Source organism: Myotis nattereri (assembly GCF_964212035.1).
Source record: "Myotis nattereri genome assembly, chromosome: 13".
NCBI lineage: Eukaryota > Metazoa > Chordata > Mammalia > Chiroptera > Vespertilionidae > Myotis > Myotis nattereri.
This window is the reverse complement of record NC_138088.1, coordinates 39,563,879-39,672,755: the sequence shown is the minus strand read 5'-3', so window position 1 is coordinate 39,672,755 and position 108,877 is coordinate 39,563,879. Positions and strand designations below refer to the sequence as shown.

General features: G+C 38.3%; 2 protein-coding genes across 4 annotated transcripts; both read right to left on the bottom strand.

Annotated features, from left to right (window-relative positions):
- Window positions 1–20,955: 20,955 nt before the first annotated feature.
- On the bottom strand, window positions 20,956–40,682 carry CCNJ (cyclin J; the record flags this gene model as incomplete). Of its 3 annotated transcripts, none has more annotated exons than XM_081105416.1 (5): window positions 20,956–21,367; window positions 21,990–22,149; window positions 22,237–22,536; window positions 30,236–30,446; window positions 40,614–40,682. In XM_081105416.1, the coding sequence occupies 5 exons, from the start codon at window positions 40,680–40,682 to the stop codon at window positions 20,956–20,958; spliced, it is 1,152 nt and encodes a 383-aa protein (XP_080961542.1). The 3 variants fall into 3 exon arrangements, with proteins under 3 accessions (XP_080961542.1, XP_080961543.1, XP_080961544.1); XM_081105417.1 differs by having other exon boundaries at window positions 21,990–22,116; XM_081105418.1 differs by having other exon boundaries at window positions 21,990–22,113.
- Window positions 40,683–45,050: 4,368 nt separating this feature from the next.
- Window positions 45,051–108,486, bottom strand: CC2D2B (coiled-coil and C2 domain containing 2B). The gene is made up of 34 exons (XM_081104364.1): window positions 108,230–108,486; window positions 108,040–108,097; window positions 105,983–106,043; window positions 104,495–104,574; window positions 104,083–104,148; window positions 103,175–103,258; window positions 100,701–100,899; window positions 100,020–100,156; window positions 99,790–99,918; window positions 93,522–93,619; window positions 90,871–91,011; window positions 89,369–89,477; window positions 89,058–89,176; window positions 86,595–86,772; window positions 83,754–83,904; window positions 82,802–82,949; window positions 79,189–79,327; window positions 77,520–77,723; window positions 76,459–76,551; window positions 75,644–75,735; window positions 73,930–74,100; window positions 72,340–72,438; window positions 70,513–70,641; window positions 68,210–68,306; window positions 66,548–66,646; window positions 64,245–64,427; window positions 63,874–64,071; window positions 61,397–61,483; window positions 59,597–59,710; window positions 57,440–57,574; window positions 56,935–57,057; window positions 52,012–52,070; window positions 49,152–49,329; window positions 45,051–47,331 (listed from the first exon to the last, which is right to left on the bottom strand). Exons 2-34 carry the CDS (start codon window positions 108,076–108,078, stop codon window positions 47,143–47,145), a joined length of 4,128 nt encoding a protein of 1,375 aa, XP_080960490.1. The 5' UTR covers window positions 108,079–108,097; window positions 108,230–108,486; the 3' UTR covers window positions 45,051–47,142.
- Window positions 108,487–108,877: the final 391 nt, after the last annotated feature.

The following is a 108,877-nucleotide window of genomic DNA, read 5'->3' as shown; positions in this document are numbered from 1 at the left end:
GCTGCTGGAGCGGCCGCGCAATGTAGTCTGGTCCCTGGTTGTTTCGCCTGAGAGGCTCCTCATAGGACCCCTCCCAGTCGACCAAGCTGTACTCAACCAGTAGATTTTGATCCTGAAAAAAACAAGGATTTGTATAGTGCAGTATGTCGTTGGTTTTTTAAAGTCCCAAAGCAAACTGATAATGTTAGTTTTAATTTTCAGAATTAATAGGGAAAGCTCCCATTTTGACTCATGTGGCGGGTTCTCTTTTAAGGTTTAAGTTTGGATAACGGTGAGATTTTTACCAAAAGCATTCTTTTTAAATTAACTGGTATGAGGAAATAGGCTAATATTTAAAATATCCAACTAGTTGTTGAGCTTAGCTACTGCACAGTCGTTATAATGAAACTTGAAGACGCCAGAATTGTACCTCATAAGGCTTTAACTGCCAGACGTGTCTGAAAATCCAGTAATTTTAGGTATAGGTATATTAATTTTAGTTCGTTTTCCTCACTGCAGGGTGTCCTGTAAGTTTTGTCATTGGGTGAAAGGAAAAAATGTGAGTTGATGCATTAACATATCCTGGTAGTTAAAATTACTTTTTAAGTGTGACAATATATAATACACATGTAGAATGTTACTTTTTATAGAAACAAAAATATGGAAACCAATACTTAAAGCAGGTTGACTCTACATAACATGGTGTGTTATAATTTGGATTTTTACTTAAATTCAGAATTAGAAGAGCTCACCTAGAAAGGCTAAAAAAAGAAAATAAGAAATCTAGACATTTATCCTTTCTGAGAACATTCCATTGTTTGAACAAAAAGCACCTGGGACTTGCATATACAACTACATACTATATGTAAAGCACTGAGTTGGTAAGGGCTGAAGAAGTGCTTTTTGAAATATAAAGTAATATATCAGTCACTACTCTTCTGGCCACATCATGTCTCCCTGTGGTACATTTTAACCTCCAAAACCAGTGGTTCTTGTACTAGCATTGAAATATACCAGTTATAATAATATTTTTTAAAAAGTAAAAATAAATGACCTGTTTATATATTTTAAATAGTTTTTCTTGTTGATGTGTTATCTAAGATTGTGTTTAGAAATGCATTTGTACACCTAAGAGTACTTAATAACTTGATGACCATGGATTGCCTTGATTCTATTTGTATGTTTTCTTGCAGGTAGGTCTTGGCACAATACCATATGGACCTGGACAAAACTTGTTAAGATGGAAATTTTTATTATATTAATCAGTTCAAATATTGGACCAGTCTATGTAGTTTTCCAGTATTTTAGTCAAATAACTGGATGTGGGCTTCATAGATGTGGGATAATTAATGATCACTTTAAATTATTTCCTACCAAATATAAAGTTGGATCTCAGATAGTTAATTTTTATGGAGCATTTACCATAGGCCAGTTTCTGTGTAGTCTGATACATACATTATCTCACTTAATATTTACAATAACATCAGTTAGGTTTATTAAACTCACTGTTTTACAGATGGAGAAACTGAGTCAAAGAGGGATTAAGTTCCTTTCCCATCGCCCCCAAACTACAGCCATGTTCTAGAACCTTTCCTTTCATATAACTGAAAACTTTGGTAGAAGCAGCATGAGATGTAAATGATTCAAGATAAAATATAAGCTTCGTGGTAGTGCAAAAGCAGGAGCCATGCCTTTCTTTTTCATCTCTGAGTCCCAACGCCCAGAACAATGCCTAGTATGTAGTATATGCTCAGTAAATAGTTGCTGAATAAGTTAAATCTTCACTTCAAATACAACATTTTTTAAAAATGTGTTTGACTGGAATTTGACCTGAAATATAATATTTTTTACATTCAGAAGTGCAGGAATAGTAGTTGTTTTTTCCCAACATCTTTTCGGCTCACTATTTTGATTGTCATCAAGAGTGGAGTATATGTTCTTCCTTGAAGAGGTATAGTAAAAATTTTAATGCTGGTATATAAACTTAACAAGGAATTGAACTGGCTTTATTTTTTAAACTGCCCAAAGTATAGGAACACTGTTTCATATGTAGAGATTTTTATTTTAATAAAAGTTTAAAAATGTTTGATATCTTTATTAAATTTTTGAGTATTCTTGAGGTGCTGAAGCATACCATCCTTCCAAACATATAAATAGTGTTAAATGTGTTTTGAGTTATGAGTGATGAAAATGAACTATAATTTAAAGATGTTTTAAAAGTGTGTGAATGCACAGAATAATGTTCAAATTTTGGGGTGGACAAGTGTAAGATAATGTAACTAGAGAAATCTCAGTGATATTTATAGTATGTCTGATGAGGTTTGTACTTTAAGTTAGAACCAAGAAGGGGGGCATAGGAATTATTATAGAGTTTTAGACTGTTTCTGGGATAATCATTAAGTGTTTTTCTGTGACTTGAAAAGCCAACAATGTGAGGTAATGTCAGACAACACAATGGTCTCTGCCCATTTCTAAACTAAGCACCAGAAAAGAGAATGAATTACTCTAAGACCTCTAAGTCCCATTTCTGTAGTTGAGGGTCAGCTTCAAATATTTGGTGGAGGCTGGGGGCACATAAGAAATCATGTTTCCATTAGGAGGAAGGGGAAATGGATGCTAGAATAGACAAAAACAGAATCCACTACAATGCCTCTATTGTCTTGTAACAATCCTTGGATCAGAGCAGTGGACACCAAACATAGGGGGAGATTATGGAGAAAATAATTAAAAAATTATCATGTTTTACAAATGGACCACACATTTTAAAGCTTATGATCTAATAGGTTCATTAAAAAGTTCATTTTGTCAGACGGCATTTAAACAATATTTTACTAACTTCAATTCAAATAAAGAAGATTAAAGAAACCTGGGTAAATTGGCTATTAATAGAAGAAATTTCAGCTGTTCAGAGTTGATGAAATAAATTAATTTTCCTCTGGGTAACATAGAAAAACATGAAAAATGGGAGTGAGGCTGGAGAGAATGAATAGTGGAGTTCCTGATAAATCAGGTGTAAAAACAATATAGGGGGAGACTATCACTGTAAATGAAATTATTGCATACCTCCAACCTCAAAAGAGATTAACACACTATTTAAAAACCAGTTGTCCATGAGAAGAGATTGAGATTTGGGGGTAGTTAATAAAGTCTATTTAATCTCTGTAGCAATGGTTCTCAAAATACGGACCTTCTACAACTTGAATCAAGTGTGCAGCTTACATGCAACCAGTGGCTGACACATTGCCTGATACATAAAAGGCACTAGAAAAATATTTGTTAAATGAAGTAAAATTAATGATCAAAAGACAGGTAAGTAATGAAGGCATTAATGAACCCAAATGCCATTTCTCATTAATTCCTAATATGATTTTTTTCATCATTCTCCAGGTAAATATCATCCATAATAGCACTAATATTTCTTCATGATAGTGGTACAGCATTGCTCCCTTCCCAGCCTATAAGATGCTACTTGTTATTAATGCTAATAGATACTATTTATTGAGCATTTAAGATATTAAGCACAAAGCTAAGTGCCTTTTCTGCATCAACACATTTAACCCTCGTAACAAGCTTGTATGATGGATATTGTTCCCCCTTTACAGAAAAGGAAATCAAAGCTCAAAGAGATTAAGTAATTTTTCCCCAAGTTAGATAGCTGATAAATAATGATGGGTTAGAACCCAGTTTTGATTCACTTTGTAAATTGAAGCCCGTGCTCTCAATGGGTACACTTTCTTTGCAGCATTCTGCACATTTATTTGGCATCTTACAAGCTTTACACTTTCTCCTTTGAAATTATCTTTGACACCACTTTTGAGGTTCCTGCTCTGGCACTGTTTCTTATGGCCAGGGGTCTTCATAAACTCTTCTGTTTATGAAGTAATTCTTCTTCTTTTCTTTTTTTTCTTTTTGTTGTTAATCCTCAACGAAGATATATTTTCATTGATTATTTTAGAGAGAGTGAAAGGGAGAAGAAGAGACAGAGAGAAACATCAATGTGTGTGAGAGAGAGAGATCCATTGGTTGTCTCCCGCACGTGCCCCAACCAGGGCTAGGGATTGAGCCTGCAACTGAGGCATGCACCCTTGACTGGAATCAAACCTGAGACCCTTCAGTCTGTGGGCTGGCGCTCTAACCACTGAGCAACCGGCTAGGGCTAATTCTTCATTCTTTGTTGGCTTCTTTAGAAGACGGATCCCAGGACCTGAAACCCTCATTCAGTCGAATTCTAATCTGAATTCGTTCCATTTATACCTGTATAGATCTCATTCTCTTCTGCAGTTGTGAGGATCTGCTGAGGGGCCTTACATTACGTCCCTTTTCTCTTTCTCACAACTGATCAGAGTCCCAGCCTTTATCCTGGTAATTCAAAGAACCCAGATCAGACATATATTTCTCTATTTCCCATTATCCCAAGTACCTTTCTTTGAAGGTGTTTTCCTACTTGTCTAATTGTTTTAGGACTACAGTCATCATATTCTATAGCAATTTTTCTCAGAGATTTATCTTGGATATAGTTAAAACTGGTATCTTAAAAAAAATTTAAATTCTAACTCAATGAGAGGCAAAATAAAGTGGATTTTACTCTGGAAAGGGTTGCAAATAGAGATTAGTCTGTTAACCTAAATCCTTTCTGGGCTGCCTTCACAATCCCTATCTCCAGGTGTTATTTCAGGCTTCCTGTGGGAGGAGCCTCAGAGAAGCTTTTCTGATGTTCCTCAGGCACTATCTGTTCCATCCGGCCATCCCCAAATAAGACCAGTCTGCCTCCATCTCTGCATACCTTCAGCAGCCAGGGCACAACCTTCCCCATTGTCCAAGTTTTACCCTAAAGGGGAATCAGATGCCCATTTTATTGAATTTTGTCCCTAAGTCTCGGATTGACTGAAATGTTGCTCTTTTACTTCCAAGCATCTAATGTTTTTGTTTGTTTTTATGAGAAAGGATGTCCATTTTGATTTAGTTGAGGTTACTTAATTGCCAGCAATGAGATGATTTCCAATTGATTAGGTCCAGTTACCTTAGTAAATCAAGTTTCCCACAGGAACTTATATCAAACCAACTGACTTCATTTTAGTGCTGGTAAATGTGTACTTCTGCAGTCTTGGTCATTTTATATCCCACAGAAACATTTAAAGGAAATGTTAGCTAAGCTAGGTGAAGACTCAGTGTGGGCAGCTTGCTGATTTGTGCCTTCAGAGTAATAAAAGAAGAGGACACAAGTACTTTTTATTCAATTTAAAGAAATTCCAGAGGTCCAAGTACTAAAAGCCTCACTTTAAGAGCTTGGTAACTCTGGTACAGGATACAATTTGGGGCTTCCATGGCTCAACTAGACAGGCCCCATTGCAAGGAGCCTACAAAAGGGACTTTGTCTGAGACCTCTTCCTTTTAGGCTCAGAAAAAATCTGTCGAGCAGGCAATATTTTTATCTGTTTTCCTGTCCTAGGGAGATTTCCTATGGCTGCATGAAGTCACAGCCATACTCAGCATCGTGCCCTCCCCATTATTGAGTCTTGAAGAAGTAGGTCCCTTTTTTAAAAATTCAAATTTATTGCCCAGCAGGCATGGCTCAGTGGTTGAGTGTTGACCTATGAACCGGGAGGTCACAGTTCAATTCCTGGTCAGGGCACATACCGAGGTTGCGGACTTGATCCCCAGTATGGAGCATGCAGGAGGCAGCCAATCAATGATTCTCTCTCATCATTGCTGTTTTTATCACTCTCTCCCTCTCCCTTCCTCTCTGAAATCAAAAAAATATATATTTTTAAAAAAATCAAATTTATTAAGTTATAATTTATATACAATAATATGTATACAGTCAATAAATTTAGGCAAATATATACACACCTAGTGTAACCATCATCACAGTCAAGATATAAAAACCCTATAATGTTTCCTTGTGTCCCTTCCACTCAGCCCTCCCCACACTCAAGCCCCTAGCCAGCCGTGGGCAAACTACGGCCCGTGAATTTATTATATTAGTTCACACAAACACTCCATCCATGCTTTTGTTCCAGCCCGCCGGTCCAGTTTAAGAACCCATTGTGGCCCTCGAGTCAAAAAGTTTGCCCACCCCTGCTGGGCCTAGCCCAAGAAACCATTGAGAGTAACTCCCATGATATGAGGATTTAACATCGTGGAATAAACTTGTCTTTCCTAGAATTTCAAACAAAGAATTATACAGTGTGTTCTCTTTTAGGTCTGGCTTCTTTCATTCAGCGTCATGTTTTTGAAATTCATGTTGTTTATATATCAGTGGTTTGTTCATTTTTACTGCTTAGTACTATTCCATTGTATGTATACACCATAGTTTGTCTATCCATTCACCTATGGAGGGACATTTGGGTTGTTTCCAGTTTTTTGGCTGGCCTTTGTTCAGACATATGTTTTCATTTCTCTTGGGTAAATACTTCGGAATGGAATGACTTGGGTCATACAGTAAGTGGATACTTAACTTTATAAGAAACTGCCAAACTTTTCCCAGAGTGGTTGTACTATTTTACATTTCCACCAGCAATGTTTTAGAGTTCCTACTGCTCCATATTCTCACCAACACTATGTAGCCATTCTAGGAGGCAAGTAGTGGTATCTCATTGTGGTTTTAATGTACACTTCTTTGATGGCTACTGATGCCGAGGATCTTTGTATGTGCTTATTGGTCCTGCTTTTGTGAAGTGAATAAATATTTGTAAGCAACTGATATTTGCTAAGCAAATATCCCCTGGCCCACTTGAACTTCTAGAATGCCCAGCAGAGTTACACTATCCCTACCCAGTCACACATCCTACTTGCACCATATCCCTTCCCTTTTTCTAGGTCAGGGGTCAGTAACAGTTTTCTGTTAAAAGCCAGATAATATTTTGTTCTTTGTAGGCCATAGAAACTTTGTCACAACTAACTCATCAACTCTGTCATTGTAAAAGCAGCCTTGATAAGATATAAATTAATCACTGTGGTTGTTTCAATGAAACTTTATTTATGGACTCTGAAACTGTCACAAAAATATTCTTCTTTAGATTTTTTTTCAACTGTTAAAAAAGGAAAAAAGTATTCTTAGCTGCAGGTCTAAGCTTGTCAAACTCCACTCTAGATGTTCACCAGATTTCCCCAAGCCCTTAGGGTACAGTGGAAATCTCAGCTCCACTATTTACCAGGTTGTATGGCCTTGGGCATATTTCTCTCCCTCCCTTTTAAAGGAGACTTTCGGGAAGTCTCAAACAATGCTTCCATTTACATTTTATTGTCTGAAACTTAGTCACATGATATACTTAATTGAAAGGGAGGCTGAGAAAGTCATTTATATGTGTGACCATGTGCCCAGTTGAAAACTTGGGCTCTGTTACTGAAGCAGAATGAAGGCAAGGGTGTTAGGGTAGTTAACGCAGTCTGGGCCATACACTTCCTATCCACCGCTCTATCCATATTCTCTGAGCTCTAGAATAGGCTCTGGAATTAAACGAGACACTAAGCTCATGCTGGGGTCCAACTCCAGCAGGTCCAGGGGTCCCCAAAGGTGTGGACGGAGTCGGCGAAGAAGGAATGACACGGAGACAGCGTTCAGTTGATCAGCAGCCTAGCCAGGATCTCTAGCCAAGTTCTGGTCTCGATCTCCAGAGAGGTTCTGCTTAGGATCTCCAGCCAGGTTCTGTATCCATGTTCTCTTGCTAGGTTCTCTCTCCAGCCAGGTTCAGTCACCAGGTTCTCTTGCCAATTTCTGTAGTCAGGTTCAGTCCAGGATCTTTTGCCATGTTCTCTCCCTAGGTTCTGTCTCTAGGTTCTGAGGCCAGTTTCTGTCCAGGATCTTTTGCCGTGTTCTCTCCAGCGAAGTTCTTCTGTCTCTAGAGAACGTTCTGTGTAGGTTGTGCCTAGGTTCTGTCTCTCTCTCTGTCTCCTCACATCTGTCTCTTGCTGTCTTATTATATCTGTATTTATACCAGTTGATTCAATCCTATCAATCTCTATTACAAAGGTTAGGGCGTTTCTTATCTCCATTCCAGGGAGTAAAGATTATGTAGCTTAAGCATGATTGTTCATAGTTAAAGTGATTAATTACCCGCCTGGCACTTAGTTAAGAGGTTTCATCCCCTCCCTAACTTCAGGGGAAAATCCCTACCTGGGGAAACAACCTTTCTCGGAGAGGTGACCTTGGTTAAAACACACAGCACTAAGCGGAGCAAACATATTAAGAACAGTATGCCATATACGCCAGGTCTCTTGAAACAGCAAGGATGGACCGGCTCCGGGCAAGCTCAGTCACATCTGCCTGCTTGAGATGTGAGAGTTCATCATTTGCTATTTCTGGATTAGAAGATTGGATTAGATGACTTCTAATGTTTCAACATTAAGATTCTACAACTAGGACAACATTGAAAAACATAAACAATTTTATCCTTTCTTCTCTCTTCAGATTGCAGCCAATCTAAAGATTGTCAAATTCATAGATGCACAATAGGTGACATATCTGGGCTTTACTCTCATCTCTACTGCTAAGTAGCTGTGTGACTTTAAACAATCAAAATCTTTGAGCTTCAGTTTTTATTTAAAACATGAAGTTAATACTTTCCCTTTATACTTCATGAACTTTCTCAAATGAAATTAAAACTATGAGGAGCTCTATGAACTCTAAATGCATATATTAATATAAGATCATGTCCCTTTTCATGAACTGTAGTTGGGAACATTTGGACTTCAAGGCACATCTCTCTTGTAACACCTCTTGTCTTCTGGTCATAACTTCCACTCTCCTTTATGCCTACTAGATGACCTTTAGAGAAAAAAGTACTGCAGAAATTATATGAATCTTTATGCAAGTGTTTGGTTCTTACATTATATCTTAGTTGCTTTCATGCAAGAGAAAATGTCTTGAAAAAACACTCCTGGAACAACAATCCAGATCTTTGGTTTCTGAGCAATACTGTTAGGCCTTATATCCAAATCCCCTTGCACTGATAAAGAAATGCATAGGTACTCCAGATAGGAGCAAGTCTTCTGATACTCGGCCCAAATACAGTACAGTTATCGTAGGTACCTACCAGATGCTAGGGAGTGGAGCGCTATTTGGATCCCAAAAAGCAGCAGCTCTTGCCAAGCCTCACCCTTGAAAATTCCTACCACAATTCACACAGAGACCCACCCCCCTCCACTGCTCCACAGGTGATGACCAACCACTTAATGTTCTCTTAAGAGACTCAAGTCATCAATAGGAGAAAGGCTGGATGGTGTCCAGTCCTGCAGGCTTCATCAGGATTATCTTTAGTCTTTGTTTTCATACTCAATGAGCACATCTGTAATCCCCATTAGGATTTCATCCCCACATAGTCTGCAAACAGAAAATTCCCAAATTATTAAGTATCCCTCCTGATAATAATTAGACTTATCTTCATAAAATGTGGCATCAACTTATCTTTTCTCAGTCTCCAATAAAAAAATCTTCAACAGTGTTTGCCTACAAAATAAATCTAAAGTTAAGCATTAAGGGCGTATATATACATATACATGCATCTATGTACATATATTCAATATATTATTTTTAAAAGTTTTAGTATGCTTTATATGTCATAACATATATTTTAAATACCTTCTGTACCATTATTGCTATTCCTGCACAAGATTAATATGTCAACCAGCACACCATTATGTTACTTAATTTTGGATAACATAGCCAATAAAATGAAATAGAAAATGAAATAAGAACTATATATTTTGGAAAGGAGGCAAAATTATCATTTTGCTATTAACATGATTGTATAAATGAAAACCCAAAGAAATCAACTGAATTTTATGAAAAGTAAAAAGAATTAACTAAATTCTGGATGGTTGTAAAGCTAAAAATTTTAAATGAATAGCTTTTTTTTAGTCTAAGTAATTTTAATTCATCCAAACTTTTACAAATGCAAACATGCATTCATGTATTCTTACTGTAATTAAAAACATCTGGAAAAAGTATTGTAAATATAAATCATTCAAACAATAACTAGATAAAAAAATTAGTGGAAAAAGAAATTTCATTCACAATTGTGATAATTTTTCTAAAAGATAAGATTTACATTAGTAAACATAAGAAATGTGTAGGATCTACATGAATAAAACTTTAATATTGTACTAAGGGTCATCACAGATTTCAGTGACTGGAAAAGTATTCCTTATTCTTGGATAGGAAGATGCACCCCCAGTACCATGAGCAAAGATAAAAGAAAAATTTAACTGGTATAAATATTTGCAACAGGTAAAAAAGGCTAATTCCTGACTACATTGAATGCTTTTTAAGACAGAACAACCCAGAAATTGGCAAAGAACGCAACAGGAATTTCATAGAAGAATTATTATAAGTAATATCCAAAGATGCTCAACTGCATTCAGAATTTAAGAAAATGCTAATAAACACAAAAATGAGATATTTTTACCTATTATATTTACAGAAATGAAAAAGTTTAGTAATAATACCCATTGTTGGGCAAGTGGTAAAATACATGTTTGTTAGAGTATTTTTAAATAATTTCAAAACACTGGAAAATGATTAAATTGTATTTATATAATTTAATACAAACAACTCACTAAGATATACTTTAATTTGGATATATTTAAATTTCATGTAAAAAGTTACTGATGTATTGTGACATACTAAAAGTAGAATATAAAAATACTAGGGGCCCAGTGCACAAATTCATGCACCTTGAAAGGAACTGTGTGGACCATGAGGCTGCGGTGGGCACAGAGGCAGGTCTCGGCCCATCCTCTACACCCCCCGCTTGGCCCCTCCCACTGCGGTCCCCCGGTCCCCTGTCTGCCTGCAGCCCCTGCTCCCACTGCTGCCACTCCCACGCGCTGACGGTGCTGGCCCCACTCACCCCCCCTTGACAGCGCAGAGCTATTGGGGCTGGCACTGTCAGCGGGTGCGAGCAGCGGCTGCTGCCCTGATCAACCCTCAGAGGCAGGGGGAGGTGGAGAAGCCCTCAGGGGTGATCAGGGCTGGCAGCTGCCACTCGCACCCACTGACGGCACTGAGAGATTAGGATTGGCGCCTGGCACCAGCAGCGGGTGTGAGCAGTGGCTCCAGTGCCTGCTGCAGTGTGAGCGGGCCTGGCACTGACAGTGGGTGTGAGCAGCGGCTCTGGCAGCAGGTGCGAGCGGGCCTGTGGACAACAGCAGGTGCAAGAGGCAGCTGCCGGTCCCAATCGCCCCTCAGGAGCTGGGGGAGGTGGAGAAGCCCTGAGGGGTGATTGGGACCGGCAGCTGCCACTCATGCCCACTGATAGCACCAAGCGATCAGGACCAGCGCTGGGCACTGGCAGAGGGTGCAAGCAGCGGCTCTGGCCCTGTCAGCAGGTGTGGGTGCCAGCAGCAGGTGCGAGCACCCAGTAGGACTGCAGCATGTGGGAGCAAAGAATTTTCAGTAACCACCAGAGGCTCGCCCGATGACAGCAACTGGTGCCCTGCCTTGGTCTGGCGCCTCCACTCACCATCCCACCACAGCTGATGCCCACCATGTTCCACGCTCTGCCGCCTGCTGCCGCCGCCTGATATAGTCCCTGCACGCCCCCTGGCGGTCAGCGCACATCATAGCGATCGGTTGTTCAGTTGTTCTGCTGTTCAGTCTATTTGCATATTAGGGTATTATAAATATAGATATTCAGTATGCAGACCAGGTAAATAAAGGGTGTCCCAAATTTCACGCAAGAAGTAATTTTAATAAAAAACAGGTTAATAATTAAAAATTGTAAATTTTTTATTGATTCATAAAGTATATAGTATAGGGTTATGTATGGAATAGCATATTGGGTAAATGGCCTCCACAGCTTTGCTGTCACATACGCACTCTTTTGTTGAAATTTTTCATGACCGTTTTGCATAAATGTGGCTGGATTTTGATGAGGCTCATTTTCATCTTGATGGCTTGGTTAATTGACAAAATTGTCGCATTTGGGGTTCAGAAAATCCACGAGTGATTGTTGAGAAACAAATGCATCCACAACATGTCACTGTTTGGTGCTGATTTTGGGCTGGAGGCATCATCAGACCATTCTTCTTCAAAAATGCGGCTGCTCAGGCAATAACAAAAGAGTGCGTATGTGTCAGCAAAGCCGTGGAGGCCATTTACCTGATATGCTATTCCATACATAACCCTATACTGCATACTTTATGAATCAATAAAAAAATTTACAATTTTTAATTATAAACCTGTGTTTTCTATCAAAATTACTTCTTGCGTGAATTTTGGGATATATATATATATATATATATATATATATATATACACACATATATATGAATAAAAGATACGAAAAAGAAAGTATAAGTTGTGCCATTTTGTTTTATATGTTGACCAAGAAAAAAGAAAAGCAATGAACATTAAACCAAAAAGATAATTCATGTGATCCTGTAAGCATTGGTGTAATAGCAGCATACTCTCCAGTGATGGCAAACCTTTTGAGCTCGGCATGTCAGCATTTTGAAAAACCCTAACTTAACTCTGGTGCCGTGTCACATATAGAAATTTTTTGATATTTGCAACCATAGTAAAACAAAGATTTATATTTTTGATATTTATTTTATATATTTAAATGCCATTTAACAGAGAAAAATCAACCAAAAAAAAAAAATGAGTTCGTGTGTCACCTCTGACACGCGTGTCATAGGTTCGCTATCACTGCTCTATACTCTTTGATACATCTTGAATATGGTTCATATCAGTTTGTATAAAAAAATACTTCATTCTTTTAAATGCCATTGTAATAATAAAATGAAGTCTTCTATTGATGAATATGTAAGTTGTTTATAATCTTTTGTTCTAATCAACAATGGTGAAATAATTTATGCCTACCTCATTTCATATGTATATAACTCTACCTGTAGGATACATTCCCAGAAGTGGAATTTCAGGGTCAAAATATTTTTGCATTTGTAATTTTGATACGTATTACCAAATTGTCCTTCATAGTTTTGATTAATCCAAAATGCCCATAAGTAATGTAGGATGAAGCCTCCCCACCGTAACACTCCTATCAAACTTAAAAATGAGGTTAAACATTTTGTTTTCCAAGACATTTGTTTGTTTGTTTCTGGGAACTGCCTATTTATATTATTCCCTCTTTATGTTAGGAAAATTAGCCCTTGCCTGGAGATTAGTTGCAACTACTTTACCCATGTTGTTTATTATCTTTTAACTTTGATTATGGTGATTTTTGCCATACAGGAAAAAAAATTTACATAAATGTTATTGCTTCTAGATTTCTTATACATACTTAGAAAACTTACTCCCTTTTCTAAGTTATGAATAATTATTATGAAGTCATGAAATAATTCTTCCATGATTTCTCTTTCAAAATTGAATTTTTTAAGATGGGGAGCCATTTTATTTTTCCAGGTGGCTTCCCAACTTAATTTATTGGACAATGCATATTTTCCTCCATTGATTGGAGATACCATAATTATTGCATGTTAAATTCCACATGTTTAGGTTTATTTTTGGAATCTATTCTGTATTACTGAATTATCTGTTAACTCATATGCCAGTAGCATAGTGTTTTATTTATTGCAGGTTTATAATATATCAGAGGTCAGTGTTTCCTGATCATTCTTGTTCATTTATTTTTCTTTTTTGCTCATTTATTTTTAAAAATTACCTTGATTGTAAATTTATAAATTAATTTAAGGAGAATCAATATATTTATGATGTTGATACCTCCTATCCAAGAATATGGTATGCCTGGCTTAAGTACTTTTTTGTGTAACTCAGAAGTATTTTAAAGTTTTTGGTCACATTGATCTTGTACATTTCTTATATTTATTGCTAGGCATTTTATCTTCTTTTGGTGGCCATCATACCAGTAATTGAGCATATCTCTTATTAAATCTGATAGTTGTGTGTATATATAAAAGCTATTTTAATTATGTACCCAGCCACTTTACTGAATTAACTTATTGTCTGTAATAGTTTTTCAGTTGATTATCGTGGAGTTTCCAGGTTTACAATTATATCTGCAAATAGTGGTAATTTCACCTCTTCCTTTGCAACTTTTAAACTCTATTTTCTTTTGTCTAGCTGCATTGCATACATGTATTTTTTATCTTTTATTAATTTCTGCTTTTATCTTATTCTTTTCCTTCAGTTTTTGTTTGGTTTACTTGCTCATTCTTAGACTTTTTCAATGCATGTCAATTTTCTTTTGAGCATTATTTTAGTTTTATCCCTAAGTTTCTGATGTGTAGAATTTTCATTATAGTGATTCTACAGATACTCTGAAATTTGGGGTTGGATTTCTTATTTGATTAAAGGACTGTCTGGGGTTTTTTGAGTCCTATTCTATATATTTTATTAATTGTATTTTCATGAGAGTATGTTTTCTACAGTAATTCTAGTTTTGAGGATTGGTTGCAGTTTTCTTTATGGATTAATGCAGAGTCAAGTTATATGCATGTTCACACTGGAGTTTAATATTACCAAGGCAAACTTAGGTACAGTTAGTTACTAGTATTAGTACACTACTTACTTGTGCATAACGAAAACCAGTAATGGATTACTTTCATCTAATGAAGGCAAAAATGGGAATACTTCTGCAGATTGGCAACAGATATTGTTTCCTTTGGGTGAGCTGCAGGATTAGCTGGCAGCTAGCAGTCTGTTCTGATCTTATGCATTTAGATGGGTAAATTAACGAAAGCAATTCCAGTTGTCTGAGGACTTTCAGAAGACTGTGACAGTGTTGCTATTGATATGGGTGACAGGTTCTGTCTGTCATGTCCTTTGTTATCTTGTCCATTTTAGTTATGCCAGATCTGTACCATTTCCCTTCTAAGAATTTCTCAATATATGTCTATCAGATCTCCATAATGTTAGGATTTTCTATATCTTTACTTAATTTTTAAATTTTTGATCATCATAGACTGAGATGAATTAGTTTCTTACTACCCATGTTTTTCTTTTATTTCTCCTTATATCCTCTACAGTTTTTACTTAATATTGTGGCAAGGTTATTTGATCCACAGATGTTCATAAATGTTCATCTTTATCATAAACTAGAGGCCCAGTGCACGAATTTGTGAATGGGTGGGGTCTGGCCAGCCAGGCCCCAATAGGGGCAGATCAGGGTTGGGACTCTTGGGAGGAGGAGATGGTGGGAGGTTGGCCGGCTGGCCCACCCCAATCAGGGCCTGATCAGGGCTGGGCAGGCTGTGGGGAGGGGTCGAGGGGGATTGGACAGCGGGCCCTGTCCCCAATTGGGGTGGGGGTGCTGATAGAGGCAGGGCCGGCTGTGGGGAGGGGCGATCAGGGGCAGGGCCGGCTTAGGGTAGGAGCCAAGGGAGGTTGGCCAGCCAGCCCCCGCCACCATCAGGTAGTTCGCTGACCACAGTGGGCATCATAGCGACTGGTTGTTCCAGTCATTACAGCATTCCAGTTGCTGGCTTTTTATGTATATAGATTGTAGCCTTTAACATTACAATGTGCACCCCTCCCCCTCCATTCTTCTAGTCTAGTTTAATACATTTGGGCCTGCATTCAGCCTTATCTGTTTTTAAGATGTTGCTTTTTGTTTGTTTGAGTAATATCTCTTTACTCATCCTTGTATCTTCAACTCTTGTAAATCATTTTTTTTTGTTGGTCTTTTATATAGCACAGACTTGAGTTTTGCTTTGTGATTTAGTCTAAAATTCTTCTTCTCTTAATAGCTTGATTTTAGCCCATTTACATTTTTTGATGTAATGTTTGGTCTTAGTTCTGTCACAGTATTTTGCTAAACTTTCTGTATTTATACCTTTTAAAAATATTTTACTACTACATAGACTGCTTGCTTTGTTTGCTGTATTTCTTTTGATAATTAGAAAGGTTTAATTTTTATTCCAATAGTTACCTTGGTAATGTCCTGATTGTATAATACCCTCAATTCTCTATTTAGTCAGACTTTTAGTATCTGTAATTCCCTTCTATAAGTAATGATTGATAAGCTGGGCATCATTAAAGTCAGAAACTTTGTTCTGCAAAAGACAATGTCAAGAGAATAAGACAAGCCACAAACTGGGAGAAAATATTTACAAAAGACACATTTAATAAAGGGTTGTTATCCAAAATATACAAAGAACTCTTAAAAATCAGGAATAAACAAACAACCTGATTTTTAAAATGAACTAAAGACCTTAACACACAACCCAACAAAGGTATACAGATAAAAAATAAGCATATGAAAAGTTGCTCCACATCAATTGTCATTTGGGAAATGCAAATTAAAATGACATACCACCACACATCTACTAGTATTTGGCCATAATTTGGAACACTGACAACACCAAAGGCTGGTGAGGATGTACTAGTAGAACAATAGGCACTCTCAGTGTTTGTGGGAAGGCAAAATGATACTACCACTTCGTAAGATAGTTTGGCAGTTTTTATAAAATGAAACATACTCTAACCCTGTGATTCTTGGCATTTACCCAAAGGAGCTAAAACTTATGCCCACAGTAAAACCTGCACACAAGTGTTTACAGCAGCTTTATTCATAATCACTGAAACTTGGAGGCAACCAAGATGGCTTTCAGTAGATGACTGGATAAATAAACTGTGATCCATCCAGACAATGAAAAGAGCTATCACTCCATGAAAAGACATAAAGGAACCTTACTAGTAAATGCACATTACTAAGTGGAAAAAAAATCTGGAAAGCCTATATACTATATGATCCCAACTGTATGACATTCTAGAAAAGGCAAAATCATGGAGACTAAAAGATCAGTGTTTTGCCAAGGGTTGGGGAACAGTATGGGGAAGGATGAATTGGTAGGGTATAGAGGGTTTTTAGCAGTTAAAATACTTGTATGTAACCATGATGAATACCCAAAGAATGTATACCACCAAGACTGAACCATAATGTAAACTATGGGCTTCGGGTGATTATGATGAGTGAATGTAGCTGCATCATTTGTAGCAAATGTACCACCCTGTTGGGGGATGCTGAAAATGGAGGAGGCTGTGCATGTGGTGGGGCAGGAGGTACCTGAGAAATCTCTACCTTCCTCTCAGTTTTGCTGTGAACCTAAAACTGCTCTAAACAAATAGTCTTAAAAATACACACAACAGTCGCAGTGGGGTAGGGTAGCAGCAAGTATCTTTCCCATAGGAAGGCAGTCTGGTTTTGATGGTTTCTTTCAAATAACTGTACTTGTCACATGTTTTTTTAAGATATATTTTTATTGCTTTCAGAGAAGTGAGAGACAGAAACATTAATGAGAGAATCACTGATTGGTTGCCTCATGCAAGCCCCCTATTAGGGGCTGAGCCCACAACCCAGGAATGTGCCCTGACCCTCCTGTTTACTGAACCCTCCTGGTTCATAGGTCGATGCTCAAAACAATGAGCCACGCCTGCGTGGCTACCTTTTTTTTTTTTTTTTTTAATCTAAGGGATTTTTTAAATGAGATACCACTACACATCTATTGGCCAAAATCTGGAACACTGACACCACCAAAGGCTGATGAGGATGTAAAGCAACAGGAACTCTCAATGCTTGTGGGAAGGCAAAATGACACTACCACTTTGTAAGCTAGTGATCCTGAAATCAAGATAATATTAAACTGAGTTCTAGACTATACAATTCCAATTGTTTCAAGTGTGCTAGTCATATCAAGCTAAATATAAGCTGCTTATGGCTAGGGAGGTAAATCTTTTATCATGAACTTGAGAAGGACAGTTGTTGATTAAAAATAAGTCACATGGGATTCAGAATCACCTCAAAGTAAAGCTACCTGTCCTGATTTGGAATGCTTATTGCTCTGTTTCTTAAATTCAGCCTCAAAGATCATTGTGTACTGATTCTCATAAGGGCTGTGGCTAAACCCTGCCACTGTGCCAGAGCAACTGACAATACATAAGACTAATTTAAAAAATGCTTTCTAGGAGTGTGAATTCCTAACCCACACACATAAACCTGTTAAAATTTTACTCTTCAGAACAAATTATATCTAAGTTTTAAGTTGAATTAGTAGCAAATAATACTTAAAGTTAGGTGAACAGACCATTATCACTCACTGTTGACCCTGTTCCCTCTCACACTCTTGACTATTTTCTTTGAATTAGATTTCAATTTTCTGAAGCTTGCATTGTTTAATTAGACACTGCTAACATACAACTAACTGGAAGCTCAAAAGCCCCAAAACTGCATTCAATATACTTTTGTGAGCTTTGATGCTCAGTGTGGAAAACATAATGAATGGACAAATGCTTCCCACCACTACAGTTACATTCTACATCTAGATGCCTCTTAGCAAGTATCATCGTGATTTCAAGTCTGACTTATATGATGACATGGTTCAATGAAGATGCAAGTATACATCAAATTTACATTTAAAAAACAAAACACCAAAACCATTTTATTGAAAACTAGTTTTATTTTAAAATTAAGTGCATAGCACTCATCTAACTCCACTGGTGTAGACTTTAGCACCATACTCGCCATTTGCATTTTAATGTTATAACAGATACATTTGGTTTGCAGTCTGTATTTGAGTAGTGTTTATTCAGTGGACTTTGGTAAAGCCCTTTATACACATCATTAATCTCTTCACAGTACACATTTAATGATGGTCCAGTAATATAAAAAAAAAAGACCTATTTTAAAGACTAGTCAATAAGTTAAACAAAACGAAACCCACATAACTCCCCCCACCCACACCTCCCAAAGCTAGCAGTTGTGACTTGAATTCATACTGAAATCTAATGTTTTAAAAATAGTTCTGGTTCTCCAACAACCCCATCCCACCCCACCCTGGGTATGCAGCAATAATAACCAATTATTTTATTCTACCCCCCCCCCAAAGTAATCCAGTGTTCTTTAGCTTTTTTAAATATAAACTGGGAGTGGGTTATTATAAGCTTTTTAAAAAGGCATATTCTATAACAAGAATGACATTTAAACCAATCAATAAAAGCATTTGACAATACATTAAATTACGATAGGCACCAGTTGTTGTTTCAAGTTGGGATCTCTATCCCAGTATCTTACATTCATAGTATTACTGAGGTAGTTAAAACACTGAAAATTGGACTCCAGGTTGCTGGGTTCTGAATGTGAATACTAAAGATATATTCTAATGAACCCACTTTCCCCAAAATAATTCAAGTTCTCTTAAGGTAAGAACTACCAAAATTCAATTAGCAGCCTTCTATAAAGAGGAAAAATGATGATACTTTCAGAAAACAATTTTCATGCTTGAAAACTGCCATGTAAGTGTTCTTACCTGAGTGGTTTTTAATTTTTTATTTTTATCTACCAGACTAATAAATCCACATCATGCCCTATGTACTCTAATTATAAAGGTTACCTCTGTTTTAAGGAAAGGACATTCTCTAAGAATTCACACTGGCAGAAGCCACCCACCCACACTTATCCACTGGAGCCATCTGGATCAGTTTTTGAGTCCCTTCGCTTCCTAACAGAAGCCATTTGGCTTGTTTACTGAGACTCTTGCTGCATACCCACATCTTTATGTTTGTCTTCAATGCATATTGTGGCGGTCGCCTACCTGCCATGTAGTTTCCCTTCTATTCAAGTGCTATCTTAAAAAAAAAACAAAACACAAAAAGACACACCTTACTAATTTTTAAATCAGAAAGCTTCCCTCCACCAAATCTCTTTTCTCCCACAGATAAGAGCACAATGTATATAGTTTCAGTTATTACAATGATTTTTCTTTTTATGTTTACTCCCTCCAAACTCATTACCCTCAAATTGCCCTTGCTGTAATGACTTATTATTGCTGTTTTCACTCATTACCAGTATAGTGAAAAGTCCCAGGGCAGTTTCTGGGGCCAATCTATTGAAAATGGCTACTGAAGTTTAGTAATCAACACTCTTGCCTGCTTATACTGACTAGTTGGACACAAAGGTTGCTTATAAAACCTGTCTTCCATGTAACAAAGTGCTGCTCTAGCACAACCTGAGAACTACCCTGGCCACATTCACTTAAAAAGAAACCTACAAAACTTTATTCTAGTACTGACATTTTACAGTTATGCCTTCCCTTGAAAAAACTTCTTTAGAGTAAAATCAAATCTGAGTATAAATCATTGCACTGAGAAATGCAAAATCTATATATGTATTATGAAGGATAGAAACCACCATTTCATTCATTCTAAGCTACAATTATGTTCTCATTTGAAAATACATCCTAGCAGGAGTATTTTAACCTATGTTATAAAGGTAGCTCATACTAAAACATTCCCAAAACATGTTGCATTACAGTTAAGTGTTTCGAAGTAGTACAAATTCCCTGAGATAAATGTGTTTTAATTCTAAAGATTTGAGGTTGGTCACTTAGGGAAAAAAAAACAATTTATGGCCATGATTTTAAGAGATCTACTTCATCCTTAATTTTAGTACATAAATCAGGTACCTATACTATCTTGTGATAGGAAGTTATATAGAATCATCTAAAAAATTTATTTTTACTGTACAGATCGGTATGGCAATTCATGAGTTTAAACTTAAGTCAAAAAACCACTTGTAGAACAAGAATATAACTCAAAACTGTAGAATAAAAAAAAAAGGACCTCTTCAAAAATTAATACTGTAACTTTCCTTCATAAAAAGACTGTTTGGCAAGTACACAACTATTAATCTCTGACAATATAAGCCAACATTAGGCGTAGAGCCCACCACAGGTCAATGTTCAAAACAGCAAAATGGATAGAAACTGTCCAAATTTTGTTGTATTGAATATTTTTGAAATACTTGGACCCTCAGCAGGGGCTTAAAATTTTTGTCATGTAGCTATTTAACAGAATTTGACATACATACTGTTAAAGTGTGTGCTTAGTCCTCCCGGTATTCGTGGTGCATTCAAAGGGATATTCAGTCTTCCTGGTGCTGCTATTTGAAGAGTTCTGATGCAATTTGAATCCCTTTAGAGAAGTTTACAAAAAGCTGGCCCACAGCTTCAAGTCACAAAACAGTCTGGATCAGGTGTTACCATTACCATCACACAAAATCACCTTTCAAAACATGGAGTAATGCAAGGGAAATGTTCATTTAGCTGATAACTCCGGTTATAAGAAACATTTAGACAGGGCTTAACTTCCACTGGTATTGCCAGTGACATCCCAACACCAGTCTGCACATGCCCAAGGCCCTGAACACCAGTCTGGAACCCAGCAGGACATGTCTGTAGTGTGTAAGATGAGGTGTGTGTGGTAGATACAATCTGCTGACAGCTTGGTTGCTCTGATACAGGATGGCGATACTGCAGTGAGGTCTGATGCGTCTGATGGAGATACTGAGGTTGTTGAAAGTGAACTGACCGAGAGGGCTGGGATGTTGTCTGGAACACACTTAGTTGTGCTGGCTGAGGTACTGCTTGTCCTCTTTGTTTGTTTGCTTCTTTCACATCATTATCATGAGCACTACAACATGGATTGAAAGGAAACTGCTAATGTTATTTGAGAAGAATTTGTAGAAAGTCATGCACCACCCCCAACTCCTCCACAGCTGACTCCACAGACAGCACCACTATACCTAGAAAGCTGTCACTGTAACCACAATTCCAACAACTGTGAGATCTCATTTATCCTTCTAAGAGCTCCTTCCCTTAGTACAAACCTAGGGAACCAGCTGCTGGTAGCTTTAAAGATTATGTCTAGCTTGGGAGATATATCTACAATAAGCACTTAATTGTAACCCCTACTTTGGTGACATCCTGGGGCTCAATGATTCAAAGATGTGGTAAGGAAGAGCAAGGCAAGATTTGCCTGGACTGATCTCATAACCATGGGCTTGCACCAGAGCAGCTTCTTTCCTTATCATGTACTCAGAATCATACTAGCAATGGCATCAACCTGGATAACAGCAAAAAGGGGCTCCCTTTCCTCCAAGTATCACTCTTACAACAGCTTGTTCATGGCAGCAAAAGCTATCAGAGCAAATACCCTAAAAGCTCCATGCATTTGAAAAGTTGCTTTTAAGGCCCCTTATACATGAAGAAAAATATTTATGAGAAATTGCAAACAAAAGAACAGAGAGGCTTACATCAATAGCCGTTCAATGCACTGCACTAAGAAATCCCAGGAGTAAGCAGTAAGACGATGAAGTCTTGTAGGCCACGTTGGAGAAAGACGAAGTATAATCCTTGAAGAAGCCACACATGCAGCAGCTACTAAAGAAGGTGCATAATTTAGAAAGGCATAATCTGTGGAGACATCAAAAATGAACTTAAGCAACAGAATACACAAGTCACAAGCTCACAAGTCACTTACTGGCATCCATAATCACTCACCTTGCAAAGATACTTCTAGGAAGTAATCTGCATACTTGGCCATGTAGAGTTTAGTTTTTTCCAGGCAAATCATTGGCCAGCCATCATGAAGGTCTGTTTCGTGTACTGCTTCAGAGAGATAATACTCGATGAAATGGGCAGCTGTTGGAAGGCAGAGGTTCCACTGAAAAGTTTCTAATAATAATAGTTCCATATGTAGCAAATTTTGTTTAGTCAATACTAGATTCATATTAGTCATACAACCCAGGCTGTTGAGCTGCTCTAGCTTAGGCACACTATCTTCTTTTTCTTCAAATTTACCTTATAAGAAAAAAGGGGAAAATAGAGAAAATATTAGGCAATGATCATTATGGGTCTAGTCAAGTAAATGGAATTTGCTGCCTTTTATTGCAAAGATTTAGATCCAAAGACATTCTTTCCCCTACCTTGTGCCAGAACTCTGTGGTTGTCATATTTGCATGTTTTCTCTCCCAGTGCCTCTGTCCCCCCACCTTCACCCTCCACTAAAAAAACTTGAACATGTAAACATTTTGATCTAAGTCCTATTGTGTAACGAAAAAAAGTCACATGAGTGCCAATGGAAAAAATAATTCTCTGAAATCTCACCAGCTGATTTTTTTCAGGCAATTTCTTTGGGTAGTTGATGGAAGAGAATTCTTTTATTTGAACAGAAGAAAGTTTAAAGGACTTAATGTCATAGAGTTATCTCAAGTCAAAAGTAGCTAAGTTTCAAGTGTTGTTATCTCAGCATATTTTCAACACAATCTCAATACCAGAGATAAAAGGGGGGGGGGCGGGCTGGATGAATACATAACACAAGCATTCTCAGTCCACAATTAAAAACACACACACACACACACACACAACAACAACAACAACCACCACCCTACCCCTCTTCTGAATTCAAAACAAAAACCTAGTTAAGTCTTTTACCAAAAAGAAGGGGTTGGGGGACACTTTATATACACTTTTTTATCCCTTTACTCAAAGCAGAATAGGAGTAAAAATGATCTGATGACAAAACTTCATTATTTAAAGGCATTCACTTTTTTTTTTCCCCCCCAGGAAATACTGATCCTTATGTACAAGGTAAGGAATATAGTTCCCTTTCCAGCCCCAGAATGATTTTTTTTTTTTTATAGAATACATACCCTCTTACACTTTTAATTTCCAAGCAAGTGTTTTAATATATATCATTCATTTTAGGTATTTCTAGAGCCCATGGCTGGAGAGAATTCAAACTATCGAGTACTGTTATGATTTTCCAGATGCACCAATAGATTAAAAGAGTTGTCTTCAAGTCTCTTTGTTCCATGGTGGTCCATAGGAGAAGAGAAATTACAACTAAAACCTTCTACCAACTAGTATTATGTTCTATTTTACGACAAGGTTTAAAACAGTCATATTATATTACAATTATAGATTTTTCACAATAGCTTTACACTTATACTTGTTCAAAATGATAGCTATTAGAATGTTACATATTACATAAAAATTTTTGTTCTACTATTATAACTTTTCCAATATATTTGGTTTCCTAGGAAACATTACAATTTTATTTTATCCATTTAAAAACATGTTTTTAAGAGCCAGAATGACTGCCAAAGCAGTAGAAACTAGATGAGTTTCCCTCCCACAAGAGATGGGTTTATACCACACATTGAAGTTGTTACAAAAATGGTAGTGGCCAGGGTCACTCAGTCCACATGCTTAATGTATTGGAGCCAGAAGGGTTTGTTCAAGTCAGCCTGCCTTAGGGCTAGGGAAGAAGTACTGCTGACTACCTTGCTCTTTGCTTAGGGAGGGGGAACTAGGGTAGAAGCTTTTGTCTCCTATGGCAAGAGGTTGTAAGATAACGTAAAGAAGAAAGCCTAAAGAGGCATTTAATTCCTCTTCTGCTCCAGAAAAATTGACTTTAGATCTAAACTACTCAACTAAATATTGTTGCAGGTAGGAGTTAACAAAAAAATATTTTTACATAATTCAAACTTTTCATAAATTTAGATACTCCTTCCCAATTCAAATCACATAGAGGTGAATCTCACAAGTTTTCCCAATAGCATATACTGAGTACACCTCAAAGCACTAAAAATGGTCTTTATGACATAGTCATCTAGCATCATCACTGCATAGCGATATAGGAGAGGAACCCACTGTCCTCAGAATAACAGAGTGGAATTCGTCAGAGTAGAATGACCTATGAACTTAGTTCAGTACTTCTGGATGAATCACTAAGGCTTTCAAAGTGCCCTGCCATTTGTGCAGCAGCAACAACATTGGCAGCATACCTCAAAGGAATATTGTAAAAATTAATGAGTTTACTTATATCATGCTTGAAGTTCCTTTAAAGAAATTAATATACCATAATTTAGTGTTTAAGTCAAGGATCAAAAATGTTTCACATTATCCACTTGAAACTTTCAACATTGAAAACAACATTGTGTATGACCAAATTCACAGCTTAAGAAACTAAGATAGTGAGGTTGGCCAATTCATTTAAGTAAATTGAGCCAAACTGAAAACGGAAGCCGAAAGAAAAATATATGTTTAAATTCCCAAATCTGCACTGCTAGACCAAAGGACTGCACTGGGTTATATGGGGACAACAACTACCAGAATAGACAGACTTCTATATTATTAAACATCTATGGGCTTTCTATATTTATAAAGTACTTGGCTATTACAAGTGTGAAAGCCTTTGTATCTTGATCCACAATGTTAAAAATAAACTGCATATGCATAAATAACCATACTTTGGATTTTAATTCAGGTTTAAGTGTTTTTTAACTTTTTAATTATATATAGGGATATAAATACTCAGATACAGGGGTATTAAAGGATTTCAAAGTGTGTGACAGCAACAATGAGTACCTGCATTCATAGCCACAGTTTTTGTTGTGCTGAATGTCCTTGGATATTTTAAATGTACGTATCCACAAAGCCCACAAAGCTCAGTTTCTTCAATTGAAAGGAAATACCAGAAGCCATGTGATTATATTGATAAAGGCCCCAAACAGGAAATAAGGGCACAGGAAATTCATGTCTGCTTCCCAGAAAATAAAGAATTAAAGGACAAAGAAACAAATATCAGGTTATCTTTCCTTTATAGGAATTGTTCAAGTCAGCCCTGGATACGAGCATATTTTCAAAGCCAGCAGTGAATGGCAAGTATGTGGTAGTAGGGCAAGGATCTGATGTCACTGTAAGCTCTTCCAACCTATATTGTGTTCTTTTATTATGAAGTAGGGAAAAATGTCACCAATATATACTAAGAATTTTCACAAATTTCTAAGACTACAGAACAATGAATAAATAACAGGAAGAGATAATTCATAGGAAAAAAAGAGGCTCTATTCTCATTAAAAATTAAGATATAAATCAAATCAACTGTTAGATACAATTTTTCACCTATCAGATAGTAAAGTAAAAAGCTCTGTCAACCTAGTATTGATGAGCAAGAAGCAAGCACTTGTCACAAATTTTTACTACTAAAAGCCTATACTTTCACTTTTGGCTTCATCTCGTGTCCAAGATAACTTCTTAGTTAACCAAGATCTTGAGTAAATTATCAAAAGCCTCATGGCCGAGTCAATGCTCATCACAGAAGCCAAGGAAAGCCAGGATATACATGTCAAAGAGTTAAAATTTGAGAATTTCTTAGGATAAATCGGTCTTTTCTGGAATGAGCCAAAACCATTGGGATTATAAAACAGTTTATGGAAGAGTAATCAATGAGATACTAACATTTTTGTTTTTTTAGTTATCACCATAGGATATGCTTTTCTTGCTTTTTAGAGAGAGTAAGTGAGAGAGAAACATCAATGTGAGAGAGAAACATCGATTGGCCACCTCCTGTACAGACCCTGACCAGGGAATGAACCTGCAATTTAGGTATGTGCCCCAACTGGGAATTGAACCAGCAACCCTTTGGTGTATGGGACAATGCTTCAACCAAATGAACCATCTGGCCAGGACTGTGGTGCTAACTTTTATGTTTCAATTTCCTACCTACTTAAAAAAAAAAATTCCTACCTGTTTTTAAACATATTACCCCACTTGATTATCAAGACAACTTTATAAGTAACTATTTTCATTTTACAGAGAGATAATCTGAGACTCAAGGGTTGCTGAAATTCTGATCAGTGAACCAGGAGGTTGCAATTTGATTCAAGGTCAGGGCACAAACCCAGGTTGTGGGCTCAATCCCCAGTGAGGGGTGTGTGGAAGGCAGCGAATTGATGATTCTCTTTTATCGTTCATGTTTCTATCTCTCTCTCTCCCTCTTTCTTCCTCTCTGAAATCAATAAAAATATATGTATATTTTCAAAGATTGCTGAAATTCATATTGCTGACAAGAGATTAAAACGCAGACAATCCATCACTATAATCCCTGGTCTACAACACTACACAACACAGTCTAAACAGATAATCTGTAGGACCTTTCTTCCTACCTCTAATAGTACAAACACTCCGGTACCTAGATATGCATTAGTACCTAGGATTTATAAGCTATGCTCCATCTTTGACCAAACTACTGACTGCCTCCCAACCTATTTGATAACTAGAATCCAACTGTCATCTGTAAACTGTTCTTCACTTTTATACAACAGACTGCCATCCCAAAGCAGGGGAAGGGTAACATACAGAATTCAATCATCTATATATATAAAATCCTAATATGCAAATAGACCAAACAGTGGAAGAACCGAACAACTGGTCACTATGGCATGCACTGACCACCAGGGGACATGTGCAGAACATGGTGGGCAGCAGGCGGCAGAGCGCGGAACATGGCGGACATCAGCTGTGGTGGGATGGTGGAGGTGAGTGGGGGCGCCAGTTGCTGTCAATGGGTGGTTTCTGAAATTCTTTGCTCCTGCGCGCCGTGGTCCCGCTGGGTGCTCGCACCCGCTGCCGGCGCTGGCCCCACTCACACTCACTGCCAGCACTCAACGCCGGCCCCAATGGCTCGGTGCCATCAGCGGGTGCGAGAGGGGCCGGCACCATCAGTGTGTGGGAGCAGCAGCAGCGGGAATGGGGCTGCCTGCAGACAGGGGAAGGGGGTGGTAGTGGTGGGGGTAGCTGTGGTGGGAAGGGCTAGGCGGAGCACAGAGGATGGGCTGAGACCTGCCCCTGTGCCCACTGCAGCCTCGCAGCCCACAGCTCCTTTCAAGGTGCATGAATTCATGTACTGGGCCCCTAGCTATTTGAATAAAGTTTATGATAATTAAACTGGAGAGCTGCAATTAGTATCCAAATGTAAGAAGATAGAGTGTAAGAATGTAAGAAACACTAGAATGAACTCCACAAATATAAAGCATATCAGGTACTGAAAACAGGCTACTAGTTTATAAGCATCCTAAGCACTTCTGTTGTAGTAAAGTTACAGACTGGAGTGAGAAGAGATTGCAGGTAGCTTCTAAGAGCCAGCTTCTTTGATTCCTTGTATAGAACTGACAGCTTGAACTCTTTTGAGCATTGCCTACTTGGGAGGGGATGAGACTCTGGGGGATACCTATCTCACTCTCCAGTGGAGAATAATAATATAAAACCAATTTTTCTCTCTTAGGGAAAGAAGGGTTAGGAGGTATTAATAGAATAAAGGAAGGAGGTAACCAACTCTTTCAGTAATAGGTGATAAACAATTCATATTTGAACCATAGCAAATATAAATCCTAAAGCCTAGCTCCTCGAAAATAAGCAAAAAGCAACTACATATTACCATGTAAATTGATATTAAATAAAATAAATTGATCATGACACTTTAAACTAACAGTAATAGACAATTTAAAAACAGGAACAATTTGAAAACTCCATTCCAACCAACCTAAGATGGTGCACAAATAAAGTACCCTTTTCCCAAATTGTGAAAATTGCAGGAACTTGGAACCAATCCCAAGCATTGCATGGTGGCCAGAATTCTTACTAGATTATTCAACTAGTATTCTCAGTAAACTTTGGTACTAAAATGTTGTTTATGAATATCAACTTTCATAATCCCTAATTCATTAAGTAAAGTTTAGTCACAAATATAAATTGGTCTATAAACTTACTATGCATCATACATAATTTCACAGTCCACCAAGAGGAGTCTCCCACTTGGCCCACACAGCACTTTAAGAACTACAGGCATAGAGAAGGCAGGGCTTGATAGTATTAAAGGATAGCAGGCAAAAATTTATTTTTCATTAATGATCCCAAATTTTAAAAATAACGTAACTTGCATATGTGATTTCCAGCGTGTCTCTACTATAAACTGAGCTCCTAATAATTATTACTAACATTAGTAGCATAACAAGAAACCATTCCATTTGTGGACTCTCACATATCTGATATGCCAAGTATGGGTTTTTCCAATTCTATGCAAACTATTAAACCACAAAAGGCTTCACAGCCAGTGATGAAACACATACAAAATTGTACACATGATTGCTTATGAAACCTTAAAGGTTAAATTAAAGATTAATTATAAATATACAAGCATTACTTCTCTGGCTTTCTGGTGAGGAGTAGCATGTAAATAGATTAAAGGATAAATGTAGATTTTTCAGGAAGTAGATAGTATTCTGGTAGAATTTAGCTCAAAGTACATGGGAATAGGGTTGGAAGATGGGACTTGAAAGGTGGCTGGGTTCAGATGAAAGGTTCAAAATATTACATTAACGAGTTTCTTCCTTAATCAACAGGCAGTGGGAAGTCTTCACTAGGGCTGTATTTATTTATATTCAACTTGGTCCACAAAGGATTTGAAATAACTTATAAAAAGACCTCCAAGGAGACTAAATAAGTAGTTAAGGTAATCAGCTCAAAGGAAGAATTAGGGTAGGTAAAGAAAGCATGAGAAAAAATTAGTACCAGAAATAATACCACAGAGGCCTGCATTTGCTTTTAAGTTTATTTGCAGTAAAAGCACAAAGATGTTTTAGAAAGAGCGCAGTATGGGAAATGCTCTTTAGAGAGCAGCCACAATAGACCCCAAACCCTCAAGTTGGGGTTAAAGATAAAGGCAGCAGATATTTCTAAATACTATTTTGAAGTGGGGCTTAGATTTCTAGTATAATTATGTAAGTAATATATAAACTACATAATGGATTCAACTCCCATATCTAGTACAATCTTCTCACATTACTAAAAGAAGAAAAACTCCATTTCAATTCCTTTACTCACCCTCTTTCTCTTCAGTTGGGGTACTAACAAACAATGAAATGAGTTATAGGAAGATGTTAAGAGAAAGAGGTACCAAAAAGCCCAATAGCACATTCTGCCTTGGGTAACAAGCATGGCTATATCAGATTCCACTTTGCCACCTACCTACCACACAGTTGTGCCTATGACATAAGCAAAGATGTCCACATGTGTAGCAACTGCATGTGAACCTTCAGTTCTTTAAGCTACTCATTATACAATCAGAAGAAGGTATTTTAACAATAGAAGAGTATGGTATCTTTTAGACAGTTTCTCAGTCTCAGCTCTATTGACATTTTGGGCCAGATGATTCTGTTTTGGGGTACTGCCCCACCTCTACCCACTGGATGTTAGTAGCATCTTTTCAGGTTGTGATGACAACCAAAACCATTTCCACACATTGCCAAGAATCCCCTGTGGGGCACAATTACTCTTGGATGAAAACTACTGCTTTAAGACAATGGTTCTTAAGTGGAAAGACACCAGAATCATCTTTGGAACTTTTCAAAAAGTTAAATACCTAGGCCTCATGATGTTGATTCTGGAGTGGCCTAGACATTTATTTCAGAATCTGCAGGATGTATGGCTTAGGCACATATGTTTTTAAAAGACTCCAGAGCCACATTTTAATGTCTAAGAATCATTGTCCCAAGGAGAACTTTCAACACCAAACTTTCTGATAGTCATAAACTGGAATAAATAGAATTTGGTGATATTTTACTGAGTTCTGATATTCACTGATATTTTACATAAATTTATTTCATTTTTATAAACAATAGAAATTTCCAATCATGTAGATCAGATTCATACTTACTTGCCAGAAGCAGACAGGAAAGTGCAACTAAATGAAGCTGCTGGATAGAGATGTCATACCGATCCATAAATAGGTCCAGCAAATAGACAGCAAGATGTCGGGCAGAAGGGCAGAGTGTGAAGCGATTGCTCACAATGGCAATCAAGTCAGCAAAATACCTTCTGAGACTTAGTTGAGGGGACTGGCCTTTATAGGAGGGTAACTTCAGCTCCTAAATCAAAAGGAACAACATTTAGTTAAAATAGCCAGTAGCAGAAATGTTCCCACAATGAAAAGATCACTTTTCCCCTAATATATTAGTGTTACAAGTGCCTAAAGCACACTTTTCTTGAATCAAACACAAAAATGAAAACCCCTGGCCCGCTGGGGCTGGACCCCGGCAAAAGTTGAGTGAAAGAATAAGGAATGTCATTTAAAATTTAAACCAAACTTTTCTCCTTATCCTTAATCACCCCTGACATGACCAATGATAGGTGTTTCTTGGATTACAAAATAGATGTACTTAAGCAAAATTTTTAATAAGGGAACCCTATTTTCCCTACCAGCTGTTTTCAGAAAAACATCCTTGTACTTAAGCAAAATTTTTAATAAGGGAACCCTATTTTCCCTACCAGCTGTTTTCAGAAAAACATCCTTACCCAAAACCTAACGATACCATACATACACATTCCTTCCAAGAAGCTCAAAGCTTTTGGTTAGAAGGTAACAGATAAATGGACATAATCCTAGTATGTATTATACTTGCAGGGATGTGGAAGGTAGTGACTAGTATTATTCATCCACTAGTCTCTTCTAATTATGTTTCCCTTTCAGCAGTTTTATGATCTCTCCTTTGCTATCATCCTCTCATACACCTAAAATTTTCCCCATTATCACTGTTCAATCTCAGAATTAAATGAACTTGTTTTTTAAAAATTAGAGAAATTCTATTCTATTAAAGTATTTCTAGAACACACAGAAAGATGGTAAGGTTCTAAGTTTATTTTATGAGACTAGAGGCCCGGTGCATGAAAATTCATGCACAGGGGGAGGAGGGGAAGAGGGATCCCTCAGCCATGCCTGCCCCCTCTCACAGTTTGGGAGTCCTCAGGGGATGTCCTACTGACAGCTTAGGCCCTCTCCCTATGGGAAGCGGGCCTAAGCAGCCGTCTGGCCTCCCTCTGCAGGAGAAAACCAGCCAATCAGGGAAAGGCACCACCCCCATCACCCCTTCACTGCTGCTGCCTCTGGCCTCCCTATGTGGGAGGCAAGCCAGCAATCAGGGGAAGGTAAGGCCCCCATCACACCTCTGCTGCTGCCACTGCTGGCTGCAAGGCTGCCTGAGCCTTGGCCCTCGCAGCCACTGTGGCTTGCGCAAGCCTTGGCCTGGCCCTCGTTGCCTAAGCCTCGGGCCCTCGCAGCAGCAGCCATCATCTGCAGCTTGCCTGACCCTAGGCCAGCCCTGGGCAGCGGCAGCCGCCATCCGCTCCCCCGATGCACCTCCTAGTTAAGTCCCCGCCCACCCGCGTGCACCTCACAGCTCATGCAGCCCCGCTCAACCGCACGTGCGCACACTGTGCACGCAGTCTCCTGGTGATGGGCTGTTACAGCATGAGCATCATGGTGGGACGGTGTGATGGTATGACAACCACATAGGCTTTTATTGGTATAGATGAGCATAATACCAATACTAAACCTAATAGGTATCATTATAGAAATAACATGGGTATGACCCCGAAAGCACAGGAAAAAAAGATAAATTACACTTTATCAAAATTAAAAACTTTTGTGCATTAAAGGACACTATCAACAAAGTGAAAAGGCAACCCACAGAATGGGAGAAAATATTTGCAAATCATATATCTGATATGGGGTTAATATCCAGATTATATAAATAACTCCTTTCATATGTACAACTCAATTCAACAACAAAAAACAAACAACTCAATTAAAAAGTGAGCAAAGGACCTAAATAAACATTTCTCCAAAGATGATGTACAAATGGCCAACAGGCACATATAAAGATGCTCAACATGTGTCTCTCTCACATCGATGTTTCCCTCTCTGTTTCTCCCTTTCCCTTCCACTCTAAAAATCAATGGAGGGGGGACTCTTTCCCCCGCCCCACGTGGGAGTCTGTGCTGTGAAATTCTTTCCCCTTTCCCACGTGGGAGCCTGTACCTGTTCTTCAATAAATTTCCACCTTTGCTTAAAGAAATAAATAAAATAAAAATCAACAGGAAAAATATCCTCGAGTAAGGATTAACAAAAATAAGTAAAAATGCTCAATGTCACAAATACTTAGGAAAATGCATATAAAAACCAGTATGAGATACCACTCAAACCCATCAGAATTGCTATTGTAAAACAAAAAACCAAAAAATCCACAAAAACCAGAAAACAAACATTGGCAAGAATGTGGAGAAATTAGAACCCTGGAGTATAGTGGGAATCAAAACTGTGTAGCCACTGTAAATAACAGTATTACAATTCCCCCCAAAAATTTAATGTAGAATTACCATATGATCCAGCAATTCCACTTTTAGGTATATACCAAAAAAATTTTAAAGTAGGGACTCAGATACTTGTACATTCATGTTCACAGCAACATTATTCACAATAGCCAAAAGGTGGAAACAAACAACCCAAGTGTTCAACAACTAAGGAATGAATAAACAAAATGTGGGCCCTGGCTGGGTAGCTCAGTTAGAGCATCATCCTGATGCACCAACGTTGTGGTTTGGATCCCTGGTCAGGGCACATATAAGAATCAATCAATGAATGCATAAATAAGTGGAACAACAAATCGATGTTTTCTCTCTCTCCCTTCATCTCTCTCTTAAAACAAAATAAACAAAATAAAAACAACAAAAATTAGGTCTATACATACAATGGATTAATTTAGACTTAAAAAGAAATGAAATTCTAATATATGGTACAGTACAGATGAACCTTCAAGACAGCATACTAAGTGAAATAAGCCAGACAAAAAAGGACAAAGATTGTATAATTCCACTTGTATGTGGTACCTAGAATGTTCACGGTCATACAGGCAGAAGGTAGAATTATGGTTACTAGGTACTGGAGGACAAGAAAAATGGGGAGTTATTGTTTAATGGGTATTTCAGTTTGGGAATATGAAAAAGTTCTGAAGATGGATGATGGTTATGGTAGCCATATGTATCTAATGTCACTAAACTGTTGACATAAAAATGGTTTAAATGGTAAATTTTGTTATACACATTTCACAACAATAAGCAAACACCCTAGCTGGATTTGAGCATCATCTCAATGCACCAAGTCTGTAGGTTCAATCTCAAGTCAGGGCACATACAAGAAGCAACCAATAGTGCATAAAAAGGTGGAATAGCATGATGAGTACATAAAAAGGTGAAATAGCAAGTTAATATTTCTTTTTCTCTCTTTCCCTTCCTCTTTCTAATATAAATAAAAAACACATACACAAAAATGGAAAAAAATAAAATAAAGAAAAAACCCCCGCAAAAATGGAAGTTACATTATCTAACTTAATAAGATATAAAAATTTAGATAAATTATTCAATGTGTGCTTGCTTCAGCAGCAGCACATACACTAAAATTGAAATGATATAGAAAAGATTAGCATGGAATAATATAGAGAAGATTAACAAGGATGACATGCAAATACATGAAGCATCCCATATTTTTGTGTAATATATAGTGACAAAAGAAGATTTGACTTTGGGTGGTGGGCACACAATGCAATATACAAATGATGTGTCATAGAACTGCACATTTGAAACATATATAATCTTATTTAAAAATGTCACCCCAATAAACTTAATTAAAAATAGAAAATAAAACAATTCTCAAAGGTAATTTAGTAGTATATGCAAAGAATGTATGATTAATTGTAGCACATCCCAGGAATGCAAGGTTGGTTTGACATCAGAAAATATCTATATGTATAAAAGGCTTATATGCTAAGTGTCCCTCCGCCCATCTGACCAGTTGCTATAACGCGCACTGACCACCAGGGGGAAGATGCTCAACGCAGGAGCTGCTGAGCTGCAGTGACTTGGCAGCGGCGGTTCTCAGGTGACGCACCCCAAAACCAGAGAAGAGGGAGCCTCATTCCTTGCGGGGCCGCACAATTCCACCTTCGTCCATGGTTTATGTTGTTGCTGGGGCACTGTCGGCCCCAAATCTGGTTTATTGCATACTTGTGTTTGCAATCCACACCCTGTATGACAGCAACTTTGCAGGGTGCCCTCTTGCACTCTGGGACCCTTTGAGGGATGTTGGAGAGCCAGGTTCGGCCTGATCCCGGCAGGCCAGGCCGAGGGACCCCACCTGCCAGAGAGAACCCGCTCACTCCGCAGACACCCCCGAGCCACAGTACCACCTCAGGTGTGGCCAGCTGGGAAGGGACCACGGGAGGTTGGCTCCAGGGCATGTCTGATGTCTGGCCTGTCTCACCCAGTCACACACCACTGGCCACCTTCTAATTAATTTCCTTTCAATGTGCACGAATCCGTGCACCAGGTCATTAGTATTAATATAAATCATAATAAGAATTCACACATAAATATGCACAATCACCTTGATAGATACCAAAACAGCATCTGGACAAAAGTAACCCTGGGAGAAATAACAGATGCATATTTCTTTGATGAAGGAAGGGAGATAAAAAAATCTCAAATATAAAAGCCAGCAACTCACTTGGATGTGAAATAATAAAAGGATTAGCATTCTAGTGCCAACTACTGCAATATTATTAAACACTAGAGGCCTTGTGCACAGATTTGTGCACCAGTGGGGTCCCTCGCACCAGTGCACAATCAGAGCCAGGGAGAAACTGCGGGAGGGCTCCAGGGTGTGTGCAGCCCATCTCGCCCAGTCCCGATAGGCCAGACCCCAGCAGCAAGCTAACCTACCAGTAGAAGCGTCTGCCCCTGGTGGTCAGTGCATGTCATAGCTACTGTTGAACGGTCGCTTAGGCTTTTATATATATAAATTATTCTGTGAATACTAACCAATCCAAACAGAAAGAGGGAAGAAAAGATTTAATTATTGGAAAGGAAAAATCAAAGTTACTCTCAGAAACAATGTTGTTATTGTTTTAGATGATAGAATTTATATTCAGAAAGAAACAAGAAAAATCAACAGGAAAAATAAGGAGCAACAGGAAGAATTCAGTACGATGGCTATTTATAAAATTAATAGAAAACAACCAATAGCTTTCTGTATGCTAAGAGCTGTTTAAAAAATAGAAGTTTCCACATACAGTAACTATAAAAATTAAAACACCTATAAATAAATCTATATATGCCAGTACTATATGAGTATAACATTAAAATTCTGAAGGAGTATGTAACACTTGCATACATGGAAAGACATTCCTTTTTCTTGGACAGAGGACCTATTTTATAACAATGGCATTTCAAATCAAAGAAGAATAGATTAATTTAATAAATATTTCTGATAGTATAAAGAGCTAATTTATTATTTAGAGAACTCAAATGAGTAAGAAAAGGCAACAAATATGAATAGAGAATTTATAGAAAAAATAAAATAGGGTCAAAACATAAAAAGATGCCTCATTTCATTCAAAATTTAAAAATTATAGTTTTTCACTTGCCACATTACATTTTATTAATTTTTGCTTATGATATCAAAAGTGGAAATAGGAACTCCCAGTTATTGGTAAGGTTGAAAATATAACATTTTGGAGGATAAGTAGGTAATATAAACTTTTTAAAATGCAGACTGCAGATACTTAGCAACACTAGGCTTAGGAATTTACTCTATATATAAGGTAGTCCTTTGTAGCACCATTTTAAATAGCAAGATAGTGGAATAAAAAGCTTTATGTCCAACAACCTGGTTGGATCCCAGAGAATGTAGCTGAGTGAATAGAGCCAATTCCAAAAGGTCACATACTGTCTAATTCCATTCATATAACTAACATTCCCGACAGGACAAAATTATAGAAATGAAGAAGAGAGTAGTGGTTGCCAGGGGTTAAGGGGAGGGGGAAATGTGGGTGGAAGGGGAAATGGTGTGGCTATAAAAGGGTAACACAAGAAAATGTCATGGTGATAGAAAATATTCTGTATCTTGATTATATAAACGTCAATATCCTGGCTGTAATAACTGTACTATAGTTTTACAAGATGTTACCACTGGAGGAACTGGGTAAAGGATATAGGGGATCTCTCTGTACTATTTCTTACAACTGTATGTGAACCTACAATTATCTCAAAATAAAAGTGTAATTAGAAAAAAGCTTGCCGTCCATCGACAGGAAACTGGCTACATAAACTATGGGACATCGATTCAATGCAGACATTAAACTAAAAGGCAGTAGACCTATATGTGTTGATATGGAAAATTTTTTTAATTTAATTTTATTTTTTTATTGATTTCAGAGAGGAGGGGAGAGGGACAGAGAGATAGAAACATCAATGATGAGAGAGAATCATTGATCGGCTGCCTCCTACATGCCCCCTACTGGAGGTTGAGCCAGCAACCCAGGCATGTGCCCTTAACGGGAATTGAACCCGGGACCCTTCAGTCCACAGGCTGACGTTCTATCCACTGAGCCAAACTGGCTAGGGCAGATATGTAAAAATTTGATACATTGAGGTTAGGTGGGAAGAAGGTATAGAACAGTGATTATATATTTGATCTGTTCTATCAACAACAAAAATAATTTGCAAATATACTAATTTACTGGGTTATCTTTTCAAGAAAAAACAAAACACGATAATGGTGGTAACCTTAGATCAGGAAATAGTGAGGATTGGGGTATACTCATTTTACTCCTTCTTATACTATCCCCCAATTTTTTTGACCATATGCATATATTTTATTATATAAATTTTTTAAAAATTTAGTAGTAGTTACCTGGGACACAGGCTAATGGGCCATTTTATTACCATAGAATTGTACATCTGGAACCCACAGAACTCCATGAACTAATGTCTTCCCAATAAATTCAACACAAATTAAATTTAAAAAAATGAAATAGGGGATATTACTACAGATTTTGAAGACATAAAGAAAAATAAAGGACTACTACAAAGAACTCTATACTAATAAATTCAACAACTTTGATGAAACAAACCAATGGGCCATTTTATGTTTTTAATTTTTGTATAAAAAGATTTACAAGATGGCTTAGGCTGGCTTGGCTCTTTGAAGATAAAAATAAAAAATTTAATTTTTCCAAATCAAGGGATTTCTTATGTACCCTTGAGGCTTTTCTTTTCTCCTTTACTATTTCTGTAGATCTTTACAATGGTGTAAATGAGTTACAGTTTCAAACTTCACCTATCTTTGCTGCATTACATGACACTTATTGAGCATTATCCATGTAGCAGACACTGTGCTAACCCCATGGATACAAGCTGGAAAATGGTCTTAAGCCTCTCTCTAGTAGGTGAACCAAAATACAAAGATTAGAATATGATATAGTAATCACAGGGTATTAAAGGAACACTGAGGTGAAAGATCTAATCCTGCTCACGGGGTGGGTTGTTGGGGAAAAAACAAAGCCCGAATAGGTTTTCTGCAAAAGAGGCCTGAACAAGGTCTTAAAGACTCACTGGGAAACAGCTGGAAAATACTGGTGGACTTTATCTTTAACTATGTTAAAACAAAGGGTCATCAATTGGAAATTTTAAACAATGTGTTCAATATATTCTCTTTTTATGATTTTAAATGGTAAAGTACAAGTGCTCACCAGATAGCTGTCAGATTTAGTTGTCTTTTTCCAGGTACTGCAGTTGTACAAGCATGAGAAAATAACCTAGGCTTCTCTCAGCTTACAAGTTTTTTCTATGTATTCCTGATCCCCTAGAATTGAACACTCTTGTTTCCATCTGCTTCTCAGGATCCCATGGGTTCACCTGTCATCTCCATCTCCAGTCCTCATCAGCTCACCATCCCAAGTACCACCCCCTTCCAAGAATGGGATAACTGTCCAGCCAAGATGGAAATAAAGGCATAGAAGAAATACTCACAAGTGTAAATATAATTCTGGGGATGGTTTCTTACAAAACTAGCATTGCTTCCATCTGCCATAAAGGATCCTAAAAATACTCCCCGAAGCATCCTAAGACACTAGTATGCATAGCAAAACAATGAGAAGGAACAGAAAATGACACAGGGTGTAAAAGGACAGCTACCGTGTAGGGGGACGGGGTAATTACACGGAGGAAGGTAATTATATTTTACAAAAAACAGTACAGTTGGCATTTTTACTCCTTCTTACTAGATACAATGCTAGTCACATCAATTATTCCTCTACAAACTTAGCGTGTAAACACCTTTCATGTCTAAATGGCAACTGCCCAAAGGAAGACCTAAATTCCAATACTCTGAATTATATGAAACTCCATAAAGGCAGGAATCATGTCTATTTCATTCACTGTTACCACTCTACCACCTGGCATAGCACCTTGAACATTGTAGGCTCTCAAATATTGTAAATAAATAAGCATATGATTATCCAACTAAATCATTTAAGTAACAGCCTGGAATTAACATGCATTTGTTCAATAAGAAAAGTTCATTTTAACTTTTCTTGACTTTAGTGTATTATAAACAGTGGTCTCTCCAGTTCCTCATGTTCAAGTTTTACTGATAAGCTCTTTATAAAGAGTAGCCACTGTGTGAAATCATAACATTTGGCTTAAAAAATGCTTCAAGATAAAAATAAAGCTAATCCAGGGCACCATGACACAAGTGGCTCCAGATAACTTTCCATGGCATTCCTGCACTATCTTGTCCTTTGATAGTTCAGAGGCAACCTTAGTTCACTTATGTCTAATTCCTTAGATCCTCCCCAGAGCCTAATACACAAAAGCATTCAACAAATTTACTGGGGGGGGGGGGGGGGGGGGGGGGGAGGAATCCACTTCCAATCTCAAACTGATAAAATCAATGCAGGTAACCACTCAGAATTAAAATTACACATAAAATACAAGAATCAGAACCTATGGGGGGAAAATGGAAATAACCAAGAAAGATATTTTAAGTTTCATGTCATTAAAAAAATATGTAATTAACGTCACCATATACCAGAGCGATAAAGAGCTAACACTTAGAAAAGAAAAACATTTAAAACTAAAACACAACATCTATCCCCCCCCCCCCCCAAAAAAAAAGGATCAGGACAATTTTCAAAGTGGGAAACCTGCAATTCTCTTAACATTCCAGAGAACCATTCCCATGGTTGAGACTTTTCTGTGGTACGACCACTTACAGGACTAGGATGTATATATTGTGTCTGAATTAATAAGTAGCATTTAGAAACCTCAATAATTAAAAAGGGTACAACTGCAACAATTTAAGTCAAAATTAGGTTTTCTAATTCTCCTTAATCTGATTTTAAAAGTCAAGATATAAATTCATTATCATTTCTGGATCTCCCAATCCAACAGTCAGCATCCTTTTTATTAGAGTCAGCTGTTTTGCTTCTTTCTAATTTTCTATACCGCATGAATGGCTCCTCTATTCATGATGAAACTGATGCAAATTAGAGATCATTTTGGACCTGGTCTCTCTTCTGGTTATCAAAGAGGCAAAGCTGACCATTAAACTGAGATGTGACATAAAGAGTAAAGTTGTTGCTTAAGAACAACAAAACACTTTGCATTGTGCCAGAAAAGTGTCTCCTTTCCCACCCATATCAAGTATATTAGATCTACTTTCTGCCCTTGATATTTGCTGGAAACAGTAGGTAACTCCTTCTACCTTAAGGCTTTAAGGCTTTTTGTACAGCCCCAAATGTTGGGGTGGGAGGGTGGGGTAGAGAATAACAAGTCATCACTTTCTTAGTGCTCACTATATGCCAATCACTGTTCCAATACACGTAACAGTAGCAACTCGTTTAATCTTCACAAGCATCCCAGAAGGCTCATCCTATTATTATTCACTTTACAGATGGGAAAACTGGGAAACAGAAAATTAAGTAACTTGTCCGAAGTCTCACAGCAAGCTAGTGGAAAGGCTGGGGAATTATTTATGGACAAATGTGACACGACACACAGCTGCATACAGCAACTACAGACCAAGGAAGGCTGCCCTGCCCCCTAAAATGATGTCTGCTGGCTTTTTTAAGTATAAGACGAAACCCCTGTTCCACCTGGAAACAACATCAGAATGTCTCTTCACACCTTCTCTCTCCCAACCTACACGCCCCCACTCCACCCCACACCCCTCATTGAAGCTGCAGGTTCTTCTGACATCCGGGGAAGCCGAGAAGTTCATTAACTTTGGGCCAATAGGCAAACTCGCCTCTTCTGCTCTGGAAACTAGTGGTTCAGGAACCTGACTTTCCAGGGGGCCGAGATTCACACTCACTGGCAGGAGGCACCAAGCACCAGGGGACAGGGCCGGGCACCCAGGTTACCTTGTACCGAAGGGCTTGGTGAATATCAGCAGCCAGCTGTCCCCGCCACCACTGCCCCTCCAGCTCCATGGGACCGGGCGGCGCGCCGGGGCCGGACGAGGCCACTTCAGTCTGCAAGACACAGCCCGGACGCGGTCACGGCCAGCTCCCTCCGGACGCCCCCCGCCCCTCCCGAGGGGTGTGACCTCCGGCCACCCGCAGCGGCTGTTCACCTTCACCGGACTCGCCCTCACACCCGCAGGTTCAACCCATCCCCGCCGCCGCTCGGGGGGCCGAGCTCCCTGGCCAGGAGGCACCGGCTGATTCCGGGGAAATGGGGCTAATGGGGACCCCGCGTTCCCACCGCGCAGACCCGGGTGCAAGCTGGAGGAGGACCGGCTTCGGGCCCCCCGTGTCCGGGGTTCGAGTTCTCCCTGAGGAGCCGAGCGACTTGACACCCGTCACAGCCCACGGAGGTGAAAACCTCCCGCGGAGAAACCCGGAGGCGAATGCCCGCCCAGCGCCGAGTCCCCGCGGCAGACGGCCGGGCGCTCGCTCCTCCCCGGAGCCTCCCCGCGGCCCGGCCCGGCCCGGCCCGGCCCGCACCAGGCCGCCTCCTCCCCGTCCTGAGGGGCGCACGGTGTCGCGCGGCCCCCGAACGGCGAACAAAAGGCCGAGCCGGGCGGGTCTCGTGTCCGGCGCCCAGCCCGGGCCTGCCGGTCCCGCGGCGGCCTCTCTTACCCGGAACCGAGGCCCTCACAGCCCCAGCCCCGCCGGCAGGCGGGGGACGCCGGCCCCGCTCATGCTGCAGACAGTCGGCCGCCCAGCGCCGGCCTCAACTCGGACCCAGCGCCCGGGCGCTCGCGCCGCCCATTGTTAAAGGACCGGCAGGCGGCTCCGCGTACAAAGCCAGCGCGGGGGCACATGCGGCCGCCGCTGCCAATCTCGTCTCGCGATACAGCGGGGTCACCCGAGCCGTCCAATCGGCGGCCGGCCGGGCCCAGGTGCCGCGCCGGGTGACGGCTCGCCCGCCGGCGTCGCGCCCCGCAGCATCCCTGGCCGGCCCGGCTCGGCCCCGCGCCCCGCACGGCCCAGGCCCCACACCTCCGCTCGGAAGCCCGCCCGAGCGGTGGGCAGAGGGCGGAGGAGAGCACCGGGGTAAGGGCAGCGTCGATCCTCGGTCCGGGGGCCGCACGGTCATGCCACTCACCTGCAGAGAACCCTCCATGGCTCCCCACCCTGGCAGAGTGATGGCCGAGCCTCAGCGTGGCGTTTAAAACCGCTCACAGGCCCCCTGGTCGGGGTGGCTCCGTGGTGGGAGCGTGGCCCCGAGCTCCGAAGGGTCTCGGGTTGGTGTTCCTGGTCAAGGCCATGTATCTGGGTTCCAAGTTCAACCCCCAGCCCCCCGTCGGGGCGCCTGCAGTGGGCACCCAATTGATGTCTCTCTCTCAGATGTTACTCTCGGTCTCTCACCTCCCCACCCACCTTTCCACTCTTTCCAAAATCAATGGAGAGAATATCCTCGGGTGAGGATTAACCAAAAAACCACCACCAACAAACCCTTGCATCATGGATTCAGAAGGCCTCTTCTCACAGCAGTCCCTTACACCCTATGGCTGCTTAGTGGAATTATCCGTTCCTCCATATGTGCTCTGGTCATTTCGAAAGTCCCTCAAGCGTTTTCTCTTGTCAAACTCTTTTAAATTCCATCTTAAAACCTACTCCTTCTAGAAACCTGAATAATCTCTTCCCCTTCCTTATTTCCTTTGCTTTAGAGACTCCTAAAAGCTTTGAAAGAAGATTACCTTTAGTAACCTAGTTGGTCAATCCCATAGTGGATGTCATTAACCACCTGTGGGCCTCTATCAGGAAACTACCCAAGTGTGGAAACACTCCAACGGCAATTAAGGAAATGCGGCCCGGCTGGCATGGCTCGGTGGTTGAGCGTGGAGTTATGAACCAGGAAGTCACCGTTAGATTCCCCGTCAGGGCACATGCCCAGGTTGCCGGCTTGGTCCCCAGTGTGGGGCATGCAGGAGGCAGCTGATCAATGATTCTCTCTCATTGTTGATGTTTCTATCTCTCTTCCTCTCTGAAATAAAATATATATATATATATATATATATATATATATATATATATATATATATATATTTTAAATAAGGCAATGTGGGTCCTAAAATGTGATGAGCAGACATCTAATCAACTGTATTTTAACCTGCTTGGTGAAATATCACAACAGAAGTGGAAAGTCAACCCCGGACAGTGATCCTCATCTTTATGAAAATGTAATCAATCTCTTTTAATATTAAAAAAATAAACCATAGAACCCTACCCCTTTTAGAATCTTTTGTTCCAAAAGTCACACGATAAAGAACTACCATAAAGTGATGAATGTATGTTACGTGAACTTGACAATGACATCATACACTTGAAGGACAGCAGCAGATGTGTGAGACCATGCTTACGTGCAGAAGAGCAGGGCTGCAGGAACCAATGGCAAGACAAGGGAAACTCAGAAGCAGAAGTTGGCAGAGCCCAGCCTAGCCCAGCATTGTCTAGGGAAAGGCTGCCCTGGCCTATCTCAGTTGCAGGATTTCCCTAGAGAGGAGATGGACACAGGCTGAAAGCTCCATGCTATTTATAATGGCATTTAAAGAGTACCCATCTCCTCAGGTTTCAATTCATGTGCACTATGCAACTTTATAACAATAATTTGGCTTCCCAATAACTTAAATGTCCAGGGTTTAAGAACCCGTTCAGGAAAATGGGTCACAGACTAATCATTGTGTAAATAGATAGGTTGTTTTTCATGGTTTCTATTTTCAAGATGTTATTCACTGAGAGATATTTGTTCAGAAATTTTCCTGTTTTTTGGATTTGCTTCAGATATTGCTCTGATCCTTATTTATTTTTAATATATTATTATTGATTTCAGAGAGGAAGGGAGAGGGAGAGAGAGAAACATCAATGATGGAGAGAGGCTCATTGATCAGCTGACTCCTGCACGCCCGGGGATCGAGCCCAAAACTTGGGCATATGCCCTGACCGGGAATCAAACCATGACTCCCTGGTTCATAGGTCAATGCTCAACCACTGAGCCACTGCAGCTGGGCTGACTCTTATTTTATAAGAAACCTGAAACCTATTCTGTCTGGATTCCTCTATGTTCTTGGTGACTGGTTTTACAATATGTATTTTGGTGTGGGTCATTTTTCATTCATAATTCTAGGTACTCACTGGGGCCTTTTATTCTGAGACTTACATATTCTGTTCGGGAGATTATCTGGAATTTCATAATTTTCTCTCATTTTCTTATTTCACACTCTCTGGAACTCATATGATTCATATCTTGGATGTCCTAAGCTGATCTAAGTTTCTTCTTTTTGTTTGCCTATTATTCCTTTCTTTGTCCTTTGTTCTCTTTTGGGGGAGATTTCCACAACTTTCAATACAAACACATTTTCTGGATTTTTAAAAATTGGATTTAAAGTTTCTACTATTTTCCAACAGTTCTTTTATGGTCTCAGATTTTTTTATATATAGCATTCTGTTCTAGTTACAGATATAATATTTCTGTTATTGTAAGGATATTAAAGTTTTCTTTTAAGTCAATTTTTCTTCTCTCTGCATAATCTGTTTCATCATGGGTTTTTTTGTTATAATGTTTGATTCCTATATTAGAGGATTTCCTCAGATATGTGGTGATCCTTGGCTGTCAGTTCAAATTTACAAGTGGGGCATTAAAAAGATGATTGTAATCTCTGAGTACACGAATTGGGCTTATTGAATGACAGGATTCACTGTAAGAATCAAGGGATTCTCAGGAATCCCTAGGTTGGGAGCCCCCACCCCAAATCTTTTCTCTTTGATAGGTCATTTCCTCCAAGCAGAACCCTCTAATTTTCTGCCAAGGGAATAGGTAGGTGGTATAAGGTAATGTCCAGAGCCTACATGGAGAAGCCCCCATCATGAAGCTATCTAGGGGTCCACCAAGAGTCACCTTATTAGCATAAACTCAGGTGTTGCTTGAAGAGACTTATTATGAATATCAGTAAATAACACCTCTCAAACCTATCACTCAGAATATTCCAAAGATTTTAGAACCCTGACTCAGGAAGTGGGGACAATTCTCATGTCAAATATATATTTATTATATCACACTATCACACCTCCCTAATGTCAGTGGCCCTCATTCAGTAAGTGGAAGGCCTGAATGCAACAAAAAGGCTGATCCTTCTGTGAGTGAGAGGGAACGCCTCCTGCCTGATTGCTTTCAGATGGAACATAGGTCTTTTTGGATCTTTAGACTCAAACTAATATAATAGCACTTTGTGGATTTTAAAACTGCCAGCTTTCAGACTAGAAATTATACCATTGGCTGAGTCTCCAGGTTGTCAACTAAAGATCTTGGGACTTCTTAGCTTCCATAATCTCGTAGCCAGTTCTTTATAATAAAAATCTCTTTATACATATACAGTCACGTGCTGCATAATGGCATTTCAGTCAATGATGGACCACATATATTACAGTGGTCCCATAAGATTATAATGGAGCTGAAAAATTCCTATCATCTAGTGATGTCATAGATGTCATAACTTCCTAGAGCAACTCATTATTCACATGTTTGAGTAAACAAACCTACTGCACTGTCAGTTGTATAAAAGTATAGCACAGACAATGATATACAGTACATAATACATGATATGATAATCCACAACTACATTCTGGAGTGTCTGGTACATAAAAATGCTCTACAATTATTTGTGGAATGATTTAAAGAACTTTAAAATTATATGTTACATTTAAAATTTATTTTTTAAATGAAAAATGGTTCATTGCAATTACACAATTTTCAGGAAAAAATTGTTAAGAAACGTGCAGTACACAGGTTAAAAATGCATATAACACAGAAAAAGGCTTCTGTGCTTGTCTATGAACACTTTCTACCTTACTCTTAAGTGGCCTATCAATTCTAAAACCATAAACAACTAATAAAATAGCTATATAAACATTCTAAGTGCCACGGAAATGAACTGCATGAATGCAGCATTTCTTTGGGAACCTCGTCTTTCCATAGATACCATCTTGTGCTACCCAATCAAAGTGAGAGACTTGTTAATAACAAAACTTCATATACAATTTAAACACAACTGTCCAAATAAAAACAAAAATTTTAATCAGTTTTCTTGTGCATAGTTAGGTTTTAACTTTGGAGAATAAGGCATTCTTTCACCCATACCCCTACATTTTTTTTTTTATCAATCTCAAGTTTGGTCTAAGACTAATATCTCTGCCAATAAACAAGGTCTTTTCTAGCACCAGCCTATGCAGGTGTATTATGAAAAGGATATAAGTTGAAGGATCCCTGAGGATGAGTTTGGGGGTCCCTGCTCTCTGCTTGTGGGAGTGTCCCAAGAAGCTCCAGTGCTCCTGCAATTCAAGAGGTGAATTTTCTTTCTCTTACCCTACCCTCATGTAAAACTATTCTCCTCAAACTTTGAAAATCTGTATCCTTTGATATTTTTAAACAAGTTGTTATAGAACATTTAAGTAATCTGTATAAATACCCTTTCTCAATGAAACACAGAACAATAAAAAACTACCAGAAAGTACAGTGCTTCCTACCACTCTTTCTCCGGGGCCTCCTAGGATCTCCCTGGGCTCCTTGGGGCCACCCCTGGAAAAAGAAAGCGGCAGGAAAAGTGCCAGATGCATAATGGGGAGCTGTTCACTGAGGAAAAAGCAGCCCTGAGATTTGGTACAACCACTTTCTCCCTTTTTCACAGAATCAGGAAAGCACATTAGTTTCCTGGGAATCCCTTACACATATACGGAGCTGAAAGGACTTCACGTCAGTAGCACCCCAAGTTGAGAAGCCCCCAGAAGCTGATGTCAGCCCTCAACCCAACATAGCAGGTTTTCCTATTTTTCTTCACCAGTGAAATCATTCTTTATGAGAGACAATGACCTTGGGGTTTCTACTTGAATAAATTCTACTTGGAATTGCATCAGATCCAGCATCAAACACACCAGCCTCACTTTCATTATTATAACATTCTGTAAGGCAGACCACCCTTAAAAGGTCATCAGAATTACCTGGGGAGGTTGTTTCAAATACTGTAGATTCTAGAGCCCACTCCCAGAAGCTCTGACTCAGTAGGCCTGGAGTGGGGTTTGGGAATTTGCATTTTCAACAGGGCTCTCCAGATGATTTTGATGGAGGTAATATGAGGCCCACAATTTGAGAAACATGGACTTTACAGAAAGAGGCCAGAATTGCTTCTTTCCTAGGATAAAATCCAAGGCCACCAAACTTCCGACAGGGTCTTCTTTGAAGAGGTGTCTGGTGAAGAGGTCATCTAGACTCATCCTCAAGGACTCAGAGAGTGAGTTTCCATGGTGCCCAGATCTTTAACTGAACCAAAAAGTGGGTACACACTTGGCTGGACTGGAGGAGAGGTAGCAAAATCCCAAAGTACCAGAAAAGTTCTGGCTGCTTCTGGTCTGAGAGCCCACGGTACAACTTTTCCCTTTCCCTTCTTCCTTTTCACTGTCGCCGAGTTAAAGAAGCCAAATAGACCCACACAGATAATATGTTGTTTGGGTATGGGTGAATGTATACGGCGAGAGCAAATTCTGTCTGGGGAAATTCCGAGGAGTGGATTCCAGTTTGATACATGGCATCAATCACTGTCTGTACATTAGTGTATGGCATCTGGATAGGAAATCCTGCAATCTGGACCAAAAGACAACAACATGTAAACCCACATTACAATCATGTAAGTGACTTTATGCAAAAAGATTACAGAAGCCTCAAAGAAACTGGGGTCATAAAATAATAGTAATTTTGTGGTTGCTTACTAATTTCCAGGTACAGTGCTAAATGCTTCATATACATATTTAATCCTCAAACAACCCTATATGGTAGGTTCTATTGTAATCCCTACTTTACAGAGAGGACCAGAGCCAGGTTGTCTGCGGCCAGAGCCTGCATCCTTAGCATTCCACATACTTGCCCTCTTTCTAGAATAGCAAACTGCCAACAAGGAAATCACTTGGTCTTACAAATGAAGGATTTAAGTGAGCATTTTGGAAGAATCTATTTAACACTGATTCCATTTATATTTATCAACTGGTAACTGTGCGACAGCATTAAAGGGTAATGGAACACAGACCTATGTAAAATTATCTAAGACAAATCATAAACCTCCTTCAGGCCTCAGAGATTGTTTATGTCAGGAGGCTTTCCCTGATCCTTAAATCTGTTCACATGCTCTTTCCATATGGTTGCATAGTACACTGTCCTTCCTTAGCTTACATAATAAAATATGTTGCAATTACGTACATGTTTTCTGGTCAGTCTCTAGCCCATAGTCTCTGTGAATGTACAACCCCAGTACCTAGCACAATGCCTGGGCACATAGAACACAAACAATGGTTAACATATACAAACATTTGCTGGATGCTAGGATAAATATTACCTCACTTTATCCTCACCTTTGCAACCACAAATCAGATAATTATTTTTATCCCTGTCTATCTTGCCCAGTGGGGTAGAAAATGTAGAGAAGTTAGATAACTTGGTCAAAGCTAGTGAGTGGTTGAGACAGGATTTGAACCCTAGCTACAGGATTTAGTGCAGGTTTATGACTGTGTATTATTAAGTAGTCAGATAATTTTACAGAGGAACTCCATGTTTTAAACCCTGCCATATATTTAACTATATTTTGCTTATCAGTTTACTCTTTTTTTTTTTTTTAAGCAAAACAAAACAACTTCTTCCCTATCCTTGAATAGTGACTGGAGATCCTTCCCTGGCAGCCTAAGTACTCAAATCCCAATGGATTCCTTCCTTTCTTCTCTCAGAGGAGCCATATTCTATGAGATGGCAGGGGGTAAAAATCTCACTCTTGGGAGGCTGGGCATTTTGAAAACCCACTGGACCAGTTCATAGGGAGGAGGAGGTAAGAGGATTCCCAGAACTAGGGGTAGGGTAGGGGAAGAAAAGGGAGGATTCTAATAATATATCAAGTGCCCACCATGCTTGGTTATGGACTTGATGAGTTTTAGATGGCTTTTTACCATCTAGGATGATGCCAAATGTGTTGGCAAATATATAAGAGAAGTCAGGAGAGAAGCTGAGGATGTATGTATAAATTTGAGAGTAATTTGAATATAGAAGATATTAAAGCTTGCCTGGAGTCCTCTTGCCCAGAACCAAGGACAGGAAATCCATTCTATTATTACCATCTAGAGACCATTTTTTAGTTTCTCAGTTGCAGGTGGTTTTCTTTTGGGCATCTCTTTCCGAAGTTTGTGGTTTACATATCATACAGCATAAGACTGATTCAAGGAAACGTCATGCAATGTGGCCATAGTAAGAGCTGTTCACTATATTTTACATTTCTTGGTCTATAAATAAATGCATTTTAATGACATAGCATCTATCATCTAGGATCAAGATAGGCATTTGAGAGATATTTAAGATTACTATTACCTGGCAATTAACAACATAGATAAAACAAATGACATTAGTGTATTACATCATATACACACCCAATAAAATTGTAATAGTCTTTCAAATTCACTCTCTTCTTCAGAGGAAACAAATCTTTCAGTGCCAAGTTCTAACTTAGGAAGAATGTGTCGCAAAATAGAAGTACATTGTCGATTCCAACGTGTTGGCTGCTTAGGTCGCCATTCCATAATTTTACATTTTAGAGTCCTTTCAATCCTACAATGATTATATTTATGACAAATGTGAGAAGAGTTTTGTCATTTTAAACTTTTACTCAAGCATGAGGATGATACATTTTTTTTTATTTTATTTAGGAGGAAACCAGACCTCCATGGCTAGGAATATCTGCATCATTCACATTAATCAAGTCTGGAAGAAGCAGGCTCTTGCTTGGCTTGGGAAGGCAAGAAGCTTCCCAAGTTATCCAGCAATAAGATGTCAAAAGCACATCTCTTTTCCAGTTACCTATGTGTAGGCTGCTACCTACCAGGTATGATTTGACTGACTAGTGGATTGACATTCTTATTCTCCAAGACCCTCCTTTGACATAAGACATTGGGTTTCCAAGAGACTGCCTTTACAAAAATTCAGATATCTGGTCTGGGTCAATGTTAGCAGGGATATGTTTATTAGATCAGTTAATTGAGTAAGCAGGGTTGGGAGGAAATGAATCACTGGATTGGTAAGTATGATGATCAGTTTCCCCAAAACAATGTACACTCCATAAGGGTGGGGATTTTTGCCTGTATACCCCGCCCCCAAAACAATGCCTGGTGATGAACTGTTCCAGGAAGGGAGAGAGGTGGGGTACAGTGTGGGCTGATTGATGGGGCCCTCCTGGGAAGCCTGTCCTCTGTGTAGAACCAGTGTATGCTACAGAAGAAGCTGCTGGGAGTCCCCCTTGGCTGAGTTTTCAGTGTAACTAAGTAGTTTGGAGTTTACTAACTCATTAGTGGCTAGGCATCAGAATCACCTGTAGAACTTTATCAAAATGTTTCACCTCCAGATATGGATTCAATAGGTCTGGTCTGGGACCCTGACACCTGTATATTTAAATAGTTTAGGAAGCAATTCTGGTGAAAACCAGAAGTTGGAAACCATTTCCCAATTGCATTTCTTCCCTTTTTTTGTTAAGAATTAGAAAAGAAAAGAAAAAAAGAAAAGAAAAAAGAATTAGAAAAGAAGGGGGGGATATGCGGTGGGCATTATGTGGTAGTAAAAGAAGAGAGTGTCAAAATGGTTTGTGTCATGTTCTGCTTTGATTAGTTGGCAGTGGCTAACATGCCAGCCTGCTATGTCAGCATGAGTCACTGGAGACAGTCAGATCTAGAAGCTTCTGACACAGCTGGAGTAGGAAAGGCCTGCTGCAAAGATTGTGGCCCTCTGGGCTTGACTGAACAACAACTTAGGGTGTGTGTGTGTGTGTGTGTTTTGGGAAGGGCGAGAGTCTAGGAGAGACGATATTGATGTTTCTACCACCCACTTTGGATATTTTACCAAGTTGTGGGCCATGTACCGTCATGTCCTTTCAAGAATTATTAGCTAGGCAGTGGTTCTCAACCTTCTGGCCCTTTAAATAGTTCCTCATGTTGTGATCCAACCATAAAATTATTTTCGTTGCTACTTCATAACTGCAATGTTGCTACTGTTATGAATCGTAATGTAAATATCTGATATGCAGGATGGTCTTAGGCGAGCCCTGTGAAAGGGTTGTTCGACCGCCAAAGGGGTCGCGACGCACAGGTTGAGAACCGCTGAACTAGAGCATTATTACTATAGGCTCAACAGGTGTCTGTGTTGAGAACTTCTCAACAGTAGCCTACAATATTTATCAGAGGCAACCATTTTTAACTTTGCCTGTGATTTCAAGGAGCATCTGGGATGGTAGAGGAGTTGACTCAATGGAAATAATTATTACAATCTCCATTTCATGCTTCTGTGGCTAAATCTAATAGGTATTTGGAGAGACTGGTTTAGAGTGTAATGGAGTGAAATGCTCAACTTCTCTGACTCCATCTCGTTTAAGCCTGCTGTGTTCTTGCATATAGACATGCTAATTATGAGACGAATTCTGCTTGCAGCTTGAGTTTTTACAAAAACAGCCCCTTGCCAGAGGTGCCTCTCCAGTAGGGATAGGGGAAATGTGTACAAAAATAATGATTGTTTATTAAACATCTGCAGGAGCCTCAAGACTGGATTCATCAGCTGGGGTCAATAGTCTGGGAACAAAGAGGTTTAGACATTTTTTAGTCTTCCTCAGACTCCTGCTGGTACCCAGATGTCTGCAGTTAGTTGTCAACCACCTCTTGCCCCTCCCATTTCCCCTTTCCTTGACATAAAAGAAGCCTGAACTCTGTACTTTCTTAAAATGGATTTGAGAAACTACTAGGGCTCCCATCTTCTCGGTTGGCACCTTCTCAATCAATAAACCTTTCTTTACTCCAAACTCTGACAATTTGAGTTTTGGCTTTTTGAAGTGTTCAGCATTTGATCTATGGACCAGTAACAAGAAGACTATAAGGTGGCTAAATGAGCCTGGATGGTGTGGCTCAGTGGTTGAGCACCAACCTATGAAACAGGAAGTCACAGTTCGATTGCTGATCAAGGCACATGCTGGGTTGCAGGCTTGGTCCCCAGTGGGAGGCATGCAGGAGGCAGCCAAACATCTCATCATTGGTGTTTCTATCACTCTCTCCCTCTCCCTTCCCTTCCTCTCTGAAATCAATAAAAATATATATTTTTTTAAAAGGTGGCTGAGGGAGTATTTAAGGTCTTACTATTCCACAGATGTTGTTAGTTTGGCTCAAATAAACTAATAAAAATTTTTTTTAAAAAGGTGGCTGAATGAGAGATTAGGGAGAAAACCTGGTAATCCCAATGTAATTTTACAGATCATACCTGTTCTTTAGGTCATCTACCATGCTTTTATTAGTATCAGAATAAATGATTTCTTCAGGCTGAAATAAAGACAACTGAAAGTTAGAGAAGATTCTAGGGAGACCAATTTTCCATCACGGTCACATCTGTAGCGCTAACTGTAATGACAGGGAACCCAAACCTCTCTCATGTGGTGAAAAGCCAGAGGCACAGAGGCACAGGGGTAACATAGATCACAGTGTTTTCTCTGATTCTGTAACTACTTCACCAGAGCATAGGAGGGGAGATGGATTCACTAAATACGTTTTTCATGGGTAAGACAAATCTGCTGCCCCCATTTATTCCAACAAGCATTTGGCATGATTATTACTGATAATCTTTGGCAGCTGCACAGGTATCTTCCAATTATTGACTGTGACCTTGGTGAAGTTACTTAAGCTGTCTGAGTTTCAGTCACCATGTCTTTTTTTAAATTTTATTTAAAATCACTTTAAAATGTATTATTTATTAATTAAATTGATTGGGGTGATATGGTCAATATAAACATATAGATTTCATGTGTGGATTTCTATGTTACAAAATCTGTATATAGTACTGTGTGCCCACCACCCAAAGTCAAATCTTCTCCTGTCACCTCATATTAGGACCCCCTTCTTTAAAAGAGGGACAATAATAGTTCCTACTTCTCTGGGGGTTTGTGACAATTTTAAAATAAAGTAATACATGTAAAACCTGGCACACATTGCTCAATAAATATCAGATATTATTGTTATCAGTCCTTTAACATGGTTTATCATCTTTATTCTTTGTGTATTTGCTTCTTTCACCTGGCAAGAGCCAGGTTTTTGCGCGCGCACGCACACACACACACACACACACACATACAGATACACAGTCCATTTCAATCTCCTGTTTCTAAACCTTTCCTCAGGCACCCCACCTATAGCAGAGAGCAATGCTCCATCATGTTTCCCCCACCAGTAGGATTTGCAGGGAGGAGGGCAGGATTTCTCAAGTATACCCCACCCCCACCCTAAACCCAGCTCTCCCCTCCCTGCAGGGCTCACATGGATTAGAGGAAAGTGCTGAATTCACAGTTTTTACTTTGGGTATTTCTGAGCTGAGACATGGAGGCAGATGGAGAGACAGAAACAGATGTTTCTCCCTCATGAGTGGAATGAAGGTTGTCATTTAAAAAGGGGGCAACACTTGTTAGGCCTCTAGGTCCTAGAAAATTTCAGGAGTGATCTGAGAAGGCTCAGTCTGTCAGGTGATGATCTGAATTAGAGATTCCGTTTCTCTGCCCCCACCTCAGACCGACTGAATCACAAACTCTGAGGATAAGGCCCAGCAATTAGTGTTTCAACAAGCCCTCCAGGTGGCTCTGATGCCTGCCATGGTTGGAGAACCACTAGATGAGGAAATAGGGGAGGAACATGGAAGGAGATGGGAGAGACTGGAGAAAGTATGAAATCCAGCATCACCTTGCAGGGGCCACCAACTATTCCAGACAGGACAGGGGCCTGAATTCCCTGATCGCTGTCACCAACCACTGTCTGCCCCTCCAACCCATGTCCCTCTCCCCCCCTCCTCCCTCTTTCCCAACCCCCAATCCAGGCAATTTATGGATTAGTTAGGTCCCCTTCAGGCCTGAGAAAGAGGCCTGGGCTACATTGACTTGACAGATTTATGGGTGTTAATCCACTTTCTTTTTCTGGCAAAGACCCCTTTCTTTCAGTGAATTCATATCCTTTAAAACTTCAAGAAGACTTTCTTGTTAACTCATCTCCCAACCCCCACATTCTCATTATGCACACTCAAATTTGTGTTCTCTATTGGGATAATAAACATAGTGTTCACTATAGATAGGAGTATTGGGGTGTGTGTGTGGTAAGGCAGAAGATCAAGGGCAAGAAATCAGTAGAGATTTAGGCAACTATGAGTTTTACATTTATCGATTCAACTTGGCAAAAGGTTTAGATTCCTCCCTGAGGCAGAGTGGCTTTTAAAAACACAACTTTGATTATGGCAGCCCTTGCCTTGGTAATATTTGTTTCTGATTGCCCTGAGGATAAAGGCCCAAATCCCTACCAGGACTCCGCTCACCCCTGAGCTCCTCTCTGCTCACTCCCTGGCAGCAGCCAAGCTGGCCTTTCAGCTCCCTGACAGCGCCTAGCTACTGCACCTCTTCATGCCTGCAGTTCCTGCTCTCTGCGGGGACCATTCTCTTCCCTGATGGTTCTAGGCCAGCTCCTGCTCCCCCTTCCTCACTGTGCTGATCATCACTCCCCACCCCCCCCCCCCCCCCCCCCCGCAGGAAGCCCTTGCACCTCTCCTTCCCATCAGGCGCCCTGCTATATGCCTTCCAATGCATTCGTTTCTGTGATAGCACTTATCACTCTGCACCGAAAGTGCTCGTTTCCTGCTGTTTCTTTCTCTAGAACATGAGTCCCAAGACTACTGAGACATTTCTCCCTGTGGTAGCCATACCTAACATAGCGCTGGTTCATAGCAGGCATTCAACAAATATTACCTGAATGAATAATAGAATGATAAATAGTAAACAAAACAAAAAACACACCTCATCTCTAAATATATCATTCTCTCCTAGAAGACAATAATGCCTCACTCACGGCATTGCAATGGGAAAAGCAAGATATGGCCTGTGGACGCTGTAAATGTGGTTTTCTCAAGAGAGATAAGCACATTTCCCCTCTTTAAAATAACTTTATAAACAGGAAATATATAAATATATGTGTATTTTTATATATATATATATATATATATATATATATATATATATAAAGCATATAAATATATGCTTGTAGCTGCATGGAGAATGTTTAGAAGGATGCACAATGGGAAAAAGATGTGGAAGGGGAGAGAAATTCGTCTCTCTTTTCTTTATTTGTTTTTTAATCTTCACTCAAGAATATTTTTCCGTTGATTTTTAGAGAGAGTGGAGGAGAGAGGCAAAGACAGAGAGAAATACTGATGTGAGAGAAACACATCAATAGGTTGCCTCCTGCACGCCCCCAACCAGGGCCTAGGGCAGTGATGGTGAACCTTTTGAGCTCGGCATGTCAGCATTTTGAAAAACCCTAACTTAACTCTGGTGCAGTGTCACATATAGAAATATTTTTATATTTGCAACCATAGTAAAACAAAGATTTATATTTTTGATATTTATTTTATATATTTAAATGCCATTTAACAAAGAAAAATCAACCAAAAAAATGAGTTCGCGTGTCACCTCTGACACGCGTGTCATAGGTTCGCCATCACTGTTCTACTCATTTCTTTTGAAAGAGCCTAGGACAGGGAGGAGCCTACAACCAAGGTACGTGCCCTTGACTGGAATTGAACCCAGAGCCCTTCGGTGCATAGGCCAAGTTTTATCCACTGGGCCAAACCAGGTCGGGTGAAACTCATCACTTTGTATGCGTTGGTACTATTTGATCTTTTCCCCCAAACGACCATGAGTTCTTTCTGGTATTGTAAACTGTCTCAAATATACAGACAAGCACAGAGACTAATGTAATCTACATCCACACAACATACCTACAACCTAGTTTTATATAATCTTTTGCATTCCCTCATGTTTGATTTAGATTTTTCAAAAAGAAGTAAAACAGTACAGCTAAACTTGAAGTACTCTGTGTACCTCTGATTTAATTCCTTTTTTATTTCCCCAAAAGGAACCTTTAAATTAAATTTGTTATTTATCTTTCTTATAAATGCTTTTATACTACTACTACATCTCTCTCTCTCTCTCTCTCTCTCTCTCTCTCTCTCTCTCTATATATATATATATATATATATATATATATATATATACACACACACATAAATAACATACAATTTTCAAACTTCAGGTAAATGGCTTTGTATTGTATGTGTCCTTTGACATCTTCTATATTTTGCTTCATATTACATCTTTAATATTCATTCATGATGTACATGGCTCTGAGTCAGTGGTTCTGGTTGCACACTGGAATCACCTGGGAGCTTTATATAATACTGATGTGCGGGTTCTACCCTCCCTCAGAGATCCTGATGCAATGAATGTACGGTCAAGTTGGGAACTATTGTAAATTGGTTCATACATTCTTTTCCTGCTGTACAGAAGTTTTCATAGTATGAATACTTCACAACTCATATAGTGATTTTCTAGTTGATGAATTGTTTCCTATTTTTTCTATTTCAAGCAATTCTGTAATGAACACTGTTGTTCTTGTCTCCCTGGTAAGTTCCTACAGGGTATATACTTAGAAGCTGAACTGGAGCAATCAAGGGTTGAGCATCTTCAGCTTTACAGATATCACAATGCTTTCTAAACTGCTTGGGGTAATGTATGCTCGCACCACTTCTCTGTCTCTTTGCCAGCACTTGGTATGGTCACACTTAAAAATATTTTTGTCAAATTTATGCATGTTTTAAATTGTATTTCCCTGGTTATGGGCAAGGTAGAGACAGCATTCAAGTTTCTGCTTCTATAAAATGTCTTCTGCCTATTGCTCTTTATCTCATCTTCCCCCTCTCCCCCTGGGCTCGTAACTCGTAGTTTTTGGATTTTTCACTTGCCTGCAGCCTGCCATACCATGACCCTCAACCCTCAAACAGCTGTAGAGATGGACTTTGGGATACTGAGTATAAAGGGATACTGGATATGTCACAGGTGTACTGGCTGACCCATCCGGTGATTGAGTCAGTTCCTGAACTTAGGTCTGTGCTTTGGTCTGCCTCCAAGACTCAGACAGTGAGTCTGCCACTTTCCTTCCCCATTTTTTCAAGATGGATGGCAGGGAAAACTAGATTTTATTAATACTGCCAAATGAGTCAATAAACAATCAGCTATATAAACATAACAAGAGCTGTCACAACTAGTAAAGATTAGAACCAAGGGTAACTTTGATACTGGCACACCTGGAAAAATATGTTTACCTGTATGCTTTGTACTTGTGTCCCTTGCAAATTTTTTGGAAGCAGCTGTTTCCAGAAACTTTCCTTTGAATAGTCAAAATATACAGCCATTGGTGTACTATTTTGTTGAATATTAAACCAGACCTATTAAAACATTAACATAAAATCAGCACAGACCCCTGGGAGCCCAAAGCCCATGGCTGGTTAGGTGAAGCAAAATTTTACAGTCCTGCTACCCAATGAAGTGGCAGAAGCCAAGGGAGGTTCTGAGGTAGAAGTTAAAGACATGCCAGGCTTACATGAGCATTAGACTGCTCACTGGTTCTCAACAGTGGAGGCACTACAGAATTATAGGGTGGGAGCTTTAGGGATAAAATATTTTCTTGGCCCCACAACCCAGGGATTGTAATTAAACTTTTATATATTTTCAAAGTTCTTCACATGATTCCAATGGATAGCCAGGGTGGAGGATCACTGATTTGACTCAAGGAGATAGCTCAAAGTAAGATTTCTCCCCATTACTTACATTTCCATCATCAAACAAACAGTCTACACTTTGTAAAGGACAAAATGGGTCAAATTGCCTATGACATTGACCAGTTAATGGATTCCAAAGCAAATATTCATCAGTTTCATGAGTTAATACATAAGCTACACGCCCCTGTATGAGGAAAAGAAGGTAAAGTCATTTGGTTGAGTAATTAACATACTTTATAATGTTAAAATTACTATGAAAGCATGTGACCTTGTTGATTTCTGAAAGCGTTTTCCAGGGCCTTTACAATTTTTTGGAAAGGAAAGAAGCCAGAGCTCCAAAAATCCTTAGGCCCAGGCTGGCATGAGGATGCAAATGACAGGATTTCTGAGCCAGTGCTGCCCTGTATGGTCCTGCAGGAGTTCCCTCACAGCAATTTCCCAACAGCTGGTCCGAAAGTATATGGGGGTTGGGACACTGTTGTCTAATTCACATGATGGTGCCGTATGAACCAGCCCTGCTTTGAGCAGAATATACTTAGCAGTCTAGGGGTGGGCACCAAGCAGAGTCAGGGAATAGAAACTGGCCTAAGGCTCTGAAAAAGCCAAGTGAAGGAAAAAAGCCATTAAATTAATTTTGAGAACAAGATCAGGAAACCATTCGAAGAATAAAAGTCATTATGTTATGATATTTCTCTGCACATACCTTTTGAAGTGAAAATCTTTCTTAGCAAAGAATAAAAATTTCAGGTAATAATAATGACTATTTGCCATTTATTGAGTATTTGTGTGCATCAAATAATCTACTCAGCATTAACACTAATTTTCTTGTTTTGATTCACTCCAAATTCTGTGAGGTAGGGATGATTATTATACTATTTTTCAGATAAAAAATCAGAGGTTAAGGAGCTTGTCTAGGGGAACGGTACTGGTATTATTCCTGTTTTGGGAAGAGATAACTGAACCTCAGAAAGTAGCAAAGGATGAGATCTCACACTTAGTAAATGGCATTACTGGGTTTTAAAACCCTCTCTGACCAGCCCCCCAAACCCATACTCTTAACACTGCACTGTATAGCCTTGTTTCCTTGACTTCAAAGCTCTTGTTCTTTATGACTGTGTGCGTCTCCTTTACAGTGAAGAGGAGGCTTCACCTCAACCACAGAGCCGAGGGGTGCCACCCAGGATATTGACTCAGGTCTAAAAGCAATCATTGGTTGAAATACTGTTTATTGTTTGTTGCCATCTAGCGGCACTTAGAGCAACAACAGGAACATATGGGGAAATTAACCATAGGCTTTTAGCTAACATAATCGTGACACAGAAATAAGCTGTCAAGGGAATATAGAGAAATATGTGATCATGAAAAAAACAAAACAAAACCAACAACCATAAAACAAGACTGGAAATTTTGACACTGATGAATATATTCAGCTTGAAGTAGAAACAGAATGAAGACAGCTTTCTGGAGGTATGAATGCAGTATATAATTAAGTTGTAAAAATTTCAGATATGAACATGAATTTCTGGCCCATTTGTACAAGTAAAAACTGAGCAATGGAGAATAGGGAGATGTATTTCTTAAGGGTCTTAAAATATAATATTAGAAACATCTGAAGACAATGGTGGTGACAGTGGTTAACAACCACTACAACTACTACTGTAACTATTGCTACATCACCGCCACCACCGCTACTGAGCACTCACCATGAGTAAGTGCTCTCCCAGTGCTACATATTTACTATGTGATTTAATATTTCTAGTAACCCCATGAAGTAGAACTATTATGAGAGAAGAAAAACAAAAGGAAGTCATCCTTTACACCAGGGGTCCTCAAACTACGGCCCTGCGGGCCACATGCAAATACAAATATTGTATTTGTTCCCGTTTTGTTTTTTTACTTCAAAATAAGATATGTGCAGTGTGCGTAGGAATTTGTTCATAGTTTTTTTTTAAACTATAGTCCGGCCCTCCAATGGTCTGAGGGACAGTGAACTGGCCCCCTGTTTAAAAAGTTTGAGGACCCCTGCTTTACACTGTAGAACTTTTGATGAACCAATGTTATCCTCTTAACTAAATAATTGCTTGCCCACAAAATTCCTTAATTAGCTTGTGAAAAGATGGAAACCTGAGGCTGTCGTCTTTTAAACTTGCAGCTTATAGCTGATTCTTTTTACTTACACTATTTAAATATTAACTCCAGCACTTACTTCTAAAATGGAGGTTCCCAGGAGGACCAAAGCCTTCTTTCCGAAATACAAAAAGAAATTGCAGAGAAGTATGGCATGCTCCTCCTTACTCCCAACAGCCAAACTGATGCAGCGCTGAGGCAAAACGAAAGTAACAAGAACAACAACAAAAGGTGAGGGAGAGAAGGCTGAGTAATGCAATTAATACTAGGACCACTGCAAAGCTGAAAGTTCCGGCACCATTTGCCTGATAAAACACTAGGGTCCTGGTCGGCAAACTGCGGCTCGCGAGCCACATGCGGCTCTTTGGCCCCTTGGGTGTGGCTCTTCCACAAAATACCACGTGCGGGCACGCACGTACAATGCAAGTGAAATTTCGTGGCCCATGCACAGAAGTCGGTATTTTGTGGAAGAGCCACACTCAAGGGGCCAAAGAGCCGCATGTGGCTCGCGAGCCGCAGTTTGCCGACCACTGCTAGGGCATTAGGAGGAGAGAATGTTAACTTGGAACATAGGGGCAAGGAGCATTTGGTAGTATTTGCTTGAATAGTTATTTTTAGTTATATTAGAGGCTCTCTTTCAATGTTCTTCAGGACCATAATATCCCTGAACACATTCTGATTAGTTCAAAGAGTCTCAGAAGAGTCGAGTTAATGACAACTCTTTGAGTTCTACCAGGTTGGAATCACTGAATCACTAGGACCACATGCTCATGTCTCCCTGGTTATCACCAAGCCAAAGACAGAGTAACCTACCTATGAAGTTAACCCTGTGCCCCCTAAATCAAATTCAGCTCAAATCTAGCACCTAAAACAGGGGTCCTCGAACTTTTTAAACAGGGGGCCAGTTCACTGTCCCTCAGACCATTGGAGGGCCAGACTATAGTTTTAAAAAAAAACTATGAACAAATTCCTATGCACACTGCACATATCTCATTTTGAAGTAAAAACACAAATGTTTTCGGTGGGCCGCATGTGGCCTGCGGGCCGTAGTTTGAGGACCCCTGCCCTAAAACATTCTAGGTACGTTCTAGGACTATCAGTTCCAGATGGAAAGTGCCTCTCTCTTAGGCTCCCATTGTATTAATATTTTCCACTTAAAATACTTATGGAATGCTTGTGAAATTGAAAGCAGTGTATAAATGATAAATATAAAAATAAATAAGAATAAAGTCTTCTTGTTAATTCAAGGAGATTACCTTGGGATGTATATGTACAGAGTATGGGTGCTGGGTCAATCTAAGAGCAACTAAATATTATCTAAGATGGAATAGAAGAAGTGCTCTAACTAAGGTTGCCAGATTTTGAGGGGAAAATAGAAAGCCCAACTCTAAAGTTGAATTTCAGATAAACAAGTATTTTAGTATAAATACACCCCCAAAATTGCATGGTGCTTGTATTTTAGTTGGCGAGCAATCTAAAGAGAACTTTAATCCAGGTGCTAAGAAAGAGCATTGCTATGCAAGCTCTTCATTCAGATGTGGGGAGACTGGGAAACCTGGGAAGTAGTGGCATTTGCCCTAGACATCAGGATCCATAGTGACAAGCCATATTTATCTCTGGAGACTGTCATAATATTGTACTCCAGAAATTTCAATTCAATCAAAATATTCATGAGCTACCACTTGTAACATTGAGTAAGATTTTTGGTTTTTCAGAATTATTTCTATAAGTTGTTACTAGAACTGAAAATTATTTATTAAATTATCAAATGATTTCAAATTTCATAAGGCAAAATACTACATTATAATAAACAGGTTTCTTTAAGAGAAAAATAAATAAGGAATACTATAAATTTTAATTATAAAATGTCATTTGTTACCTCTGATGTCATCCATATATCAAAACCATCATTTTCATCCAGGTCAGGCATAAGAGGAATCAAAGATACAAAATGAGCAATGAGGTCCTAGAATAATATTAAATAACATTTACTGAGTGCATACTATATGCCCATCATAATGCTTTCTATGCATTATCATTACATTTAGTATATTTTATGAAATAAATGCTATTATTATTTTTGTTTTACAGAAGAGGCTAGGGCAGGGGTGGGCAAACTTTTTTACTTGAGGGCCACAATGGGTTCTTAAACTGGACCGGAGGGCCAGAACAAAAGCATGGATGGAGTGTTTGTGTGAACTAATATAAATTCAAAGTAAACATCATTACATAAAAGGGTACGGTCTTTTTTTTGGAATAGTTTTATTCATTTCAAACGGGCCGGATCCGGCCCGCGGGCCGTAGTTTGCCCACGCCTGGGCTAGGGTAACTTGCTCAGAGTCACACAGCTAACATTATATATGGGGTCTCTAGGAATAAGCCCAAATTGGCCTGACTCCAGAGTGTGCCTGTTAACCATTGCATTACACTGTAATAAATTCTTACAATTTTAAACATGATACATTACATATATACTTTAGAATGTAACTGTTAAAACTGAAAAAATATGCTGAAGAATAGCATAAGTTTGATTTGCTTTCAGGTTCAAAATCAGAATTATTTTAATTAATATAAGCTGTTACGAACTGCTGTAGCAGGAAGATATTGGCATAGTCTGCTTTCTCAAGCAACAGAAATTATACTGTTAATTATTCCCCCACCCCGCCCGGACTAGAGAGACAAGGATTCAGGCTTTTAAAGTCGTAGAGGAGAAAAAGATACAAATAAATAACGAGTTAACAGAGGAAATTCACTAACATTTTCATTAATTTACAATAGCCACCATTTATGATCTATTATCACCTCCTATACCCTAATGGTTCATAGTCTGTGACAAGCAAAGGAGCTAGGATTTACATATTTTAAAAAATATACACAAATGCCCTAGCAGTGCTCTTTCTTTGGTTAGAGCGTTGGCCCCAAGGACTGAAGGGTTCTGGTTTGATTCCAGTCAAGTGCACATACCTGGGTTGCAGGCTCCATCCCCGGCCCTGGAAGGGGCACATGCAGGAGAGGCAACCAATCAATGTGTCTCTCTCACAATGATGTTTCTCTCTGTCTCTACCCCTCCCATCCTCCTAAAAATCCATGGAAAAAATATCCTTGAGTAAGGATTAACAAAAATAAATAAATAAAAGCATACACAAATATTGTCTTTGCAGTAAATCTAAGAGCACTCTTTGGACTTTGGGTGTCAGGAAACATAGGTAGGAAGAAACTCAGGATGGGAAAGCAGAGTGTAATAAAAGGCAACCTAAATTAGAAATTTTATTTTAGCTTACAGAGTCCAGCTAAGGGAGTTTTATACTGGTCAAATAAATATTCTGTGAAGAGCCAATTGACTCAATCCAACCAGAATAAACAAAAGGTGTGATTTTTCATACATGCCTTTTAATCAAAGCTTACTTTTTTCTTAAAGGGGAGACTTATACTTCTGACTTCTTATTTTCCTTTCTCAAAGTGGAAGAAGCTATATCCTCTTTCACATCTATAATGAATAAATCCTCATTTTATATAAAATTAAATGTTGAATATATTTCTCTTTTGTCAGCTGGTAAACAGATGGGCATAAGTCACAAGGGGGTGGGGTGGAAAGTGTTATGTTCACAGTTTATATAGAATAATATAGTTTTCTTCATTCCCACAAACAATGAGAAGCAATCCTTAGAAGAACACGATCCCTTTCGGTACATAACTTTTTATTTTGCCTCGAAGTCAAAAAAATTTTTGTGTCATTTTTCCAAGTTTGATAGGAAAGTTGTGAAGCCAGTATGGTCACGTGAAGTGGTGTAGCAAAAGTGCCCCTCTAGTCCAAGTGGGCAGAAATAAAGGGGGGGCAGAGAGGTCTTCCATCTGGAGCTCAGGAGGACACATTGCAACATAGATGGGGTTTTTGTGTTGTTCTTTTTTTACATACATTTTTATTGATTTCAGAAAGAAAGGGAGAGGGAGAGAGAGAAACATCAATGATGTGAGAGAATCATTAATTGGCTGCCTCCTACACACTGCACACTGGGAATCGAGCCTGCAACCCGGACATGTGCCCTGACCAGGAATTGACTCCTGGTTCACAGGTCGATGCTCAACCACTGAACCATAATGGCTGGGCTGAAACTGTCTTTGAAGGCAAAACAATTTTAGTAACAAACTTATCCTAAAAATTAATATTAAAAAATAAACAAGTTTAAAAATATAAATTTGGAGTGATAAAAATGCCTAAAATTTACTCTGGAGATGGTTGCACAATTCTGGGAAGATACTAAAAATCATTGAATTGAACACTTTAGATGGGTTAATTATATGGTACGTGATTTATATCTTAATAAAATAAATATAACTAAAATAAATATAACTTACAAGTGTTGCACTGGAATCACGAAGAAATATATCCAGGAGTTGTTGAGGTGGATTTAATACCTTGATATATCTTGTTACTAAGATTTGTATCCCGTCATGATTAAAAACAGTTGTTGTGATTCTTCGGTTGGGAAATACTGCCTTACAATTTTTTGCAAAAATGTGTGCTCTCTCCAAAACATCTACTTGATCTGAAAACTAAAATCAAGTTTAAAATATTTCAGTATTGTACCATACATATTGTTCCCACAGGGAAATATTAAGAACCAATATTTGTTTTTTTGCTAGCTTTGAAATTATTGTTATTGGTTTTCAAAATACTTTACACTTCTTTGATAGTATATATAAAAATAATTCAAAGTAAAACATACCTTGTCTAGTTCTGGATTACAGGTGACATATGATATTTGAGGTTCAATGGTAGCAAAAATATTTAAAAAGGTACATTCTTTTAAATTCTGCCCATTATGATCTTCTTTAGGAGATGTAGAAGTCTTACTCCAAGTATACCCAAGCAAAACTGGTGGAATGTTTACTTGGAATGTTCCATTAATCTGAAAGGATATATCAATATAATAGATTCTGCATGATGAAAATAAACACCAGTCAAATATACTATAGCCCAGCTCAGTCTTCTCCAGAGGAGGAAACAGGCTTGCATGGGTCTGTGCTGGTTCTACTAATATGTACTTGTACAAGGATGATCAGGTTCTCCATGGCGATCTGTTCACGGACACCCGTGACATTCTGAGTCCCAGTCTAGTATGTACTATGAAAAGAGGGCAGGAGTAAGAAAGGGATGAAATGAGGAAGTTACTGTATCAGAGTATTAAAAACTCTAAAAAAATCTAATTCAGGCTCAGAGAAAATGCTAAAAGACAATGTTACATTTTTCATTGGGTCTAGAAAGAGAAAAAACCTATAGATCCACAGGAGGAGGGTGTGTGTGTGTGTGTGTGTGTGTGTGTGTGTGTGTGTGTGTGTGCGTGTGTGTGTAGAGGAGCTAATTTACAATCATAGTAACTAATAATTATAGTTAATAGTTATTGACTATGTGCAAGGCACTGTGCCAAGTGTTTGATATAGATGACATCATTCAATGAGATAGATATAGCTCTTCTCTCTATTTTGTAGATAAGGAAACTGAGGCCCAAAGAATTTACGTCACTTATGTAAGATCACAACACAACTGATGAGTAATAGAGCCAGGAATACAACTCAGGTTTGTCCACCTTTGAAGCTCACATTGTGAACCACCTGTCTATCCTGGAGTCTGACCTGAGACTGAGAAACATCTGCAGGGATTTATGAGTGTAGGAAGCCATGTTCCTCCCAATAACTTAAATCTCTGTTGCTCTTTATCTGCAGCATAAATTTGCAGCATGCTCCCTCATATTATGCAGACATTTCTACTCTCCTCCCTAACATCCATTCTCTTCTCCTTTCTTACCAACAGTTTCTAGGTGGCAACATGACAACTGGTCAAGTCGCATCAACAAAATAAAGAAGTCTGCCAGGATTTTCTGATGAAGTGTCTGTTTTACTAATACGGGCACTGCCACTTCGTGCTTCACCCTGACTCCTGTCTGCATCATGAATATGAGGCTGGAGGTGCAGTGAACGATCTGCAGTTATAAGGATGCAAGCCACATGATAAGGACAGTGGAACAGAAACACAAAAGCAACTTGGATTCTTGAGCTGCTGCTCTGACACCTAGACTTTTTTTTGGGCGAAATAAACAGACCCGTTACATCAGCCACTGTTAGGTTTTCTGTGGCATAGGATCACACATCATTAATACACATAGAAATCCTTGAGTCAAATGCCCTTGTTTGCTTGACAAACTCATTTTTAGGACTCACTTCAAAAGTTATTTCCTCTGTAAATACTTCCCTGATCTTTCATTCTCCTCCTCATTCCCCTCTTACCCACCCGACCCCTCTGAACAACCCCTTCTTCCTGCTCCAAACCAGAAAGAGCAAGGTGCTCCCTACTGTCTCATTGCATCTATCTCATGCCCCTACCAAAGCCCTACAGCAGTATCAGGTTGTACTGAAACGTGAGTTTTCTTCTATAGACAGTGAACTCCACTAAGACAGAGAAATCATTTCTGAATCTTCTATATATGGCATAGCTCTGTAAGTAAGTAACAGAGCTCCAAACAGAGTTTAGGCTGGAATTTTTATATTTTGCTGGTCAGGTAGGCATATTCTTGCTACATAATCCAGCAGCAGGGCCCTCTGGGAATATAACAGACACACCTACCAAGCATCAGTCTCACCATTAATGATACACAATGCTGAGGAGCTGAAGCTCCTGGAACCCATGCTTACAAAGCAGCAGCACTGATCAGAACATCTGTGAATCTGGTCCTATAAAACTATTACATGCAAACATAAATGTTGCTTTAAGACCTAAGGCTAGCTGTCCCAGTCTTTATCAATACACTCTTTAAAGCTTTAAGAAATAAATTTGTGTCTTCTGTTCTAGAGACAGTTAAAACTTTCACACACCCCAACACCCCAATGGCTCTCAAATACAAGATCACTTTAACTGATCAAACAACCTGCCAATCACAGAATGTGATTCCCACTCCCCACCCCCCATCAGTAAATGTTTCTATTGGCGAGAGGTAAAAACTTAGAAAATCAGCAAACTATCATTTTCTATTACCTCAGATTGTTGCAGAAGAGCAGAGAAAGGGAAGACAATGGATCCAAGCCAATTCTTTCTTACATATGAATGACCACTGCAGCTCCTGAAACAGTGATCCTGTTAAAATAAATAATATTTTATATCATGTGATGAATAATTCAAAAACTTGTAAGTATAAAAATTATTCTCTTTCTTTTAAAAATAAAACAAAGGATAAATAGAAAAGATCTTCTCACTTTTTGATTCTTTAAAAATTAAAGCAAAATAATGACCTGTTGTGGAGTTTATGACATATGTGTGGCTATTTACATTTTTAATGCAATATTTTTATTATAGTAGATATGCTCAGGGCAGCAAACTTAAACAAAAATTCACTAAAGAAAATAAAAAAATTGAGGGTGGTGACCCGCAGGAGGCAGCAATCCTGGTTGGCATTGGTGTGAACATCTTCATACTGAATGGGAGGCTGCAATTCCCTCATGTACTTGCTCTTTAATCTAGGGGACTGTTTTTAAACTTGAAGTTGAATTCAGAGATGAAGGGAGAGGGAGAGGGAGAGAAACATCAATGATGAGAGAGAATTATTGATTGGCTGCCTCCTGCACATGCCCTACTGGGGATTGAGCCCGAAACCCAGGTATATGCCCTGACTGGGAATCAAACCATCACCTCCTGGTTCATAGGTCAGTGTTCAGCCAATGAGCCACACTGGCTGGGCTGTCATATATTAATTGATCAAAAAGGCATGAGTTTATTTCTGGGCTCTCTATTCTGTTCCATTGATCTATACTGTCTGTCTGTTCTTATGCCAGTACCATGCTGTTTTGATTACTATGGCCTTGTAGTGCAATTTGATATCAGGTAGCATGATTCCTCCAACTTCGTTCTTCTTTCTCAAGATTGCTGTAGCTATTCTGGGTCTTTTGTGGTTCCATATAAACTTTTGGACTATTAATTCTAGTTCTGTGAAATATGCCATTGGCATCTTGATAAGAACTGCATCAAGATCTGCTTCAACTTCTCTGAGCCTAATCCCCAATCCCTTCATGTAGAATTAATTGCTCCTTCAATAGTGTTGCCATATAATTTGCTAGACATTTATATTAAAGTATTTAATCAGAGCCCCAAGAGAGAAGGTATAATGGATATGCATCTTTATACTTTTAGTGTCAACTTCAGTAGGAAGGAAATTAACATTTATTTTAGAGCTTGCTATGGTACTAGGCACAGTGTTAGGAACTTTCTTATATCTATGAAGAAGACATTCATTACTTTTAATGTCAGATTGAAGAGAACAGGGTTTTAGAAATCACTTGCTATTTTTTATAGGAGTATATTTTCTTTGATCAGACGGTGGAAAATATACAACCCATTTTTTGCTTATCTTTCTATCTTGGCTACCAGGAAGCTCACATTTTAATGTAATGTTCAATTGCAGAAATCTACTTCTCCCAAATTCTTGTTATATTTATCCCTTTTCCTTCTATATATGGTTTGTGATCTGTTATTTTTGAACTGTCTTGTCATATGTCTGATTTTATTCCAAGCTGCTCCAAATGCTTTTTAGAAAATGTTAGAAATAAATATTGCATATAAAAGCAAATTTACAAATATGTTACTAGACTTCATTCAGTCAGAACTTAGAATTATTTCAGCATAATTATAATTGTTGTACTTTACCTCATGTTTTTCAAAAATCATTTCATCAAAAATGTTGATATATATATTATCTTTTATTTTAGATAAACTTGAGAAGCTATAATCTTGTCCTGGTGAGCTATAAATAAGAAAAACTTATTTAGATGCTTAATTTATTTTATAAGAGCATTATTCATAAAGGACTATTAAATCACCTGTGTTCTTTTCTGTTATAACATGTAAACTAAGAAAAAACTATGTGCTTTTAAGACATCTGCTATCTTTCATTAAAGCCAGTACATGCTTTGTTATTTATCTTTTTTGTCTCTTAAGGTAACTGAGTGAAGAATAAAAATGTTGAAATGTCAAGCAGAAAGACTTCCTAGTAGAGGCATCCATTGCAAACAAATCATCTGAAGTATGGTGCATTAAGATTTTCCAACTAGCCCTGGTGGGGTGGCTCAGTTGGAGCATTGTCTCATACACCAAAAAGTTCGCAGGTTTGATCCCCAATTGGGGCACGTACAGGAGGCAACTGATCTCTCTTCTCACTCTCTCTCTCTCTCTCTCTCTCTCTCTCTCTCTCTCTCTCTCTCCTAAGCTTATTCTCTTTCCCATATTTATTTTCTCCAACCAGAAACTGGGATAGTGGGGTGCATTTAATTTTTCAAACTGTCTGCGGATGGCTTACTTGATTGGAGAAATTTTTGGAGGCAGCTGAAAGAATAATGTAGTATATCACAAGCACTGAACTTTCACTATCAGCTCCAGCCTGTACATCAAATCTCAAACTTCTAACAGCTCAGAGAAGTTAAATAACTTGCTCAAGCTAATGTCATCAGCAAGTGACAGAGCCCTCATCTGAACCCAATTAACTGCCTCAAAGGCCAGGATCTTTTCACTATACCAACTGCCACTGACATTATTTGTTGAAGCTTGTTGCTTAAGAAAACAGCTACTATTTCAAAGGATCTCCAATAGCTTTTATTAACTTTCTGAGACCTACAGATACACTGACAACTGAAAAATGTTCATTGAGTTTAGAGAATAATTTTAAAGTTGAATGTTCCTTATATTTCTAAGTGATAAGCTGACTTCCTTACCCTGCTCCTTCAAGAGTTTCCTTTCATGTTGCAACGTCTAAGACAGGGTAGAAAAGGCAATGCATACTTATTATACGACTAGAGGCCCAGTGCACGAAATTGGTGCATGGGTAGGGTCCCTAGGCGTGACCGGAGATCAGAGCTGATGGGGCATTCCTTCATTGCATACCACCCCCTGGTGGTCAGTGCACATCATAGCAAGTGGTCAAACTCCCAAGGGGACAATTTGCATATTAGCCTTTTATTATATAAGATATTAGCAGAAGAGATGATAACTGTCATCCTCAAGACACTTTGGAGTGTGTCAACTTAGTATGTCCTTTAAATCACTCAAATCCTACACTATCTTGCATTTTGTATTCTATTCAAACTTTCCTCAAATTTCACAATTTCTCCTCCAAAGTAGATCTCACAAAGCTAATTACTATTTATTTATTATTACTATCTACCCCATTTGTACATGATTTTTATTCATTAAAATGTCATGTGGAGAAGAGAATGGAGTATCCGAGGCAATGAAAAATGGTAGTTGAATGACTTTGGCTTAGCTGAACCCTCTGATCTACCTTGTTGTGCTCTAAATGTGTTCTTGGCTTATTTCATTGCTATAATTTCAAGAATGCAACTACTCTACAGCATTTACATATAAGTTTATCTTATTGACTATTTCATGTTATCCTAAATCTATTTATTTAATACAGTATATTTCTTCTAACTCTAATGTCTAATACACAAATATTTCTACACATACAACCAAATTTTACCTTTACAAACTTTTAAACCAAAATATACTTTAATATACTAATTACTTAACATAATATTATACAATATAATATATTTATTTCCCTTTCAATTAATACTCCTTTTCACATTCAAACAGTAAGAAAGATCAGGTAAGCAGATATCAGACACAAGGCATAAATACCTAATTTATAGTGTTTACCTCTGGAGGGAGAGAAGGAAGATATAATTAGTAATTGGCATAGAGAAACCTTCAAAAATATTGGTAATATCTACTTTTTAAGATGGAAGGTAGATATACAGGTTTTCATTTTATCATTTTTCCTGAGAACTTATATTTATATATACATCATATATATTAATATCTATGTAAGAGATATTTCATTATTTAAAAGCCTAAAAAGCAAAGCTTATCTCAACCATTATTTTTAATAAATGGCTCAAAAATAATTATTTATTGTTCTTTTTTTAGGAGCTAAGAAAAAACAGACTCCAACTTACACAAAATCTACTTTAATTTCCTCATTCCAGCATGGATGAGATCCACTTGCAGTACTGGTTTGGTATACAGTGTGTTGAAAGGAAACTTCCACAAAAGGGTGTACAGTATCCTGAAATACATAATAAACACTGACTAGATTTTTGTAATATTTTATATAGTTGATAAAAGATAAAAAGCTAAGGAATTACTTGGTTGCTGGTTGAAAACTGGATGGCTTACTTATTCTAGTGTTTCAGATAACTATTATTCACTTACTAGTCATTTATTGGTCCTATTTAATATAGATACTTTTCTAAGATAAACAGCCAGTATGGCTCGGTGGTTAGAGTGTCAGCCCACACATGGAGGGTCTCAGGTTCCATTCCCAGTCAAGGACACATGCCTGGGTTGCAGGTTCAATCCCCATCCCCAGTCAGAGTGCGTGTAGAAGGCAACCAATCAATGTCTCTCTCCCACAATGGTCTCTCTCTCTCCCTTCCTTCCTCCCTCCTTCCCTTCCTTCTACTCTCTTAAAAAAAAAAATCAATGGAAAAAATTTCCTCGGGTGAGAATAAACAAAAAAAATAAATGGAACTTTGCTTTATAGATTTTATAGCTTATTAGAGGCCTGGTGCATGAAATTCATGCACTCAGGAGGGGAGGGTCCCTCAGCCTGACCTGCGCCCTCTTGCAGTCCGAGAGCCTTTGGGGGATGTCCGAGTGACAGTTAGGGAGTGGGCCTAAGCCATCAGTTGGACATCCTTAGTGCTGCCTCAGAGGTGGGAGAGGCTCCCGCCACCACCGCTGAACTTACCATCTGTGAGCCTGGCTTCTGGCTGAGTGGTGCTCCCCTTGCAGGAGCACACTGACCACCAGGGGGCAGCTCCTGCATTAAGCGTCTGCCCCTGGTAGCCAGTGTGTGTCATAGTGACTGGTCCTTCCGCTGTCAAGCCAAAACCAGCTCTCTGACATCCCCCAAGGATCCCATATTGTGAAAGGGTGCAGGCCAAGCTGAGAGATCTCACTGGTACATGATCGGGGCTGGGGAGATGCGGGAGGTTGGCCGACTGGGGAGGGACTGCGGGAGGGCCAGTCTGGCCTGTCTCGCTCAGTCCTGATCAGCCGGACCCCAGCAGCAAGTTAACCTACTGGTCAGAGCATCTGCCCCCTGATGGCCAGTGCATGTCATAGTGAGCAGTTGAGCGGCCTTAGCATATCATTAGCATATTATGCTTTGATTGGCTGAACAGCCAACTGGACGACTGGACACTTAGCATATTAGGCTTTTATTATATAAGATTAGGGGAAATAAACAGGTAAATAAATAATTGCAATGAAATGTGAGAAATAAAATAAAAATATATTCCAGATATAATAGTTACTCAGGAGAGGGCATGATTAAATTTCTGGGGGTGAGGACAGGAGCTTCACAGAGAAAACACTGCTTGAGCCTGAGCTTAGAAACATTAAGCAGTAATGTGGCCAATAATACTGAGCTGGGTGGAGGCCACTGCAGGCTAAGGAAAGGGCATGTAATAGGCTTTCTAGAACAGGTGGTAGTCTGATACTGCTGTTGGGTGGAAAGAGATGGGATTTGGCTGACTTGTAGGTAAGGGCCACATCATTACAGATTTTTGTAGGCATTCTAAGGAGCTTGTACTGTATTCTAAAGACCCTGAGAGCAGGGGAGCAAGGAATGAAAGGGTTAGAATTACATTTTATAAAGAGCACCTTCACTGTGTTATGGAAAGTAAACTGGAATCCCAACAGATTAGAGACAGAGAAACCAGTAGCAATTCAGGGCAAGCCATTGGAACTACACTTTATAAAAGTACTAAATACTTAACTCATATAAGATCTCTTCTGAGGCCACTGATTTGATTGTTTCTTTATGTCTGAGGCAAGATATGGATGATATCAGAGAAGTAGATATATCCAAGGGCCTTCTAGAAAAACAATAGAGAGATATCAGTTAGTTTTGGTGGGAGTAGCAGATTTTTGCCTATGCTTATGGACACATATAATCCAGTTACCTGGATTTGATAGTTTGCCTTGATATTCAGATCATAGGTGGTTAGAGCTAAATCCCTGATAATGACTGCTCTAAAGGAGCAGGTCCTAAATGCTGAAATATGGACTGGAGCCAGTCTATGTTAAAGTTTTCCTCAGCAAAAGGAGAAAAATAAGGCAAATGATACGTCGAGATGATATCCTTCCTATTTTTGGTGTTGCAACAGTCTTTCTTTTATGAATTGTAGATTATAGGAAATGGTGATGATGTTATGATGTGATTTTACAAGCAGCCTTTGAAATGTGCATTGTTTTGAGAATATCAATTCTATAAATAAATAAGGTTGAATATAAAAATAGGTAAAACATAAAAAGTTTTTAACTATAGATTAGTAGCTTGTTAATTTATACTTGTTGTTCATATGCAAAATTCATAGGATGGGGTAAACATGAGATAAGCAAGTAGAGTGTAGAGCAAGCATGTCAAACTCAGGGCTAACATGGGCCAAATAAACAAGGTTTAAGTGTATGTATGCTGCAAAAAAACAATAGCTTCAATTTTCATAGAAATGTAGGTTTATTTTGATAGAAATATGCTGAATACAAAGGGCTGAAATAAATGAGTAATCGTTAACATAAAACAGAACACTTTAATAAAAATTAATATTTTTTTCTTGAACATTAACTTACCAGACACTGAATAACTGCACAAATTTATATTGGCTGGGCCACAAAAATATTCGTTGTGGGCCGCATGCAGCCCACAAGTTTGACATGCTTGATGTAGAGCATATAAGTGTGAAATATTGATAGAGAGGTATACTTAATATTCCTGAGGTACCTGGGTACTAAATAGCTACATACGAACCACATACCAGATTAAATAGATAAGAGGCACTCAATATTCAGGATACACTAAATATACATGAGTAATCAATATTCACGATGCCTTATTTTGGTATCGCTCAATTGTGATACCCACTCTGGCCCCACATATCCTCCATACCAGAAACACAAATAAAGCCCCTGAGCACCTGCAGAGAAGATGGGTAAGACCTGATTTTTGCAGAAGTCATCTAACATGACAAGTCTAAAACAGACTCTACTCTCTCCAGTGTTTTAACTCCAATACTGAGAGGGGCCAGTGGCAGAGAATAGTGTAGTTGGCAACAGTGGCTTCACAACTCTTCATAATAGGGAATAGAGATAAAAGGCAAGATATACTTCGGGCATCTCAAACTTGTAAAAACTCTTATTAATACATGGCAATGACAATAAGCTTGCCTATCCAAATGAAGACAAACTTTCACTCAGTTTCTGTATATGGAGCATTAATAAAGTGCAAAGATATACTAATTGGACAGTGTGGAAATTTACATTTAATACAGATCTTTTGTAACCTTAAAAATTGGTGCATATGGCCTTACCTGTGAACTGTTGTTTTCCTGCTGGGAATATTATAAGCCCTCAGGATTCTGACAAGAATCTTAATATCTCCATCACAGATCGTCTGTGCTGCCACTTTTTTCCTTTCTTTCCTCTGAGGCTTTAACTTTCTTTGTCGTTCAACAAGCTTACAAATTGCATGTGTCAACTGGCTAAAGAGTAAACGTGATCAGCCACATATATACAAGATAACTTAGTTTTAAAAGATATCCATTTTTTAAAATTAATTATTGTAAATAAAACCATTATTGTAAGCCATATTTTCTCCATTGTGGAGAGGAGACAGTTGTTTTAAACTCAAGGAAGAAATCATTTTCTGAACATAGAGGAGATGTTATGTTCATTCTTATGTTAAGAGGGAATGTGATTGCTCCATGCCCTTTGGGTACATGACCCAACAAGAGACAAGGGCAGGATAGGTAATTCCATGAAACATGATATTCTTTCAGAATTTATTTTTATTATTTTTTTTAAGAATCATTCTCTTAAAAGTGGTTAGAAACTCAGCTTTTCTACATGAATCTGAAAGAGTAGTTACATATGCTGTCAGCCCTGGTAACAAATCCATGAAATTATAGCTCTATGGTCACACCCATTTCCCCCAAAGACTGAAAATAAAACACAATAGATTTCAGCATCCTAAACCAATGAACCCCTTATTGGTAATACCATGAACCTGCAAGTGGCCCCAGTGTGGTTTCCCAAAAGCATTTCTACTCCTGGTGCTGCCCCTGAGTTTCACAGATTGGACAGTATGAGATTGAATTGCTCCAGCCAAAGACCCCCCTGTGGATCACAGCGCTCTCATAGGGCTGAGGACTCACAGTTTTGAAAGGGATAGGTTATAAGCTTAGTGTGTGGTGCCACCAGCAAGGACTTTTCACTAGCAGTCTCAGGACAGGAAAAATCTTAGGGAAAAATAGGTTTGAAACATAAGTATTTCTTTTCTTTCTTGAGCTAAAAACCATCAATAAGGAGAGCATTAAAAACTAAAATACTGCCCTGGCCAATTTGGCTCAGTGGATGGCGCATCGGCCTGCAGACTGAAGGGTCCTGGGTTCGATTCCAGTCAAGGGCACATGCCTGGGTTGCGGGCTTAATCCCCAATAGGGGGTGTGCAGAAGGCAGCCAATCAATGGTTCTCTCTTATCGTTGATGTTTTTCTCTCTCTCTCCCTCTTCCTTCCTCTCTGAAATCAATAAAAGTATGTTTAAAAAAAAAGCTATAACATTAAAAAAAACTAAAATACTACACAATTGAAAATACATATCGTATCATTATGTCAAGAATGCCATATTAAAATGACCAAATATTTTAAGTCACCATATTTCATTTCATGTTTTATAACTGCATCTTTTTTAAAAAAATGTATTTTATTGATTTTTTACAGAGAGGAAGGGCGAGGGATAGAGAGTTAGAAACATCAACGAGAGAGAAACATCGATCAGCTGCCTCCTGCACACCCCCTACTGGGGATGTGCCCCCAACCAAGTTACATGCCCTTGACCAGAATCGAACCTGGGACACTTCAGTCCACAGGCCGACGCTCTATCCACTGAGCCAAACCAGTTAGGGCATAACTGCATCTTTTGATATGTAACTTATTAGTATAAATGTAGAGATCTTATTAGAGGATTTTGAAGGTATTAACTTAAAGCTTTAGATTTCTTACTTAATAATAATTTTTATATGTACCTTGTAGATACAATTTCTTCATAATCAGCTACAATATCTGATAAGTTAAATTTGCTAACTTTGACAATTCTTTTCATTACCATCTTTCTCATCTACAAAAAAAATTAGAATTTAAGAAATGCATAGTTTATAATTTAAAATAAACTATTTACAATACTACTGGTGCCACTATTTTTTCACCCCTTAATTTGTGCAAGCAATGAATGGGAAGGGGGAATAGATAAGTGAAAATATGGTCTGCTTGTTTCCATTATTAAAATCATTCCTACTCTCACATTCATGTCACACCAAAGCAAGTGTGTGTGTTTTTCTGCTTTTTGTCCTTCCACAACCCTTTCATGTCATCTTAAACTCGGTTCTTACCTCTTTTTACACCGATCCTGGCCCAATTTAAGCTCCTTCCTCCCTTCGTCCCCTGAACTGCTCTGATACTACCACATTACTAGTAAAAGTAAAGATTCTGGCAAAATGCTGGTGTATTTCTCAAAATGAACTTTCAGGGTCAAAAAGAGTGCAAAGTTGTTAATGTTCATGTTTAAGTAGAAAAAGTTAGGCTATGCACTAATAATGAGTTTGCTGTCCATTGAAGTAACCTCTGCATCAACAATGTAGATCAACAGTGTACATTTACAGATGGTAGGTAGCTAACTCTGAAAAGGAAGTGAACAGAACAGATAACCCGTCACTGATCAGAAAGAGGTGATGAGTAAGTAGATTTGTCTGTCTGACTCCCCGGGAAGCCCATAGTACCAAACATCCAGCAGACCAGTTTTCATGAGTAAATGCAAACATTATTATTATTTTGCAGTTGTTACCTTTTTCAGAAAATTGACAGAACTAATCCTTTGGGCGGTAATAGAATTCACATCTGAAAAGGACATATCCTTCTCTACCTGACTTTCATATTCCTAAACAGAGAATTAAGTTAGTTTCACTTCTTGGATGTCATAGTTCAGATATGACATGCTGCAATAAAATGTTAATTATTTATTTCAGTTCATGTGTAGGAGACATTGGCAACATTCTGGCATTAAAAGAGGAAAACATTTCTTTCAGATTCTCCCACTGATAATTAGCTAAAATCAGTTTCTATTTTGTTTGCTTCTAGGATGTGGTCCCTTCATCTTTTAAAAAAGAGTAATGATTGAGAAAAATTTGCCATTATGAAAATGTAAAGATGATTAATAAATATTCTATAAATGTGCTATGGTTATTACAATTGGTTCTTTCTACAGGAATTAGCTCTTACAATCCGCTATCTTAAGATTAGTGATGTACCAGTAAGTGTTTAACAACCAGTTATCTGGAAGTGTGGGGAGGGAGAGCCCCAATTTGTAGCATGTGCTGATTTATGGTGTAAATATTTCCCCAGCAACCAAATTAAACAAATTTAAAGCAGCCAACATGAAGTCACTGAAGGTGGAGTTGGAAAAAGGTGCACATTAGGCTCTGACAGCTGGTGATGGCCGGCTCCCGCACACTACCCCCACATAGTTAAGTCCCCACACCCCCATTTTAAAGTTCCTGAAATTGAGGTGCATTTTATAATCAATGTATACATTTAATGTGGTAGTGTTTCTTTCCCTTATATCCAAAAGTTTCTTTTAAATATGTGTTACATTTTACGATAGCAAAAATACAGTATTTACATAAATCTAGAATACACCTAAAGGATTTCGGCTTTGAAATACTTTGTTTGAACAACTAAGTTGCAAAATCAAGCTAAGGACTTTCTGGAATTAGGAGATCTGTACATTTTTAATGTTTAAAGAAAGGGGGGAGGTCTATCTACTGATTATCAGTTAAAAAAAATTAAGACAGATTTAAAGTAGCAAAACATTAACTTATAAGTTATACTCAAATAGAAACCACGTACCTGGAAGACTGAGTCTGGAATCTCTCTGTCATAAAGGGGTATTTGCTGCAGAGGGAAAATACCTAATTGTCCTGCATTTCTAAGCTGCAATAGCCGGAAACGTTTACTCTTTTTCATTTCCTCTTCAGAAACAAAACTTGATTCTTCTTGCAACTGTTCAAGACGAAAATACTTTGGAATATCCTTCCCTTTATGTTTCATGTACTGTAAAACATAAATAAGAAAAGTCTTGACTTAATATATATTAATTTTTAATTAAAAATTTATTTCAACACATTTTAATGTATAAAAATGTCAAACCACTATATTGTAAACTGAAACTAATATTGTATACTAACTACATTTAAATTTAAAAAATTAAACAATGGAGAAAGGGAAGCCTCTTCAATAAATCTTGTTGGAATAATTGTAAAGCCACATGCAGAAGAATGAAAACAGACTGCTTTCTGACGCCATACACAAAAATTAACTCAAATGGATTAAAGACTTGACTATAGGATCTGTGCTGAGTGAAATAAGGCAGACAGAGAAAGACAAATGCCAGCTGATTTCACTTTTATGTGGCATCTGAGAGAAAATCAATATTTCTGTATGCCTGTGATCAATTCAGCACATCAGTTAAGAGGCTCTGATCTAGGGACACTTAATTGCAATAATCTATTTAAGTGTTGCTTTATTGAATAAATGCAAATGGGAGTACAGGGTACATGCAAGGAAGAGTGTTAGTTGCCATAAGAGAGATAAATATTTATTTGCTGTAGTTCCACAAGGAAGGATAAAACACAGTAATGACTACAGCATAAGGCAGAATGAAATTAGAACCATAACAGTTATAAAAAGAAAAAGAAAAAAAGTTAACAAGAGGGCAAGGAAAGAAGAGCATATGTTTAACTGAGGTTACCAAAGAAATGTTTATCAGATTTGGAGGATGGATAAGATAGCCTCTATGGGTGGCTTTCTAGGCAGAGGGAATAACATGACTAAAGGTGTGAAGAAAGCATTTTGGGGCACATCTATTTATATTTCTATGAACAATTCAGTTGGCTGTAAGGAAGAGTAGGGGAAGTGAATATATAATGGAGTCTTTGAGGGAAGTAATGTGTCTGTAAGCCGTCTTTATATACCTAGCATCTAATAATACAGCTGGCACTCCAATAGACATGCAATAGATGCTAGTCTGAAGGTCAGCCTGTAGGATGTGCTATGGGCTGCTTAGTGGCAAAGTACCAACCATTGGGCCTCAAATAGTATTTCAGTGGCTGAATTTCTTATTGCCTTTATAATACTGTAAACTGGTTGTAAACTGTGTCTGTCCTGAGATTTACAATTACATGCCTCCAAATGCCTAGAAAAAATGTGCAGTAAACTATTTTTAAAATATATTTTTATTGATTTCAGAGAGGAAGAGAGAAGGAGAGGGAGACAGAAACGTCAATGATGAGAATCATTGATCGGCTGCCTCCTGTAGGCCCCACACTGGGGATCGAGCCCACAACCCAGGCATGTGCCTTGACTGGGAATTGAACAGTGACCTCCTGGTTCATAGGTGGACTCCAAACCACCTTGCCATGCTGGCTGAGCACAAACTATTTTAAATAGTTTAAAAGTAAAGGACCCAGAGCTTAGAAAATAGAATATATTTCCAGAATTGATATTTGCTATAACTTACCATAATAAATTCCATTAAATCAGAATATTCTGGATTATTTGGGTCAATTCTGACTTCATTTGCCCATTCAAAAAGCTTCTGTGTATTAATGAGCCATGGAATTCCAGGATCGCCTCTTGCATCTACATTTCTTAACACACTAACATAGAGAAAAATATTTGTGAATGTGCATACAATATGCAGGTTATGTATTTGTTAGTATTTCCCCAGCATAGGGAATAGCGTTATAAATACTCATTTCAGGTATTTAAACATAATACCTACCCATCCCCTACATTTAAGGATAAAATAGAAGGTTTACATGTGATATCTCTTCTGGGTCTTCTGAGAATATTCTAACTTGTGTCATAGAGCTTTGATAAGTGTCCACCCCCTCCCTTCAGTTGAGAGGCTCTGATCTAGGGAACCCTTCTGATCATAACCCTTAGGCTCTGATCTAAGTTTAACCTTAAGAGACAGTAAACTTCTTGAGGGTAAAGTATCCACATTCTGTGTAGTAGCTAAAACATAGTAAATGCTACATAATAAATGGTGCATATTGGATGTATTCTGCAAACCCTGAGCGTAGTGACTTATTAAATATTTTCCTTCCATAGATGCACGGTATTGAGATGTAACCAAGATGTCTGCTTAAGAAAAATTAATAAAATCCATAGTATATAAGAATCTTCAGGTTACATTTTTACAGTTGAAACATAATATAGAATATGAATTAACTGGGAAGTATTACCAAAGGAGTATCTTTATTTGGACCTCTTTTGGTGCTATACTCTGATTCTCACAAGTCATTCTTGCCTTCTGGAGAATTTATCCCAGGTTCCTAGAACGACAGCTCAGCACCAGCCCTTGAACTCCCACACTGTAGAGGACAGTTCTGTAACTTCCCTCTCTGATGTCAGAGGCCCCAATGGTAAAGTTTTACTTTGAGTTAACGTCTTTAGAGAAGGCCCTGGACTTTGAAAACCTCTCTTACAATTCACTCCCTGTTGAAACCTGTCATATGCCCCCATCATTCACAGAACTGCTTTAAATCTTTTGTAAACTTGAGTCCCCAAGTAACTGGAACTGCTAAGTGCAGCATCACAGAAGCAATAGAGAAGAGACTTAAAGAAGCAAAAGGATGAGGACAAGCCAATGAGTATCAGAAAGTCACTGGTAGCCTTCAGGAATCCCGTGGATTGGTTTAGGGAAGAAATGTATGAATAAAAAGTGAAGGCACTGTAGGCAGACAAGTATACCACCCAGGTGAGGGCTCAGTTAGATAAGAAAAACAGCCCCAAAGTGTTTTTTAAGGTTTAATCAGATGACTGGATTGTTCTTTGTTTAAAAAAACAAAGAAGGCTTCTTATGTATAACAGACTAATAGCATATAGAGATGGAAAAGTTGAAGATAATGTAAGAAAAGGATATAGATACATCAGCAGAATCCTAAAAGAAACAAAGGAAAGTTCCAAAATACCTGTATAAAAGATTGCCCCATTTATTAGCTTTACAGTGAGGAGAACAAATATCTGACTCTAAGAATAAAAAGCAAAGAATATGTAAAATGAGATAAAGGTAGGAAATAGCTAGTCGATACTATACTAGGGAAATACTAAGAAATAAAAGAAAATAATGGTTCAAGGTATTAAAAGTTTATTCATTAGATAGTAAATCAATTAATTTTATTGTCTACTTTTTCCCCTAAAATGCCCTTCTCCAGGCCCTGAAGAAGATGACATCATTTATTTACCAAAACAAGGCCATCCATCAAAATTGCATTTGCCTTCATAGTGATTTCTGTCTCATCCTCTGACTTGAAGAAGAGATATTTCCTCTTCTCTAGAACCATAGCTATAAATTTGTGTCTGGTTCAATATCTTCCTGACTCTGAAGGATCTCATACTTTTTCTAATATATTCTCTGGCTCTTTTCCCATGGATTTCATCACTTCTTTTAAGAAGATAAATATTGCCCCAGTTTTTAAGAAATCCATACCTTGATTCTATTGTCTCTCTTATTTTCAGTCTTTTTTCCTCCAGCCTGTTAAACTTCTTGATGAATAATGTACACCCACTAGCTCAGTTTCCTCAAAATCAACTGGAGTTTTTTAAAATATATTTTTATTGATTTCAGAGAGGGGAGAGGGATAGAGAGATAGAAACATCAATGATGAGAGAGAATCATTTATCAGCTGCCTCCTGCATGCCCTCTATTGGGAACGAGGCCCACAACCCAGATATGTGCTCTGATTGGGAACAGAACCGTGACCTCCAGATTCATAGGTCAACACTCAAGCCTGAGCCCGGCTCAACATCAATTGCTGAGTGCTACTAACATTTAGGTGTTGGTTTGGTTTTTTTCTCTAACACTTGTTCTTTACCACAAAAAGTACTTACAAACTCTTACTATAACTCTGGCCATATGCCACTGGTTTTATACATAGTGTTCTCATTATTTTAAAAGTCTCTAATTTCCATTTTGACCTCCTTTCAAATCCAAATTATTTATAGTGATGTTTTTAAATTTTTTTATTCTATTTTTAAAATACTTTTTAAAGAGCAGTTTCAGGCTCACAGCAAAAGTGACCAGAAAGCGCAGTTTTCATATGCCCCTTACCCCTCACACTTCACAGTCTCCCCACTATCAACATCCTGCACCAGAGTTATAATTTACTACATTCATTGCAAAAAGAGTGGCATTTGTTGCAATACATGAACCTGTGTTGGCACATCATTATCACTCAAAGTACATAGTCTACATTCGGGTTTACTCCTGGTGCTGTACATGCCATGGGTTTTGACAAATATGTAATTATATGTACCCATAGTTATGGTATCACACAGAGTAGTTTCAGTGCCCTAAAAATCCTGTGTGCTCTACCTAATCATCCCTCTCTCTTCATAACCCCTGGCAACTCCCAATATTTTTACTGTCTCCATAGTTCTGCCTTTTCCATAACATCATATAGCCAAGGTCTTTTAAAATATGTGTTTAGATGGAGAGGGGAAAGGCCATTGTTCTGGTATCATTACTCATTAATTTTTAAATGATGGAATCTATGTGGCCCTTTATATTTGCCATTTTACTCAAACACAGCATAATATAAAAGGCAGCATTACCATCATTTTTATAAAATTTTACTGTACTTATTTCTAGTAATCCTATTTGTGGATATGGTCGACCTATAAGTTAATTCCAATTCTTTTAGAAAGTCCTGGGACATAGCATAAAATTTCTAGGATTTTCTTTCTAGCAAGTTGATAATACATAAATTATTATTTTATAATCCAGAATTACTGGGAAATATAAAGGCCCCAGAAATAAAATCCTTGGGAGTCTTGGCCTTTCTCATCCTACATGTGACTATAATCCTAAGGAAGGAAGAGATACACACTATTACATATAAAGACACTTATTATCTTATAGGATAATTATCAATAAGATGTATAAATGTCTTATATATTTAGAAATACATTAACATTTTATATATTTATAAACATATAAAAAAATAAATCAACATCGAAATAAACTAAAGTCCTATTGCTGCTAGTTTTTTCCTTTTATAGACACAGGTTTTGTGTGATGCTTTGCTGAGGAGTGGAATTATTTTTCAAGCATAAAGGTTTACTACCTGCAGTAAGCAGATCTTAATGACTGCGACATAGGTGTCAGAGGAATGCCATTTTCATCTAAGGCCCATGACAGGGAATAGCTTAGTTTTCCTGATGTGAAAAGACAAAGTTCTTCAGTTTCATTTCCCTCAAGAAGAAAAGGCACATCTGTTTATAAAGGGCATTAAAAACAAGTAAATTTTTTAACGGCGTGCAATTTGCACACATTGTAGATCCGCCCCTTCCCTCCCCCCTTTACTTGTGGAAATCCAGGAACACAGGACACTCTGTGCTGACCCCAGGCTCAAACCTGGGCTCCCCTCAGCACCGTCTAAGACGCCTCCAGGCAGACTGCTCACAGACTACAAAGAGAGGAAAATACTGATCTGGTTACACAGAGATGGACAGCGCTGGGCTGCTGGGGCCAGAGCAGAGACACAAACCCACGGGGGGCCGGGTTCGATTCTGGTCAAGGCCATGCACCTACATTGCAGGCTCCTCCCTGGCCGGGGCCCAGGTCAGGGCTCATGCAGGAGGCAACCAATCTAAGTGTGCCTCTCACATTGATGTTTCTCTCTGTCTTTCCCTCTCTCTTCCACTCTCTCTAAAAATCAATGGAAACATATCCTCATGTGAGGATAAAAAAAAGAAAGAAATGTCATATCCTATGAAAGAGACATCTTGAAAATGCCTAAAGAAAGTTGTCATTTTTTCTTGGTGAAGGGACTGGAGTCCGTGTTGATAAAAACACCTTGGCAACTGCGGCAGTGGTGGCGGCAGCAGCCAGGTGATGGGGTGGCTTTTCCCCCTAATCAACCCGGTTGCCTCCTGCAGAGGGAGGCCAGACTGCGGTCAGTAGGACATCCCCTGAGGGCTCCCAGAGTGTGAGAGGGGGAAGGTTTGGCTGAGGGACTCCCCCCCACCCAGTGCACAAATTTTGTGCACCAGGCCTCTAGTTTTTAATAAACTTACTGCTTCCTACTTCTCCATACTCAGGCATGACCAGCTCATCAGAGCTAAACTCTACATATTCCAAAGCAGTTTTGCTTTTCAGCTCTGTGTTGTTAGGCAAAGGTACATATAGTTTTGCCAGCAAGTTTGTCCTTTTATTTATTTCATAAACCTAAATAGAAAAGAAATGATTGATAGCTCATTGAAAGTACAAAAATTTTTAAACTAAACTAAGGACTCTTATAAACACTCACTTGTATTCTTTTTTTTAAATGCCAGAATATAAAATAGGTATTGTTCTATAGTATTTCACCTACTGATTGTGAGAAAAGTAGATAATTGTACATCCCTTAAAGTAGAATGCCTTTCACTAGTTTCAAGGAAAATAAATTCAATAAAAGGATTATAAATACAGTTCTGAGAATATAGGTACACATAACACAATACCTGAATAACTTACTTTTGTGTAGCACTTTTAAAGTTCCTTACCTCATTTAAATCTGATGAAAATTATAGAAAACTGGTATTATTCTTCCCATTTCATTAGGAAATGGAGTCTCTATATAAAACTATATTTGTTTTTATTATAAGTGATGGAAACTCAGGTTGACTTGCTTAGAAAAAAGGGAAATTCATTAACTCATGGAATCCAAGGACAGATTAAATGAGCTGTAGGGATAGGGGAGGGCAAAAAAGTCCCAGTAGATAGTTTCACAGATGCCCACTGGGTACTAAACCCAGGTCTTTTGATTCTGATGCTGTGCTTTAACTACAATTCCATCACTGCCATAATTACAAACCTAAAGTTGTTTTCAATAGCAAAATCTTCATTTGACCTGTACTGTGTTTGGCAAACAGTGATATGTACTCTAAGAAGAAGGAAATAGGGGGTAGGGTGGGGGTGGAATGCTCCTTGAAAGTTAAGAAAAAATGTGTCAATCAAAAAGGGGGTTGGTTAATCAAGAAAGCAGAGAAAAAGCAAAGTCCGAGGCAAATATTTTTTCTAGTTATCTGAAAACTGTCCCTTGTAAAAATTAACTTAAGCTAACACACTGGTCTCTTTGACAAAAGTGTCCCTAACGCTGAAAGGTTTGTAGGAGTTATTGCAAATAGACTTAAGTATTCAGGTCCGTGAAAGGAATTTCTTATTGTAAATCATTTTATTAGCCAACTAAAGAAAGACAGTGAACTGATAACTATATTCAAAGGATGAATTGGCACTCTGATTTGACAAATCAGCCTTGTAAATTTGTTTAGGGAACTGCCTTTTCAGGGGATTGTCAAATCCAGTTTCTGATACTGCAAGGCTGGAGGTCAGATCCTGGATAGAAGTAAATGTGAAGGTAGAGAATTCCACCTGGTGAAGTCCCCAGGAGACAGCCTGCCCCCCCCCCCCCCATAGCAGCTATTAGCACCACTGAATGGCAGAGATGAAGTATCAAGAATGGGCATTTTAATGGAGGAACTGGAATGGTCAATCGTTCTGAGGTAGGAAACTGCAGGATACATGGTAAAAACACAAGTAATTCAGTTTGACTGAATGAAGAATCAGTAAAGAGGAATGGTAAGAAGTAAATCAGAAATGTAGATTAGAATCTCTTACACTAGGGCAGTGGTCGGCAAACTGCAGCTCGTGAGCCACATGCGGCTCTTTGGCCCCTTGAGTGTGGCTCTTTCACAAATACCACGTGCGGGCGCGCATGTACAGTGCGATTGAAACTTCATGGTCCATGCGCAGAAGTTGGTATTTTGTGGAAGAGCTACACTCAAGGGGCCAAAGAGCCGCATGTGGCTCAAAAGCCGCAGTTTGCCGACCATTGCACTAGGGCATAAAAATTTATATTCAACTTCTGCAGCTGCTAATGATGTAATTTCTCTCTAGCTAGATTAGTTTCTTTCCCTGCATCTTAGTTTCTTATATGCTAAGTAATGAAAAATTCAAAAGTGCATTTATCTATATTTTTAACCTCAAGTGGTTGGATTATAATTTTTAAGATGACAGGTTCTTGACAGTACAGATAAACAAAGTGAATACAACCTCTGGTCAGGGATAGCACAAAATGATCTAGGCATTGTGAAAATAACAGATTTAGATTTGTAATTATAATCCTCTCTCCAGTCCTCAAACTCCATCCCAACCTTACATACACAAATCTTTATTCCCTCAAAACCTTTCCTTTGGGTATAGATGCAAGTTCAACCCCTATATTGGCCATCAAAATTTCTTGTCTAGACTCCTTTATGGTCTCTAATTTTTCTCCATTGTACTATTTTCTTCTTCCTTTAATAGTGCAGGGGTTCTCATGATGGTGTCTTTGGACAAAGATCAGGGGTCTATTGTGTGTATGATCTTTCATCAGATTTTTAAAAAGATCCCAAATCCAAAAATAGGTGAAGCACAAATACAGCAAGAGACTGAAATCAAGTCAGGGCTGGAGCAATTTGGAGACATCCTTCAATACTATTATAATAGTTATACCTCTCACTTTAGCTTCCAGCGGTCACCAACCTTTCGGACCTCAGGGACCACCAGTGGTCCGCGGACCACCAGTTGGCGACCATCGGACACAACCCTCTTCCACCTCACTAGCAAATGAACAGTAATACTGCACACCAAGGGTTGGTAGAAATTTTAGCAGGAAAGAAGAGAAGTATTTAATTAATCAAATAATTTTGTACTTATAGTATAAAAAACTAATGATAAATTACAAATATATTATTTATAAATATCTTCTTTAGCCATATAGATCAGTTATCTCTAAATGTAAAAGCAATAACTTATCACATATAACAATAGCTAACAAGAAATTTAAAATTATGTATGGGTAAAATAAGGTACAAAAGTAAATAATAATGACATACCTCCAAGCAAATTGTTTCAGGCCAATATATTAACTGGATATTGAAAATCTGCTGAAACATGACTTTAAAATCAAACTGCAGAGGAGATATTGAAGTGCAAGAAACCTGTTTATCATTGTATAATATTTTAATAAAATATTTAAGTTTCTGAATTTTGGCTCTCCTCTTTTGTTCATGCCTAAAAATTAAAGAAACCTTTAAAAGACCATTGAAAGCAAAATGGACATAAAATGTTCATTTCAAAATGTACCTTAACTTAGCATGTTAAAATATGATTATTTTAGAGGGCAAATGGTATCTTTAAGCCCCAAAACGCTTGCCAAAAGGTGGATAAAAGCCTCTGCTACCCAGTAAAATGTTTTTTCAAGAAAAATATTTACTCAAAAATAGAAAAAGAACTAAAATCAGGGTTCTGTAAATCATTCAGGTATTTATTTTACTAAATTTTAAGCACTTACCTATCATAAGATGATTTATGAGAAGAGGAAACTGAGGGACTTAGTAATAGGGTTGGGAAACTTAAATCAAGAACTCAAAAATATTGTCTAACTCTTAAAAGAGGTACACACACACACACCCCATGTTTTCAATAACCTCAAAGAAGTGGCTCTAAGTCATGAGGCTTGCTGTGTTCTATTAAAGGCCTTTGAAAATCCCTTTAGGCTTTAGGTTGTACACCCTTTTTCTCCAGGTCATTTTTTCTCTGAACCCAAAGATTTGAGAGAGGTTAGTTCTCTGGGGCTTATGAGTACACTTATTAGGGAATAAATTGACGCCTTGAGTGAGATGAAAGTCCTAAAAAGAGTCTTCCATCCATTCATTTATTCCTTCGCTCAACTAACATTTACTGAAAACCGTTTTAGGTGCACGGGAACTGACTTGATGATGTTTAAGACTTGAGCCACTTTTTCAGAAAGGAGAAGACTGGTTGGAAGATAAGCCTTAGTTGAAATATAGAAATCCCCTGTTCTCCACCCTAATCATCCTCTGGGCCCAGCATCTCCCTGCCCTCAGATAAGCCCATCTTCTCCGTAACCTTCTCAGAGGGTTCAGAGACAAAAGATTACTTATTCTCCGTTAGCCTCTTCTAACCACCTTCCCAATTACCCTTAGAGAAATATCTTAGTACAATTTGCCCTTCATGTTGCCCTCTGAATGTAATTTTAACAATGGGCTCATGAACTGATGATGACATTCATTAATTCAGTATTATATTTATCTTGAGGTAATCTTGTTTTTTTCTTCACCTGTAAACTCTTTAATTCTTCTTTAATTCCTGTCCTTTCATCTCTATCCTTGATATCAGTACATTATTCTTTTCTAGAGAGTCAATTCTTATTCAACTGGATATTTTAAATGGATAATGAAAGCAATGCCACACAACAGCAATTGCTTTGAGAAGACAGAAAGCACCTATTTCCTTTTGCCTTGACTTCCACTAAGTTTTAGCCTAGGCTTTCCAGCACAAATACCTTCCTCCTCTTTCTCCTCTTTATTTCCATCTTCCATTTTATGGATACTGTTTTCTTGTCTTCATTTAGATGGTCCTTTTGTATGTGTGTCTTACATAATAAATTATCTCAGACCCCTTTGAGAAATAGGTATAGAACAAATCAGTACTTCACCACTGTACTTCTCTGGTCAGAAAGACAGTAGTGATTGTGTCTTTGTGTCTGCTACTTTTTATGTTCATTTAAAAATGCAACCATCATCCAGTTAATGTATATGAATATTTATTGGGCACCCACTGTCTTACAACACTGTGCTAAATTATGCACATTCACAATACTCAAGGACGATTTGGTTCAAAGTGTCCCATGAGACAGAAATGTTGAAAAGTTAGACCTAGTTCAGTGCTCTAATTTGACTTATCCTCTTTAAGGGAGATGAGAGCCACAGGCCTACAGATGGGAGAAATGACAATCTGTATGATACCTGTTTTTGCATGAAATGTCCCAGGAGTAGGGGGAAACATTGTAGCTCAAGGAAGAAGTCACAAGTGGGAAGGAAAGAAGTTTATGTCAAAATATAAAATTGCCCAGAGGGGCTGCCTGATATAGAATACATTTTATGAAAGCAAAGGGTACCTTAACAAGCTAGGGCTACTATATAATCTTATTTTACGGTGGCTTTATATCCTACCTATCTATACATGAACAAAAATTACTACCATAGCAAAAACAAAAAACAGTCATCAAACCAAACTGTTTTATGTACCACCTCACTGATGAATTAGAGATGTGACCCTGGGCTACTTAACATTTTATAAGCATAAATTCCCCCATCTTTAAAATGAGGATAACACCACAGAACTATAGTAGCAATTAAATGTGCAAATGTATAAGATAAAGTAGCAAAGTGCCCGGTATATGGTACTCACTCAAGAAATCTAACATTATTATTAAAAATTAAACAATTAATAGACAATATAAAAGAAAAAAGTAATCCTGTAAAAACGCTTACAGTGAACACTTGGATAAGTTTGTTAATTCTTCAGCAAAAGAAAGTTGTGGCATCAAAGTAATTGGCTTTATTCCTTCAATATCTGTTTCTTCAAGTGCTGAAGCTAAATATAAGAGGCTCTAGAAACCAAAAAAATAAATGTATAATTTACAATGTAAGTTCATTGTTTAGGACAATTATTCTTAATATTAAACTTATATTTCCTATATTTGTAATTTTGTTGGATAACTGTTACAAATACAAAGATATCCTATTTTATCTATTAAATATTATAACTAGTTGAGTTAAATATCATTTTTCAATATAAATACCTCCTCATTTCCCCCACTGTTATATGCTTTTCCTTCAGTTTTCTTCTCAGTCTCAGACATTTCTGACATTTCTCCTTGATTTTGTTCATCAAATCTATTTATTTTTATCCTAGTTAATAATAAATAGAATTATTTAAAGCAAATATAATGAAAGTATTGGACAGTTATAATTGTGCTTGCACAACTCTATGAATATACTAAAAACCATTGACCTGCACACCTTAATCAATAAAGAAAAAAGAAAAAAGAACTGCACACTTTAAATGGGTGAAATGTATGGTATGCGAACTATATCTCATTAAAACTGGTTTTTTTTTAATTTAAATTCTTTATTAGAACTGTTTTTAGAATATATGCTTTTGCCTTCTGAAATACAGTATAATGAAGTCAGTGTGGATATTACCTGTATGGGCTGAGAGCGACTGCCTGTGTTGACTGGCACTATGGAATTTGGGCAAGTTCCTAAAGTGTTCTGTGCCTTACTTTTCTCATTTGAAAATTGTGTTGTTATAAGGATTATATGAACTAATTCATGCAAAGTGCTGTTTGGTGCTCAAAGCATAACTAACAATAAATATTATTGTTTTCCTCTGACTTGGGGTAATCAATATGAACTTATTGTTCATAATTAACTTAGTGTTCTTTAATATAATGGCGGTCAAACTTTGTCACATTCAAATCACTGGGGAGCTTTTTTAAAGTTTTTTTTTTCTTTTTTTAGATAAACTGTTGAAAATGTTAGGAATTATAATAAAGGTGATCATGAAACACTTTCATTAAAAACCCCTGCAGTTGGGGGAAAAATCAACAAAGTAAACACCATTTTTATTGCCTGAAATTACACTAATCTTTTACAGTTTGGGGGGAAAAAAGACCCAGGAACAATGGGTTAGGAAGGAAACCAGTTATTTAACTGTGAGTTCACAGCTTCTGTGAGTAACAAGTATCGTTTTTAATTATAACTAACTCCTCCAATAGACATGTTTTTATAATTACATGTTTTACCCAGGAGGGTGATTGCTGAATCTATATTTAACTTTATAATAAAGTGCCAAATTGTTTTCAAAGTCACTGTACAATTTTTCATTCCCACCAGCAATCAATCAGAGTTACTATTACTCAGCATCTTTGAAAGCATGTGTTACTGTCTTTTCCTTTCCTCTCTTTTCTTTTCTTTGTTCTGATTTTTAGCCATTCTCATAGGTGTGTAGTATATTCCATTGTGGTTTCAATTCACATTACTCTACTGACCTGAAGTGATGTTGAGCATCTTCTCATGTGTTCCTTTGCCATCCATTTACCTTCTTTAGTGAAGTGTCTATTCAAATCTTTTGCCCCTTTTAATTAAATTGTAAGAATTGTTTATATATTCAAGATACAACTCCTTTGTTGGCTACATCAAATAATTATCTAGCTTCTTTTCTCCCAATTACTGTGAATTGCCAGTTATTCATGTGCAGTTCCTCAGAAATGTTATAAGAACCAATAGAACAACCACTCACCTCTGAAACTGTAACTTTATCGGGGTGCTTATAAACCCTTGCTGTTGTCGAAGAGATTTTATCTGTTTCCAAGTACGTAATATACTTTGTAGGAGGGAGAAGTCCTTTTCCCTTTCTAAGTCATAGAGCTGTTTTGTATTACTACAACAATAATGGTAGATTAAAAATATTAGCAGATTAGAATTATTTAAGTCATTAAGATGGCCTGGAAGAATGTATTACACTAATTTTTCTGTACTCCCCTTGGCCACCTCATGTTTTTTTCATTTTACCCATATCTTGATATAGAAACTGAAATTCCATTTAGTGATTCATTCCTTTATGGCTTAAAGTTTTTCACTATTTTCTTTGTCATCCCCTTTACATTCTCCCTTTTATGAAGTTTAACACCTGTTTCTACAGGATCTCCTATTAGACTTTCTAATTAAGATGAGCTTGGCTTTATCTTCTGCCTTTGGCACTCCATGAAGGCATTTGAATGCCAGTCAGAATTACTAGTGTTTAACAGATACACTGCATGTAAAAGCTGACTTTACCCCTAATTTTTAGGATTTTTCCTTTTACCTAGTTTTTGGCTTTTGTAGATTCCTTACCTTTTTGCCATTTCAGCAATAAAAATAGTATTATCAGACATTTTTACTTATTTTCATTAGAAGGGACATTCAGGGAATCTAGTCTACCATACTGATAGAAAGAGAAGCCTATTGCCATTCTTTAATTCATCCACTAAATATTTATTGGGTGCTTACTGCATGCCAGGTACTGTGCTGGTTAAGGGGAGATACAAAGATAAAAACACAAGGTCAGAAAAGCTTATATGCATATAAATTAATCAATGCAACAAAATGTTATAGGTGTTATGATAGAAGTTCATACATGCTATAGTGTGAGCATAAATAAGAGAGGCAGGCAACAGGAGGGAAAGACTTCATAGAGTATGTAACATTCAATTCAAATCAATAAACTCATAATAAGTAAGTACTATGTGGCAGGAAATATTTAAGGTGCTGGTAACTAATATCCCAGCAGGGAAAAAGACAAAGCAAATTATAAATGTGATGAGTATCATGAAAGGGGAAATACATAAGTGCTATGTGAGTATAAAAAGAAAGAGAATTAATCTAATCAAATGGGCAAAGTAAGAGCCTCCCTGAGAAAGTAACATGATATTGAAAAAAATGTGTATGTTGACTAAGTGTCAGGCAGAAAATGATGAAAGAACCTTTAGAAACTAGAGGCATTAAAACAAAGTTATGTAGACATCAGAGGGCACAGTCCATTTAGGGCATTGGACTATAAAGTTCCGAGATAAGAACCCCTAAAATGAGGCTGGAGAAGTCAGCAGTAGACAGATTATGGAGGGCCTTACAAATCATGCTAAAACCACTGAATTTTATCTTAAAGGTAATAGAAAAATCACTCTGATTTTAATATGGAGCATGGTTTAAAGAGAGGTATTTTAGGAGACTATTTGAGTAGTTAGGCTATGAAATAAGCACCTGAAGTAAAGCAGAATCAGTGGGAATGGTTACTGGCTGGGTGTGAGGGATGAGAGGAGAGGCAAGGAGACAGGTCACAAATGACTTGCAGATGTCTTTCTTGGGTACCAGGTGATGGTGAGTACTAGCCATCTAGTATATAGTCATTAAAGGCTGAATTCATATGTGCCATTCTTATTTAATTGTATTTCATGCCCACAGTTTTCCCAACAAAAACATTGTTTTTCAAATGGCAACAAACTCCCCTTTGAAGCATTTCAACACCACTCTGAACATTTTTCTGAATGTAAATCTATCACACTGCTTTTTTTGCTTTAATAAAAGCAACGATCTCTTCAGTCACACACACACACACACACACACACACACACACACACAGTATTAGACTTCTGCCTATCCATCACCATGGGATCCCATCTAAAGCATACTTTTCTTTTTTCTATATTATAGTTTACTTGTGTTCATTATGCCAATGTTTGTTCTTTGCTCCCCGTTTTAGCTTATAAATAACACTAGTTTATTGTTTTGTAAATACTGATGTCTTCTATTCATTTTCATTCATTCATCTAATACTTATTGAACACTCACTGTATGCCAGGTGCTGTGCAATATGTCAACCTTCTCAAGTAATATTGTTTGCATTTAACTAGGTTATTCTAGGAAAAAAATTATTTTAAATCAACTCTTGCCTCTAGTGGTTAAGAGCTTGTAGAACTATGCCAGGTCAATGGGCAGGGAGTCAAGAAAATTCTTTATCAAATCCCTCTCGTATTTAGACAACTGTATGTCTTTGTGCATAATGGAACTTTCTATTCAATAAGCACCTCCCAATAAGCTTTCCTGCTATTGGAGATTCCCTGACACATAATTATGTTTTCTCTTGAAATCATTTTTCCAATTATTTCATACTTTCCTAACTTCTCTTCCAACTTGTAGACCATATTTTTTTACAGGGGTCTTTAAATCTATAACCTCTTTGGGTATTGCCTTTAGACTGAATTAATAATATATCTTGCACATATGTATATTTAGAGTAACTCTCAAATAAATACAAACACTTGAGATTAATATAACCCAAGTACAAAGAAAAGTATTAGTAAATACAGTTTTAATTGACGTGCTTGATGAATACATGAAGGGCCCCAAACCTACCTTATCTGCCAATAATAATCTTGTAAAGATTTTCCAGTCTGCTGGCTCATTTCCAAATCATCATTTAATAATTTGGTAGCATGTGTCAGCGCTTTAAGCTACAACAAAGAAAAGACCTTTTTGGGGGTACATTTCATTCATCTGTTACTATCATCCCAATTCACCTGCAGATCTAGGTTTGTGCAGTAGAAGCACAAATATATAAGTTTGGTGTATTACTGCCTTGTCTTCCAAAATATACTATATAATAAAGGGCTAATATGCAAACTATCCCCTTGGGAGTTTGACCGACCAGGAGTTCAACTGCTCGCTATGACGTGCACTGACCACCAGGTGGCAGCACAGAATGAAGGAAGGCCCCAGCCGGCAGCCGGTAGCTGGGGGAAGGAAGGCCCCGATCGGCAGCCAGGGCTAGGGACCCTACCCAAAATTTGTGCACAGGTCTCTAGTATTTCTAGTATTTGGGTAAAACTAAGAAGAACCTCAATATCTGTCTCATATACAAACATTATATCTTAAACATTCTACATAATCAGTTCATCGATTAATATAGAGAAATACCAATCAATCAAGATGGCAGAATGAACACAGGAATCTACCTTCTTCCTCTTAAAATCCATGGTTACACAGAAGATACGTGTTTAACTGTCTTTATCCATTTCCATTCCCATATCTATATAATGAAAGGCTAATATGCAAATTGTCCCCACAGGCGTTCGACCGGGAGACCAGGAGTGATAGATCACTTGCTATGATGTGCACTGACCACCAAGGGGTGGTGAGGAACATGGCAGGGCGCTGAGGGAGGAGAGGGCGGGGAGGCCGGGAGGTGGGGAACCTGATCAGCCCTGATTGCCAGCCAGGCCTAGGGACCCTACCTGTGCACAAATTTCATGCACCAGGCTTCTAATATAAGTATATTTGTAATTATATCTATATCTCGCAATAAAAAAATAAATGCAGCCGAAACCGGTTTGGCTCAGTGGATAGAGTGTCGGCCTGCGGACTGAAGGGCCCCAGGTTCGATTCCGGTCAAGGGCATGTACCTGGGTTGCGGGCATATCCCCAGTAGGAGATGTGCAGGAGGCAGCTGATCGATGTTTCTCTCTCATCGATGTTTCTAACTCTCTATCTCTCTCCCTTCCTCTCTGTAAAAAATCAATAAAATATATTTTTTTAAAAAAATGCATAACATAGGAAAATAAGAAAAAAATAAAATCAATAGAACAAAATATACTGAAGGAAGTATAAAACAGAGAGAATTATCCACAGAAAATATCTGTAGAGAAATAAAATTGAAGGAAACTATACCTAAGACATATGCAGGAGAAATGTTACAGTTAGAGACAATTTAAGAAAATAAATTGAAGAAAAGTACAAAGCAATTAGGAAACTACTTTTGGCTCCTAAGAATTAAAAATAATAATAGTAATTATTATTATTATTATTATAATTATACTGAAACATACATAAATCATGATCCCAAAATGTTATTTTATAAAGGAGAGTCATACTACATGAAAAATAAATATAGACTTATATATGGTAGTAGATAGTATTCTAATGAAATAAAATTGATATTGCTAGATCAGACTTTAAAGATTATACAATATTTTTGGAAAATTATCTATAAAGTAGAAATCCATAAATCAAATCACTTCTTTTCAATAACTTACATCTGAATTTCGGAGTTGATTCCTCCATTCACGAAAACAATAGCCATATTATACTTAAAATTAGAATATTCAATATTTGTTTTAAGAAATATTCTGACACTATTAATGCACAGTCTTCAACTATTCAGTGCTCCTACACAATTGCTACATAAAATTCAATGGAAGATATTCAGTTCTATGATTTTTGCTTTTGTATTTTACAGAGCAGATATACTAAAGTACAGTTCATTTACAACTTCTTGTAACGTCTTGGTGACTCCATCAGGCTTGAATGTTTAATTAAGTACCTTACTAAGTATTTTCCAAATGTACTCATTAGCTGAATGAGACCTATTAAAACATCTTTAAAGAGAAAACACTAGTAAACAAAATACTTATGTATCAGAAACTCAGCAGAGTTTAAATGAGAGGCACAAATTCAAAAAATAATCAGTGGATATTCTCTTGATTTCTCTTCAAACTTTATGGACCCTTTATGATGTCATTAGATATTTGGATTGATCATTCTTAAACTAAGACTCCTCACATTTGATATGAGATTTAAGATTGCTGGTATTTTTATAAAAAATACTCTATAACAAGACTTAAAACAGCCATATGACTCTTTTAAATAGTAATCATTTCAAATACTCTTCTTAAGTCATAGGACCAAGAATACCAGTGATCAGTAAACCATTTATAAGCGCTACATATCCTGCAACTCCTACAGTTTCTTTTTAGAAAAACTGAAATCAACCATTGTTCTTATTGGTTAAACTAGAAGCCCAGTGCGTGAAATCACGTGGCCCTGCCCACCTGCGAGCGCCTCACTGTGCTCGCAGCCCCGCTCACCCTTGTGCACCCCACCCCCCAGAGTGCGCCCCGCCATGCTTGCAGCCCCGCCCACCCGTGCCGGTCTTTAGTCATTACAGCGTCATGACCACTGGAGTTTTTTTATATCAACTAGAGGCCTGGTGCATGGATTCGTGCACCGGTGGGATCCCTCGGCCTGGCCTGCAGGGATCGGGCCAAAACCGGCTCTCTGACATCCCCCAAGGGGTCCCAGATTGTGAGAGGGTGGTTCTCGGGTGACACACCCCGGAATCGGGCTCCCTCCTCTCTGGTCCCGGTGCATCACCTGAGAACCGCAGCTGCCAAGTCACCGCAGCTCAGCAGCTCCTGCGTTGAGCATCTGCCCCCTGGTGGTCAGTGTGTGTCACAGCTACTGGTCTGGACCGTCTGCCCCCTGGTGGTCATTGCCCATCATAGCTACCGGTCTGATGGTCAAACAGATGGACGATCGCTTAGACTTTTATATATATAGATAATTAAAATGCTAAGGGAAAATGTCCTATGATAACTTGCTCTGTACTAAGGTTTGTTTACTCTTTCAATATTAAATGTTCAGCCCAATCCTATCTAATAAAAGAGAAACATGGTAATTAGCGTACGACCGCTACCCTTCCCATTGGCTAATCAGGGCGATATGCAAATTAACTGCCAGCCAAGATGGCGGCCGGCAGCCAGGCAGCTGATGCAAACAGGGAGGCTTGCTTGCTTCAGTGATGGAGGAAGCCGAGCTTCTCCGCTTGCCTTGCCGGCCTCTCAGCTGCACTCTAAGCAACACTGTAACAAATATAGAAGCTAAACAAAACCCTGGGCTTCAGCCAGTAGGACCGTAACATTGTTTCAAATACAGAAGGTAAACAAAGGCCAGAAACCTGCTTTCAGCAGCGGAGGTCTCATAGCTGGAGCCGAGCCTCAGAGCTAAAGCTGGCCCAGAATTTAAAAAAAAGAAAAAAAGGAGCAGTTGGGAGGTTCAGTCACCCGCCAGCCTGAAAACGGCCCTCAGCCCCTCACCCAGACTGGCCAGGCACCCCAGTGGGGACCCCCACCCTAAAGGGTGTGTGACCAGATGCAAACAGCCATCATCCCCTCACCCAGGCTGGCCAGGCACCCAAGCGGGACCCCACCCTGATCCAGGACACCCTTCAGGGCAAACCAGCCGGCCCCCACCCATACACCAGGCTTCTATCCTATATAGTAAAAGGGTAATATGCCTCCCAGCACCAGGATCAGTGGAGCCGCGAGGCCTCCAGGCACTGGGATCAGCGTGACAGGGGGCAGCGCCCAAATCCCCTGATGGCCCTGCGGCTCTGTGTGTGACAGGGGGTGGGGCCACAACCTCCCTATCCACCCTGCTCTGTTCGTGACAGGGGGGAGCTCCCCAACCCCCTGATCACCCTGCGGCTCTGTGTGTGACAGTGTGTGGCGCCCCAACCCCCTGATCGGCCCTGCTCTGTGTGTGACAGGGGGGAGCTCCCCAATCCCGATTGCCCTGCGGCTCTGTGTGTGACAGGGGGCGGGGCCACAACTCCCCTATCGGCCCTGCTCTGTGAGTGACAGGGGGGAGCTCCCCAACCCCCTGATGGGCCCTGCTCTGTGTGTGACAGGGTACGGTGCCCCAATCCCCGTGATGGGCCCTGCTCTGTGCGTGACAGGGGGCAGCGCCCAAACCCCCTGATTGGCCCTGGTCTGTGCATGACAGGGGGTGGCACCGCAACCTCCCTATCGACCCTGCCTTGAGTGTGACAGGGGATGGTGCCCCAACCCACTGATCTGCCCTGCTCTGTGCATGACAGGGGGCGGTGCCCCAACTCCCCTTTGGCCCTGCTCTGAGCCCGACCAGGGGCTGCACCTAGGGATTGGGCCTGCCCTCTGCCACCCGGGAGCAGGCCTAAGCCAGCAGGTCGTTATCTCCCGAGAGGTCCCAGACTGCAAGAGGGCACAGGCCGTGCTGAGGGACCCCTCTCCCCCCTGAGTGCACAAATTTTTGTGCACCGGGCCTCTAGTAACATAATAAAAGCCATTCTCACCTTCTCTAAAAGGAGCTGAGATAAATTCTGTTGCTGTCTGTCCTGAAAACACTCATAAAGTTGGAGCAGCCTAGCACATAATACTTGTTCTTGATTGAAGACAGGATGATGGCTAAATTGCAAACCCACAATGTTGAGATCTAATTGGTACATTTTCCCTTGACCTTCCATTTTGGCCCTAATAGAGCTTTCTAAATCAGATTTCACTGCCTTTAAAGAAAAATGTGTACACCAAGTTAATTTGGTCCTATTTCTTTTTAAATTACCTTTTTAAGAGTAACATTTTAATTGTAAGAAAATTAAGACCCAGAAAATAAAAAAACCAATAATTTGATCCTTTTTTCTTAAAGTTGATTATGGCCCTTGATTTCATACAGAGTGTCCCAAAAATATGTATACACACATTGAATAATTATTAATTCCAATAGGTTAAAATATGAAAAGAAACATCAATTGGGCTATCAGCTGTAAAGTGTGTATAAATTTTGGGGGGAAACCCTATATATTTATAGTACAGCATTTTAATAATCTTGCTATAAGTTATTGTTTATAATACTGTTATGTGCTGATAGAGGTTGAACTTTCAAGTTGTAAGCTCCCAAATAATTTCCTATAGGAACACTATGACAAATGGTGTTCAGACTGCTGAGTCAATAGTTTGACTATGTGATGATATAATAGTCATCTGTGGGGCAGAGTTAAATGGTAAACCCTTATTAAAACACTGTTCCACCCTAGATGGTTTGGCTCAGTGGACAGAGAACCGGCCCACAGACTGAAGGGTCCTGGGTTCGATTCCAGTAACAAGCATGTACCTCAGTTGCAGGCTCAATCCCCGGCCCTGGTTGGGGCACGTGAGTGAGGCAACCAATCAATGTGTCTCTCTCAAATCAATGCTTTTCTCTCCCTCCCTCCCTTCCACTCTCTCTAAAAATCAACAGAAAAATATCACCAGGTGAAGATTAACAAAAAAAAAACATTGTTGTCTGACACAACTTTCAGCACATTACCTGTTAAGGATGCTACAGAATGAATCTGAATACTCAGTTTAGATGCTTGGTGAAGTGACATATACATTTACTCCCAACTCTAAGGGTCCATTGAATACTGAAATTGTGCTTGGATGAAAAAGTTACTTGTTCAGCCCAGTGGTTTCCAACATCAGAATCTGGATGTTTACAAAGGTTAATCTGGATGGGGGTTAACATTTCTCCAAAAATGGTATGTTTTACATTTACCTACCATCCTTTTGCTCATTCATTCTTTCATGTATTCACTTATTCAACAAGCTTCCACTGTTTCAAGGACCTCTCTCTCCAACAGCAATGGTCTCTGATAATTATGTTAAAATATCTGTGCTATAGCTTGAGCAAAATAAAAATAATCCTATCCTGCTATCTAGAGATAATTATTTACTTTGATATACTTTTCAGTCGTTTAATCTATGTACACATATACGTACTTGTCCATTCATTGATTATCTATTTTTACAAAATTAGGATCAGATTTAATTTTTCATTCTTTTTTTCACTTCACATTTTATTTTGAGCATTTACCCATATCATTAAATATTCCTCAAAAACGTAATTTTAATGGATATTTGACATTTCATCATAGTTTTGCCATGTTAGTAGACATTAATATATTTAAAGGGTGAATTAACACCGCAAAAATGTAAGTTATAATCAGCATTACAAGAATTCTAACCATAATTACAAGTAAACTGTAATTGGTTACCTTCCTGTATATGGTCTTTAGTGCTGGATTTAAAGATTCCTTGCTTATGTTTAGTCTGAATTTCCATGACTGGCTAATAGGTGAAGGTAATGACATTATTTCAGCACTTTCTTCAAACCAACACATTCCCTATCAAAAATATTTAAGAAACATAGTAATTAAATATTTCATCAAAAATAAATATCACATACTATCAGTGAGTGGTTTAACTTGTTAGCCAGTACACTTGCCTCTTCTAGTTGAAGCAGGCGATTTTCCATTTTGTTGCAGGTCTTTTTATATATTTTTGGCTTTCTCTGTATATAGAATCCTTCGTCTTCTAAAATGCGTGGCATCATATCTTTTGGCAGTTTACGTTGGTTGACCACTTAATAACAAAACCTATATATTACTTAAAGTCCAACATGTTAAACTGGTATTGACCAAACAAGAAGCAAAGGGGAACTAAAGTCTAGCAGCAAGCTTAAATACACACACACACACACACACACACACACGAGTTCTTTTAATCAATCCTCTTAAACTCAGAGAAGGCATGAAGAATATAGAAAATATTCTATAATTTAAGAACAATCCTCCTTTTTTTATCCTCACCTGAGGATATGCTTATTGATTTTAGGGAGAGGGAGAGAGAGGAGGAAGCGGGGTGGGGTGGGGAGAGGGAAACAGAAACATCAATGTGAAACAGAACATCCATCTGTCACCTTTCGGATCAAACCCGCAACCTACATATGTGCCCTGACTGGAATCGAACCCGTAACCTTTTGGTATATGGGAAGATGCTCCAACCAAATGAGCTACACCAACTGGGGCTAGATTGGTACATTTTATCTATCCAGCATAGAAAAAAGCTATCATCCTTTAGTATGATTCATTAATGACTTAAATATTTTATTGTAAAAGAACTTTACCTGAGGAACTACTTGGCATAAAAATATTTATCTGTTGTCTTTTGATTTGTTCTTGATCATCTTCATATTCAGCAGCTTTTACTTCAAGTAAATCTGGAAAAATTACTTCTTCCATATAATCTTTATCATGGCTTTCAGCAAAATCTTGTAAATTATCACCAAGTGATAAATGTTTAGGGTAACTATCATTTACTAATTGCTGTTGAATACCAAAAATAAAAATAAGTATACATGATTATCCTTCTGATCCATGCCACCCAGTTCAAGGTCAAGCTGAAACTGTTATAATGGAAATTCACTGAACATAGAGGAACTCATTGAAGGCTTAATCTTTTACAATATGATTTTTCTATAGCACTTCCTTGCAATTCTCAACGAAAAAATTAATGAAATAGAATTATAATTCAAGCCCCTCCTCTCTTTTGGAAAATAGTCTGAGATATTGGACTATGACACATCAATCACTGAGAATTCATAGTGTAGGGCAAAGGCCAGATACATCAGACCATGTGGTCCTAAACCCCATTTTCTTCACTATTCAGAAAGCAGTAGTACTTAAAGTGATTGTGGAGCATCCCTGATGTTTTCTGGATGACATTCAAGAAAAATAAAGAAAGAAAAGTAATGATTCAACATAGAAGTCTATGGCAGAGTGATTATAGTAAAATTTGAAAACATTCTATGTATAAAAGTTACAATCTGAATATAGGTATTGGAAAATATATTACTAAATATAAAAATGCATACTTTTATATCATGATCATAAATTTTAAGTCTCTTCACACACAAAAATCAATTCATTTTGAATGACTTTATTGTTTAATTTGATATCGACACATATTGAAAAAGGAGACAGAGTGTGTGAGTCATGCAAATAAAAACTCCCCAATTAAAAATGTATATTTAGGGGTAAATAATTAAGTAAAAGGAATTAATCGCACAGCGTCTTTGAATAGAGGACCTTACTTGCTCTGATTATGTCTGACAAAATTAAGTAACACAGTTAAAGCATCACCTAGGTTCATATGAAGTAAACACCCCTCATACCCTGTCTCTTACCCCTGTCATGAGATCAAGAAAATATTTTATGCTCTGGCACATTTTGCTCAATGGTTACAGCATAGGCCCACAACCGAAGGGTCTCAGGTTTGATTCCCAGTCAAAGGCACATACCTCAGTTGCTGGTTTGCTCCCCATCTGGGGTCGGGGCTCATGAGGGAAGCAACCAGTGGGTGTGTCTCTCTCACCTCTCTCTCTGTCTCTCTCTCTCTCTGTCTCTCTCTCTCTCTCTCTCTCTCTCTCTCACTCTCTCTTTCTGTTTCCCTCCTTCCCTCCCTCTCTCCTTCCCTCCTTTCTGCTCTCTCTGAAAAGCAATGGAAAAAATATTCTCAAGTGAGGATTTTTAAAAATGAAGGTATTTTATATCTAGAAATTTTTATGGTATCTTTTTCAGAATTCAAACAAAGTATGACACTGATCTCTAGAAGCAAGATTTGGGAGATCCTCACATAGGGGATCTCTTTGAAGATTCCAATCATAAGACAAAAAGGACTCTCTTTGTTCCAGCTGCAGCCCCATTATCAATCTTCCTTTATAGCATCCCCGATGTGGGCCAGGGCTTTCAACTTGCCTTCGGAGGTAAGGCCCACATCGGGGATGCTGTAAAGGAAGACTGATAATGGTGTACAGTAGAAAGGCAAATGGGGTCCAAGAGGGACCCCAAAGGAGGGCCTGAGGGATTTGGAAATGACTAAGAGGTGTTAGTAGCTAGAAAGAGTTCTGGGGAATAAGAGGTACTGGGGGAAGGGGCTCAAGGAAACTGTGGAGAGTCTTGAAGGTGGAGAGGAATTAGAGAAAAATACAGAGGAACATGAGTAGGTAGGACGATCAATAAAAGTGACTGACAAATGAGGAGGCAATGGGAAGACTAGCGAGACTGGAGGAAAGGACAACCAGGGAATAATAGGAGGGGCTGAGGAGTGTGAAGGGAAGTGGGAGAAGTGACAGAAATTGGAAGACTCTAGGATTGGACTAGGAGGGATGGACATAGGGACTCTGTGGAGAGTAATAGAGATTATTGAGAACAATGTGGGCACTTGGAGAGAAAGACGGGAACAACAGAAGAAAGAGAAAACACGGGCTTTGCAGCTAACAGCCTATACTTCCCAGCTCTATTAATGCTTAACCCACCTTAGTTTCCTCACCTATAAGACAGAGCCGATAACAGTGCCTGCCTAACAGGGTTTCTATGAGGACTGAATGATACAATCCACATTAAAAATTTAGTATGTCATTGGGCATCCAGTAAGCACTTAATAAATTTTAGGAATTATTATGAACAACTCAATTCAGAGAGAACAAAATCACTCAATAATAAAAATTTCATCTCCCATCCAAGTATTTCATTCTTTGCCTTTAACAAGAGTTATTTTTCCTGAGAATGAGGGTGATGGAGGAAGGGAAACAAAGCCAACCTGCTCTGAAGACTGGCCCAAAGCTGAGCCTTCTCCACCGTTCAAAGTGAAAAACGAAAGTCCTGCCTCCAAAGAGACTTCAGTCTGTAGGTTAAACAACGGAAAAGCAGTACTCAGTGGTGAAATGAATACTTTTTCTGCTTATACGTGAAAGAGAGGTAATAAGGTAAGTAGTAATAAGTAGCAACTATTATCTTATTTGTGAGCAAGGAGCAGAAGGAGAGACAATATCAAGTTATATTTAACTTCAAGTCTGACTTAAGAATTTTTGTTTTGTTTTTAAAGTTCTGGTAACTGCAATAAAAAACAGAATAGAGTGTAAATCCTCTCCATCTTCCCTATCTCTTCACTCTAGTCAAGAGTATTAAGAGCATCACCTTATACTTCTATCAAAATGCAGGCTCAGGGAAAACGGTTTTATCTCTCCCCATTTTTAGGTGACTTCACATATATGTGTGCTCACACACAAGTACTACTCCACCCAACTACAATGTCTTGTAGAGTGAGAGGTAGTTAAAAGTATTTAAAGTGACATACTCATAGTTATAAACTTGGTGATAAAATAAGCTCTCCTTTTTCAATACTGCATATGTAAAGCCCTTATCACTTTCTTCTCACACACATATTAAAATGAACTGTTTTTAGGGAGGTTTGAGAGAGAAATTAATTCTATAATAAAAAGTAAAACTCAGTCCTTAGGAGTAAAATAATTTTAAAATACATAAAATACAAAAGCTTATTTTATATCCTATTTGTGTCTAGGTGCCTAAAATTGGATTACAGTATTGACTTAATACATCTAAATTTACTAAGAATCATTGAATCATATACTTAAAATGAGTGAATTTTTTGCTATATAAAGTATATCTCAATAAAGCTGTCTTTTAGGGTTAAAAAAAGTTATTCACCTTAGACCAGTGATTTATCTTATTATCAATGAGCAGATGAGCTGAAGATTTTTCACTTTGATTAATCTGAAACAACATAAATGATATAGAAAACTTAATCTTCACAGATAAACTTAAGTCTTTTGTTTAAAATGGATAAAAACCAAGACTTCTCAATGTTTTCCTTTTTAAAAGTATGTACACGTTTCCCCCTAAGATGTCATATATAGTTTCCATGACTAAATCACTTAACTTTTCTTGGATTTAGGTTTGAAAAAAACAAAACACATGGAAAAGAACTTGAAGTATTTGGATTTAAGGAACTATATTTAAGACTGAAATTTGGCTCTTTTTTAAAGAAGAAAAGTTAATTTGATACATGTTGCATTTAAACATTAAATTTAAAACCAGGAAAGAAAAAAACAAGCATTACCTTAGCATTCTTTAGCTTTTCTCTTACTTTGCTTCTGAACATTTCTATTGTGTTTTTATTTTCTTCTTCTGCATCTAAACCTATCAAGAAGCCATCATAATATAGATCTCATGACACTTTTGAAAATAACTAAACAGCAATAGCAGCAAAAGTACTCATTAAATAGCTAAATTGCATGCATTTTTTTTTTTTTCAGTTGATCAGCAGCCTAGCCAGGATCTCCAGCCAAGTTCTGTCTTTTTTTTTTTTATTTTATTTTTTATTTTATTTTTTTTAATTTATTGCTTAAAGTATTACAAAGGGTACATTTTTAAGGATCGTGATAATTATGAAGACTGGGACATTGCTGCATGAGGGCTTAGAACCTCAAATAGATGTCCCTTCCCCCTTTTCCATCTGGAGTAAATACTGTTATATATGCTCAGGACTGGATTTTGTTTCTCCTACCTGTGTGTTCTCAGCTATTGGCTACAATCCTTCATTGTAGTTGGGCAGGGGTGAGGAGGGATACTTAGAAAAGCAAACCTTTATCTTTTTCCTTTTGGGAAAAAAATCTGTAAGAACAGTTATATTCTATATAGAATATACAAATATACTCTCAACAGAATATACAAATATCAAAGATAGGTTACTTCAATTTGATGAAACTGGAGAGGAAGGAATCTAAAAGGAAGAGATAAGTTTCTAGGTACCAATTAGTCAGTTTTGTAAAATTTGAGGAGTCCTACTTCCGAAAGCTTTTAGAATGAAACAGTCTTGTAGGGTATAAAGAGAACTCCGGCTGTTGTATGCACCCCAAACTATGTGTTATTTCCTACTCATCTGCTAGATGATCCACCAGATGAACTGAGAAAGACAGGAGTTGAGCAGTCCTAGGTATAGCAGAAAGTGAAGGACCTTTTGGTCATTTTGCCTTGCATTTTTCTGTTTCTTCTCCCTGCTTCTGACTAAAGGCTGCATAGAGGATGGTGGAAATAAATGGTAAGAAAAAGCTAAATAACTATAGGTCATAAGAATCTTCATTCTTAACTGCATTATTTCCTGGTATAATTTAAAAATGACTAGTTGGTTTGTTTATACTCTATTCCCAGAACTTAGAATGGCAGGGGACATGTAATATGTGCTTAGTAATGGTGAATGAACTAGGGTTCAACCATTATTTATGTATTTTTCTCGAGATCTAGAACTTCCTGAAGCAAGTTCTACATCTAGTATCTTCATGGTGTAACAGTCTCAAACACTTGTAGATTCTCCATGTTTGCAGAGAGAGAGAAAATAAAATCTTAATAAAAAATTTCATCACATATATAGACTTTACTAATTATTTCCTTATGCCCATCTTGTATTATCTAGGAAGTTTAGTTTCTATTTGAACTCATCTCTTAATAAACTTGTATTCCCAGCTGAAACCCTATGATAGCATTAGTCATTTACATCTTTTTAAAATAAAAACCACAGCATCAGAATTATGGTATACTTATTGAGGACCTTTTTGAAGATGCTTGTCTACATTTTCTTCTACTGCAATATTATCTGTCTCTTCAGACATCTGCAAAAAAAAAGGGGGGTGAAAGTTACCTTGCATCTTTTTGTTTTGGCATTGAACACCTTTTCAAATGTTTATCATCCCTTTGAAAGTCATCTCCTTTAAAATGCCAATTCATAGCCTTTGCCTGTTTTCTCAAATTTCATCTTTTTATCAGTTGGTATGAGCTCTTTATACATGGTGGGCTTTTAATTAAGAAGTTGCTCTCTGTAACATCAAAAAGGACCTTTTCAAAAAAAATTTTTTTATCCTCACCTGAGGATATGTATATTGATTTTAGAAAGGGAGAGAGAGGGGAGAGGGAGAGAGAGAGAGAGAGAGAGAGAGAGAGAGAGAGAGAGAGAGAGAGAGAGAGAGAAAGAGAAACATCTATGTGAGAGAGAAACATCGATTGGAATCGAACCCAAAACTTTTTGCTGTATGGGACAATGCTCCAATCAACTGAGTCATCCAGCCAGGGTTCAGAAAGGACCTTCTAATAATAAAATCCAATGGTTAGTTCTTAGTGATCATATATTACCTGCTTCATATACCTTTTAGGAGGTTCAAATGAGGTCAAACATATGAAAATACTTTGAAACTCAATGCTGTATCAGTGTTAGCTTTTATCTGATTATATGGCAGCATCTGATGTTGGGCACCTTTATTATCTGAAAACGTTGTATATCCTTGACTTCTACCCTCTTATCTCTCTGGCCACTTACTCCCAGTATCTTCAAAGGTCACACTTCTCCTCACAGCTTAAATGTGGATTCATTCCAAGGCTTTAGAGAGTGCATGCATTCCCATGGCTTCCTAAATCTGTCTCCAACCTGGACTGTTTTGGAATACCATATTTCTAGCTGCCTATTAGTATTTGTAATTGAATGTCCTATCATTATCTATGCTAAAATGAGAATGTATTGCATTTACCATTTTTAAACCTCAATATTCTAAAATTAAACCATACTAGCAATGTTAAATCCTTATTTAGAATGATATGGATGAGTCTGTTTTTCATGTTAAGTTTAAGAAATAGAATAGTAAAAGACTCCTTAAATAACACCTGTACATGCTAACCAAACTAATGTGTAGTTGGAGTGGAAAGAGCAAGCAGACACACATCAGCTTTCCCATCACAGTAAAGATATGGATTCGTGTCAAAAGCCAAAGCAGAGTATTGACACAATCCTAGTAAAGACATTACTATCACAATAAGAACTCTGTCTACACACTTTCTGAAAGAACTTCAAAATCCACCAGTAGCTCCTGTACCATCCTTAAGAACTAATGAATAAGGTCAACATGAACTAAGATGTTCTGTTCTTATTAAACCTTCAGTATCTTCTTCAACACAATTAAAAATACCCAATTCTATTCTTGCCCAAGGGACAGTAACCCTTGAAAGTATGATGAGATATCACCCCTGGCAAGTGATTGATAGAGGTCTCCTTTTAATTCCCAATAATCTTGCCCAGCATTCCCAGGATTTATAACTTCCAATCCCCATCGAGAAGTAGGGATAAATGTGCAACTTCATATACATGAACAACAGTTCGGTGATTGCGGGTGGGGGGGGGGGGAGATGGGTGGAAGTGGAAGAGGGCATAGAGGGGATAAATGGTGATGGAAAAATAAAATAAAATGAATCTTAATTGGATTAAAAGACATGTAGATCTCAGTCCTAAATGTATATGTTTCACTCACTGATTAAAAAAAAGAAAAACATTTTATTTTTAGCAAAGCATAAATGGATTGCTGACTGGCTGAGAAAAGATAAAATTAATATTTAAGTAAGGGAATAAATAGTATATACATAAATAACTCATTTCTAATGTTCTTTATTACATAACAGACAGATCAAATAATTCATCCCTAATACCTCTTATTTACTCTTTTAACATATGTATGTATGATTTATGTATAGAACCAAATACATCACATTTTTAGGATTATACTACATTGATAATTGGGCTATTTAGTATCATGAAAATCCTTATAAGCTCCATTAATACCTTACCTTTTTAATATCTTGTTTTCTCTTTGAGATCTTTTTCATGATGATGGTTCTTTCATTTCTAAATAAATAAGAAATAGTCTTAAGAATGATAGAGCATATTACTGAAAGAAAACTATTATGCTTGAGATAAAAGTATGTTATTTAAATTTTTTAATTTAACTGAAAATTAAATAAAGAAATATACTCTCACCTTTAGTAAACAGTAGTTGATCACCTTTAGCATTTAATAGAAATTCTGGTTAATGCAATAAGACATGGAAAAAGAGAGGTATAACTATGGGAAAGGAGAAGACAAGACTATCCTTATCTGTCGAAAAAAGACAAGAAAACATAGAAAACCCAAGACACTCAATGAAAACAGCTTAGACATCATTAGAAAGTTGTTAGTAGCAGAATTTATGCCAAAGTTAATAGCTTCCCTATATGCTAACAGAAAAAGGTCACTTCATAATAGCAATATAAAACGTTTTTCAAATACCTAGGAGTAACTGTAGGGAGCGGCTATAGGGTTAAGCTTCACACTAACGGTTAGTCACTAACCTGTTGGCAAAGCCACAAACAAGACCCAGCTTAGAGGGCACAGCCCCCTTAGCATAATTAAGCTTGACCTTAGAACGTCCCCTAGATCCTTCCTAGGTAGCTAATGGGCTGTGGGAGGTGCAGGAAGTGCTGCCAAAACAAGTGAAACTCACAAGAACATTGTAACTATGGTGACCACTACCTTGTTTACCTCTGGCTATAAAATAAAGGCTCAGCTTGCCTCTGGGTCTCTCTCTGTGGCCTCAGCCAGGCACTGGAGATCCACCTAGAGTCCTAGACCAAGCTTTTTCTCTTTGTC

Bases quoted from the DNA above. Each gene is read 5' to 3' on its own strand.
- CC2D2B (XM_081104364.1), bottom strand. From the start codon at position 108,078: ATGAAAAAGATCTCAAAGAGAAAACAAGATATTAAAAAG. The intron at 100,900-103,174 runs GTTGGCTTTGTT...GGTATTCAACAG, and splicing joins TGGGCCAGTCTTCAGAGCAG to CAATTAGTAAATGATAGTTA. The intron at 59,711-61,396 runs GTAACAAATGAC...GTTTTGCCTCAG, and splicing joins ATATATGGATGACATCAGAG to CGCTGCATCAGTTTGGCTGT.